Source organism: Erythrolamprus reginae, chromosome 1, assembly GCF_031021105.1.
Source record: "Erythrolamprus reginae isolate rEryReg1 chromosome 1, rEryReg1.hap1, whole genome shotgun sequence".
Taxonomy (NCBI): domain Eukaryota; kingdom Metazoa; phylum Chordata; class Lepidosauria; order Squamata; family Dipsadidae; genus Erythrolamprus; species Erythrolamprus reginae.
In genome coordinates, this window is record NC_091950.1 from 270862537 (window position 1) to 270993735 (window position 131199).

Here is a 131199-nt window from a genome sequence, read left to right on the forward strand (position 1 = left end):
GCAACAGCTCACGTGCCAGCAGATATGGCTCCGCGTGCCACTTGTGGTACCTGTGCCATAGGTTCGCCATCACAGGCCTAGGATATTTGTTTTAGAATTAAGCCACAGGGACACAAAATTATACTGAGTATAGAACAGTATGTTATCTAGAAAATCCATGTTCCTGGGCTTTGTTTGCTAAGACAGTGAGAAGCGAAGAGCAGTGGTGGGCTGATAGAAGAATAGAATAGAATAGAATAGAACTTTATTGTCCAAGTGTGATTGGACACACAAGGAATTTGTCTTGGTAAACAGCCAGTTTGGTGTAATGGTTGACAAAGGATAACTCCCCCGTCTGAAGCCATCGTAACTTTGAATGGCTGTTAAACAGCCAGTCATAAGTCAAGGACTACCTGTAGTTATTCACTGATACGTCTTATGAGAAATATTGTTTTATTTTCTATGGAGATATTTCAAACATTTACTTATAAGCTCTTATAACAGTGATGGCGAACTATAGCACAGGTGCCACAGTTGGCACATGGAGCCATATCTGCTGGCATATGAGCCGTTCCCCTAGCTCAGTTCCAAGATGCATGTGTGTGTCGACCAGCTGGTTTTTGGCTCGCACAGAGGCTTTGGGAGGTTGTTTTTGGCTTCCAGAGAGCCTCCAGGGGGATGGGGGAGGGCGTTTTTATCCTCCCCTGGCTCCAGGGAAGTCTTTGGAGCCTGGGGAGGGCAAAACATGAGCCTATTGGGCCCACCAGAAGTTGAGAAACAGGCTGCTTCCACAGGGCTTCTGGGGGAGAGCAGAAGCTGTTTTCACCCTCCCCAGGCATTAAATTATGAGTGTGGGCACTCACACATGCACAATTCTTTGGGCACCCAAGGGAAAAAAGGTTTGCCATCACTGTCTTATAATCTAGGAATCAAACTGAAATCTGAAAGATGGTAAAAGTGCACATTTAGCAAATCAGTCAATTTTTCTGTTTGCACCCTAGTTCATTTAATTGATTTGTAGAAATCATAGCAAAATGAGCCATTACTTTGAACCAAGAGAAGTATTTGATTTTCCCCCTCCTTACTTGCTTGCTTATTTGCTTGCTCTTAATGTACACATAGAATTCTATGTGTCACCCACCATCAATGGCAGCAAACAATTCTCAGCGTGGATTTGTTCAGGTGTTTTGAGTTGTTTTCATTAAAACAAAGGGTCAAAACTTTACAGATTGTTGTGTGTGAAGTACTAGTACCGTCAAAGGGTTGAAAGAGGTTACCATATACAGGTAATCCTCATTTAATGTCCACTTATTAAGTGACTCTTTGAAGTTATACAACTTTGTTAAACAAGGTATACTTACAATCGCTCATAATTTTGGTCATAACAGCATCACCACAATCACGATTGTGATTTGCATACTTGGCAACTAGCTTTCAATTACAATGACATAGCATCTGCAATCACATGGTTGCCATTGGCTACTTTCAGTGTCAGTATCGGAGGCTGAAATAATTCTAAATATGGATTTTTCGTTTAATTTTACCAGACTTTTTCTGACCTTGCACAGTTTAAGACTTAGATTTGGCTCCAAATCCAAAGGGGACTTATACACAATTCGTGTGTGGTAGAACCTATTCTACTAGCAATGATAACAATGAAGAACCATTTAAAAGCATTCCGAACCGTCTGATTGTTGTAGTGGTTGACTCTTGCCAGCTGCAGTAGAAAATTATGTCATTTAAAACCTGCTGGGTGTCTGCAAAACCTGATCATGTCAGTAACACCATTCAGCCACGTTCCTCTTAATCCAACAAAGAGGAATGATGAGCAACTCTTACTCACTGGTAAAATAAGTGAAGCATAACTGTGTCCCAGTGCAGTGGTCCAGTAGTAGCCCATTGATTGCACAATTTGTGCGCGACAGCTGCGATGCGGTGTTTCCCAGTCTGTGCGCAGTGCCATTTTAAAAAACTATTTTCAGTGCTTTTTTGCTTTTGAACATGCATGGAAGCAAAGTTTTACTGGGGGACACTCATGCATGCAATTTTTGGTGCATTTTTTGCTTCTGTGCATGCAAGGAAGCAAAATCACAGGAGGTGGCGTGCGCAATACATGCAAAACGCACCAGTATGGAAAAGGGGAGCCTGCCAAAGTGAAGAACCAATCTCTACTGGTAGGGAACTGATCGTACCCTGTTTCCCCGAAAATAAGACGTACCCTGAAAGTAAGGCATTTCAGAGGTTTTGCAGAATTTGCTAATATAAGGCACCCCCCAAAATAAGGCGTAGTCAAGTTTACATACGGTACGGTGGAAAAACATACGGTACCATTCAAAGCTGTTCATAGCGGTACCATAATAATATGGTGCCCCCTGCTGGCCCCTTTCATCGCTTTGTACCATCCAATACAGCAGACACAGTCTGCTGCTGTCTCACCGCCATTACAGTCTCCACTACAGTGCGTAGACTGTAGTTCCTCTGGTGGCCGGAAGCTGCAATAGCGGGAGTATACTGTTGTACCATATAAGTGCCGTTGTTTGTGTGTGTGGGTGCCATACTGACAGGTACCGTACCGTAATCAGTGTACAGTACGTCAGCTTTTCTGCCTATGAATTTGTCTTATTTGAGAAATATAAGGCACCCCCCGAAAATAAGACGTAGCACAACTTTTGGAGCAAAAATTAATATAAGTCAGTGTCTTATTTTCGGGGAAACACGGTAGTGAGGAGCTTGAGCACTACATGTAATGGCTTCCAATAGGCCATTAATACGTGGATGTGAGTTGACATAATTAATAATAATAATAATAATAATAATAATAATAATTATTATTATTATTATTATTATTATTATTATTAATTAGATTTGTATGCCGCCCCTCTCCGAGGATTCGGAGCGGCTCACAACAAGCAATACATATACAAATCCAATATTAAAAACAATTTTTAAAAACCCTTATAAAAATAATCATACAATCCAGATAAACTATTCATAAATTGAAACAGCTAGGGGTATGTCAGTTTCCCCATGCCTGGCAACATAGATGGGTTTTCAGGAGTTTGCAAAAGGCAAGGAGGGTAGGGGCAGTCCTAATCTCCGGGGGGAGTTGACTCCAGAGGGCCGGGGCCGCCACAGAGAAGGCTCTTCCCTTTGTGTGACTTGGTTTGCAAATGTGAAAATCAGATCCTCACTATTCTCCCTTTCACTCCCAGTACAACTAGCCATATGCATTCTGATGACATACTGTTCTGTCTGGGTGCCCCCAGACTTCAACACCAACTGAAAAAAGCAGCCAGACACGCTGGTAAAAGCAAAGGCACTTTATAGTTGGAAAAACAAACACAGAGAAAACCCTGTTCTTCCCAACAGACAGGCTATGAGGCTTCACAGCAGAGTCATGATGGCCAGACAATACAGCAGACTTCTTGCTGGCACACACACCACTGTAGAGAATAAGACCCACGTCTTTCCCCCCAAGGTTTCAGCCTTCAGGGCCACAAGCCAGAGTCAGAAACGCCAAAGATCACAGCCAGGTCCCAGGACTCCCAAAGATAATACTCCACAATACAGGAAGGGTGGGTCTGCCTTTTCAGCCTTTCTGGGGAGAACCACACCCAAACCCAGCTGTTGCCTATTTAGGGCTGGAAATACCTGGCTAATTGTCCCCTTCGTTATGCTGCTCTTCTCTGCCTGAGATCGATGATGGCTTGTGCATTTTCATCCAAGGACTCCAGGCTGCTTGCTGGGGAGAGCCCCACCCCGGGGGACTCTGGCTGTTCTCCCTCTCCCTCGGCCTGATATTCCTCCTCCCCATCTGCCTGGGCCTCCTCCTCCTCCTCCTCCTCCTGTTCCTCATCCTCCCCCTCTGAGCATGGAGCCGGCAGAGGTTCAGCCGTTCCCTGAGGAGCCTCAGACGGAATCACAACACATACATATTATAATTTGTTGCCATTTCTGAAAACTCATGCAGAGAAGAAATCTGCTTCCAGTGTTACTTAAGATAAATTCATTTTTTTGGTGAGTTTGTTTAGCTGACTGGAAGTGCTGATTAACAAAAAAGCAATTACTGGTAAATATATTATCTTCAGGTAGATTATTATAGACCAATAACATCAACTCTGAATGAGAAGTACAGGCAATAATTTTTGATGTCTTCTACCCAGGTTGATTACTTGCAATTGATGATATACAGTTATACCTCGAGAAGAAGCTGGTAACTACAGGCCAGTTAGCTTGACATCAGTTGTCGTTAAAATGATGGAGACTCTACTGAAAAAGAGGATAAATCAGCACCTAAAAAACAATAAATTATTGGACCCAAATCAGCATGGCTTTACTGAAGGCAAATCATGTCAGACTAATCTCATTGATTTCTTTGACTATGTCACAAAGGTGTTGGATGAAGGTGGTGCCGTGGATATTGCCTACCTGGACTTCAGCAAAGCCTTTGATACGGTTCCACATAAAGAGCTGATAGATAAATTAGTGAAGATTGGACTTAATCCCTGGATAGTTCAATGGATTTGCAGCTGGCTGAAGCATAGACACCAGAGGGTTGTTGTGAATGGTGAGTATTCTGAGCAGAGTCAGGTTACAAGTGGTGTGCCACAAGGGTCTGTTCTGGGTCCTATTCTTTTTAATATGTTTGTGAGTGACATAGGGGAAGGTCTGGTAGGGAAGGTTTGCCTATTTGCCGATGACTCTAAAGTGTGCAATAGGGTTGATATTCCTGGAGGCGTCGGCAATATGGTAAATGATTTAGCTTTACTAGATAAATGGTCAAAGCAATGGAAACTGCAGTTTAATGTTTCCAAATGTAAAATAATGCACTTGGGGAAAAGGAATCCTCAATCTGACTATTGTATTGGCAGTTCTGTGTTAGCAAATACTTCAAAAGAAAAGGATTTAGGCGTAGTGATTTCTGACAGTCTCAAAATGGTGAACAGTGCAGTCAGGCAGTAGGGAAAGCAAGTAGGATGCTTGGCTGCATAGCTAGAGGTATAACAAGCAGGAAGAGGGAGATTATGATCCCGCTATATAGAATGCTGGTGAGACCACATTTGGAATACTGTGTTCAGTTCTGGAGACCTCACCTACAAAAAGATATTGACAAAATTGAACGGGTCCAAAGACGGGCTACAAGAATGGTGGAAGGTCTTAAGTATAAAGCGTATCAGGAAAGACTTAATGAACTCAATCTGTATAGTCTGGAGGACAGAAGGAAAAGGGGGGACATGATCGAAACATTTAAATATATTAAAGGGTTAAATAAGGTCCAGGAGGGAAGTGTTTTTAATAGGAAAGTGAACACAAGAACAAGGGGACACAATCTGAGGTTAGTTGGGGGAAAGATCAAAAGCAACATGAGAAAATATTATTTTACTGAAAGAGTAGTAGATCCTTGGAACAAACTTCCAGCAGACGTGGTAGATAAATCCACAGTAACTGAATTTAAACATGCCTGGGATAAACGTATATCCATCCTAAGATAAAATACAGAAAATAGTATAAGGGCAGACTAGATGGACCATGGGGTCTTTTTCTGCCGTCAGACTTCTATGTTTCTATGTTTCTATGTTTCTTACGAACTTAATTGGTTCCGGGAGGAGGTTCGTAAGGTGAAAAGTTCGTAAGATGAAACAATGTTTCCCATAGGAATCAATGGAAAAGCCAATAATGCGTGCAAGCCCATTAGGAGAATCCAAAATATTAAGGCTTAAAAAAAAAAAGCGGTGGCCAGACAAAGCTGAGGCGAACAGAATGGGGGGAGGGAGTCCCAACGAAGCAGGGTGAAAAGAGCCTCCCTTGAGCTCCATGAGTCTTTCCCTCCCGTTTTTGTCCATCTCACTCTCTTCATCTCCCCCACACCTTTCTCCTCCCTTGAGCTCCATGAGTCTTTCCCTCCCGTTTTTGTCCATCTCACTCTCTTCATCTCCCCCACACCTTTCTCCTCCCTTGAGCTCCATGAGTCTTTCCCTCCCGTTTTTGTCCACCTCACTCTCCTCATCTCCCCCACACCTTTCTCCTCCCTTGAGCTCCATGAGTCTTTTCTTCCTGTTTTTGTCCCCCCCCCTACTCTTCCCAGCAGAGCGCCCGTTTTTGCAATCCTGGGATTCCACTCCTGGGATTTCCCTACAGCATTGCAAAAACGCGGAAGTCAGGAGGTGGGGTTTCCCATGGAGGGGAGCCTCAGGGGATCCCAGGATCGCAAAAACCTGCGCTTGGCTTGCAACGAAAGTCCAGAGGCGGGGCATCTCAGTGGCGTCGGCAGGTTCGTAAGGTGAAAAAAGTTCGTAAGAAGAGGCAAAAAAATTCCAAACCCTGGGTTCGTATCTTGAAAAGTTCGTATGATGAGGGGTTCGTATCACGAGGTACCACTGTATTTTGGAGCATACCTTGTCCTTTTTTCCATATCTTGGCGAAAATAGTGAATAGGTGTACAGGAAGCCCTTGACTTACAACCACAATTGAGCCCAAAATTTATGTTTCTAAGTAAAATGTTTGTTAAGGGAGTTTTGCTCCAGTTGTTAGGTTATCACCACAGTTGTTAAGTAAATCTGGCTTCCCTATTGACTTTGCTTGTCAGGTCACACAAGGTGATCACATGACACCACCATCACCCAGGAGACCATGACCGTCATAAATATGAGTCAATTGCCAAGTGTCGGAATTTTGTTGGTGTCACTATGGAGATGCTACAACAGTCATAAGTGTAAAAAACTGTCATAAGACCTTTGTGTGTGTGTGCGGTGGTGTAATTTCAAATGGTCACTAAATGAACTGTAGTATGTCAAAGGCTACTTGTATTTAGTGAAAAGATTCAGCAATAGTGAAATATATACATGGTCTTTATTGCCTATAATTACATCCTCCACTGATCTTTCTTGCCAATGAAAGACCCAATTCTTTTTTCCAGGAAACTGGAAAAAGTAGGCAAACTTTTCCTCTTCTTAACAGAGCAGTGTCTGAGACAGACATAACTTCCCATAGGAATGATACAGATTCAGAAAAGGAAAGTGTCAAGAATACATTTTTTGTATAATTCGTTGTTCACGGCACTTTATAAAATACTGGCCCTTCACAAGGGCCGAAAAGCTTTCTATATCTGAACTGACGAGGTTGTAATAATAATAATAAGAGATGGAAGGGACCTTGGAGGTCTTCTAGTCCAACTTCCCTAATTGAGCAGAAAACCCTACATCACTTCAGAGCCGAGGTGGTGCAATGGTTAGAGTACAGCACTGCAGCATACTTCAGCTATCTCTAGCTGTAGTGTAGCAGTTCAAATCTCACCACCGGCTCAAGGTTGGCTCAGCCTTCCATCCTTCCAAGGTGGGTAAAATGAGGACCCAGATTCCGTAAACTGATTCTGTAAACCACTTAGAACGGGCTGTAAAAGCACTATGAAGCAGTATATAAGTCTAAATGCTATTGCTATAAATATTTATCCAACATCTTCTTAAAAACTTCCAGTGTTCACCACTTCTGGAGGCAAGCTGTTCCACTGATTAACTATTCTAACTATCAGGAAACTTCTCCTTAGTTCTAAGTTGCTTCCCTACTTGATCAGTTTCCATCCATTGTTTCTTGTTCTATCCTCAGGTGCTTTGGAGCATAGTTTGACTCCCTCTTCTCCCTCCCTGAGATATTGGAACATGTCTCCTATCATGTCTCCCCTAGTCCTTCTTTTCATTAAACTAGACATACTCAGTTCCTGCAACCGTTTTTCATATGTTTTAGCCTCCAGTCCCCTAATTAGCTTTGTTGCTCTTTGTTATGGAAATACAGAAGTGATTAAACATACAGTGGGTTTTTTTCTGTTGAAACTGAAGTAGTTACTTGTCAGAAGATGGGGCACAATTTTTATTGGGATTGGCAGGGAAAACAGATTTTACTTTTGTTCCCAGGCCATGGTTGTAATCAATATTTGGTCAGTCATTTATTTGGCTGATAGGTATATAGACAGAAGAATGCACCACCTCTCTTCCAAATAGAGTTGTGGGAGAGAGAGAGTAATACTGCCACTGTACAGCCACAAATTTTCAGGAAGTTTGCACAGTGAAATAAAATTTGCTCCCCTAAACATCCTCACTAAAAAAAAAACCCCCAACACAGCAGCAGTATTAACTATAATTTGCTCAAAAATAAGAGATTAAAGTTGATTACAATGACTGTAATGTATGTCACAACTATAGGACGACACCACAAATTTGGAGAATGTGGCAGGCTGCCATTTCCCACAAACTCTTGGAACAAGATAAAGTCCTTCATATTCTTAACAGATGTCAGGCATAGTAAAACACTGCAAAAATGCTACTCATAGCAAATCAAGTTTTGGCTCTCGGTTCAGAGCATAATGACTTGGGAAACAGAAAGAAGTAATCTGCAGAAATAAACTGTGCAACAGGCCACACACAACGATGGACCCCATAAATTGCTGCAAATATTTATGAGACACTAAAAGCTTGATTAAGAGCTAACAATGTACTTACTGTCTTTAAAATTCTGCCACCCATTGTATCCATGACGGTTAAAAGGATCGGCTGTAAGTGAAGGAATTAAATCCCCTAATCCAGACCTTATTACCCATCAGACCAAATGCAATTTGTCCATTATTCTCTTTTTTGCAATCCAAGATTTTGTTTATATCATTTTTTTTCTTACATTGGGGATTAATCTTTATCTCAGTGGCTGTGCTCAATCTAATTCTAATACATATTTCCAAAATAGGAGACTGTCATGGCATTTTAGCATAGTGTGAGGGTTTCTTAAGACCAAGAGATGCCTTTGATCATGCAACAGACGTTAAAAGAGCTTTGAAAGGAGAGAGATTCCTTTTATTGAGATTATATTTTGCATATACTTTTTCAGAGTTTTATAAATATATCATCCAGTGCATAGACAAATATTTTGAGACGCATACACATATACAGAACATTTTAAGCAAATATATAAAAATAAAAATGGAAGGGAATTGAATAAAGTCCTAAGGCATTTTTAAAAAGGTCACTAATACATTATGACACGTATTTTCCTGAATTGGACAGGGATGGCTACCTTCTGTCACTTCTTGCAACCATTAGCCAAGCTGGTTTGAGGCTGATAATGTTCATCACATTTGCACCATCCTATATTGCTTACACATAGTTTGGAGTCCAGTCTGCATATTGATTTATTATGTGCCATTCAATCAGTGTGGATTCTGGGTTATCTTCTCCATGAAGTTCTGCCCTTAACGTGGTCTTTCAGAGAGGCTTCCATCATCACCAGAGCTGAATCCATCCGTCTTGCTGCTAGTGATTCTCTTCCCTTCCATCCTTCCCAGCATCAGAGCCTTCTCTAGACAGCTAAGTCAAACACAATGTGTTTGAAGTAGGGATAATTTGAGCCTGGTCATTTATGCTTGGAATGAGAACTCAAGAGGTTGATTTGTTTGATGATTCATCTCTAACATCAAAAGCATCAATGCTCTTTCTATCCTGCTTCTTCAAAGTCCAACTTCCATACAGTGTCCAACTTCCATACTATCCTAGACTACTGCTCATCTGTCTGGAACCCATACCACATCTCAGACATCAACACCCTTGAAAATGTCCAAAGATATTTCACCAGAAGAGCCCTTCACTCCTCCACTCGAAACAGAATATCCTACGAAAATAGACTAACAATCCTAGGCCTAGAAAGCCTAGACCTACGACGCCTAAAACACGATCTGAGCATTGCCCACAAGATCATATGCTTCAATGTCTTACCAGTCAATGACTACTTCAGCTTCAACTGCAATAACACAAGAGCACGCAACAGATTCAAACTTAATACGAATCGCGCCAAACTTGACTGTAAAAAATATGATTTCAACAATCGCGTTATCGAAGCTTGGAACTCACTACCGGACTCAATTGTGTCAACCCCTAACCCCCAACACTTCTCCCTTAGACTCTCCACGATTGACCTCTCCAGGTTCCTAAGAGGCCAGTAAGGGGCGTACATAAGTGCACTGGTGTGCCTTTCGTCCCCTGTCCAATTGTCTTTCCTTTTTATTCACCTATCTTATATATTCTCTTCCTTTCATATATCCTCTCCTCTAAGTTCACCTTCACCCTCTTTTTATATTATCACATGTCTATTTTCTTCCTATGTATTTATGTATTGGACAAATGAATAAATGAATAAATAAAAATAAATAAGTGTCACACGCAAAACCATTGGCTGCACACCTCTGATCTTGGTAATACAGACACATCACAGCATATGAACATTTTCTTCCAAGACATTTATGACTGCTCTACTAAGTGCCAGATTGTGGCATATTTCTTGATTGTTTGTTCCTTTGCCACTGATATGCAGAACTCGTAGCAAGATAAGCTCGGTTCAAATACAGTAGCACTACGTTACGTAACACTATGCTTGCTCAGTTCAGATTGTCTCAAACTTATTTTTTAATTCACGTAGCAAGCCTACTTCATTTGTAAGCAAATAAGTACATACTCCTGTTGGTACAGAGTACCATGATAGGGGGACATTTATATTCTAAAAGCATCACATCCACATCAGAAGTTGACTATGATCTGATAAAGAGAGGCCATGGTAAGATGCAATAGGCACCATCCAAAGACCCCAAGAAAAAAGTGCATTTAGCAATTCAAGTGAAGGCTTTCAACTTTGGACTTTTAATTCGTTCTTGCCATTGGCCTCATATCAATTGTAGTGCTACTGTTCCCTTCAGATGATTTTGTTTTTAATATCTGCAAAGTGCTTGTTTTCTGCAACTATAAACAGAAAAAGCCCACTGATGGATAAATATTTAGCTTTTTAAGAATGCCACCATTTCTTTTCCAGCTCAATCACTGAACAAAGCTTCAGCAACTTTAGAATTGGTTTTCTTGTTCAAAGCTCTGCAGATGAAGTTGCCAGTTTTCATAACTTTATAAAGATCCACACCCTAAAATTGGGGAAGAGAGAAGACAGAAGAGAAATACATATTTTAATATGTTTATTCATATGTGCTGCTGAAAAAAATAAAGAGAACACTCAAATAACACATCCTAGATCTGAATGAATGAAATATTCTCATTGAATATTTCATTTGCACAACTATTCCATTTGCACAACAGCATGTGAAATTGATTGTCAATCAGTGTTGCTTCCTAAGTGGACAGTTTGATTTCACATAAGTTTGATTTACTTGGAGTTATACTCTGTTGTTTAAGTATTCCCTTTATTTTTTTGAGCAGTGTATAACCACTCAAGATGTTTAGCAGGAGAGGAAAATATGAGGATAATTTTCTGATGATCCTAAATTCTCCATCCATATCCTGAAAACTTTCTCTGAGTCTGCTCCAACAGTGGGTTGCTCCTGCTTTGGCTCAATTCTGTGAACCGGTAGTGGCAACAGCAGGAGGCTCTGCTGCGTGGAATCAAACAACCACACATTTTTTATTTTTTATTTTATTTTATTATTTTATTTTATTTATTTTATTTATTTTATTTATTTTATTTATTTTATTTATTTTATTTATTTTATTTATTTTATTTATTTTATTTATTTTATTTATTTTATTTATTTATTTTATTTATTTTATTTATTTTATTTATTTTATTTATTTTATTTATTTTATTTATTTTATTTATTTTATTTATTTTATTTATTTTATTTATTTTATTTATTTTATTTATTTTATTTATTTTATTTATTTTATTTATTTTATTTATTTTATTTATTTTATTTATTTTATTTATTTTATTTATTTTATTTATTTTATTATTTTATTATTTTATTTTTTATTGTATTGTATTGTATTTTATTTTATTTTATTTTTTATTGTATTTTATTGTATTTTATTTTTTATTTTATTATTTTATTTATTTTATTTTATTTTATTTTATTTTATTTTTTATTTTATTTTATTTTATTTTACTTTACTTTATTATTTTATTATTTTATTTTATTTTAATCCCTTTATTATTTTTTATAACTGACTCAATTATAAAAGGAAGTATAATCATTTCCTTCCCCCCCTATTTCCCTCTAAGTTCCCCGCAACAATAACCTTGTGAGGTGAGTTGGGGGGAGAGGGAGAGAGAGAGGGAGGGAGGGAGGGAGAGGGAGGCCCCAAAGTCATCCATTTCATGGCTAAGGCAGGACTAGAACTCACAGTGTCCTGGTTTCTAGCCTGGTGCTTTCACCATCAGACCAAATGTCTAGTTTTGTCTAAAGTCTTTTAGCAAAAGGCAGTTTCCATTTTAGCTTAAGATGGAGGAAATGGAAAGAATCCTGCTGCAAGAGAAATGAGCTGGTCAGGGAATTTAAAAGTAGCATCATAGAAACATACCGTGTTTCCCCGATAGTAAGACCCCCCCGATTGTAAGACATATGGGGGGTTTCAGGGGGGTTGGCTAATATAAGCCATACCCCGAAAGTAAGACATATGTCTTACTTTCGGGGAAACACGGGGGTATTGCCGGGGGGGGGGGAGCCCGATGACCAGCGCCGTCCTTCGCCTCGCATTTCCGGGTTGGCGAGCCTGGATTAGAAACATAGAAGAATTCTCCATCTTCCGCTGAAGGGGTTGTGGCGTTTCGGACCAGCGCCATTCTTCGCTTTGCCAAGCCGGGGAAGAGGCAGTGGCGGCAAGGCGAAGGACGGCGCTCCCCTCCGCTCGGCTTGCTTCGGACCAGCGCCGTCCTTCGCCTTGCCGCGGCGCCACCGCCTCTTCCCCGGCTTGGCAAAGCGAAGGACGGCGCTGGTCCCCGCTAAGCCTTCTGCGCCTGACTCGGCGAAGCGAGAGGGAAGAAGGAGAAGCGCAAGTGGATGCGGAGCGCCCGGGAGGCATTTATCCGCCCGGGAGGCATTTATCCGTCCTTCGCTTTGACGGCGCTGGTCCGAAGCGAGCCGAGCGGGCGGACCAGCGCCGTCAAAGCGAAGGACGGATAAATGCCTCCCGGGCGGATAAATGCCTCCCGGGCGCTCCGCATCCACTTTGCCTTCACTTTCGCTTGCTTCTTAAGATAAGCCGGTTCAAAGGTGAGGAGATCCAGAAGAGGCGGGGGGGGGGGGCGGTGGAGGCGGTATTCCAACTGGTGCCTTCCTGGTGTGCTGGACCACATAGCCCATCATCCCGTGCAGGAAAGAGGGGGCTGTCTGGAGGGGGGCTATGCACCAAGGAAGATTCCCTCCGAGAGAAGGGGAAAAGATTGAGGCGGGAAGAGAGGATCGACCCGGCAGTCGCGGGAACAGCGGCGTTGCCTCCACACGACTCACTTCTCCAGCGTCAAGGTTTGCGAGACTCGGGAGGCTCCGGCAGCTGCACGCGCGTCGACCGCAGCTCTAGCCCAGGTGGCTGATTCCCGTGTTTCGCAGGCATCGTGAGAATCCATCCAAATTTCTTGCAGAGAGAGGCAGGAGCGGGAATGGCGGGGGGAGGAAGCGTGCGGGTGGTCCTCAGCAGCCCCGGAAGGACCGACTAAGTGAGCAGGATCCCGGTCCGGGAAAGGGATCCAGTGCTTTGGGGAAAATTTGGAGCGGGTTCCCCCCCACCTCCACTCCCTCGGTGCTCAGCCCGAGAAAGGAAGAAAAGGAAAGGAAGAAAGGGAGAGGAAGAATTTTTATTGCAAATTTAATTGGTTTTTGGTGCCCAGGACAATATAAGACATACCCCCAAAGTAAGACACAGTGGGGCTTTTGGGGGTAAAAAGATAGTAAGACACTGCCTTACTATCGGGGAAACACGGTAGAAGTCTGACGGCACAAAAGACCTCATGGTCCATCTAGTCTGCTCTTATACTATTTTCTGTATTTTATTTTAGGATGGATATATGTTTATCCCAGGCATGTTTAAATTCAGTTACTGTGGATTTATCTACCACGTCTGCTGGAAGTTTGTTCCAAGGATCTACTACTCTTTCAGTAAAATAATATTTTCTCATGTTGCTTTTGATCTTTCCCCCAACTAACTTCAGATTGTGTCCCCTTGTTCTTGTGTTCACTTTCCTATTAAAAACACTTCCCTCCTGGACCTTATTTAACCCTTTAACATATTTAAATGTTTCGATCATGTTCCCCCTTTTCCTTCTGTCCTCCAGACTATACAGATTGAGTTCATGAAGTCTTTCCTGATACGTTTTATGCTTAAGACCTTCTACTATTCTTGTAGCCCATCTTTGGACCCGTTCCATTTTGTCAATATCTTTTTGTAGGTGAGGTCTCCAAAACTGAACACAGAATTCCAAATGTGGTCTCACCAGCGCTCTATATAGCGGGATCATAATCTCCCTCTTCCTGCTTGTTATACCTCTAGCTATGCAGCCAAGCATCCTACTTGCTTTCCCTCCCTCCCGCCTGACTGCACTGTTCACTCATTTTGAGACTGTCAGAAATCACTACCCCCAAATCCTTTTCTTTTGAAGTTTTTGCTAACACAGAACTGCCAATACAATCAGATTCAAAAAGGTCCCATGCACACTTTTACTTGGAAATAAATTTATTGAATATTTATTTTATTATTTTATTTTATTGTTGGATTTCTAAGCCACCCAACTCCTTACGAAATATACAGTATATCTAGGCACAAACTAAACTACCGTGTTTCCCCGAAAGTAAGACAGTGTCTTACTTTCTTTTTATCCCCAAAAGCCCCACTATGTCTTACTTTCGGGGTATGTCTTATGTTGGAAAAAAATTGTCGAATTTTTTGTTTTAACCATAAAATTAACATTTATTAACAACCTGAACAGTATTGTATTCACCACAAAACAGCAGATGATACCCCAGTATGCCAGTGTGTATGTTTTACTGATGTATGATTAATACTGTGTGCATTACCGTATTTTAAGCAGAAGGCGGCAGTGACAAGTGCAGGGGACGGCGCGGTGACGTATGGAGAGGGGGGCGGCGCGGAAGTGGGCAGGAGGCGGCGCTCATTTGGATCAGACGGAGGCGGCAGACGCGGTGACGTATGGAGGGGGGGCGGCGCAGAAGTGGGCAGGAGGCGGCGCTCATTAAGATCAGAGGGAGGTGGCAGACGCGGCGACGTATGGAGAGGGGGACGGTGCGGACGTGGGCAGGAGGCGGCGCGCAGCTAGATGAGAGGGAGGCGGCAATACCCCCGTGTTTCCCCGAAAGTAAGACATATGTCTTACTTTCGGGGTACGGCTTATACTAGCCGACCTCCCTGAAACCCCCGATACGTCTTACAATCGGGGGTGTCTTACTATCGGGGAAACAGGGTAGCAAGCGATCTGATGAACAGAGACTTCTGCAAAAAAATAGTACTGTTTGGAGATTCTAATATCTTTTGACTCATACATATTATCCTCAAAAAGAAATGTTTCAGCACCTTAAATCTAATCTTCACTTGCCAGATGTTCATTGAGCTGACCTTTGCAAAAATTATACACAGCCATGTGTAGATGCTGGGCCTGAGCTTTCCCAAAATAAACTTGACAGTTTGATCTAATCATTGTGAAACCTTGTTCTAAACGAGGAATTAACTGTGACTTCAAAGTTCTCAGTTCATCTGAAAGTACAACTGCTTTTAAAATAGGGGAAAGATCCACTGTGTTCTTTAGCAGCAACCCAAGAAAGGACATGGCAATGGAAATAATGTAAACATAGGCCAATGTTTAATTCTAGTAAATGGTATCTGCTATCAATAATTTGATAAGAAAATAAACTCTGAAGTCTTAGAATTCAAGTAATAGTGAAGGTTAAAACTGTTTTAAAATGAGTTTTATAATTGCCTGAGATGCTTTCCTATCCTGGGAAAATTAGTTAGACACTTACACAAAACCACATATGTACAAGTAAGATTAGGAGAAAATTATGCAATCCTTTTGTAACACAGATATATCAGTTCTGTGGAAAAGTCATTTATCAAATCTGTATAGCCTTTCAGAACAAGGTGTAAAAGAGTGTAACACACTATATTGTTTGAAATCAATATAATAGGCATGACATATACAGTGATACCTTGTCTTACAAACTTAATTGGTTCCAGGACGAGGTTCTTAAGGTGAAAAGTTTGTAAGATGAAACAATGTTTCCCATAGGAATCAAGTGATTAATGCGTGCAAGCCCAAAATTCATCCCTTTTGCCAACCGAAGCTCCTGTTTTTGCACTGCTGGGATTCCCCTGAGGCTCCCCTCCATGGGAAACCCCACCTCGCACTTCACTGGCAATGGAAGTTTGGAGGTGGGGTTTCCTAGTGAAGGGAGCATCGGTGAAATCACAGCATCGCAAAAACACCAAAGTCCTCAAAACCCCACCTCTGGACCTCTGTGTTTTTGCGATGCTGCGATTTCACTGAGGCTCCCCTCGCTCGGAAACCCCACCCCCAGACTTCCGTTGCCAGCGAAGCGCCCATTTTTGTGGTGCTGGGATTCTCCTGCTGGGATTCCTCTGCAGCATCACAAAAACACAGAAGTCCGGAGGTAGGGTTTCCCATGGAGGGGAGCCTCAGGGGAATCCCAGCAGCACAAAAACGGATGCTTCACTGGCAACGGAAGTCCGGAGGCGGGGCATCCCAGTGGCGGCGGTGGGTTTGTAAGGTGAAAATAGTTTGTAAGAAGAGGCAAAAAAATCTTAAACCCTGGGTTTGTATCTCGAAAAGTTTTTATGACGAGGTGTTTGTAAGATGAGGCATTACTGTATTTCAATGACCCTCCCCATTTTAGCAATTATGCAGAATCTGCTAAATATATGAGAATTGGCTTACTGTATTGATCCCCATGCCGTTAAGCATGTATAGTACATCTTCTGTGGCGACATTTCCAGTGGCACCTTTCGCGTACGGGCAACCGCCTAAGCCCGAAACAGAGGAATCCACAACATGAACTCCCATCTAAAAAACAATAAATGGTAAGAATATTTATTTTATTTTATTTATGTATTTATTTAATTCGACTTCTCTGCCACCCCATCCCGAAGGGCTCAGGGCAGCTTACAATGACATAAAAATACAAATATAATACAATAAAAGAAGTCAAATATAAAAGTCTAAAATTATAACTATAGAACTATAAAAAAACCCACTTAAAACCCACAGTTTAACAATCTAATCCAGTGTTTCCCAACCTTGGCAATTTTAAGATATCTGGACTTCAACTCCCAGAATTCCCCAGCCAGCAAATGCTGGCTGGGGAATTCTGGGAGTTGAAGTCCAGATATATTCAAGTTGCCAAGGTTGGGAAACAATGATCTAATCAACATACATGCATACCCATTCACACAATTTGGCAATGAAAGATGTCAATTCATGGCCCCCAGGGGAGCAGTACAGACATCAGAGAGGGGGGGAGTTGATTCCATAGAGCCGGGGCGGCAACAGAGAAGGCCCTGCCCCATGGTCACACCAACCTGCATTGCTTAGTCAATGGGACCTGGAAGAGGCCAACTCTGTGTGCTCTTACTGGTCTCTGGGAGGTGTGCGGTAGGAGATGGTCCCGTAAATAGTCTGGCCCCAAGCCATGTAGGGCTTTATAGGTAATAACCAACACCTTGAATTGTGACTGGAGAGTAATAGGAAGCCAGTGCACCTCATGGAATGTAGGAGGTACACCCATATAACACCTACCGATAGATATTTTATCGGGGAGATAGTCCTCAACTGAAAATGCTCAAGAGGGCCCTCTGCATGCAAAAATTGTTTTTCTGCAATCTACATCTGAGCATGACTTCCTTCTATCACCCAGATGACATTTTACCCTTACGCTACTGTACTTTAACCTTGACCGTGCATGGCTTATTTTAGACAAACACAAGAGCTGCCACCCTGGGCATTCAATACCTCTTTCCAAATAAAACATTCTATTTCTTTACAAATTGATTTCCCTAATCAGCATGGACTGATCAGACAATAGTTTGAGACCTTCTATTGCAAAACGGGAATTTAAAGTCACACAAGTAGAGAATGTGACATTGTTCATAATTCCAAAATCCAAGGATTCGTAATTATGCAGGTAGCCCTTCACTTACAAGAGTTCCTTTAGTCACTGTTCTATCTATCTATCTATCTATCTATCTATCTATCTATCTATCTATCTATCTATCTATCTATCTATCTATCTATCTATCTATTAGATTTGTATGCTGCCCCTCTCCGAGGACTCGGAGCGGCTTCCAACAAACAATACAGTCTACAAAACCAATGTTAAAACAGAACACATTAAGAAACCCTTATTAAAAACAATCACACAAGTCAACAAACCATGCATAAAATGGGATAGCCAAGGGAATCAATTTCCCCATGCCTGCTGACATAGGTGGGTTTTTAAGAGTTTGCAGAAGGCAAGGAGGGTGGGGGCAGTTCTAATCTCTGGGGGGAGCTGATTCCAGAGGGCCGGGGCTGCCACAGAGAAGGCTCTTCCCCTGGGTCCCGCCAAACGACATTGTTTCGTCAACGGAACCTGGAGAAGGCCAACTCTGTGGGACCTAATCGGTCGCTGGGATTCGTACGGCAGAAGGTGGTCTCGAAGGTATTCTGGTCTGATGCCATGTAGGGCTATATAGGTCATAACCAACACTCTGAATTGTCATAGTTACAACGGCAATGAAAAAAGTGACTAATGACCATTTTTCAGTCTTACCACCATTACAGCATGATCACACAATCAAATTTCAGATAATTAGCAACCGGCTCATATTTATGATGTTTGCAGTGTCCTGGGGTCAGATGATTGCTTTTTGCCACCTTCTGACAAGCAAAGACAATGTGGAAGCAGGATTCACTTAGCATCTTTGTAACTCACTTAACAACTGCAGCGATTCACTTAACAACGGTGGCAAGTAGGGTCATAAAATGGGACAAAATTCACCTAACTGTTTCGCTTAGCAACAGAACTGTTGGGCTCAATTGGGCTCGTAAATTGAGGACTACTGTAGTCTGAATTCAAGACTCAGACAAAAGATAGATATGGTAAGTTTGATCTACCATCCATTTTTCAAGTATTTGTGGAACAGGTCACCACCAATCAGTTGCAACCTCTAGCATGTCTCCTCTACTACAATTAAAGGAAATTAATTCCTTGGCACGCATAACTGTGGTTTGTTCCCTGTGTTTTAATCGCTGCACAGTCCAATTTTGCCATTTCTAAAACACAGTCACATGTGAAACTTATAGGCAGTGAGAAGCATTTTTATGAAGCTAAATTGGGCATGGAAAATAGCTTTAAAAGTTCATAGATGAAGCACTAAAACAATACCCCGTGTTCTTATTAAATGTAGGTAGATTAATATACATTCTAATCATAAAATCAGACAATATGGTCAACAGAAGCACATGAAAAATGCTGTAAGAAAGAACACATAAAACTGAATAAACAAACAGTAACGATTTAAGAGCAGTCAGAGGAAAAGCTATTAAAATGCACAAAATTAAATTAAATATTACAGAACCAGTTAAGTACTCAATTAAAAGTGACTTCCATTTGTCACAAAATAAAAACGGAAGAATCCACATTTCAAAAGTGTTTTCTCATGAGATCTAAGGAGCCACTGTTTGAAATATATAACCCTAAAACATGAATTATTACACAGAATAAGCTGCACTGATCTATTGATACCAAGCTAACCATGAAACTTGATTGCTGAATAATATTGTGTTTTGTAAAACTTTTAGCTGTTTTGCATTCAATGATGTGTATTATCAGCTACACAAATGTTGGATCTGCAGCTTCAGAAACTTAAATTATTTGCACATTTTATTGATCCTTGTCATGGACCATTTCACTATTGACCATTTATTGTCTGGGTTTTAGTATCTTCGTAGATTGGGTTCTTCCTCCCTTTCACCAGGAAGAATCCAGTATTTTATACTTCCCTCTCGATTTTACCATCACAAGGACATGTACTGTATACCAGTGCACAATTTCCTTAATAAACTATACTTATACTTTTGAACCATAGGCATATCTCTCTAAGTACTCAAACAGGTCTCTAAAGATTCTACTCACACACAGCCTGTACTGCTAAATACAAATTCCACACGTAAATAGAAGGATGCCAACAAGGTTTAAAATTTAAATTACCCATTCTTTCTGAAAATACAGACAGGCAACGCTTATTGATAGGAGTAACTAGTGTATACTGATGCTGCTAGCCCAGTGCAGAAGATTTTGGTTAACCAGGGGCTTCAGATAAACAACTTTGAGCCCACTGGAATAAAAGCAAGAGCTAATAGAATAAATGCTTGCCATTAATTGTGTTTTTATTTATACAATGAAAAACCAATTGTATACTTACCAAGAGTTTTAATATTAAAAAGTTTAGTGTTAAAGATTTGGCAGGAGGTTTATCAAATTGCACTGTTGAGCATCTCCGGAACCGCCTGCTACCGCACGAATCCCAGCGACCGATAAGGTCCCACAGAGTTGGCCTTCTCCGGGTCCCGTCGACTAAACAATGTCGTTTGGCGGGCCCCAGGGGAAGAGCCTTCTCTGTGGCGGCCCTGGCCCTCTGGAATCAACTCCCTCGGAGATTAGAACTGCCCCCACCCTCCCTGTCTTTTGTAAACTACTCAAGACTCTCTTATACCGCCAGGCATGGGGGAGATGAGGCACCTTTCCCCCAGGCTTTTTTATATTTTGTTTTATGTTTGGTATGAATGTGTTGTTTGGTGTGTTTTTTTTTTTAAAAAATGATAGGGTTTTATATGCTTTTTTAATATTAGATTTGTTCTACTATAATATTGTTTTTATTATTGTTGTGAACCACCCCGAGTCTTCGGAGTGGGGCGGCATACAAATCTAATAAATTATTATTAATTATTATTATTATTATTAAAGCGCTGAAGTAGTCACATTCTCCAAAATGTTCAGTACAACTATTTTTGAAGATTTTTCTCTGTTGTCTCTAGGCACAGTCACATTTATTTTTGTATTAGTGATGATTCCAGTGGATAGAATTTCTGTGCATACATGTTAATATGCTGACCTGAATTTAAAGGCTTTAAATCCAGGAAGCCCTTTCTGGCATTTGCTCAACAGCTATCTAACATCTTTGATGTCAAGACACAGTGGAAAGCTTCATTCATTCATTCATTCATTCATACATTCATTCATTCATTTAATTGGATTTATATGCTGCCCCTCTAAGAGGACTGCAAATGGGCTGCTGAACATTCAGATACAGGCAGTTATGTAGATGACCCTACACAAAAGGTGCCAGGTTTTAACCTTCCTCGTCAGCAACTCTGAACAGGATCCATACCAGGACTGTTTAAGTGGAGTCCTCTACCCCTCAATGTGATTGTGATGCTCCTCAACAAAATATCCACCACATTGGGTCCAAATAGCAATAGGAATAGCATTTAGACTTATATACCGCTTCATAGTGCTTTTACAGCCCTCTCTTAGCTGTATACAGAACATCGCAAAAACACAGAAGTCCGGAGGTGGGGTTTCGAGGACTTCCATGTTTTTGTGATGGTGCGATTTTGCTGAGGCTTCCCTCGCTAGGAAACCCCACCTCTGGACTTCCATTGCCAGCGGAGCGCCCGTTTTTGCGAGCCTGGGATTCCCCTCCTGGGATTTCCCTACAGCATTGCAAAAACGCAAAAGCCAGGAGGTGGGGTTTCCCATGGAGGGGAGCCTCAGGGGAATCCCAGGATTGCAAAAACGGGTGCTTCTCTTGCAATGGAAGGCGGGGCATCCCAGTGGCGGCGGCGGGTTCGTAAGGCGAAAAAAGTTTGTAAGAAGAGGCAAAAAAATTCCGAACCACAGGTTCGTATCTCAAAAAGTTCGTATGATGAGGGGTTCATATGACAAGGTACCACTGTACATAAATATGCCAACAACCTGCCAGAGAACATAGCTGTGTTGATGGCTCAAGGAACTTTAAATCAACTTTGCAAAGTAACCCTACTGAACGCTCATGAAGAAAAACTAGATCTGATACAGCTTAAACACAGACAGAAAAATGTGAGTAAAATTCTGAATCTAACGCCACCCAACAAATTGCTTTAGGGGACTTTATTTGCACCTCTTTGCTATTTAGTGCTAATTAAATGCATAAAGCATTATGCAGTTAAGAGTATAGTAATTATTTTTTTAAATGAAAAGTATTCTCTTGTTAAACACTTGGTGGCACTGTTGCCTTAAACTGGTCTCTCTCTTTTTTGCTTGATAAAACAGGAAGATCATATTTAAGATTTTGATTTTACTTGTTTTTAAAAACTAAAAGTTAACTCACAATAAAAGGTGGCTTATTGCAATTTTTTTTTTAAAAAAATATCAAATTACAGTATATCACATATTTTTATCTGCAGAAACCTACCCTGAAGCAATACAAAGATAATTTATTACAAATTTAATAAATATTTTTTTTAAAAAAATACATCATTATACCAGATGGAATCTACCTTACTGATCCCATGGCGAGAGCAAAATTGGCAAAATAGCTTTCTCATAATCCTGGCATTGCTTTATTAATCTTTAGCTAGATCATGCAAACAAGTTTTAAAGGCCCAGCATTCTGTTATTGGTTTAGCAATTTTCTACTAATAAAACAATTAACTGTTCTAGAAAAAAAAAATTAACCAGGGCCAAATCTGATTGATCTTTGGATGGTGAATTATCAGGAAATCCCCAGACTGTAAACTGGGCTGAGAACTAAGCGAGAGAAGAAACATAGGCATTATTGTGACTTCTGAACGGTTATCATGGAGTTCTACTTGAAGAAAACCTTATTTAAATCAGGCAACTTTTTTTCAAGCTCACCCAACCTTTGCATCTTATCTCATTCTGTCCCAGAGAGTTATCAACCCTTTAGATTATTTCAGGCAAAGGGGATGGAGAATGGCGGGGGGACAAAAAATTAAGCAAAAACTTCATCAAGCTACATATGAATCATCTAGATCAGTGGCTCCCAAACTTTTGGGGCACCCGGAGTCTAGGGAGTCTACGAGTCTACGGAGAGGGGCGGCATACAAATCTAATGAATGAATGAATGAATGAATGAATGAATGAATGAATGAATGAATTAATTAATTAATTCCATGGAGCTAATGGTTCAGGTGATGTGGTCCAAACCGGCAGAAACCCACCTCTGGTTACAACACAATGATGTTTTGCACATCTGCCCAAAAGTAGTTCCCACTCAGTTCAGTAAACAAATAAAAGAGCTGCAGTCTCCATCACTCCATCACAGTGAAGGAGTTCTGCTGTTCTGCAAACAGTATTAACTGAGCTTTGTAAAACAGATCAGTAGAGCTGTGAGAATAGAAGTTCCCTATTACGTCTGCCATTTAGCCCATCACAAGTGACCAATCCTATTATTTAGGACCGTTTTTCTTTCTGGTGCCATTAATCTATTTACAGCTGGACTCAAGAGACCTGCTATTTATCATTATAAAATATAAAGCCAAATGTCCCCCACTCCCCTCTCTCTTTTTCCTTTTTTTTTTTCCAGGAGCACCACAGATTAACAGGTTACAATGTTTTCCACATGTCTTGTTTTACTGTCAGGAGAATATTAAAGCCGTTTCCCAGCTTCCGTAGTTCAACCAGATGTCCAACGATCCCATGGCGACAGCAAAATTGGCAAAGTAGCCTTCTCCTGACCCCGGCATTGTTTTATCAAAGATCCCTTTAAAGGTACCAAGGGCCATTCCTTGCTGAGATGTGTAATGTTTTTCAGCCCTTTCGCCTGCAATTACCCCAAATGCTGACTTGGTTGAACTACTGATAGGCAGTAGTATTTCTTAGGATGCCTCTCACATTGAGCTGTAATTGCTGTTTGTGTTGGCCCCAGAAAGGTTCCAAGTTTTGTTTCCAATGTACATTTCCGGACTCTGGTTTCAGTAATATCAGCATCGGATATGGTCCCGGGCACATGTTTTGTTGTGTAAACGTTTGTCGGCAATTTCCTCTGTCAATCTCTACTGGCTAGTCTCTAATTATCAAAGACTTCAGATGGACAATTTCAACAGTATTTTCTAGAGCTCCACCAATTGCTTCCCTTTCAGTGACTCCCCCCCCCCCCCCCTCAGCAAGTCAGTCTGCCAAATGCATCTAAACCAGAATTCGGTCTTTGGATTAACTTTTAGATCATTTTTGCTAGCACGCCTGAGGTGGGATGGTGGTAGTTTGCAGCCACTTCATATTCTTCTGCCCTGCACTAAACTGGCCTTCCTTCACCTGACAGCTTCCAGATGTGCTGGGATTACCAGTCGCAGTATCCCCAGCCAAAATGGCTATGAGCCATATTGCTGGGAGTTCTGGAAGGGGAGAGTCCCAAAACATCTGGAGAACTATAGGCTGGGTGGGGGCTGCACTAAATTATTGACACATGAGAGTGAGATGGGGTTTTGTTATATTCCCTTTTTTAAAATGATTGTTTTTCTTTTGCTCGTCTGCAACATTTTGTGATACAGTTTACTATTATTCCACCAGTACACAAATATTGTGTCTGAAACCACAAGTTAAAACCCGTGTTTTTCCCTTTCAAACTATAGCATCTGTTTTCCTGCTTTTGAGCGGATTTCAAAACCCCAATTATTTCAATGGGAAACATAAAATATACTTTTTTTACCATTTAAAATTACAGCTAGTTCATAAAAATGTTGTTACATATTTGCTGGACTCCCCAAAGAATGTTTTTTTAAGTTGGATTGTGTGTGTGTGTGTGTGTGTGTGTATTGGCATGATAAGAAATGAGTGGTTTTAGATTTGTACAGTTTGGTTTGAATTTAAATGGAAAAAAATGAAATAGTAAAGATGTTAAAACTTATCTCTTAAATGATGATGATGATGATAATTATTATTATTGTTGTTGTTGTTGTTGTTGTTATTATTATTATTATTATTATTATTATTATTATTATTTATTAGATTTGTATGCCGCCCCTCTCCTCAGACTCGGGGCGGCTCACAACAATAATAAAACAGTGTGACAATGTAAACAAATCTAATATTTAAAAACATCTAAAAATCCCTCATTTAAAAAACCATGTAACACACGCATTCCATACATAAAACTATAAAAGGCCTGGGGAAGATATCTCAATTTCCCCATGCCTGGCGATATAGGTGGGTCTTAAGTAGTTTGCGAAAGACAAGGAGGGTGGGGGCAGTTCTGATCTCTGGGGGTTGTTGATTTCAGAGGGCCAGGGCCGCCACAGAGAAGGCTCTTCCCCTGGGGCCCGCCAGATGACATTGTTTAGTTGACGGGACCTGGAGAAGGCCAACTCTGTGGAACCTAATCAGCCGCTGGGATTCGTGCAGCAGAAGACGGTCCCGGAGGTATTCTGGTCCGATGCCAGGTAGGGCTTTAAAGGTCATTACCAACACTTTGAATTGTGACCGGAAACTTATCGGCAGCCAATGCAAGTCACAGGGTGTTGGAGAGACGTGGGTGAACCTAGGTAACCCCACAATAGCTCTCATGGCCCCATTTTGCACGATCTGAAGTTTCCGAACACTTTTCAAAGGTAGCCCCATCTAGAGAGCATTGCAGTAGTCGAACCTCGAGGTGATGAGGGCATGAGCGACTGTGAGCAATGACTCCCTGTCCAGATAGGGCAGCAACTCGTGCATCAGGCGAACCCGGGGAAACGCCCTCCTCGCCACAGCTGAAAGATGATTTTCCAATGTTAGCTGTGGATCGAGGAGGACGCCCAAGTTGCGGACCCTCTCCAAGGGGAGCAATAATTCCCTCCCACCAGTGTAATGGACGGACAGATGGAATTGTCTTGGGAGGCAAAACCCACAGCCACTCCGTCTTGTCAGGGTTGAGTTTGAGCTTGTTGAGACCCATCCAGACCCCAACAGCTTCCAGGCACTGGCACATCACTTCCACTGCTTCGCTGACTGGACATGGGGTGGAGATGTATAACTGGGTATCATCCACATACTGATGATACCTCACCCCATGCCCTTGGATGATCTCACCCAGCGGTTTCATGTAGATATTAAATAGCAGGGGGGAGAGGAAATTAATTTTTCATGAAAAGAAGTGGATATTGCTGTTTAGTATGATACCAGAGAAGCTCAATGAATACAGCTAAAGCAACAGAATACAGTCTACTTGAATTGGATTGCAAAGAAATAGCATTTCTTTATTATGGCGGCAATGGTTCAATAGAGTAAGTTACTTAAGCCCAGGGAAGATGTGAATCTTTTCCTCTTGAGGGTTGTAAAGGAATGGAAGGGATGAGAAACTCAAACTTTATAACAAGTACAGAATTTTGCCAAACCTTAGACAGGTAATACATGTCTGGGAGATTTCATTCATTAAGAATATAAGGCTACTCACTGGATTTTATAATATTGTTATTTGTAGATGAAATGTATCTCATGTGTGGTTAATTTTAATTAACTTAGCAAAGAAGAGGATAAAAAGTACATATTGAAAGTATTATTAGCGCTTTTTTCTCTCTCCGAATGTTTAACATATCTAAGAAATATTATTAATTATTATTTTAAGCATTGATTCTGTGTTTTTTATTGCTCATGTTGTTTTATTGTATGTTGAAAGAAAAATAAAGAAACATTTCATACCCGGAAAAAAAAGAATATAAGGCTACTTCAGTGGCCTACCGTTGAACTAAGCCTTCTCAATTTAATTCAACCTCTTTTTTCAATGGCATTCAAGGATTTCTTGAAGACTACTCAAGGGCTTATCTTTCCCATCCTTTTCTCCTTCTTTATGAATATAAGCTCGCCCTCAAATAACATTTCTGTATTATGTCCACCTAACTGCATTGTTCAGACACTGTCTACTTTCAACAAATAAAAGTGAGCGAGAATAATGCCATTTCTCCCGCTCCTTTCTATCTCAAGTTCCCCTGGCTATTTTTATCCTTGATGCAAACTTAATAAATGTCTCATCCTATTTATAAATTTTTAAAGAAAAGAAAGGAGAAGGAGGAGAAGTTGTTCTTGCCTCTCAATACCTCTCCTCCTTACTATGTGGAGGAGTAATTTCTGAGGGAGGTTAGCTTGAATGTGAGTAGAATTCTCTATGGCATTGTTTCTCAAGCTTAGTAGTTTTAAGAAATGTGGACGTCAACTCCCAGTATTTGGGGCTGGTGAATTTGGGGAGTTGAAGTTCACACTTTTTAAAAATCTCAAGCTCAAGAAACACTGCTCTATGGCATTGGCAACTCTGCCGATCACTTACCACCAAACAGACACAGCTGCTTGCCTTTAAGCACCTACTAGCAGAATTTGGTGCCAACTCTTCTCTTTAACTAAATTCCCTGGCATACCCAAGGAATTTAAAGGAAGACTAATATACCCAATCCGATTCTCATTATGCATGGCTAAATGCTCTGTTTAAAAGAACTTCTTGGAATAGGAAGTAGACAGGAAATAGACTCTCTATAGCCAGCATTGCTCTGTTATACTGTTAGAATTTTTTGCTGATAGAGTCGAACCATGCCTTGCTAACAGAGGTGGGTTCTACATTTTTTAAAATACTGGTTCTGTGAGACTGGCTTATTTTGTGGGCATGGCTTCATGATCATGTGACTGGGTGGGCATATGGTCATACCCACGTGGCTTGGTGGTCATGTGACTGGATGGGCATAGCTGGGTGATCATGTGACTGGGTGGGTGCAGCTGGATGGTCATGTGACTCGGTGGGCATGGCCAATTTGACTTGCTCTCCCCCCCCCCCGTGCCACCCTGAAATGAGTCCATGCTTGGTAGAAAGTGTGCATGGTAGGCCCCTTTCAAGGACCTGAGCGGGACAAACCAATTGGGAAAGGATGGGGGGGGGATAAGGTAAGGAGGAGGAACAAAGGCATCTTGGATCACCTCCCAGATGGCTTTTCCAGAAGAGCTGCCTGCATTGGGACAGGGGGGAAGGAACCCCTGAACTGGTGCTGGAGGGTGGTGCGCTGCTCCTGGGCTCGACAGCTCTGGACAGGCATCAGATTCTCACCCTCCAGCACCAATTCAGGGGTTCCTCTCCCCTCCCCCCAGGAAGAGACAGAGAGAGAGGGAGGGAAAGGCAGGGCATCCCAACACAGGCAGTTCTGCTGGAAAAGTCATCCAGGAGGACAGAGTGATCTGAGATGCCTCAGTTTCTCCTCCTTACCTTACCCCCCACCCCCAATCCTATCCCAACTGCTTTATTCTGCTTGGGCCCAGCAGCGGTGGCTCTGGAGAAGAGCCTGCCATGCATGCTCTCTACAGAGGATGGGCTCATTCCAGGGCAGCACGGGGGGAGGGGGGTTGGAATCATGCGTGGCAATGAAGAGGTGTGATTTAAAGAGAGAGGCAAGTCAGGGTGGGGGATGGATTGGTTTGTCCTGCTCGGGGCCCTCGAGAAGAGCCTGCCACATGCACTTTCTACTGAGGACAGGACAATTTCAGCGTGGGGGGGGCAGGGGGTTTCTAATTTACCTCACTATTGGTTTGTTTTCTCCAATGCCATATGGCCACACACATGCGCAGTGCAAAATTTTTTAAGATGGCAACGCAGGCGCAGTGCTGGAAACTCAGCTTCTGTCCATGTGCAGAAGGGGACATTTTTTTAAAAAAGATGGCAGTGCTCATGGACCGGCACTGACTGAACCAGCTCTGTGATGTCATTGTGACATCACAGAGGTTCGCTACCGGTTCAGGCGAATCAGTCCAAACTGGGAGAAACCCACCCCTGCTGGCTAAATATAATAAATAAATAAGATGAAGAGAAAGGGGGCAGAGAAACACCCTTGCATGTATTTCATTTAGGGATTCCCATTACAGTAAGCCCTCACCTATCGCTGGTTTTACGTTCCAGACCTGGCCGCGATAGGTGAAATCCGCGATGGGGAATTTATCGACTGATAGTACTTATTTAAGTATTTATATTGTAATTGTTTGGTAAGTTTTCATTGTTTTAAGTGTTTATAAACCCTTCCCACAAAGTATTTATTTTAGATACAGTATTTAAATGCAGTATTTACAATTTTAGATTTATTTATTTTTTTGAAAAACCTGCCGATTGAGTTCGGGGGGCTGTTTAAATCTGCTGATTGGCTTCCTCAGAAACCCGCGATGAAGTGAAGCCGCAGTAGGTGAAGCGCGGTATAGCGGGGGACTACTGTAAATTGAGCACTGATCCTTGAGTTTTTTTCTCATCTAGAAATGATGGAGCTTATTATCACACACATATACAGTAGTGTGCTTCCACCATGAAGGCATTCCATATCTATTAGAAATTGGAACATTAATAATATATTTTTACAAAGTCAAATCACAGTGGTTCCTTATCTTATGAACTTAATTCATTCCGTAACCAGGTTCGTAAGTAGAAAAGTTCATAAGACGAAGCAATTTTCCCCATAGGAATCAATGTAAAAGCAAATAATGCATGCAACCCCTTTTGCCTTGCGCCACTGGGAATCCCCGCCTCCAGACTTCCGTTGCCAGCCGAAGTGCTGGGATTCCCCTGAGGTTCCCCTCGCTTGGAAACCCCACCTCCGGACTTCAGTTGCCAGCCAAAATACTGGGATTCCCCTGAGGCCCCCCTCACTGGGAAACCCCACCTCTAGACTTCCGTTGTCAGCCAAAGCGACCGTTCTTGCATTGCTGGGATTTCCCTGAGGCTCCCCTCGCTGGAATTCCCTTCATTTTTGCCAGTGTTGTTTTGAATCCCAGCGAGGGGAGCTTCAGGGGAATCCCAGTGCTTCAGCTGGCAATAGAAGTCCGGATGCGGGGCATCCCAGTGGCGGCGGCTCAGGTTTGTAAGGTGAAAATAGTTCAGAAGAAGAGGCAAACAAATCTTAAACCCCGGGTTCGTATCACAAAAAGTTCGTATGAAGAGGGGTTCGTAAGACGAGGTATCACTGTACTTAATAGGAAAAAATGTTACAGCAACACTCCTAGAGACATTATTACATCTGAACTAAGAAACTGGATTGCAAACCACACATACAAAGATGAAGATGCAACCCTAGGGAGGAAGACTCTTAGAAGACATTTCATAATTGGGACTTAGTTTAGCAAACCATAATTCAGTCAAAACCCACTTGGCCAATAGAGTGTTGAGAACTACCAATGAGTGTTACTACATAATTCCACGTTTCTTTACTATTTATGAAGTGCGAGATGATTTTTCAAAACCAGACCCCCAAGATGGGGAAATCAAACAACGATTCCTTCTGCTAATGGAAAGCAGGCAATGATAGACGGATTTTGGCTGGTTACGAGGAGCTGAAAAATTCAGTGCTACATATTTAATTAAAGAAGCTGAAATGGAAATTACTGCTAGTAGAAAGCAATTTACCAAAAGCCCAAGGGAAAGCAATTTACCAAAAGCCCAAAGGAAACTCTGAATATAAGAGCTGTTTAAATTGGTGAGCCCAAAGTCTCCTCTAATGTCATCCTTTTTCCTTCAATGAAGACGAGGCTTCTGGATTTCTGCCTCTAAAGAATACATCGTTCTTATACCTAGTTGACATGGCAACTCCCCTGCCTGTTTGACAGACTCAAAGAATGTAACATTCCAAAACATGAAAACGGTAGGGAAAAATTACTGAGGTTTTGAACCAGCGCCAGCTCTCTTCTTATTCTCAAACCGAGCACTTGAAATAAGTTGTGCATGCAGAATGATCCATAACTTCTGCCAAGATTCTGCTGTTGCAAAGTATTGTGCTAAACTTAAGCTTCTTGTCAACACTTGGTTTAACTCCCTACATCCATTCCAATGCCCCCCTCCCCACCTTTGAGCTCCAGATTTATTGTTAAATGTCAAGGTCCACAAACCTACTCTGGTGGTCAGTCCAATCCACACCAAACTTATGACCCTCCAGATACTGCTCAACTACAACTCCCCAGTACTTCTTGCCGTTGCCCATGGGTCTTGTGTTCAGCAGCCTATTGCGGTTGTCCACTATTGGCTTAAGGAAGTGGTTTAATAACATCTTAAATAAGCCACATAAACTAATCTTTGCCTTCTGATTGGTTAATCACACCACACCAAGCTTCAGATTGTCAGGATTCAGAGAGAGGGGGAGGGAGGGAGAGATGGAGAGTGGGAAAGAGAGGGAGGGAGAGGAAGATCCTCCCTCCCTCTCTAACATCATCAGTGCTAACAGTGATTACATCGCCTACTTTTAGAGTAATGCAAGAAAACAGTAAGAACACCAAGGATTCCCTCACTATTAGACTTGCCATAAGAATTCTTTATGCCTGGCTTTCACATATCAATTAGGCTAAGGCTTTAGGCCAGCATTCAAGTTTCACCGGTATTCCTTTTTGTCAGGAACACCAAGTGAATATAATTTTCTAGCGAAAAAATCCCAAACAAACATGACAATTCATGCAGATTGCCTGACTGAGGTCTATTCAGAAAAAATAGAACAAATACTCAATAGGATTAAAGTTTTATATGAAGCAAGAATTAACAGGGAAACCAGACTATACAATAACAAGCCCCTTTAAACAGTATGATGTATAGTATAGTATAGTATAGTATAGTATAGTATAGTATAGTATAGTATAGTATAGTATAGTATAGTATAGTATAGTATAGTATAGTATAGTATAGTTGTTCTGTCTGGGTGCCCCCAGACTTCAACACCAACTGGAAAAAGCATCTAGACACGCTGGTAAAAGCAAAAGCACTTTATAGTTTGAAAAATAAACACAGAGAAAAACCTGTTCTTCCCAACAGGCAGGCTATGAGGCTTCACAGTAAAGTCCTGACGGCCAGACAATACAGCAGACTTCTTGCTGGCACACACACCACTGTAGAGAATAAGACCCACACCTTTCCCCCCCAAGGTTTCAGTATTCAAAGTCACAAACCAGAATTCCAAGACGCCAAAGATCACAGCCAGGTCCCAGGACTCCCAAGATAATACTCCACAAGCCAGGAAGGGTGGGTCTGCCTTTTCAGCCTTTCCAGAGAGCACCACACCCAAACCCAGCTGTTGCCTCTTTAGTGCTGAAAGTACCTGGCTAATTGTCCCCTTCGTTGTGTTGCTCTTCTCTGCCGGAGATCGATGATTGCTTGTGCATTTTCATCTAAGGAATCCAGGCTGCTTGCTGGGGAGAGCTCCCCCTCGGGGGACTCTGGCTGTCCTCCCTCTCCCTCAGCCTGAGATTCCTCCTCCCCGTCTGCCTGAACCTCCTGTTCCTCATCCTCCCCCTCTGAGCAGGAAGCCGGCAGAGAATCAGCCGTTCCCTGAGGGGCCTCAGACGGAATCACAACAATAGTATAGTATAGTATAGTATAGTATAGTATAGTATAGTATAGTATAGTATAGTATAGTATAGTATAGTATAGTATAGTATAGTATAGTATAGTACAGAATAGAATAGAATAGAACAGAACAGAATAGAATTCTTTATTGGCCAAGTGTGATTGGACACACAATGAATTTGTCTTGTGCATATGCTCTAAGTGTATATAAAAGAAAAGATATATTTTTCAAGAATCATGAGCTACAACACTTAATGATTGTCATAGCAACGAAGAAACAATCAATATTAATAGAAATCTTAAGGATACAAGCAACAAGATACAGTCATACAGTTATAAGTGGGAGGAAATGATGAGAAAACAACTAGTAGTAATAGCAGTGCAGACTTAGTAAATAGTTTGACAGTGTTGAGGGAATTATTTGTTTAACAGAGTGATGGCGTTCAGGAAAAAACTGTTCTTATGTCTAGCTGTCTTGGTGTGCAGTGCTCTGTAGCGACATTTTGAGGGTAGGAGTTGAAACAGTTTATGTCCAGGATGAGAGGGGTCAGTAAATATTTTCACAGCCTTCTTTTTGACTTAACTGTTCAGGTTCAGTTATGGAATGAATGAATGAAGAATGAATGATCTCTAAAATGTCTGAAAAGTTCCCATGCCTAAACACTGAAATCATATGATATAATAATAATAATATGGTATAATAATTCCAAAACATTTCAACTCTTTTAATCATTTAATTGCAGAATTACAGTATATATAAGATGTTGCATTTGTTTTGGTCCCTATAAATACCACATCACTGATCCTTGCCTGAAAATACATTCACTTATTATTATTAGATACGTTAAACCCTTTTTAAAGTGCCATGGTTTTGTTTCACATGTTCTTTTCCTCCATAGCTAGTGCCACTAAGAAAACATAAACTAGAATCAGTAGAAGCTCACAATTTATTTCTTCTACAGCATCAAGTTAAGAACATTAACAGGGTCTTTTTCAGAAACATTAATGAATTCATTTGCTGAAACCAAAATCTATTTATAAAATAAGCCATTACACACACTGCTTTTCGGGGGGGGGGGGGGCATTTTTTTTTGCTTCCTGAAGTACCATATATATTGCCCTTGGATATCCAAAAATATCTGATCTGTATTGTTTATACCAGTGATTTTCAACCTTTTTTGAGCCGCAGCACATGTTTAACATTTACGAAACCCTGAGGCACATTGGGGGGGGGGGGGGCTAAAAAAAGTTTGGACAAAAAAATTCTCTCTCTCTCTCTTCCTCCTCTTCACTCTATTTCTTTCTCCCTCCCTCTTTCTCTCCCTTCCTTCCTCTTTCTTTCTCTCTCTCCCCATCCCTCTTTCATTCTCTTCCTTCCTTCCTCTCTTTTTTGCTCTCTTTCTCTCTCCCTCCCTACCTCCCTCTCTTTCTCTCTCCACCTCTTGCTTTCTTTCTCTCTCTTTCTCTCTATCTCTTTCTCTCTCTTTCTTTTGTTTTCTCTCTCTCTTGCTTTCTTTCTCTCTCTTGTTCTCTGTCTCTCTCTCTCTCTCTCTTTAGCTCTCTTTCTTTCTTTCTTTCTTTCTTTCTTTCTTTCCCTCTCTCTCTTGCTTTCTTTCTCTCTGAGCTTCGCGGCACACCTGACCATGTCTCGCGGCACACTAGTGTGCCACGGCACACTGGTTGAAAAACACTGGTTTATACCACTATATCTTTTTTTGTTCAGTTTAATAGTGGAAAACTGGAAATCTCATCTTCAGTTTCCACAACTCTATAAGAAACCTGTTAAAGAAGCAGAATCAGCAGATCAAAACTTTGACTACCTTCCTGGTATGATTCCCAAACAGGAAGCTGTTTTCCATTTTCCATTTGTGTTTCTTTCCAATATTGTACAACGTTTCTGTTTGTGCTACCATTAAAAGTTTTAAAAGGAAACAGACAGCACCAAAAAAAAAAGAAAAGAAAGTGCTGCACCAACCGTTTCCTGATTTTTTTTTGTCTTTTGCATTTTTTTTTCACAAATTGTAAAATGTGGAAGTTGTGTTGTTGCTTTTTATTACTGGTCAAAGCCAAGATGGTGTATAAATTACACCGGCATTCAGTAAGTGTCATTGTATTGGCCTTGAAAAAAACCTCAAAGCTATGTTCCTCAGCATTCTCCTTCCTTTTCAGCATTACTTTCAATCTAAATATTATTTCATGTGCTTTTGATCCCACCAATGTTCTACAGTACATTTTCCTTTTCCTTACCATAATGTGTTGCCACATGAGGATCATTCTCTCATGCAGTAATAATAATAATAATAATTATTATTATTATTTATTAGATTTGTATGCCGCCCCTCTCCAAAGACTTGGGGCGGCTCACAACAATAACAAAAACAATATAATAGTAATACAAATCTAATATTTTTAAAAGTATATATAAAACCCCAACAATTAAAACCATACAACGCATGCATACCAAACATAAAATATAAAAACCTGGGGAGGTGTTCTAAAATCCATTACTACCGGTTCGTGCATGCATATGCAGAAACATCCTGGGCAGTTTCCCAACACTGGTGCTACCAGTTCACAGAACCAGGTCAAACCAGGAGCAACCCACCGCTGCTCTCACCATTTAGCCCATAATATAGAAGGCAAGCAAGCATGGCCACTTCAAAAACAATCCCTTTTGGGGAGAGATCCCTTATTCAGTGGTTTAGATATTACCAAGAGCCAGCCAAAAGTTACTGGATTTTGAAGAGCACCCATATTAATTTCATAAATAAATAAATGGTCAGCCATCTATTTTTGCTAGAGCTGCTAGAAGAAGACACTCAGAAGTTTTCCCTAGAGGCAATAGAAGGGGAGGGTGGAAAAGGACACACTTCCTTCCAAGATGCGATGGGCATGATACATGGAACATGTAAGGCCACAAATCCCCCCCCCTTAATATGCCTTTTGATTAAAAATTTCAAGATAACTCAGAATTTTTTCTGTATTTTAATTTGTCTTGCAACTCTAATGTTTTAATTAACTCATCTATGTATGGTGTACCCAAGACCTAGAACAATATCACATATATTTGCTGCTTGAAAAGAGCTATATGTAAAGTTACATAAGCAAATATGTAAATATGCAAAGCAATATGTTAACCAAAATAAGGTAAAAATGCATATATCTCCAATCAAAATTCTGAATGAGAAACGGCTGTAAATATCCCAAAAGTATTTTTTATTTATGTCTGGGGGTTTTCCCTGCTGTTTTTGTTTTTTCTTTCTCTGTTTTGTTTTTACTTTGCTAGTATTCATTATGTTTATACAAATTTATTGAAAATTTAATGTTGTTGTTGTTTTGTGTTTTGTTTTTAAAATTCAATTATTATTTTTTTTAAAAAAAAGATTGCAAATTCCAGAAATCAGGCCCAATAAGGCAAATGACAACTGAGTGTTGTGGTTCACCAGCAATCTGTGCATTTGATAGTGGTTCCCGCACGAGAAAAGGCTGATGTGACAGTGGCCTGTGCAGCTGGTACCCAAGTCAGACAGTGAGAAGGCTGCAAAGACTCTGCCAGAGCCAGAAATTCAACCAGGGCCTTCAGAACCTCCAGATACTCCCATCAGTGACAAGGAAGAAGAGGAGGACCCTATTCTTAATGCACGGGTATGCAGAGCTGCCAAAAGGCAGGAATGGTTCCTCAGGAGGAGGTCTCCTTGGGAATAGGCTTGTGGCTAATTGGCCACTCTCCTAGCCTATTTAAGGGATGATGACACAGGCGGCACTTTGCAGAAAAGTTTGTTTATCTGCCTTAGTCTCTGGACTTCTAAAATGTCTGCTCGGCTCTTGTTCTTGGCATTCTTCCTGCAAAGTGCTTCTGGGCATTTTGCCAACCATTGTAAGCTTCCTGATATCTCCAAGACTGTTTGCTCAGACTTGATTTATTATTTCATGGACTCGTGCTAGCTGTTAATGAAATTGAAATTAACAACTGGTGTTCAACAAAGACTGGTTTAAACTGTATTTTTGTTTGACAACTGCTAAGAAAGCTCATTAGTAGTCTTTAATTTAGCAAACAAAGGTTTGGACAGAATTTGTATGTGCTGAGTTCTTTGTGAGCCCTAGTTGGGCCAGAACACTGAGTGCTTCTATTAGAACAGAAAAAGTAATGGAGATGCAATTTTAATAGGAAACAGTATCTATTTTTTGTAATTAAGTTAATCAGAAATTTCATCTATAAACTTCTGAACATCTTCCTAATTTGTTTCTTCTGATAAATGAAGCAGATGCATTGTCTTCAGAGATCTGAGAGTAATTTAGAAGTCAGTCAGTTGATAATTGAAGATGGTGATGATGATTAAAAAGAGCTTTAAGAAACATACCAGGGGGAAAGTCATTTAATCTTTTCCTGTTCTGTATTTTGTTGTTGCTATCATTGTTGTTACAAAAAAGAAAAGAAAACCGCCTTCCTTTATTTTTTCAAATGTTTTCTGTAATGTCCTTTATCTTATTTTTGTTCTGTTTAAACTGTTGCACTTCTGATTTATATTTAAAACATAAATACATATACACAGACACAAAATTATACATAGGTGATAAACATCCTTTAAGTGCTGTTTCCTTCTTGGAGATCTGGGTTCCAGTTTTATGTTTCCCTGTAGATTTGGATGATGTAAATAGAATAAGCAGCCCCAGCTTCCATCACCCCTGATTTTTAACAATATTTACTTATTGTCAGACTTACTTGATTCATATTCATATTCATGACTCTCTATCTATCTATCTATCTATCTATCTATCTATCTATCTATCTATCTATCTATCTATCTATCATCTTCTACCATGTTTCCCCGCAAATAAGACCCTGTCTTATATTTTTTTGAACCCTAAAATAAGTGCTTGGCATTATTGCAATGCACTCAAAAGCCCAATTGGGCTTATTATCAGGGGGATGTTGTATTTTGGAGAAACAGGGTATCTATCTGCCTACCTACCTATCTACCTTTGTGTGCGTATATGTGTGTGTTTGTATGTGTATACTAATCCTAGGAAAGGGGGGGAAAGGGAGAAGAGAAAGAAAGAAAAATATAAGAGTAGAAAAAGAAAAAATAGAAAGGAATAAAAAGAAAACTTTCAAATTATCTCTTACGCTATGATTACAAAAAAAGATCTATATTTTCCATTGCCTAATCTTTTCTAATCATCAAAACCACAAGTCCATTTTCTGTTTCATGCAGAAAGTCTACAAGGGGATTCCAGTCAGCAATAAATACAGATGTTGTCTCTAATCAAAGAAGTCAATTTAGCCATCTCTACAAGTCCCATCATCTTTAACCATATCTCCATTACAGATTGTATCAAACATTTCCACTTTGGGGCATATAATAATCTCACTGCAATTATCCTATCTAAACCCAAAGTTCCATGACCTTTCCTCGAAGACTATTTAATAATAATAATAATAATAATAATAATAATAATAATAATAATAATAACAACAACAACAACAATAATAATAATAATAATAATTTATTAGATTTGTATGCCGCCCCTCTCTGAAGACTCGGGGCGGCTCACAACAACGATAAAAACAGTATTATACAGGCACAAATCTAATATTAAAAAAAACTAAAAACCCTATCATAATTAAAACCAAACAGCACATACATACCAAAACATAAATTATAATAAGCCTGGGGGAAAGGTGTCTCAAATCCCCCATGCCTGGCGGTATAGGTGGGTCTTAAGTAGTTTACGGAAGACAAGGAGAGTGGGAGCAGTTCTAATCTCCGAGGGGAGTTGATTCCAGAGTGCCGGGGCCACCACAGAGAAGGCTCTTCCCCTGGGGCCCGCCAGACGACATTGTTTAGTCGACGGGACGCGAAGAAGGCCAAATGCTTACCTCAGTTTTATTTCTTCCTGCAATAATGGGGTCTGCGGGATTCCTGAATCTATAGAGCACATAAATTCTCTCTGCTGATAATGAAGTGTATATTGAGAAATCAGATTTCTAAACGGCTGTGTTGCAAGTGAAAGACAATTAAGAAGCCACGTGATAATCTTGTCCTTCAGCTCCTATCTCGCACCCTTGGAATAGCATCATATCAATCCCAGAACTGAGCAGCTCAGTACATTTTTCTTTTCTCCAACTTACATAAGCATATGAATGAAGGAGGGTTGTGAAAATGAACTCGGAGGCTGGAAGTTACCTGCATAGCTGTAAGAATATTGGCTAAGGCCTGGCCGTAGGTGTCATGGCAATGCACTGCCACCGCAGACAATGGTACTTCCATCATAACAGATTCCAGTGTTCTCTTCATACCGCCAGGGGTCCCCACTCCAATGGTATCTCCCAAAGACACCTCATAGCATCCCATGCTATATAGCCTTTTTGAGACCTGATTAGGGCAAAAAAGAGTTCTTTCAAATATAAGTGAGAGGTAACAAGAGAAATATCAATGGTCTGCTTTAATGTTACACATTCACAAGTGCCAAAGAAGAATTTCTGAGGTAGATTAGATTAGAATTATTTATTGGCCAAGTGTGATTGGACACACAAGGGATTTGTCTTTGATGCATATGTTCTTAGTGTACATAAGAGAAAAGATACATTTGTCAAGAATCATGAGGGACAACACTTAATGATTGTCATAGGGCACAAGTAAGGAATCAGGAAACAATCAATATTAATAAAAACCGTAAGGATCCAAGCAACAAGTTACAGTCATACACTCATAAATGGGAGATTGGTGATAGGATAGGTATTAGAAGCTCATTCATTTTTCACTTCAACTGTCTCATTTCGATCTCCTTTCCAAGATTTATGGAGCATCTAAACTTGAATTAACTTAGAATTTTGGGAATTTTAATCGCAACGGGTATGGAAGACACTGGGTCAGGAAAACAGATCTAAGTTGCCAAATCAATTCTTTGCACTTACATATGCATGTCACATTGCCAACTTATAGGTCTTTTATATCAAGATTTGACAAAACCATAGGACATTCTGTTAGGTTTTAGGCTGCCTCAACCAAACAACAAACTGGGACCTGCAGAGGTCAACTAAGAACTTTGGGGCGGAAATTATGTCATAAACTTCCTGGGCAACTATGAGCATAGCTCCTTGCTGATCCAGGTGAAGGGGACCACGCCCTCACCTGGATCCCAACCATGCTACGCATGTGGGAGGTCTCGCCATCCAATCCCAAACAGGCAATTGGGTGGGGCGAGACCCAGTGGCAACCTCTCCCCAATCGCTCAGGCCGGTTTATGACATCATGAGCTCATGAAGAGAGCCTGCCAATCATCTCCAAAGATGCCCAAAGGAGAACATACAGTTGCTAACCACCTCCCAATTTTCGCCCCTAACCTGCCTACCCAGTGACCAAAGGTAAGCCGAATTAACCAAATCAAAACTATATGTGAAGCACCCCCTAACCATCCATCCCGCACTGCAGTGTGGAATAGGTGAAAAAACGGTCACGACTAAAGCATCGTGACTGCCAAAAATTCCTATTCGGCCCTCTAAGGGCGACCCACCAGGCACACTGAAAGATAGGGAGGGAGGGTGGGTGTTCGCCCTTTGGCTGCCGGGGTGAAAAGGAGGGCCTCAGGCCTGCGCAGCCCCTTATATAGGGCTGGGCTGGCCCGCCATTGGCAGTATCATAGGCCGGCGACGGCGCCAGGCCTGGCCAGGATCTTGCGAAATCCCGGCAAAAGAAAATGGCGGCTACGCAGGGGGCCGCATTTCCTGGCCCCGCCACAAATCCGGCCACTGGCTGGGCATTATCAATATCTAGCTGAGTTATGTTTTCAGTCTTGTTTCCTATTTTAAAAAGGATTCAGAGTTTACATCCCTTCCATCTTTTTGAGGGGAGGGGAAAAATAAACTTATATAAAAAATGTAGCGCGTGAGGGATTACTTTTCTCAGGGTGAGGCCTTTCTTTGTTTGGGGTGGCAGGTCAAAGGTTGTTGTCAAAGAAACAGGATAGTGATGAATCAGTGGCCCTGCTGTTCCGCCATTCCTCTTCCAGAGATAAACATTTACACACACATTCTTTTTCACATGGGTGGTTCTTAGACTTAAAAACATATTTTTGTTGCTCCTGCAGTCCATCTACTCCTCAGATACAGAAAAGGCAGACTGTATAAATTCTATCAGCTTTAATACTAAATCTTGGCTTGAGCAAAAGTGTTCCTGACATGTTCAGGAAGGCGCCTTTATTGCATCGAATGAAGAAAATCCCCACCATATGTTTTACTTTCTGGCTTACTAAGACACAGTGGGAGCTGATGTTTCTATTGTTATCGGAACCAACAGTTATTCTTGCTTCTGAAAATATGCACACATAATATATTTGATGGCAGCTAATAGCAATGGCTCAGGCTTCAGTATTTGGATTGGAGATGGAGGCTACTTATTGTCTAATACAGCTAATAGACAAGAAGTAGTCAAATTATATAACTGAAATGTTTTCTTTTTTACCTTCAGTGAGAAGAACTGACTGACACTGATTTAAAGATTGGAAGTACCTCTCAGGGTACTTGGCAGTTCCGTTTCAGAGTGCATTACAAATAAACATACGTCAAGCATATTCCTGAATTCTCGGTTTTAATTATCACAAGGAATGAATCATGCATGCAACTATGTTATCCCTACAAATGTGGAAGAATAAGGAGTTGCAGAGGGATATTCAATACACACATATTCTAGTTTGGTTTTAATTTAGAAGAAATAATCTTACTTCAGCAACTTTAGCCGGAGGGATAGTTCCTTCATAAGGGCATCCCAATGCACAAGACACATACCTAAACAAGAAAAAGAGGTACACTGTTGATACGTATAATTCTCACAAGCAACCACCATGTTTTAAATCTGGTATGTATAATTAGAAGAAAAAAAGTACGGTAAGTCTGATAAATACAGATAAATTGAATGCAACCTATCAGCCACCTAGTCACAAGTAATGTGCCATATGTCTAAATGCAAACATAAATCCAATGTTCTTATCACATTTATTTTTAACTACTGTAAATGGATTTATATTTACAATTTGACTTCTGCTGTCTATTTCAAATCGCCATATTCTCTGTACTGAGATCATAAAATAAAATATTGCAATGTTGGGAATGATGATTCTGTGCACATTTCAAGAAGTGCGAGGCATCTTGTCTTCAAAGGTTCATGCAGAGGAACTCAGACAGGATATTGTTAAAGAAGCCACCCAACTCAGAATACTTAGATATTATATAAATGGGAATCAAATGCTGCTGAGGACTCCAGGCCTGCCATAATCTGCCCATCCTTAAACAGAATCCTGACAATTTGGGTGCAAAATTCTTTGTTACTAAAGAGCTCTGAAGTTATTTGGAATTCCAGAACTGCAAAAAATTGTCCCTTCTAACCTTTTCCCCAGTATATACTGGGATAGTGGACGCCTAATAAAACATTGCTGATCTATCTAAAGGTTCTCAGTCACTTTCTGTCCATTCTTATTGTAGCAAATAAATGTTTGTTTGTTTGTTTGTTTGTTTATTTTGTCCAATGCACAATACATATTGAAGAGAATAGACATGAAGTATTATATATAAAGAGAAGATATAAAATTAGAGGAGAAGATATATGAAGGAAGAAAAGATATATGATATATGAGATAAGGAGAGACAATTGGACAGAGGACGAAAGGCAGGCTAGTGCACTTATGTACGCCCCTTACTGACCTCTAAGGAACCTGGAGAGGTCAATCGTGGATAGTCTAAGGGAGAAATGTTGGGGGTTAGGGGTTGACACTACTGAGTCCGGTAATGATTTCCATGCTTCGACAACTCGATTGCTAAAGTCATATTTTTTACAGTCAAGCTTGGAGCGATTAATATTAAGTTTGAATTTGTTGCGTGCTCTTGTGTTGTTGCAGTTGAAGCTTTCACAGGCAGGACGTTGCAGCATATGATTTTGTGGGCAATACTTAGATCATGTTTTAGGCATCGTAGTTCTAAGCTTTCTAGACCTAGGAATGATAGTCTGCTTTCACAGGGCATAGGTTTACTTCAATCTGCTTCTAGGCACTTACATCAACTAACCAACGGTTATCTTCTTTGTCTTCCTAGCCAGAGGCTCACTCCCCATTTTTCTGCTTTCAGGCCTATAGTTAAAATTTTACAAGCCACCTCAATCTTTCCAATAAAATTCTAACTATACCCATCAAAGGCATATCTGACACCTGCCTTTCCTTCACACTTGTTGCAGCTACATACCCTGCATAGTCTCCAACTCTACTTGCCTATTCTCCATTCACATTCTTGTCCATCGGGTAGCTTGTAGTCCCAACCCAAATATATATAAGTCAATTTTAAGTTTCTATGGGCAAATATATAGCACTCTCCTGTACTTTCAAAGATTATTTTGGATGCCTCAGTGGGAAGAGTGATAAAAAAAATAACACTTGTTTTTCTCATCTTAAAAAAAAAGAACAGAAAGCCATGGATGGAATACTAGGAACTCCACCTGGAAAACTCCTGGGAATTGAAACTATAAATTATTATTAATGTTGGTCTTTAGAAGGAACATTTACGAAATATAGCTGGGTAATTTATCAGCTCCCATTAAATGAAAATAAATCCACGAAGAAACAGTCTCATACAGAAATCCAGCTCTTGTATGAAGAGGATGGCTACAAAGACATATAAACACAAACAGAGAGAGAGACAGAGATTGAGACAGATTGACAGAGACAGTGAGACAGAGAGAGAGAGAGAGAGATTTGGCTACACAAATACAGAGAGATCCCCGAGAATCTAGTCTGAGACACAGATGCTGCTGCTTCCTGTTTATTATTATACTGTACATTTGAATATAATTTACACTGTTCGTTGTAGAAGCATTTATTTTCATTGGGAGTTCATGTCTGAAAAACAGATATGCATCCAAAAAGCAAATTCTTAACATGGCAGTTGATATTTCCTTAGTGAATGTTATATTATAAAACCACAAAATAATTGTTGCCAGAACACTAGGCAATAAAGGGAAGTTGTAATAATAATCTAAAAATGTTTTCTAATTAAAGCAAAGCTTTAAAAAAAGAATAGGACTTTGAATAGGATTTTATTGTACATTGTTTATGATTGTCGTTAGCCGCCCCGAGTTTTCGGAGAGGGGCGGCATATAAATCTAATAAAACTTGAAACTTGAAACTTGGATGGTTTCAACTGTGTTCCAAAACTGCTTGCTGCAAAGTACTGTATTAGATGATGCAATACATACTGTATTTTGAGTAGATTTTTGTAATTTATTCAACAAATTTCCTTAATAATAGGAATATTTACATCAAAACTTAAATAAAACTATTGTTGCCCTTCCTCAATCCCATTTCCAATCATTTGAAAAAGTACAAAAACTATTGTTAATCTATTTTTCTGATTTCATACTTTAACATAGACAACATCATGACCATTTATAGCAACAAATTACTTCAAATGAAAAATTCCACTGCTGGTGAAAGAATACAAATAATTTTCATTTCCTTTAAGCAGATATGACACTTTATATTTTCATTACATTGAATGCTTTTTCTGCTGTACTGAACATGACAAATGAAGCAAAACATTTAATTTCGCTCCGTGGAAGTAAACTCAATCACTTGTGCCACCCACAAATGGACCGCTCTTTTACTTATAAAGTGATTTGCATTTGTGGAATCACAACTTGCTTACTTGGTATTTTATTTGCTTTTTTTTAGTTAAAAGATAGTCTTAGGTTGCAAATAGATGTTAAAGGTGAGTTCCAGAACTGTTATGAATTCCTATCTTTCTCAAAATTAAGAGATGGAAAACATCATTATATAAAATTTTCTCGAGTTGAGAATTGTAGTAAAGAGTCAACTATATTTAAACTTTAATTAATAATTGTATGGACCGTTGCCTTCTGTTGGAGATAGTGCCACAAAAGAGGGGAGAAAAGATATTTTCCCCTCCAAGGTCATCTCTAGACATGTTTATGCATAGAGTGAACTTCCACCAGAAGGTCTTCAAAGCTTTCATATTGAATCTTCACAACGTAGTGTTAACTGCAAATTCAGATGGGATTTTGTTTCTAAACAAAATATTTTCAGAATGATTTGCAAAGCCCCTCCATCCAAGGCTTAGCTTCACTGTATCTTGCAGCAGAAATTCAAAGCCTTAATAATTATAGGTTGTTCACAAGAACTATTTCTTTTCCTCAATTTGAAACTCCAGCTAATTAATTTCATACATACAGTATAGGTATATATGGAAATTGGATGTATGAATAATTAATAAAGATATTTACTTATCTTTTTTTAAAAAAAATAGTAAGCATATGACATCTTTCAATAAACAGTTCAAGCCTTTCATATGCCAGTTGTTAAACATGTACATATATCAACGTTTGATGACCTTGGACCAAAGCCGGTCCAGCTGTAGCAATGGAACTTAAGAAACCTCTCTAAAGCTTTCAAGGATATTTTTCCCCCATTACATTTACCCACCGATGTTGATCTATTCTTGCAATACAAACTCTAGTTTGCCAGGAAAAACAGGATATAATGCTTGAAACTCTTAACATGATTTCTGAAAGGTCCAAACTTGCCAGAATGCCTAAAGTTATACCAAAGTTGAATGTATCAAAAGCCATTAAGTAGCCTAAAAAAACCATCCGGTTCGCACACCACATCTAGTTTCTATAGTCCAGCCTAGATCACCCACCAACATGTCCAAGTAGCCTCAGGTTTATATCCCAACCAAAAACTCAGGAGCAATTTAAACAGAAGATAGTTGCACTCTTAACTGTTTTTGAATGTTTGAGACTGCCTTGCAGTTACAAGGATCTTCCAGGTCAAGAAAACTTTCCAATAAGGACCTTAAGACTTAATAGCAGCAAGAAAATCCACCCTGATGAATGCATTAATCAGCTCCTTAACCATGGAGTCTGCCCATCCAAGAAAAACAAATCATTTAGTAAGGGCAAGGTATTGGGCAAGACATTGATAATCCTCATCTCCACATATACTAGGTGCTAAAACTCCACGTGAATAGGACTAGCAGTAACCTCTCTGTCCTGTTGTAACATTGGAGTCCAGATCAAGACAAATTGCACCAGCTTTTTCTGCAAATAATGATTAAAATTGTTCACAGCAAGTAATAGTAGTAGTAGTAGTAGTAATAATAACAACAACAACAACAACAGCAACAACAGCTGGAAGGGACCTTGGAGGTCTTCTAGTCCAACCCTACACTATTTCAGATAGATGGTTATCCAATATCTGCTTAAAAACTTCCAGTGTTGGGGCATTCACAACTTCAGGAGGCAAGGTCCAAAGACGGGCTACAAGAATGGTGGAAGGTCTTAAGCATAAAACGTATCAGGAAAGACTTAATGAACTCAATCTGTATAGTCTGGAGGACAGAAGGAAAAGGGGGGACATGAGCGAAACATTTAAATATGTTAAAGGGTTAAATAAGGTCCAGGAAGGAAGTGTTTTTAATAGGAAAGTGAACACAAGAACAAGGGGACACAATCTGAAGTTAGTTGGGGGAAAGATCAAAAGCAACATGAGAAAATATTATTTTACTGAAAGAGTAGTAGATCCTTGGAACAAACTTCCAGCAGACGTGGTAGATAAATCCACAGTAACTGAATTTAAACATGCCTGGGATAAACATATATCCATCCTAAGATAAAATACAGAAAATAGTATAAGGGCAGACTAGATGGACCATGAGGTCTTTTTCTGCCGTCAGACTTCTATGTTTCTATGTTTCTAAGCTGTTCCACTGATCAATGTTCTGACTGTCAGGAAATTTCTCCTTAGTTCATAGGTTACTTCTCTCCTTGTTTAATTTCCACCCATTGCTTCTTGTTCTACCCTCAGGTGCTTTGGAGAATAGGTTGACTCCTTCTTCTTTGTGGCAACCCCTGAGATACTGGAAGACTGCTATCATGTCTCCCCTGGTTCTTCTTTTCATGAAACTAGCCATACCAAGTTCCTGCAACCGTTCTTAATGTTTTAGCCTCCAGTCCCCTAATCATCTTTGTTGCTCTTCTCTGCACTTTTTCTAGAGTCTCAATATCCTTTTTGCATTGTGGCAACCAAAACTGAATGCAATATTCCAAGTGTGGCCTTACCAAGGCCTTATAAAGTGGTATTAACACTTCACGTGATCTTGATTTTGATTCTATCCCTGTTAATGCAGTTTAGAACTGTGTTGGCTTTTTTGGCAGCTGCTGCACACTGCTAGCTCATATTTAAAAGGTTATCCACTAGGACTCCAAGATCCCTCTCACAGTTACTACTGTTGAGCAATGTACCACATATACTGTACCTGTGTGATTTGTTTTTCTTGCCTAAATGTAGAAGCATATTTTTTTCACCATTTTAATTTTATTTTGTTATATAGCGCCCATTGTTCAGGTTTGTCAAGATCCTTCTGTATTTTGCACCTATCTTATGGAGTGTTGGCCATTCCTGCCAGTTTGGTGTCATCTGCAAATTTGATAAGTTCCCCATCTATCCTCTCATCCAAGTCATTGATGAAGATGCTGAAGAATACTGGGCCTAAAACAGAACCTTGGGGTAATCCACTGCATACATCCTGTAGTTCCACTGAGCACTACATGTTGAGTGCGGTTAGTTAGCCAATTTTGAATCCATCTGGAGCTGTTGCTCTCCATCTCACATTTTTCTAGCTTGTTTAGTAGTAGGTTATGGTCTACTTTGTCAAAAGTCTCTGTCCCTGCTGTGATGTCTAGACAGAGAAAATGCTATGTAGAACATAAAAGTCCCAAAGGTACTATTTTTCCAAAAGGTAACTGGACTTTCTTTGTTTTTCCTTGAATACATTTTGCTTCTCATCCAAGAAGCTTCTTTGGTTCTCAGAGGAGAGAAACAGCTTCAAGGAAGAATAAAGAAAGTCCAGTTGCCTTTTGGAAAAAACATCTTTCTCCATAGACATAGAACAGTGATGCACTGTTGGCTATTCTTTGCAGGTACAAAGGCATGAAAATAAGTGAACACTCATTGCTGCATTCATTGTCAAGTAAAGGATTTCAAATAGGAGTTAAGTTGAACTGTACTCTTTATTTAATTCAATCCATCCTGAACGTTCTTCCACAGTTCACTACCAATCACCTTAATTGCTACAAATTTAATAAGAGACCGCTGGGAAGGAAAAAAGTCTTTGGAAATATCCTGACATTTGGAGAGTTCCAGAAATGGATCTTAAGAAAATGTTGGGAGTTCTTCAAATATATTGAATACACTGAAAAACTGCACAAGAGAAGCTATCCAACCTATGCATGGATTGATATATAGATTGGGATTTACAAGGATGTGAGTATTGCTGTAACTCTCTTATGTAAAACTCTAAATATTTAATCCGCCTGAAGTGAAACACAGCTTTATCACAGAATCGGAATAACTAAGACTCAATCTTAAAATAATGTTGAATGTCCGACAGAACAGACTAGGGTTCACTTCTGAGAAAACAACCTAAAATTTTGCTGCAAGTTAGAAATCCATCTCAATTTCTTTAGCCAGTGTGAAAATATAGCAAAGAAATGATCACATTAATAAAATCAATAATTATTACCCTCGCACTGGAATGTCCATATTTCTTGCAGATTTGACTACAGCCTCAAATCTGTCCAGGCTTTCTTCTATAGTACAATTGATATTTATTTTACTGAATGTTTCAGATGCTGCACCAAACACTGACACTTCCGTTGCTCCAGCAGCTATCTACAAAAGCAAACAAAAAGGAAGAGAAAAGCCATCATTTTTCTTAAGTAAATAGGAACTATACAATTGTAGTACTATATATGCATTATTTTAACAGTAGTTCCTGACTACTGTAGCAAGAATAACCAAAAATTAGTCCAGCTATAATTAATCAAATTTACATGAAGTCATTCCAAGAAAAAATTAGTTCCAGTTAAGTATCTTAAGATCTAGATAGTCATTACTACTATAGGAACTGCTGCTAGCTATAACATTCTCAGTGGCGTCCAATCTCTGACCCCACTTACTGGAGCAAGGATTCACGACTAAGGTGGAAAAGATGAGGCATTACATTACGCTATTATTTCTTAACCTTTGTTACAGTCTATCAGCTTTTATTCTGGAAGGTAAGTGGAGAAAGAGTGAAATGAAGCTCATTCACAAACTTGGAAAAAACAGAATAGTGTAATTTCTGTCACCAAGCTTGGTGTGTGTTGTGGTTAGCTCTGCCCCAGCTCCTGCCCCAAGGACTGTGGATGTGGGGGAGACATCCACATGCTGCAGGCCTGTTTTGCCCCCGGTGGAATCTCCTGATGAAGGCTCCTCTGACCAAGAAGACATGAGTGACAGGGAGGAGGAGAGTGTGGCAGACAGCTCAGAAGGAGATCAATTATCTAGCTCCTCCTTGGATTCGGAACAAGAGTTAATGATACAGCCACACATGCGGAGAGCGATGCATAGGCAACAACAACTGAGAGATTTTTATCAAAGAAAATGAGGCCACCTGTGGTTGGGTGGGGCTGTGGTAATTAGTGAGGCTGCTATAAATAGCAGCCTGTGGGTTTGGCCATTGTGGAGGATTATCTCATCGTTGTGTTTCGTGTCTGCTTTGCTGACTTTGACCTTTTGTGTGCTGATTTTTCCCCGCTTTGAAACTAAACCAGAGCAAAGTGTGTTTCACTTTGTGAAAGAAGAAGGACTGTGAATTGCCTCACAGCTGCAAGCTAAGTATCACAGAACTGATAAGGGACTTGTACAAATTACCAGTTTGTTTGGAGACGAGTGCTCTTTGCTATTCAAAAAGAGGGCTTAGTTTAAGTGAATTTTCATTATAAAGAAAATTGTTCTGAATTTTCAAAACGTGTGTGTGTCTGAAATTTGTACCTGTGAATTTTTGGGAGGAGTCTATCAGAGAGCCTGACAGAACAGTGTGTGTATCAAAAAGGGGAGGTGTCATGGAGCTTAAGAAGGAATACAGTGGAACCCCGACATAAGAGCTGCTCTACTTAAGAGCAACTCGAGATAAGAGCTGGGAGGGGAGAGATATTTTTGTTCTACTTACAAGCCCAAATTCGAGATACAAGCGCCAAGGAGCTGTCTCCTGAAGCCAAACACTAACTTCCGCGTTCGGCTTCAGGAGACAGCGGCGAAGCGGCGCGTGTGTTTTAAAAGGTTGCAGCCGGCCTGGGGGGCTCGGGGGATGCTTGCAGCTTTCTTTCTTGCTCTTTTTCTTTCTCTCTTTTACCTTCCCTTCCTCTATTTCTTCTTTTCTTTCTCCTTCCCACCTTCTTCCCTTCCTCCCTCCCTTCACTCATTCCTCTCTTACTCTCCCCTTTCATAAGTTTCCTTGCTTCCTTCCTCTGTTCCTGTCTCTTCCCCCTTTCTTTCTTTCTTTCTTTCTTGCTCTTTTTCTTTCTCTCTTTTACCTTCCCTTCCTCTATTTCTTCTTTTCTTTCTCCTTCCCACCTTCTTCCCTCCCTCCCTCCCTTCACTCATTCCTCTCTTACTCTCCCCTTTCATAAGTTTCCTTGCTTCCTTCCTCTGTTCCTGTCCCTTCCCTCTTTCCTTCCTTCCTTCCCACCCTCCGTCCATTCATTCACCCATTCCTCTCTTGATCGCTTAAAGCCGGTCCCTGGTGCAAAAAGGGTTGGGGACCTCTGTCCTACAGGATTGGGTGGCAGAGAAGTTGAACATATGTAAATTTAAAAGTTTAAGAAAGTTTACAAGTTAAGTGAAAGAAACTTCATTATTCATTTATATGTACATGTACATTTCTTCATTAAAAACATGTCTTTCTGCATAATTTAGACTAACTTTGTGAGTTTTTTGAGGGCTGGAACCAATTAAAATTATTTACATTAATTCCTATGGGGAAAAGTCGTTCGAGATAAGAGCTGCTCGACTTAAGAGCCCAGGTCCGGAACGAATTAAACTCGTATCTCGAGGTACCACTGTATGTGGATTCTGATCGTCATCAGTCATTTATCCCCATCCTGAAGAAAATAATGGTTGCAACTTGAACCCATTAAAACTGATGATAGAAGACTGCATATTTGGTATCTTCGGTTAAATCATAATGTGGTTTATTTTGACTCAATAGCTTGATTGAATACGGGTAATCCTCAACACACAACCATTAATTTACTGACTGTTCAAAGATGCAATGACATTGCAAAAAGTGTCTTCTGACTGTTTTTCATGCTTACAATCATTGTAGCATCCCCAAGGTCATTGTGATCAAAATTTGGACACCCAGCAACTGGCATGTATTTATGACAGTTGCAGTTTCCCGGGGTTATGTGATCCTCGCCTTTTGCGACAGTCTGACAAGCAAAGTCAATGGGAAATCGAGTGTTCCCTCGATTTTCATGGGTTCGAACTTCGCGAATAGCCTATACCACCTTTTTTTAAAAAATATAAATTTAAAAATACTTCATGGTTTTTTTCCTATACTACGGTTTTTCCCGCCCAATGATGTCATACATCATCGCCAAACTAATAATTTTTGCAAATAAATAACAAAAAAAAAATATTTTTAATAAATAATTATGCTTATAAATATCAGGATCACTAAATGTCTTATTCAATGGTGAGTACCAGTAATAATGGTGAGTAAATTGTTGTCAAGGGAATGGGAAATGGTAATTTAGGGGTTTAAAGTGTTAAGGGATGGCTTGTGATACTGTCCATAGCCAAAAATGGTGTATTTACTTCCGCATCTCTAAATTCGACTTTCACGGGCGGTCTCGGAACGCATCCCCTGTGAAAATCCAGGGAACACTATACTAACTTAACAACTGCAGCAATTCATTTTACAACTGCGCCAAGAAAAGTTGCAAAAATGGGGCAAAACCAATTTAACAAAAGTCTTGGTTAGCAATGGAAATGTTGGGTTCAACAGTGTTTGTAAGTCAAGGACTACCTATATATAGTACTGTTTATAAACTGTGCCATAGAAGTTAATGGGGACTAGAGGTCATTATAATTATTTGATCCAGCCATTGGAATATGATCCTCTTGACTGCAATTTCTCGGTTTGGAAAGGAAATGACATTCCAACTCTATTCCCAACAGCATCACAAGCAAGGCCACAGTGGTACCATATTGTTCCATGCTGGAATACTTCAGCCCACTTCTGCCTGCCTCCTCAGCAGGTACACGATGACTCTACCGTGAAGAGATTTCTTTAATGCTTGGTACATGTGCTGTCTGCACATTGAAGCAAGCAGGAGATGTGGATAAGCCCCAAATTTGGCACAAGTCATATATTCCAAGGAATCTAAATCCCGATTAAGGTATTTGGATTTAACTTCAAGAATGGAAGCTTTCTGTAATTTTGTTATTTCTAACTATACAATTCTTTGAATGCTTTGGAAGATTTTTTTTTTTTTTGCTAATTTCTATCAAAAAGAATATCTCCGGGACCACCTTCTGCCGCACGAATCCCAGTGACCATTTAGGTCCCACAGAGTTGGCCTTCTCCGGGTCCCATCGACTAAACAATGTCGTTTGGTGAGGCCCAGGGGAAGAGCCTTCTCTGTGGTGGCCCCAACCCTATGGAACCAACTCCCCCCAGATATCAGAGTTGCCCCCACCCTCCTTGCCTTTCGTAAGCTCTTAAAAACCCACCTCCGTCGTCAGGTATGGGGAATTGAAATATTCCCTTCCCCTAGGCTTATAAAATTTATGTATGGTATGACTGTATGTATGACTGATAACTTAAATTGGAGTTTTTAGATTTTTTAATATTAGATTTGTTTACGTTGTCCTGTTACTATTGTTAGCCGCCTCGAGTCTACGGAGAGGGGCGGCATACAAATCTAATAAATACAAATACAAATACAAATTTCTTTGTTATATTTACCATAGCAAAAAAGCACTAGTTTATTTGTTAACTATTATCCTGACTTAATCTTGGGGCTGAAAGAAGGTGACTGACCCAAGGTCTCCCAATAGGCATCTGTGGATGAATGTAGGTTCAAACTTGCCTCTCCCCAGTCTGTATGATGCCATTTTCATTATTCTATACATTTTCACTATTATATACATATATTACATACATACAGCAGAATGGAAACCATGCAGATTAGGAGTAAGGACTGGATAACGGACTCCGGGATATCGTTTTATTCCTTTCATTACTTCTGTATGATCTGCCATCTTAAAAAAAAATCATTTCACAAGGTTATATTATAGTAACTGATGCCAACCTCATGGCATTAATAAAAGAACACAAATAACACAACCCACATATAGTCAGTATAATTATCATTTGAGCCGTGGTGGTCCAATAACTCCAGGATCAACAAGCAGCTTCACGTTGAGCATGTACTACAGGGCTAACTCACTACTCACTCCAAGAGTTTGATTCTTAGCAGCTCAAAGTTGACTCAGCCTTCCATCCTTCCAGATCGGTAAAAGGAGAACCCTGATTGTTGGAGGCAATACATTGACTCTTTAAACTGCTCAGAAGGCTATAAAGCACTGTATGTAAGTGTAAGTGCTATTGCCATTCCTAACATTTATTTGTTTGTTTGTTCATTCGTTTGTTTGTTCGTTCATTCATTCATTATTTGGATTTATATGCCGTCCCTCTCTGAAGACTCGGGGAGTTTTACAACTCCCTGAGTCTTCTGCCGCACAAATCCCAGTGACCGGTTAGGTCCCACAGAGTTGGCCTTCTCCGGGTCCCGTCGACTAAGCAATGTCATTTGGCGGGACCCAGGATAAGAGCCTTCTCTGTGGCAGCCCCGACCCTCTGGAACCAGCTCCCCCCAGATATCAGAGTTGCCCCCACCCTCCTTGCCTTTCACAAGCTCATTAAAACCCACCTCTGTCGTCAGGCATGGGGGAATTGAAATTTCTCTTCCCCCTAGGCTTATAGAATTTATACATGGTATGCTTGTATGTATGAGTGGTTTTTTAAATTGGGGTTTTTTAGATTGTTTTTAATATTAGATTTGTTTACATTGTCTTTTTATATTGTTGTTAGCCACCCCGAGTCTTCGGAGAGGGGCAGCATTCAAATCAAATCAAATCAAATCAATAAGAACAATACAAAACATCCTAAATCCAAATTTTAAATTAAACTAACTAATCTAAAACCCCAATTTCTTAAAAACCAATCACTCTCATTCAGACAGCCCAACATACATTCCATTCATCAGCTGGGGGCTGATCTCTTTGTTCACTTTCCCTATATATTGCATGGCTTTACGTGGCACTAGGTGTGAGAGTATAACTTTTAGTATGCCACAAGTAACTGTGCTGTGGGTAAAACATTGAATTGAGATCTGGGATGGGCAGCTTGAGTCCTTGCTTAACATGAAGCTGCTTATTGACCCTGGAGTTACTCTCGGCACAAATAAATGACCATATTTTTGTTGTGATGGTAAAAGGAAGTGAGACTCATATGTTTACCATCTTGAGGTTGCAGAGGAAAGACAAACTATTTGTGCAATGATAACAAAGCTTTAAACTCTTAATTAAATAAAGACCGTCCCTCATACCACCTAGGATTAAGGCAAATCTTTAAAATGAAATGTACTTTATTTAATGAAATATGAAACCAATGCGACAACATTTGTGCTTTTGAATATTATGAGACCTCTGGAAATATGGTTAAAAGTCTAAATATAAAGTACAATTCAAGCACCATGAACCTTAATAGTTTCGAATAGATTTTCTACAACAAATTTTATTCCTGATAATTTTTCTTGAGAGTAGTCTTATTTTAACATTAATGTTTCTACAATCCATGTACAAAATGCAATAGGATACTTAAGCCATAAGCATTCCAGCGGCAGCCGTTTATCATTCTTGGCAATTTCAATTATAGGTGTGGGATTCTGTTTTACATGGCACATTGCTACTGCAAACCCTTTCCCTTTTCTGGCTGTTTTAACTAAAAAAAAATCATCGCCAAAGAAAACATTTGTAAAGAAATGGTAAAATTTCAAAAATACCTTTAAGAAAAGATGGAAAAGTAACTAGCTATAATTTTATGATCTAAGAAAAGGCTGATCTAAGGGGATACAATTAAGATCATGCTTCACCAGCAAGCAATGTGGGCTTAGTATGTAAACAAATTTAATGCAAACATCACACTGTTATATTATACATGCAGCATTAAAATAGAAATAAAATGAGATTGTTTTCCACCCCTTTTATATGGCCAACCTAGACCAAATTTGCTACTGAAGGAGCCTCACTGGCGGGGGGGGGGGAGGAAATTAAGAAAACATTTTTAAAAACTAAGGAAGTGAAAAGAGTAGTTTATGATGGCCTTAAATATTAATTGAAGGAAAGTATTAGAATACTATATTATACTATAAGATGACAATAGGAAAAATCCAAAATGATTTTTATTTTATTTTTATAATTTTTATTTGGTTTTTTTCAAATATAACAAAAAAAAGACATACATGTTTGTTAACACTAACATTATATGTATATGTATAAGTTTTAAAAACAAAAATACAAACTAAGATTCAGATGGAAAAAGAAAAAAAACTACGCAAAGAAAAGAAGAAAAAGGTTAGAAGAAAAGTAGAAAATAACGAAAAAAGATACAAAGAAGTGGCTTCAGATCTTCTTTAACAGCAATTATAAATACAATGGTAGGTTTACCTCTTTCTCTAACATTACATTATGACTCTCTTCTTTCTATAATCTCGCCTATGTAATCATCAAAACCATAGAGTTTAAGTACATTTTTTTCTGTTTTATGCAAAAAGTCCACAAGGGGTTTCCAGACAGTAATAAATGTTTTCTCTAATCGAATAGGTCAATTTGGCCACCTCAGGAAAATCTATGATCTTCACCAACCATTTCTCTGTTCTTGTAGAAATTGCCAAATATTTCCATCTTTGTGTGTCCAATAATCTTGTCATATATAAAACAAAGTGCCATGACTTTTTTCCGTCAGTCGCAAAATGATTTTTCCCCAGTTGTATATTAATCTTTAAAATCTTCCAAATTGGTGTATGCATTTGAACCCCACATTTTCTAGTTTTAATAATAGTTAATAATCTTGTGCCTTTTTCTATCCTCTGTAGAAGAAGATTGTCAGTATGAGGTGTTGTGAGCTTGGTAGAAGGACTGTGCTGCTAAGTTTGTTCCCCAATAAGTGTAAGTGTTATTAATCTTCCATCACTACCTCATGCCTCTTTAAAAGGCATATTCGGAGAGGAGCGGCATACAAATCTAATAAATAATAATAATAATAGTAATAATAATAATAATAATAATAATAATAATAATAATAATAATTTGCCTTTGGAAAACACTGCCCATATCCTCCCTTGGTTGAGGAGGGCAATGGGATGCATTAACAACAGTATTGCATTTGTTTTTAACCCAGATTCTCTCCACAGTATTGCCAAATTCATTCATTTTCTAGGCAAAGATATTTTAATGTTTTAATTTCCATTGCAACCACTACTCTACCATATTTTCTGTTACTTCTTCTCCTTTTGAACAAACAGTATCATACAATTGTTCTATTCTAATTATAGAAATGATCCCACAAAAGGTATCCCAGTCTCCATTTTAACTATGAAATCATCTTTGCTTTTTCTGTATGCTGGAACAAGCTCATTCTGTCCATTTCCTATCATTGGAACATTATTTGGAACAATTTTAACACAATGTTCTTACTACAACAGAGATATGTGAATACCTCTTATTTTTATTGCAGAAGCTGCAGGAAGTGAGTGATCTGCTTTGTGGATTCATGCTATCAATAGCATTAACTTTTCATGATGCCATTTTCCCAAAGAAATTCATGTCTCATTTTTGAGGCTGCCATTTGCCTAGTAGATGGGAAAATTCACATTTCCTGTAACAGATGTAATATCAGTGGGATGTCCAGCAGTGGGCTACGAACCGGAATGCTAAATTGTGCTCACCTCTGCAGCTCGTAAGTTTTTGTGGGACCAGCGCGATTTTACTGCTGTACCTGTGGAGGAAGCAAACTCGTACCCAGACCCGCAGGTGCGCCCGCATTTCAGCGAGGTTTTTTTTGCTTCCACGCATGCTGAAACAACTGTGGCTCTGTGCACAAATTTGCTTCTTCCACAGGTGAAGCAGCAAAATCACGCTGGTCCCGCAAGGATTTACAAGCCGCGGCGGCGAGTACAATTTAGCATTCCGGCTCCTAGCCCACCGCTGGGGATGTCCCAAAAGTGTTTTTTCAAAAGTCAATTGGACTTTGTTTTTCCTTGAAGATCCTTTGTTCGTCTTCAGAAATGAAGAAGCTTCTGGGATGAGAAGTGAAACTTCTTCAAGGAAAAACAAAGTCCAGTTGACTTTTGAAAAAGGACCTTTGGGACAACCACAACCTGGATGACAAAAAGTCTCCACAGATATTTACTAGTGGGATGTTTCTGTGGAGAAGTATGTTCACTGATTTCCCAAAGGCAACTGGACTTCTTGTTTTTACTTGAAGCCATTTTGGTTCACCTCCAAGATGCTTCTTCAGTTCTGCCTTTTGCCCACTTTTGGGACAACCGTAACATGGATGACTGAGAATCTCCATAAACATTCACTGATTTTCTCTCTCCACAAAGCAAGACTGGAGAAGTAGCTTCAAGACAGAATTAAAGGGCGGGTGAGCAGGGAAATTCTGTTTTATCTGTTTTATCTTCCACAAACTTAAGCATTTATTCCATTTCTGAATATCCAAGTCTCAATCCAACAAAATGCCTGCACTTATGTGTTTTTTTAAATCAAATAACCATCTTGGATGAGGACAATTTTCATCAGGATGACAACATGCAATGGAAACTCACATACAGCCCTTTTTCTCTTAAGATACTGTCTGGAAAAAACATTAGAGAGACATTTTGATTCAGATTATGCTGCCCTGTTTTAATGTATAATTTGGCCCTAAATTGCAGATAGCCATTCTATGAAGTAATGCCTCATATTGGCTTTATAAGATCATATGAAAATCCCCTTTAGATTAATTTACAGCCCGCAACCAGATGTGCCACCTGAAGCTGTTTGTGGTGATGATGTGAATATGCTGGTCACATTCTACTGTCAACTAATCCTGACCTCAGCACAAAGAGGATTTAAAGTAGTTTTCTATAGTTGCAATGAATACCCCTGTGCAGTTATCTTATATTCAGCCTCTCAACAAAGCAAGCAAAAAATATGTATGTGCATTTTTCTGTAAACTTTCAGAAGTCAATTGAAAAATAACGGCAACATGTTAGCTACATGATTAACTTGCATCAACTAGAATTAAAAAGGAATAATCAAATAGGAATATTTTTTGCAAAGATTAATTCTTACTTTCTTTTCGTTACCATATTTATGCAGAAACAGTAGTAACTCTTCATTGAAATTATGATTCTGATATAAATAAATATATCTATCTAGTTTATGAACAAATAATGTGACCAAGCTATTAGAGTTTGCAGGAGGTAGGCAAAGTTGGCTCTTCTGTGACATGTGGACTTCAACTCCCAGAATTCCTGAGCTAGCATGATTGGCTCAGGAATTCTGGGAGTTGAAGTCCACAAGTCATAGAAGAGCCAATTTTGCCTACCCTTGGCCTAGGGGCAAAGAAATTGTCATTGGTAAATCAACCTGGACTTAACAAATATCAACTCTAAAAACTATAGAAAAACAAGACAAAGAGGAAATGAGAAGCAGTGTAAGAAAGCTAAATAGAGAACTAATAGCCCAGAAAGAGAGTGTGGATAAATTTCATGATGCAAGGAACACTGGCAATATTGAGTATTGGTGAGTAATGCTCAGGAGGACCATCAGTTCTTTTACCTACCTGAGGTACCCATTTTGAAGAAACAAAACTTGTAACTTCTATGACAGACAAGCCAGTTTGGGAAAGTTGGTCGATTAACTCAATTTTCACAGCCGTAGGAAGTATAGCCTGTGAATTGGAAGAAATATCATTTCTATACAGCACAATGCCATGTGTTAAAAACATCTTAGATCCACATACAAAACTATTTATAATGCCATAAAACAAAATGTAAAAATCACTAGTGATGTTTTAGGTTATTGGGCCCAGATGCTCTTTCCTTAGTCAGAAGGAAACTAACACACATCCCCAGGAAATAAGTTGTAATATGCACTACCGTTGGCTCTTCCTCAGAGTCTGCAATATCTGTTTAATACAAGTGACACGGTCAGATGGAATAAAGACTATGGATAGCACATGTCTGGGAATACAGAACATATTTACTGACTATTACAGTAACTGGCATTGCCCCAACCAGATCAAAGCAGAAAGAAAGGCTCTGTCCCCAAGAGCTTACAATTTAAAGCCTCCGAGACTAAGAGAAAGACAAGGATGGAAATTTAGTACATTTATGATAGAAGAAGCATGAGAAAATCATTTAGTCACAAAGTAAGACAAAAGTCAGAAAGCTGCTGTCACTACAGCGGTACCTCTAGATACGAGCTGCTCCACATGCGAGTATTCCAAGTTACGAGCCATGATGCGAGCGAAATTTCTGTTCAACACCCGAGCTCAAATTCGGGATACAAGCCGAGCTTCCACTAGGTGGCACAAGAATCTCCTTGCTTCCGGTTATCTCGGCACGAAAAACAAAGTCTAAAGGCATTCGTTCGAGATGCGAGTTGATCGACTTACGAGCTCGGGTCTGGAACGAATTAAACTCGTATGTCGAGGTACCACTGTATTTCCATTGTCATTGAAACAGGGACTGTCCTTCTACCAATGGACCTCTAACATTCCATCCTTTGCTAAGTAACCTCCCTCTTCCTGCCTTCACAAATATATTCCAGAAATGTTATATTGAGTGGATATGGAAGAAAAAGTACCACTTCCTTAATTTATATAACTACTGATAAAGGAGATAGTGATGATAACATAGTGATATTCCAAATATACGCACTGATTTATCTGCTTGTACTTGTGGTAAGATATCACTGAAACACTGCAAGGCATCATTTTATATGTAGATACTGAAATGTTTGCGGATCAAACAAGGACTAGACGGAGCGGGAACAAAACCTTTATTAAAACAACAATTGTAACAACTTTGACAGAACTCAGTTGTTCTTCGGTGACACCTTCTCTTTTATACTGTAACCAATATTATAACAGCCAATCAGGAGCTGCTTATTTCCTGCTTCTAGAGGTGCCTCTAGCGCCTCTCCGGAACACTACAGATACAACTACTGATACTTTCATGGGCACACGTAAGATTTATTTGCTTATTTATTTATATTAGATTTTTATTCCCTTAATGTATTGCTTTATAAGCAGATAAAGGTGGCAAATATATCTCTGCCCTCCTCCTATTTTCACCATAACTACAATCCTGTGAAGCGGTTTGGGCTGAGACAGCGAAAGTCACCCATCCAGCTTTCATGCCTAAAGCAGGACTAGAATTCACAGTCTCCTGGTTGCATTGCCTTCTTCTAGAATGACTTTCCTGCTTTCCTGCATCTACAAGCTTTATCATATCCCATCCAAGTGCCAACCAGGTCCAATCCTACTTAGCATTTTGTGAACAGCTTATGTTGAACAAGTGCTTCTGCTTAATTATGCAAACATAACCAACTACCCTCTGACTTTTGTCACATCAGCATCACTTGGGGTAACTTCCATCCCAAGGCTATGCTTTTCATATGTAAACATTGCATGAACTGCAAAGCACATGCTTCTACATGGCAATTTTCCAGATAACAGTTCGGGAGGTTGAAGAAGGCAGGGAGAGATCAAGTCACATGGAAGCAGGCGGTCCACAGGTTTTTCTCACTTAATGAGGAACTTTTTTTCTTACAAATTAATAACACAATGGGGAAAACCCATAGGCTGGGCATCAGCTAAGTGACAAACATACACACTGAAGCTATATATCACCAAAGAGAAATAGCTTCCATATGGACTGACGCTTGTAAAGACATTTTGTGAGGTTCTCTCAATTAATACAATATGTCAGAGTCCTTTTCTTAATACAAAGTTACTATTGTTTATTGTACTACTAATTGATTTCATACTAATACTATTAAAATATAACCATGAATGATAAACAGTCTTGTTGCTTTACCTTTTACTATAGTTAGTCATATTTTGTTCATATTTTAAAGAGGAAAGTTTTTGAAGACAATATGATTGCAACAGCTAGGATATTACTACAGTAAGTACTAAGAAAATGCTTACACCAAGTTATTAATTAATTTAAAATTTTAAAACATCACAAAATATGTTGAGATGTAAACTCTGGTGCCTTTTATATATTGCTGTAAACTTTTAATGTAAACTTTTAATGGTGTGATCAACTATCTGGGCTTAATTAATACAGTGTTGTCTTCCTCAATGGACCGCTATACTCATTGTTAACATACCTTTTCATTCTGTAATCCATCTCTTGGACCAACTTCCACTATTTTAACAAACTCAGGAAATCCACTTGTAAGCAATTCCTGAAACATAATACGAAAGATTTGTTAGCACATAAAAGATTATAGTTTAATCTATGCTAAGGCTCCCTCCTTAGGGTTTTGCCTACAGCTTTTTTTCATACTAGAAACAGGTTCAGGAATGTGAAAGGGGGAACAATAAAAATTATCTTAAAGAATCTTTGCAGAATGTCTTTTCATGATCATAGAAATGTTTCTTTGCAGATTAGGATCAAACAGCCAGGATTCTAAAACATTATAGCCTTTTTCAAGAAATGATGAAGCCTATCTCTGTTCTTAGAGGAAAATAAAAAGAGGATCAACTTGATCACAGCCAGCCCCTCCTAACATGATGTTTAAATTTTCAAGAAACTGATTTTCATCTAGTTTGGGAATAATTTATATTAAAAACTAGCAACATTTGCATAAAATCTGTATCCCAGATGCTAACCCTGTGATCAAAGGAGAATAAAGATGAAATATGGTTATGGAAATGTAATCTTCCCTGGAAGGCAATTTGGAAAGAAGATTTTTGCCATTCATGCTTACCGATGCTTTCCTAAACAAATTTCCAACAAATTAGTTATCAAGCAATGCATTAGATCAGATCCATATTTATACAACTATGTAAGTGTGTGCATACCCATATCTATGTGTCACAGAGATATGGTAATTACTGATAGCACTGAATAGGATAAAGCTAGACTTTTAGAACCAGTATTTGTTATTTCTGGGCAATATTTTTGTCATTAATTGGTATTTTAAAAATCTGAGGGTGGTTTCATACACTTACATTCTTTCACATCCCAGCAAAAATCAGCATAAAATTGTGCTGGCATCAATTAGTGGCTTGGCATTAAAAGCGAATCTTAATTATCGACAAAATAAATAAATGCTCAGATGTCCCAAAAGATATTTGCTCATACCTTTGGTAGAATTAATGTAGTTATGGCAAAGTTAAGATCTGTAACTATTCAATACATAAGTACAATATAATCAAGACCTGCCAAATCATAAGATTGTTGTGTAGGAAGTTAGCAACCATCCCTCTCCTGGAAAAAAATGAAATATCCTAGGAAATATTTTAAAAGGCAGAACATCATATAGAATATCTCCAGAAACATGCTTTTAGGTAAGGAAAAAGACTCAATGTGGCATCAAGGAATGGCCCAGCTCACCTTTGTTAATAGCTGGACCAATCTATTCTATATAACAAACAACAGGCATATTAGGAATGGCCCAAAGCCCTTTCATTCTGCCATCACCGGCAAAAGGTCAGCCAAACTTGAACTCAAAAACACAGCCTGCAAAGTTGGTTCTGCATGGCACCAGTAATGGGCTGCAGCCGGAACAGTCAAGTGCGCATTCCTGGTTGGAAAAATGGATCTGTGCACGCAGCTCCAGCTGACCAGCTTGCTTGCGTGTGTGTCGGCACAAGATTCAGCTTTTGTGCATGCACAGGAAGTCAACTCTCACGTGAGAATGCTCGTGTGCATGAGATTTTGCTGATTTTCAGCTGTTTTGTGCTTCCGTGCATGAGGTACAACACTTAATAATTGTCACAGGGTATAAATAAGCAATCAGGAAACAATCAATATGAATATAACTCGCAAGGATACAAGCAACCAAGTTAGAGTCATACAGTCAAAACTGGGTAGAGGTGGGTGATAGGAATGGTAAGAAGACTAATAATAATAGTAATGCAGCCTTAGTGAGTAGTTTGACAGTGGTGAGGGAATTATTTCTTTAGCAGAGTGATGGTGTTCGGGAAAAACTGTTCTTGTGTCTAGTTGTCTTGGTGTGCAATGCTCTATAGCAGTGATGGCAAACCTTTTTCCGCTTGAGTGCCAAAAGAGCGTGGGCGTGTGCTAACACCCATAATTCATTGCCTGGGTAGGGCAAAAACAGCTTCCATCACCCTCTGGAGGCCAGAAAAATCCTGTTTCCCAACTTATGGTGGGCCCAGTAGGCTTGTGTTCCAAAGGCTTCAAAGGCTTCCCTGGAGCCGGGGGAGGGTAAAAATGCCCTCCTCCATTCCCCGAGAGGCTCTCTGGAAGCCAAAAATGCCCTCCCAGAGCCTCTATGCAAATAAAAAATCAGCTGGCTAGCACACACATGCACATTGGAGCTGAGCTAGGGCAATGGCTTGAGTGCCAGCAGATATGGCTCCAGATGCCACCTGTGGCACCCATGCCATTGGTTCGCCATCACTGCTCTATGGCATCGTTTTGAGGGTAGGAATTGAAACAATTGATGTCCAAGATGCAAGGGGTCAGTAAATATTTTCACTGCCCTCTTTTTGACTCGTGCATTATACAGATCCTCAGTGGAAGGCAGGCTGGCAGTAATTGTTTTTTCTGCAGTTCAGATTGTCCTCTGAAGTCTGTGCCTATCTAAAGTCTGAGTAAAGGTTTTCCTGTCCAGCTGTGTCCGACTCTAGGGGGGCAGTGCTCATCTCCGTTTCTTAGCCTAGGGAGTCAGCACTGTCCAAAGACATTTCTGTGGCCATGTACCATCTCCTCCAATTTAAAAAGCACTTCATCGTTATTAATAAAAGACCTATTTGCAGAGAGGTTTTTCAAGACCCCCCGATGTTTGATCTTACAAGACAAATGGCACATGTGTGGTACAAATGCCTATGTGAGAAATGGGGGTAACATCTTAGGCCTAGTCAGAATGTAGCCCTAATTTCCCATCATGCATCAAATCTGTGAATGATCACAAGCTATATGACAGCAACCACCCAACAGAGTGTTTCGGGAAGTAAACATCACTACCATATTGCATTACAAGTTACCTTTTGTGGAAAATCTTAATGTGCTGTTTCAATTGACCATACTGAGTTTATCAGATGGCTAGTATGTTTTTCATTGCCATTTAGGTAATAATGTTTCTTCCCCCCCCCCCCCCCATACCAGACCAAACTTCATTGTAGTAAAAATAGCTTATTTTCCTGCTCTTCACATCAGTTGTATAGAAAAGATAGGTAAAAACTAGAATGCAAAATATTAAACATGATTGGGCCTCTTGCATTCATTTTTGAATAAAATAAAAGCAGAAGGAGACCTGATCCTACATACAGTAGTCCCTCGCTATACCGCGCTTCATCTACTGTGGCTTCACTTCATCACGGGTTTCTGAGGAAGTCGATCGGCAGATTTAAACAGCCCGCCGAACTCGATCGGCAGGTTTTTTTAAAAAAATATATATCTAAAATTGTAAATACTGTATTTAAATACTGTATCTAAAATAAATACTGTGTGGGAAGGGTTTATAAACACTTAAAACAATGAAAATTTACCAAACAATTACAATATAAATACTTAAATAAGTACTATCAGTCGATAAATTCCCCATCACAGATTTCACGTATCGCGGCCAGGTCTGGAACGTAACACCAGCGATAGGTGAGGGATTACTGTATTTAATTTAATGGAGGGGTGGCCAATTTTGACAATTTTATGACATGGACTTCAACTCCCAGAATTCCTGAGCCCATGTAATCTGTACTTTGACTTTGTGTTACATATCCGGTGATCAACTTAGTAAAGATGGCCTTATGTGGATCCTTCAGAGCTCTATCTATTTCAGGGTAATCACCATGGTTGTAATAGCAGTCATTTAATTTCTGGAGCTCTGATGAAACTGTGGTAAAGGGACTTCTCAACTGAAGTATCTTCCAAATATATTGAAAATTCCCAATTTATAATCCGCAACATTCCCAGTAGTCTAAGATGCATTTTGCAAATGGTTTCACCCTAATACAAAATGCAAGGGATAGTTTAGCACAAGAAGAGGAAATAAGAAGGGAATTCAGAAATAGAAATCAAATTTCAGTTAACTAACAAGTTACTAGTTCTATTTATTGGTACATACGTACCATTTACACCAGAGTTGGCAACTTTTTTCCGCAAGGGATTGCACCATCATGCTGATATTTATTAATTAATTAATTAATTTGTTTGTTTGTTTGTTTGTTTGTTTTCCTTCAGGGGAGATATGGTAACATTACAAGATGAAGATTTAAAAGAGGGAGGGTATTTGGGAGTGATCTGAATGTCATAACAGTTAACAGGTGCCAAGTTTTGTTATTTATTTTAGCAAACTGCCATCCCTAACAAATACGTCCCTAAGAATCAATGGCTTTAATATAAACAATTTAATCTGAAGCTATTCCAAGGGCCTTGCAACCTCTGATTCACACTGATTCAGACTTCCCACTTTAATTTAACCCAAAAGTCCTTTGGAGGTCAGAAATGGCTCATTTCCCAATTTAAAATGGGCCATTTCTGGCCTGCAAAGAGCCTCTTGGGAGGGAGGCTGTTTTTGCCCATCCCAGACTCCTAGAATGGCTCTGAAGCCTGGGGACAGTGAAAAATGGGTGTGCCATCATATACTGGGAGTGGGGTGGTGGTGGCCAAGCACACATGCGAGGGGGTTGCATGGAATTATGGGTGTGGGCACACACATGTGCACACTCCCACACAACACCCCTTTTGGCACACAAACCAAAAATGTTTGCCATCACTGATATAGTGGCTAAGGCACAATGTTAAAAAACAAAAGCTTTAAATTCTAGTCCTGCCTTAGGAAAAAAAAAGTCACTGCCTGATTTGCGGGCAGTCATTCTCAGCCCTAGAAAGAAGACAAGGTCAAACCACTTTTAAAAATCTTGCCGAGAAAACTTAACGGACTTGCCCATGGAGTTTTCAGAAGTCAACACTGACTTGAAGACTTTAAAAAGTATAACAATCCCTGAAACATTAAAATAGCAGGGATTTATTTATTTATATCCTGCCTTATTATTATTTCATGAGCTGTGGTGATATAGTGGTTAGAATGCAGTACTTGCAGGCAGTTCTGCTGATGACCAGGGGTTCAGACCTCACCAGTTCAAGGCTGACTCAGCCTTCCATCCTTCCTGCTAAAATGACCCAGATTGTTGGGGACAATAGGCTGACTCTTTAAATTGCTTAGAGAGCAATGTAAAGCACTGTGAAGTGGTATGCAAGTCTAAGTGCTATTGCTATCTATTACAAATAATTCAAGACAGCAAACATACCCACCTTCCTCCTCCTCCTTTTAAACTCTTTGTTAAATCAGTACACGGAGGCTGATTCACTGCAACAGGTTTATTTGATAGAGAACTTCAGCTAGTGACAAACAACTCCCAACAAGGGCAACGGCTAACCCGTTGCCTTATTTATAGGTTTTTATTTAGGCGGGAAACAAACAGACAACCGTTTAACCTTGGCGGTTCTTTTTGTATGAGCTGCGTCTTAGCCAATCAGTGAATTTTAGCTCTTTTTATTTTTCCAGACATAACATCCCTCCCCCCTAGCTTGGTGATTGGTATTTCATGAATTGATCAAGGTGACGTAGTCTTGCATTCTGATTGGTGGTTTCGGGGTCCTTTTGGACCTGCGCAATTCATTTTCTGGAGAGCTACCTTCCTGGACGGCTGGCGTTTGCTCTGCTCCGCTCTGGTCGGCCATCTGCTGGCCCGTTTGCGTTGACGCAGTTGGATCTGTGCCGGCCTCCAGGGGTCCAAGGTAGCCATCGCTGGATTCTTGAACAGGCTCCGGTGAGTATTCTCTTTGGTATTCTATGGGGGGTAAAGTCATGTTATTGTTTAATGCACGCTTTCGTAATTGATCTATGTGACGGTGCCAAATTCGCCCGTCGTTTAATGTAATTAAATATGTTTTTAGACCATTTTTTTCTTTAATGATTCCTTATGTCCATTTGTTTCCTGAGTCATAATTTTTTGCATAAATTCTATCTCCTTTTTCAAATTGTCGTATTTGCTGTTTAACAATAAGTTCTGTTTCGGTTTGATAATCGGGATGTATGCGATCTATTTTTGAGCGTAAGTTTCTCCCCATTAAGAGTTCTGCTGGACTTTTTTGTGTTGTTGCTGATGGGGTAATGTGTTGTATTAATAAAAATTCATCGATCTGTTGTTGCCAGTCTCCCTGGGGTGCTTTATTTAGTGCGTCTTTTGTAACCCTTACCATGCGTTCTGCTTGACCATTGGCTTGGGGAAAATGAGCTGGTGTGAGAATGTGTTTTATGCCTAGTTCTGCTAAAAAGAGTTCCATTTGTCGGGCTGTTAGTTGTGGCCCGTTGTCAGAAACTATGGTGTCTGGGAGACCGTGAGTTGCGAATAGTTTCCGTAGGGCTTTTATTGTTCCGCTGGTTGTTGTTGAGGTCATTAAAGCGACCTCTAACCATTTTGAATACGCATCAATTATTATTAAAAATGATTGTCCTCGTATTGGTCCTGCGAAGTCAATGTGGACCCTTGACCACGGTCCCCTTGGAGCGGGCCATTCGGTGTGTTTACATTTTGGTGGATCTGGTCTTGATAATTGGCAGGGTGAGCATGCTGCGACCCAGGATTCAATGTCTCTGTCTAGGTTTGGCCACCATAGGTGACTCCTTGCTAAGGTTTTCATTTTTACAATACCAGGGTGGCTTTGGTGGAGTAACTCTAATGCTCTTTTATGAAGTTCTTGGGGGATGATTACTCGGCTTCCCCACAACAGGCAATATTTTAACACATTTAATTCCATTTGTCTGTTTTTAAAAGGCTGAAAGTTTTCCGACACCTTGTCTGTTGGCCACCCTTTTAATACCCATTGTTTTACAAATTTTAGGATCGGATCTGTTTTAGTACTTTGTGCGATATCTATGGCTGACAATGTTTTTTGTTCAATAATTTCGAGTAAAAGCGTAGTGGAAGCTGGAGCTGGGTCGTTTACTAATTCTTTTTGGGGGCATCTGCTCAATGCGTCCGCATGGCCAATCTCTTCCCCCCCCCCTGTGCTTAAGGGAATATGAATAGCCCGCCAAAAAAATAGACCAGCGGGTCATCCGGGGTGATAGAAATACAGGGGTTTGTTTGTCCCCGGCCAAAATACCCAGAAGAGGTTTGTGGTCTGTGATTAGTGTGAAAAAACGACCTCACAAATAGTTATGGAAACGCTTAACACCGGCTACGGCGGCCAAGGCTTCCTTATCGAGCTGTGAATAGTTCCGTTCAGCCGCTGACAAGGTTTTAGAATAAAAAGTGATTGGGGCTTCTGATCCGTCCGGAAAGGAGTGGCTGAGCACGGCGCCTATGCCAAAAGGGGAAGCGTCGCATGTCAATGTCACTGGCATGGTGACATTGTATTGGACAAGGACGCTGTTTGAGGATAACAGATTTTTAATGACATTGAAAGCTGAATTTTCTTTGGGTCCCCACGTCCAGGTAGCGCCTTTTTTTAGGAGGTTATGCAGAGGTTCCGCCACCGTGGCTTTCTGTTTAAGGGAAATGGAATAAAAATTCAATAATTCTAAAAATGCTTGGAGTTCTGTCTTGTTTGTGGGTGCGGGGGCCCTTTTGATGGCGTCTACTTTTTCATCTGTGGGGTGAATGCCGAATTGATCAATTTTGAATCCTAGGAAATCAACACTTGGGACGGCCCATGAGCATTTGTTTGGTTTCAAATGGAGACCCGTTTCCTTAAATTTGGTTAAGACGGTTTTAATCCTTTCCCATAGTTCTTGTTTAGAGTTAGCTGAGATGAGCATGTCATCGAAATAAGGCACAACCCCGGGAATTTGGTTCAAAATGCGTTCCATGAGACCTTGGAAAATCCCGGGGGCGGTAGAGACCCCAAATTGGAGTCTCGAACACTTGAAGGCTCCCCTGTGTGTCACAATTGTCTGGGCTTCTGCAGTAGCTGTGTCAACGGGGAGCTGCTGATATGCTTGAGCGAGGTCCAATTTCGCAAAGATGGAACCCCTGCCCAATGTGTGTAACAACTGTTGGACCACTGGGATTGGGTATGCGTTATGTTGCAATGCTCTATTTATAGTTGCTTTATAGTCTGCGCAAATCCTTACGGAGCCGTCTGGCTTAAGAGGGGTGACAATTGGTGTTTCCCATTTAGCGTGGTCTGTAGGGATCAAAATTCCCTGGGCCAATAGTTTGTCAAGTTGTTCGTCCACTTTTGGTAATAATGGTATTGGCACGCGCCTAGGTTTCAATCTGATTGGAGGAATACTGGGGTCTAGGTTAAATGAAATAGGGTTACCCTTATACTTTCCTAGGTCAGTGGAGAAAACCTCGGGGAATTCACGTATTAAAACATTGAAATCATCATCCTTGTGAAATACATTATGCAGTCCCGATATCTCAATACCCAAGGGTTTTAACCATTTGAGGCCAAGTAAGGTGTGTTTTGGGCCATCAACTATAATAAGAGGGAGTGGTCCCTTGAACCCCTTAAATTCGATGGGAACATTTAAGCAACCTAAGACTGGAATGCCCCGACCTTGGAAATCAGTTAAGTTGGCATTCCATGGATCTAATATCGATTTTTGCAAATTAGGCATGTATAGTCTCAGTTTATGCCAAGGCATTATAGAATACTTAGAGCCCGTGTCCATTTCCATGTCGCACGGCAACCCGTTTACAAGAAGGGACACAAAAATCTTGTCTTCAGAGTCAAAAAGAGGAGAGTAATTACCTCTTTGGCTTGTAGAATGTAGTCCTCCCGCCGGTTTGGAGTAGGTGCGGGAAAAAGGTTGTCTGCGGTTTCTCGGGGCTGCAAAAGGTCGTGAGTTGAAAACTTGATGATCGGATGGCAGAGCGGCGCGGCATGCTTCTGCTATGTGGCCTCGGCGCTGGCAGCGGCGGCAATATGCTTCTTTAAATTGGCAGCGGTAACGGGGGTGATTTCCATTGCATCCAGCACATTTGATGGGGCGTCTCGGTTCCCTGGCGTCCCTCTCAGATGATTTTCGGATTTGGAGGCAGGCGTCTTCATCTCGGTATGCTACATGTTGTCTGTCGTCGTCGGAGCAGGCTTGGCATTCTTTTTCATCAGGAAAATAGTGCACCGTAGGTGTAGAGCGGTTTATTTCCGCCACTGAGGTTTCGGAAACTTCCGAAGCTTTCGCCACTTTTAAAACGTCTTGGAGCGTAGTGGCTTCATCAACCAGGTATTTCTTTTGTAAGGTGATATTCCGCATGCCAAAAATCACACGGTCTACTAATTGTTTCTCAGGGTCCTTGAATTTGCATTTGGCAAGGACAGCTCTTAGACAGGTGGTGAAATCGTTCGTTGATTCGCCTTCGTTTTGCCTCATGAGCGCGAATTGGTGGCGGTAGACCCGGATTGGCGTGGTCGGTTGAAAATGTGCGGCAAGTTTTGCCTGAAGAGTGGCCCAGGAGACGTTTTCTACGGTTTCTGGATTGACTAGCGTAGAAGCTAGGCTGTAGATTGTGGGGCCACAATAGTTAAGAAAGATCACCCGCTTTCTATCGTCTTCGGCATCGTGGAGATTGCTGGCTTGGAGGAAGATACGAAATTTGGCCATGTAGGATATCCACGGTTCTAAGTCCGGGTTGTAGAATGGCGGTGCCTGGGCCATGACGGAGCTCATGGTCTTTCCTTCTGCGGGAGTTCGACCTCCTCGTCGCCACTGTTAAATCAGTACATGGAGGCTGATTCACTGCAACAGGTTTATTTGATAGAGAACTTCAGCTAGTGACAAACAACTCCCAACAAGGGCAACGGCTAACCCGTTGCCTTATTTATAGGTTTTTATTTAGGTGGGAAACAAACAGACAACCGTTTAACCTTGGCGGTTCTTTTTGTATGAGCTGCGTCTTAGCCAATCAGTGAATTTTAGCTCTTTTTATTTTTCCAGACATAACACTCTTATTTATATTTATAGCATGCATTTATCTTTTTTTAAAAAAAATCAAAGGTAAACATAAAAACACCAACATGCCAACTCTAGTGTAAAATTTATTCTGTGCATCCAGGTCCCTTACAGTTAAAACTAAAAAGTAAAGATATTTAAAAAAAAAACTGGCAATAAAATCTTACAAATGTTAACTGTTCCTTCAGTATATTAACATGTCTACCTAAATTTGATCCAACAAAAATGCATGATTATTAAAAATAATGAAATGTTATTAAATCTGGTATTAGTTCCATGAAGTGGTAAGTACTATGGGTAAATTGTGTGGAATATCAGCAAGAAAGGGGTTTACATAAAAAGCTAAGAGCCTGGAGCATTTTCCATTTATTAGGTATTGGGGGGGGGGGGAAACCCAGAAAACTGAATGTAAAATTTTCTCTCCTCAAAAAAGCCTCCTTCCAAACAGAAAGCACCACTGCATTCCCATCCTCCTCAAATGCCACACAATTCAAACAAGAGAGAAAAGGCTTAAGATGTTGTCTGCCAAATATGTTAATCGAGGTATTTAATTTCTGCTCCTCTCTCTCAACTTATAAAGTGATTAAAACATGGGTTTGTAATAGAAAATGCTGCTAACCTTTAATCATGGAATTACAGTCTTCCTAAACTTACATCAACTGTAAGCAAATCAGCTATATATGCCAAGAAAGCCTCTGGAGCCTGGGGAGGGTGAAATACGGGCCTACTGGGCCCACTGGAAGTGAGGAAACGGGCTGTTTCCAGCCTCCAGAGGATCTCCAGGGGGGCATTTTTACACGCCTTGGACTTCAGGGAGGCCTGTTAGGCCCAAAATGGGATGTGCATGAATGCAAGGGGAAGTGTGGGGGTTGCACATGCATGTACAGGGGGGCAGGGAAGGACGGAGGAGTTGCATGTGGAGGGCATTGAATTATGGGTGTGGGCACACACGTATGTGGGATAGGACATAGGCGCTTTCAGCACCTGAAGGGGAAAAGGTTCACCATCTCTGCCTTAGTAGATTTCACTCCACACTGAGCCAAGTGTGTACTACAGTAGTTCACAACAATAGCATTATAAAGAACAGGGGTAGAGTAGGGTGCATGTGGAGGGCATTGAATTATGCATGTGGGCACATACATGTGCACAATAGCACAGAGGCGCTTTGAGCACCTCAGGGGGGAAAGGTTCACCATCTCTGCCTTAGTAGGTTTCGCTTCACACTGCACCAAGTGCGTACTAGTTCACAACAATAGCATTATAAATAACAGGAGTAGGGTAGGGTGCATGTGGAGGGCATTGAATTATGGTTGTGGGCACATACATGTGCACAATAGCACATAGGCGCTTTGAGCACCTCAGGGGGGAAAGGTTCACCATCTCTGCCTTAGTAGGTTTCACTTCACACTGAGCCAAGTGCGTACTAGTTCACAATAATAGCATTATAAAGAACAGGAGTACGGTAGGATAGGGTAGGATAGGCTAGGATAGGATAGGATGTAGAATAGAATATTCTTTATTGGCCAAGTGATTGGACACACAAGGAATTAATAAATTAATGTTTCAACCTTCTTTACAGAAGGGTTTAGCAACTATGTCTTAATCATGAAAGATGTCCTATTCCATGCCAAAACTGCAATTGGCTTTTTTATTTGACACACTGCACTGGCTCTCTAGGCTCTCTAAGGCAGTGATTTTCAACCTTACATTTACGAAACTCTGGGGCACATTAAGCGGGGTGGGGTGGGGGCTAAAAAAAGTTTGGACAAAAAAATTATCTCTCTCTTCCTCCCTTTCGCTCTATTTCTCTCTCCCTTTCTCTCTCTCTCCCTTCCTTCCTCTTTCTTTCTCTCCATCCCTCTTTCTTTCTCTTCCTTCCTTCCTCTTTTTTGCTCTCTTTCTCTCTCCCTCCCTACCTCCCTCTATGTCTTTCTTTCTCTCTCTCCTTCCCTCCCTCTTTTTCTCTCTCTCTCTTGCTTTCTTTCTCTCTCTTGCTCTCTCTCTCTTGGTCTCTTGCTTTCTTTCTCTTGTTCTCTCTCTCTCTTAGATTTAGATTTAGATTTATTGGATTTATATGCCGCCCCTCTCCGCAAACTCGGGGCGGCTCACAACAACAATAAAACAGTACATAATAACAAATCCAATGCCCACCAATCTAATTACAGTTTAAAATTAATAAATTTATAAAACAATCCCAATGTATATAAAAACAGACACACAGTCAATCAATCAATGGCAAAACAACATGGGCAAGGGGGAGATGTTTAGTTCCCCCATGCCTGACGGCAGAGGTGGGTCTTAAGGAGTTTACGAAAGGCAGGGAGGGTGGGGGCAATCCTAATCTCAGGGGGGAGCTGGTTCCAGAGGGTCGGGGCCCCCACAGAGAAGGCTCTTCCCCTGGGTCCCGCCAGACGGCATTGTTTGGTCGACGGGACCCGGAGAAGGCCGACTCTGTGGGACCTAACCGGTCGCTGGGATTCGTGCGGCAGGAGGCGGTCCCGAAGATATTCTGGTCCGGTGCCATGAAGGGCTTTATAGGTCATAACCAACACTTTGAATTGTGACCGGAAACTGATCGGCAACCAATGCAGACTGCGGAGTGTTGGAGTGATATGGGCATACTTAGAGACGCCCATAATTGCTCTCGCAGCTGCATTCTGCACGATCTGAAGTTTCCGAACACTTTTCAAAGGTAGCCCCATGTAGAGAGCGTTACAGTAGTCGAGCCTCGAGGTGATGAGGGCATGAGTGACTGTGAGCAATGACTCCCGGTCCAAATAGGGCCGCAACTGTCGCACCAGGCGAACCTGGGCAAACGCCCCCCTCGCCACAGCTAAAAGATGTTTCTCTAATGAGAGCTGTGGATCGAGGAGGACGCCCAAGTTGCGGACCCTCTCTGAGGGGGTCAATAATTCCCCCCCCCCCAGGGTAATGGACGGACAGATAGAATTGTCCTTGGGAGGCAAAACCCACAGCCACTCCGTCTTGTCTGGGTTGAGTTTGAGTTTGTTGACACCCATCCAGGCCCCAACAGCCTCCAGGCACCGGCACATCACTTCCACTGCTTCGTTGACTGGACATGGGGTGGAGATGTACAACTGGGTATCATCAGCGTATTGATGATACCTCACCCCATGCCCTTGGATGATCTCACCCAGCGGTTTCATGTAGATATTAAATTGCTTTCTCTCTCTCTCTCTTGTTCTCTTTCTCTCTCGCTTGTTCTTTCTCTCTCTTGCTTTCTTTCTCTCTCGCTCTCTTTCTTTCTTTCTCTTTCTTTCTCTCTCTCTTGCTTTCTTTCTCTCTCTGAGCTTCGCGGCACACCTGACCATGTCTCATGGCACACTAGTGTGCCGCAGTACACTGGTTGAAAAACACTGCTCTAAGGTACCAGGTAATGGCCTCTCTTAGGCATACTTGAAGATGCATTGCAGAGATATATCCTCTTCCCTACTTTATGCTTGGGTCTTAAAAGAAGTGCAGGCTACAGTTATAAGAAATCAGATAAACAACTCCAAGAGAGCTTCATGTTTCAAGTTCAAAGGAACTGCTGTAAAGAACTGAGTCTGTTTATGAAGAGACAATATTCTGCAATAAGGCAAGATAGCAAACAAAGCTGTGTCTCCTGAGTGAACAGACATATCCCCAAATTTAACTTTTACTTTTGTTTATCAACTGATTTTTTAAAAAGGCTTTGTTTCTTTAATAGCGGAGAGTTCATGCAGACCATTTTCAATGCAATTCCTACCCAAAATACATTACTATTTGAGAGAGTACCACAAACAACCACAATAATCTCAAAGATAGTGGTTTCTGAGATAAGACCTTTCTTATATATAATAGTGTGGAGAAATACCTTTCTTAACAGGAATTCCCTTCAAGAGTAATTCATTGGTAATTAATTCTCCCAAGATAAGTAAAATCAAATAAAATTTTATTTTGATCAATGAGCAAAATTTACATATACATAGCCTAGGTGGTATACCTTAGCATAAATTAATAGCATATAAAATCCAATAAATAAATAAATAAAATTAAATAAAATAGCTCAAATGCATAATAAAAATACTTTTCCCCCCCTTTTCCCCCTTTTTCTTCTTTAATTTTCTACCACACTATTCAACATTTAGATACACACAATGTGTATCTTGGCTCAAAATCAACACCATCGTAGATCTGGTCAGTTGTAAACCCAAAGTGGACCTAGGTTGGCCCAAAGAACTTATTGTGACATATTAGGAGAACCTGAGACAACAACAGAAAACTCAAGGTTATAAGCAAGACTGTATAATCTTCCTAAATATAACTGTGGCAAACTTAAAAAAGAGAAACAACCAATAAGAAATAATCCAACAAGAGAAGATTCAGCAGTAACATTAAACAGAAAAATAGGCAAAGGTATATGCTAAAGAAATTGAGTGGGTACCATGTAAAATAGGGTAGATTCCTCTCTGTTCAGACAAGTTCACCTGAACCGGTAGTGACCGCTGGTGACATCAGAATGAAATCACCAACCCAATTCAGTCGGTACTGGTCCACAGGCACCACCATCTTTTTGTGTGTTTTTTTTATTTTATTTTTCTTCTGAACCTGTGCAGAAGCTGAGTTTCCGGCACTGGGCATGCGGTTGCCATCTTGTTTTCAGCTTAATTTTTTCAGATTTTTTGGCACTATGCATGCATGTACCCGCAAAGTATGCGTGCGCCCACAAGGCGCACCCATGTGGCATGGGAGGAAGTGAGCCAGCAGTGAGGTAAGTTAGAACCCTCCTCTGATGTAAAATGAAATGGTAGAAAGTTTAAAAGAGTGTAAAAGCAAACTGTACAGAGAGCAAATAGCGAGTCTGTGAATAAGAACATGATGGAAAATATATGGCATCAAAATAGCTCAAGATCTAAGTCTTTTAGTAACCTAAAATTAAAACCATACTTTTTTGGGAAATCTTATCCTAATGAACAGATTGCCAGAAGTAATAATGGTTTTTAAAATCCATTAGAGCAAAACACTTCCGAAATAATAGAAGACTACAAGGGATATTTACGAATCTAAATACTACTTAATTTGGAAAATTAAAATAATAAAGCCTTCCAAAACTGAAACTCATCAGGAATGTGTACATAAGAGGAAGCAGATTTTCCTCTGATGTTCAGGATTTATCTCTTCTTCACCTCCTCATATACCAGGAAAGAACTTCAAAGTCCTAAGGGTGTTTTCACACAATGTATTTTTAGATACATTTAAAAGTGCATGTCTAAATATTTAAGAAGTAAAAATGATGGAGATGTATTTTATGTTGGGACGATGAATCAGACAGTAAAACCAATCCTATTTTTTTTAATTTACATAATCAAATCTATGCATCTATGTATACAAGCAACCTGGAAGTTGCAGGGAATTCCTTCTGAAAAGAGAGAAAAAAATATTTTCCAATTTAAGTCTGCGGAGAGGGGCGGCATACAAATCCAATAAATCTAATCTAATCTAATTCACTTGTGTGCAATGCATATGGCAAGGTATAATGGAAGTTATGAACAAATGCTTTCGTTTTGTTTCCGTTTTTCTTTCCTCAAATGAAATAGAGAAAGTGAGTTTGAAATTAATTCCTAGAATCTTTCTACATCAAGCCAAAATAGTTCAGCAAATACCCAGGCATTTCTTTTCACCAAATTACCCCTATGGAAAGCCATTATGATATTTAGTCATGCTATCTTTAATTCTGGAAGCAGCAAATAACCAGGATAACTTGCATAAGCTTCTTCTGTGTATTCAGAGTTGGCCTTCTCCGGGTCCCGTCGACTAAGCAATGTCGTCTGGCGGTACCCAGAAGAGCCTTCTCTGTGGCGGCCCCGACCCTCTGGAACCAGCTCCCCCCAGATATCAGAGTTGCCCCCACCCTCCTTGCCTTTCGCAAGCTCCTTAAAACCCACCTCTGTCGTTAGGCATGGGGGAATTGAAATTTCCCTTCCCCCTAGGCTTATAGAATTTATACATGGTATGCTTGTATGTATGAGTGGTTCTTTAAATTGGGGGTTTTTAGATTGTTTTAATTTTAGATTTGTTTACATTGTCTTTTTATATTGTTGTTAGCCGCCCCGAGTCTTCGGAGAGGGGCAGCATACAAATCTAATAAATACAAATACAAATACAAATGATCAAGCTCCAAATTTAGTACTTTAACAATGCCACTTACAATGTTCTCAATCATACTAAGAATAACCATACAAGTCTAGTTTATATAAGTAGGCTTTTTTTCCCATGCTATTCTTTATACAAGGGGAAACAAGGAATATAAGGGTTACTGGAATACTGAGTGAAATGCATTTTCATAGTCAATGAAAGCTATGCACAGAGGCATGGTGTATTCATTATGCCTTTCAATGACTTGCTGAACAACCTGGATATGATTCATTGTGCTGTAACTACTTCTGAAGCCTCTTTGCTCCTTCAGCTATAAATCATTTAATGTTCTTTTTGCTATTACCTTGTAGATGACTGAAAGAAGGCTTATTGGGTGCTAGTTGTTTAAATAATCTTGGGCCCCTTTCTTGTGCATAAGAATCACTTCAACATTTTTCCATGCATTGGGTATTTTTTCTTCTCTGAGGTATCCCGAGTATAGTTTTGCTAGTATCTTGTGCAAACTGTGAGTGCCACCTTACATAAACTTACTGCAATCAATACAGTATATGAAAAAACAATGGCAACAGTTTGCCTTAATTATCTTAAACTGGAAATAACGGTGTACGACAAGGGGACACAATATCACAATATTGAGATGACACATTGTGTTCACTGTATGAGCATTAAATGAATTCCTACATTAAAGAATTTAAATAAGCTTTATGAATTGGTTTCAAGCAGAAGAATTACTCTGGTATGTTTAATTCTTCCAGCATAGGAGATTTCAATAACTGAATTCCTTATGTTAGAACTGTGGTTATTATATTTGAATACTTAAAAATCATCATCAACTCAGAGTTTTCCAAACCTGCCCAGAAGCCGAGAGGGAAAGAATGAGAGGGAAGGAGAGAGAGAGGAAGAGAGGAAGAGAGAGAAACAGATAGAAAAAAGAGAGGAAGGAAAAGAGAAAGAAAAAGAATGGGAGTAAGGAAGAGAGAAAGAAAATCAAAATCTAGTTTGAAACTAGCTCAACTATTTAAGTGGCATTTTGATATTGATAGAGTTGCCCTATTATGAGCTCACTGTTATAGACACACAGTACAGTATTTTATTTTGAAATTCTCTGAGGCAAAACAGGGTGGGTTTTTTGTTTGTTTGTTTGTTTGTTTGTTTATTTATTTATTATTTCTGTGCCACCCAGTCCCGAAGGGACTGCCGCTCAGACACTATACTTTTCCGCCCACCCACCCCAAAAAATTAGAGGGAACACTGCCAGTGAGTTTATTTTATTTTATTCAATTTTGAGGCTACCACCTCACATTCAAGTAACATTCTATATTACTCAGCTTCATAATGTCCAAATATTTGTGTTACTTTAGCACCTAATATTACGTATCTTCATAAATCATATCTTTCTCCTGTAAAAGTTGCTAAATGAATAGATGAGAAATAACCAGGAGTGGAATAAGACACTTGGAGTTCTTCTTTTTCTTGGATATGACAGCAAGAAACCACAATTATATACAAATCAAATTCTTCTAAATGCCTGTTTCTTCTTTTTGGCCACTTGCTTCTAATGAGTCATGATGGAAACTGAGACAAAGTACTACAAATGATTGATTAAAAGGAGATAGGTGGCTGTTTTTGCTGGCTCATAATCTCCTGAAAGAAATCACTGCGGATAGTAAGGTCCAAGTGAGGAAAATTTCAGAAGCAGATAGACTACAATTCTCAGCAACCACTCAAGACATCTCAAGACCTTCAGGCTCCTGTTCCCTGCTCTAGTGGGTAAGGTTTTCTGCACCACCAAGAGGGAAAATGTGATATTGGGTCAGTGCTTCCTACACTTCCTCCCCCACCCCATATGCATCTCTGAATGCTGCAATCCAGTTGATGGAGAAGTTTCTCCATCAATCTGTTCGCTTCCTCTTAAAATAGATATAAGGGCCATTTTCTCAGTGCTACTTAGAACAATTGCTCCATCCAGATGCTCTCTAGATCCATGGGGATACCAGAATTCACAGCCAGTCTAGCAAGTAAAAATAAAATAAATTCAAAACTAAAAAGAAATAAAACTGAATTGAACTGAATACTTTATTGGCCAACTGTGATTTGTCTCTAGTATAGAAGTAGTGTATTTTAAAGGCAACAGAGATGATGATGATAATTATAATAACAAGTCAGCCAAATTGATGAAAAAACCAAGAAAAGCTTAGCTGATATCACAACCTTAAAATCGAACTACAATGACTCTGGCATAAACCAGTACTGGTGGTCCCAGTGGTAATCGACACATTGAGTGCTGTACCAAAAGACCTCAGCCGGCATTTGAAAACAATAAACATTGACAAAATCACGATCGGTCAGTTGCAAAAGGCCACCGAACTTGGATCTGCACGCATTATACAAAAATACATCATAGACATAGACGTTTGGGAAGTGTTCAACTTGTGATATTGTGATACGAAATCCAGCATATAGATCTCATTTGCCTTGTATTACTGTTTTTTGCGAACAAAATAATGATGATGATGATGATGATGATGATGATAATAATAATACCAAAAAAAGGAGGAAGTAAAGAAGATAATAAAAGGAATAAATAATACTTTAGCCACATCCTATCGATTGCTATCCATACACACTAGGCAGAACTGCAAGAATTAGGTGTTCAGCAGAATAATGGCAAAAAGGGGAAAAAAGCTATCCCTATGTCCAGTTGCAAAATAAAATAACAATAAAATAATAATATAAAATATAAACAATTTTAAGCACCCCAGTCCTGTGAAGCATACCAGGCCTGTCTTAGCAGAAAATCACGGAGGATTGGCAAGAGTTGGCCCTGGCAGCCACGCTTTCTCCTTCTGAGGCAAAGATGCCCAGAAAAGCCCTGGGCAAACTGAAGGACATCCCAACCTTCTCATGAACCCTCTTGACTGCTCTCAACTGCTCAGCCAGAAGCCCCAAGGCCCTCCCTCCCCCCTCCCATTTTCCATGCATGGGGCTGGAGCTGCGGCCCTGAACGGCCTTCCTTCCGCCACCCGGGTACCTGCCCAGGCTGTTGCAGAACAGTCGGCTGCTGGGCAGAGTCGCCGATCCCCAACTGTTCCTTGAGGAGGTGCGGGTAGCTAAGGCAGTGCTTCAGCGCCGGCGGGACGTTGCCCATGGCGTCCGTCTCCCCTCAAGGCCGCCCACCACCACCACCTCCCGTCCGCAAGATCACTGCCACCCGCGGCTTTGGCGGCCAGCCATCTGCAAAGCCGTTCGCCGGAAAACCAAGCCTGGCCGAGCGTGGGCGCAGCATCCGCCTCGGCCGGTCGAGGGAATACCGGGCGATTCTGATTGGCTGAGAGGGATGCCGGGAGTTCGCGGCGCCAACATCCTTTGGGTTGCCGAAGGAGGATGAGGAAGAGGTCGGATCGGGACGTTGCTCTTGCCGCTTAGGGCGCCGAAGCCGTTTCGGAGACGGGATCCTGGGCTGGTGACCGTTTCCAGATCAGTGTTTCGATCTTTCGCCCTGCGATCTTTCGCCGCAGAAAGGCGGAAGAAGAGCAGAAATGCACTACCTGACTACCCCAAAAACTTTAACCTTAGGTTGTCTACAGTCGACTTCTCCCCGTTTCTAAGAGGTCTGTAAGGGGCGTGCATTAGTGTCCTACTGTCCTCTTTTATCGTTTCTTTTTACTTATGCTTATACAAACTACTACTATCCTATACATATTTAAGGAAGGAAGGAAGGAAGAAAGAATGAAAGAAAGAAAGAAAGAAAAAAAGAAAGAAACTGGGTTAGTCGGCAGTCTCTTTATCCACCAGGTGGCAGTTTTCAGGCTCTGCTTTTGCATCCTTATAAATTGTAGCAGAAGGTCCCAAAGAGGGCAGGCAGGCAGAGGAAGAATTGAGGAAGAATTTCGAAAAGTTTATTAAGACTTAATGTGGTCAAGAAGGCATAGTTGCAGACTATGTTGGATAGTTTATAGAAGAATAAATTCAATACAACATGGCAAGAGTTCTCGTGCATCTGAATTGAAGTTGGGCACTCAGAGATCCAAGACACTTCCAGGGTTTGAGGCCTTCAGATATGATAGATCTACAAAGGACTGCCCTTGGAAAAAATATAGGGCACGAAAAAGACAAATGAAGAACCAATATAAATAGTTGTAATAAAAATACTGTTATGAGCCTTGTAAACTTGAGGCCCATTTGAAATGGCACTCTTGGATACAGCTCCTTCCCCTCATTGACTTTTTAGGTTAGAAGTTGCTAGGCTAGGTCTAAGTAATATTCCCATCCACAGTTTCTGATGGATCTTTTCCCGAATGTTTTATCAATGAATTTGAGATATCCTGTTTACAAAGGAACCAGTGGCTCTGTTCCTTGATTGAGAAAAGGGATGCTTGCTTATAACTACAAACAAGATTATCAAAACTGATGGATTTTTAGTGTGTTATTAAATCGTAACCAGAAAAAAAAGAGTGTATTGTTTGATGGCATAAAATAGTGTGGAACAATCAGAAAAGAATGGACTAAGATACTTAGATGTCAAAATTGGCAAAAACTTAATGTGTTTACCAAGCAGGGATCAAAGATGCATCTACTCTGAATCAGCCAACAAAAGTATTTTTTACAAGCATAAAGCTAACACAGTAAAGACTACATAAGAGAAAACATTGGATTTTAACCAACAGCAAAAGGACTATCACCATCACATCAATTTTAATTGGGGGGGGATGTAAATAATTTATCATATGCTGTATCTAGTTGCTCTACATTGACAGGAACTAGAAGACAATGATTCAGTGTATAAATCAGCAAATCATATCAGTAAATTGTTGTCTTTTGGTGACCGAGGGATACAACTGCCAAATTTTGACTCTATGCCAAAGAGACACCAGGTTTTCAAATCCAACTTTCTTTCAGAAGATCACAAGTAACCCTTTCAGATGTTGAAGTTAATTCTTGCACTCATTTTAAAACTTTTTAAAGCATCTACCAGATGGCTCCCTTATATTGGAAAATTGCTTTCTGCTAGACTTGCTACTGTTTGCCATAAGGATCTCTATACATTAATCAAGAATCTTTGTCCATGCATTTTAGTTTTCTATCCAAAGGAGGGTTCTGCTTTCTTCCTTGCCTTTGCGCTGGATTTTGGCAACTTTGGCAATTAATAAAACTTATTCATGTAGACATCATGGTTTTTCCTATCCAGAACGTAAGAGAGATGGAATTTATTTGTATAAGTAAGTAATTTTCCACTCAACTTAAAAGCCACTTCATTCTTTATTGTTCATAAGACGTTCATGGTATGCTAGGAGGACTGGATAGTTTCTGTTCAAGAGCTGAGATGAAAGATGGATCTACATTCCCTGGCATCTCCAGATAGGACTGAGGTTCTTTTATGAATTCTAGGCCAGCAAACTGTTTCAACTCCTACCCTCAAAACGTCGCTACAGAGCACTGCACACCAAGACAACTAGACACAAGAACAGTTTTTTTCCGAACGCCATCACTCTACTAAACAAATAATTCCCTCAACACTGTCAGACTTTCTACTAAATCTGCACTTCTATTCTACTAGTTTTTCTCATCATTCCTTTCACCCATTTCCTCCCATGTTGACTGTATGACTGTAACTTGTTGCTTATAGCCTTAGATTTTTATTAATATTGCTTCTTCATTGCTTATTTGACCCCTATGACAATCATTAAGTATCGTACCACATGATTCTTGACAAATGTATATTTTATTTTATGTACGCTGAGAGCATATGCACCAAGACAAATTCCTTGTGTGTCCAATCACACTTGGCCAATAAAAATTCTATTCTATTCTATTCTATTCTATTCAGTAACCAACCTAGTGGTGAATAATGTCCATCCAGGATCCTTAATAATGGACCTCAAATGAAACCTCTTCCATGCCAACGCTTTATTCTGTCCACTCTGCTTATACACAGAATTTGTTAGAAGATAAGAGAAACCTTTCTTTCCAACAATTCTTGGTGTGGATGGGATTTGGACAGAAGGAGAATTTGATCTTGGAATGGACTTTATTTTCTACCTTTGCTGACAATAGTCCTAGATTGGATGGGCCAGTGATCATACAATTCTTTGTTTCTAAAATTCAGAGAGGCTTGCTAAATTGATTAGTTCAAGTCAGTTTGCAACAAATTATCCCTAAATAAGAATATATTGTGTGGACTCTGGAATAAACTTAGTGAAAGAAAGAAGTCAAAAGTTATAGAATCCTTGAAAGGCAGTACAGTTGAATTTGTGAATTTAAAAACACTGAATGGAATACTTTTACATAGATCGCATACTGAAATGAATAGTCCATTATAATACAGGCCAGCCATTGTCCAGGAAATGGAAACTAGAGGGCTGTTGAGACAGCATCTTCATGAGCAAATTAGTGTAACTTGTTAAAATAAGTTGTGTGGTTCATCTGAGACTAACAGGGTGGGAGATAATTGAAAACACATTTCCTAAGGAATGATATCTGAAAACAGTGGTTCCACTTTTGAAAACAAACTGCAAATTATATTCCCATACAGTTAACAAAGCAAATAATTCCTTTGATTCCTAACACATGGAGTTATGACAAATACATAAAATATGTGTATGTGGTTTTTAAAGAAAAAATACTGTCCAAATTACAGTATGTGAGTGTACTTAATTTAATTTGTTGTGCACAATGGATGTTTCACCTGAAAATGGTTAGAGGGAGGAAGGTCTGCATGATTATAGCAATGTAGGAATGACAGACTAGCTGTCTATTATATATGAACATATCCTGAGGTATATTGTATAGAATTTAAAATAAACAGAATGACCGTGAATGTCCATGATTAATGAAATAAACCATACACTGGCCAGTTGAGATTAGAAAGGGAATGATGCTATGGGAAAACATTTTGTTTTGCCTAAAGGCAGGATGGGTTGATTGGTTGATTTGCATATATGTATTGAATAGCTCAGAGATATAGAACAAAGTTAAAATTAACATTTGTAAATTATTTAAACATTTTAAAGAATAATTATCAATTCAATTCATTCCTATTTAAGGCCTCAAACATCTTTCTTTGTTCCATGAGACATATTGAAGGAAATTGTTTTTACTGGCAGGAGTTTAATTAGCATGTTTAGGTTGTTGGAGTTGAAGATAAACAGTTAGTTGTTTTATTTACTGACAAATAGTACATTCTTATGTATGTCAGAAGAAGGAAGTTTGAGTAACTCCATTTAACACCAGGCAAGTGTATATAAACGATTGCAGTCTAAAACAAACACATGTACTGGAGTCTTACTAAAATTAGAAGGATTTAAATGTCAGTATATTTACACAGGATTGTACTGTAAACTCACATACCTTATTATCATATCATTATTATACAGTTTAGGATTTGATATTGGATGTCATAGCTATGTTAACAAATTTTTCCTACAGTGCTTTATTCCATAAGCTTTAGATAGCATTTCTTCTTCAGTTTGTTAGTCAGATGAAAATGTGAAGGAGATCCTTTCAAAGATCGTGCAGAATGCAGCTGCGAGAGCCATCATGGGCTTTCCTAAATATGCCCATGTTACACCAACAGTCTGCAGTCTGCATTGGTTGCCGATCAGTTTCCGGTCACAATTCAAAGTGTTGGTTATGACCTATAAAGCCCTTCATGGCATCGGACCAGAATACCTCCGGGACCGCCTTCTGCTGCACGAATCCCAGCGACCAGTTAGGTCCCACAGAGTGGGCCTTCTCCGGGTCCCGTCGACTAAACAATGTCGTTTGGTGGGACCTAGGGGAAGAGCCTTCTCTGTGGCGGCCCCGGCCCTTTGGAACCAACTCCCCCCAGAGATTAGAATTGCCCCCACCCTCCTTGCCTTCTGTAAGCTTCTTAAAACCCACTTCTGCCATCAGGCATGGGGGAACTGAGATATTTCCCCCTAGGCCTTACAATTTACGCATGGTATCTTTGTATGTATGTTTGGTTTTATAATAAGGGTTTTCTTATTTGTTTAGTATTGGATTGTTACATGCTGTTTTCTGTCACTGTTGTTAGCCGCCCCGAGTCTGCGGAGAGGGGCGGCATACAAATCCAATAAATGAATGAATGAATGAATGAATGAATAAATGAATAAAGAAAGAAAGAAAGAAAGAAAGTGCATACTCTTAAGTTTGAAATGCTTCTAGCTGGTGGGGCAGTTGCAGTGCTTCACTTACCATAAGTTATACTTGCACATGTATAGAAGCCACTTCTTTGCAATGGACAAGCGCAGATGGGCTCCATGTCAACACTTCATGCAATACTTTGCTGCATCAAAGAGCTTCATCAAGCAGATTGAACAATGAGGGCTCCGTGGTGGTCTCAGAGCTTGGTTGTTTTCTTGCAGACCTTTCATTACCAAACTAGGTAACGTAATCAGTGCACAGATTGAACAACATTTGCATAGTCTTGGTGACCTTTTTTTGTCACAGTTGTTAAGTGACTCATTGAGTATTCTGGTTTCAATCTTTGTTTCCCAAGCAAAGTTATCAATAATTCTTATTTGCACATGATCCCATTAGCTTTTCCCAAGTGTTCAATCACATCTCCCATAACATATGATCATATATATGATATTCATTATCTCCTATATTGGATTCAAGCTTACTTGTCTTGAGTTCTGCAGTCAGACAGTTTATTCCCATGGCAGAAATAATGTGAGAAGGATTTATACATGTTTAGTGAATATTCAGAATCATTCTCAAATTCTTGGCATTACTATATCTGACTCATGGCGAGGCATGCAAATCAATCCTTCCAAAATTTGGAATTTAGTCATGGGAATGTCTTGCGAGAATCTTTTGTGATTAACATTCTATCACCAGTAAAACCCTGTGGCCACAATGTTCAGAGCCTTTGTTTAAAAGTGACAGATCATACATCCAAAATCTGTCCTAAACATGTATTTATTCTTTCTTTCTTTTTTTCTTTCCTTCTTTCTTTCTTTGTTTCTTCCTTCCTCCTTTTCTTCCTTTCTTCCTTCCCTCCCTCCCTCCCTCCTTCCTTCCCTTCCTCCCTCCCTCCCTCCCTCCTTCCTTCCTTCCTTCCTTCCTTCCTTCCTTCCTTCCTTCCTTCCTTCCTATCTCCCAAAGTAAATCTGGGCCATGTAAAACAATCACTAAAATGTAAAAAATCATAAAGCGCAAGAGAGAGTGAATGTCACACTACATATAGCCCCACTATAGGTAGTCCTCAAGCTACAATCATTTATTTAGAAACTGTTCAAGGTTATAGTAGCACTAAAAAAAGTGTCTTATGCCCGGTCCTCACTCTTAATAATCATTGCAGCACCCCCACAGTTATGTGATCAAAATTCAGGTGCATGTCAGCTGGCATGTATTTACGATGATTGTAGCAAAGGGTTGGACTAGTGGACCTTCAACTCCCTTCCAACTCTGTTATTCTGTAACTTAAGATCACAAGTGAATCCAATTTTTTTGTTGCTAAGCGAGAGTATTATTGGGTTTTGCCCAGTGAAGGGCTACCAAAATTTTTACTACCACACTGTGGATGTGGCTTATGCAGGACAGCCTGCATTTTCTTTCAACATCTTTCAGTGCAAATTGAGTGCTCTACCCCACTGCGTTCCCTCCCACATCCGGGCAGTAGCCCACCCCTGGTTTTGCCCCATTTTATGACCTTTTTTGCCACAGTTGTTAAGTGAATCACAGCAATTGTTAAGTGAATTGACTTTGCTTGTCAGAAGGATGCAAAAGGTGACCACATGAACCCAGGGCACCGCAACCATCATAAATATGAAGGAGTTGCCAATTTTGATCATGTGACCAGGAGGACGCTGCAACAATTCTAAGTGCGAAAAAGAATCATTGTAAGATTCAAATTATGTTACATAGTTTGGGTAATGAAATGTCTGCAAGAAAATAAACAAGGTAAAAGAGCACCAAGGACTCCTCATTTCATCTCTTAGCTACAAATATTCTCTTTTATTAGATTCAAACTCATAAGGATTAAGTGAACACAGTTCAAAAGAAACAGGTTCTGCAACTACCATAAGTGGAATGGACACTAAGCGGAACTACAACTTTTAACTTAAAAGAAATTATTCTTACATTTTTTAAAAAAGATTCTGCCCCAGATTAGTGGCGCACCATGAGCCATGGTGCAGCAGTGGTTAGAGTGCAGTACTGCAAGCTGCTTCTGTTCATCGATTCAAATCTCACCAGGCTTATGTTGACTCAGCCTTCCATCCTTCCGAGGTGGATAAATGAGGACCCAGATTGTTGGGGGCAATATGCTGACTCTGTAAACCACTTAGAAAGGGCTGTAAAGCATTGTGAAGCAGTATATAACTCTAAATGCTCTTGCTATTGCTATAGTGTTAAAAATACCTTATCGAATTGCTTTTGCTTACTTTAATGTTATATACAGAGTTTGACAAAAGCCATTCTAATATTTTTGTACTGGAATTACTGAGCCCTTGCAATTCGTTATATTATGCTTATTATTTGGGGCAGGGAATTCAATGCTGTGTACAAAAGTTATTTCAATTACATTTAGTTGATTTTTTTTTATTAACATGCAATAAATTCATAGTTAGCACTACATGTTAAGTCACAGGGAAAACTTTAAAAAGTTCTCAGCTTTCATTAACATCACCTAGCGTAACCTCAGTAGTATATATTTCATGGTGAAAGTAAAGGCATTTTCCCCAGCAGACTGGAATTATTCAATTGGAAACCAAAAGTATTGTATGTTATTGCCTGGTTTGAGAATTTATATTTGCAAGCCTGAAGTAACAAGATCTTGTCTGCAGGGATGGTTTTTAAAACAACACATGACTAATCCGTCTCGTGGGATTGCAAGCCAAACTGGAGCCAAAGATCCCTGTTAGGGCCCAAAGCATTTTTCTCATGCTTCTTGCAGACATAACAGTAATCCTAAGGAAGGGGGCGGGTGAGTGGGAATCAACGAATAACAAAGAAAAGCTTGGGAAGCAACTTGATGAACCGTTTAGTCAATGTAATAAAAAAGAAGAAACCACCTACTGGAAAAGAAGATACAAGGAACTTCCCTGCAGAGAAGTAAACTTTGAAAGACCTGTCCAGCAGGATCTCTCCGTGTTGAAATAACGTTGGCCCCAGGACTGAAATCCTGCTGCTTGTGTTAAAATACCAGCAACGATGCACATTTTACAGCCATTATTCGGCGATTCATTTTTGCTGAAGAAATGAGGGAAAAGCCTATTATAAATGCATAATATAGACAAAATGTATATATTTAGAATAGGAATCCCATTTATTTAATACATTATTTAATGTTGATTAAATGTCAACAGAGGGTTTGTTCCACCTAGAATGGCACATTTTCCTGGTGTCTTCCCAACACAGTATTTAAGATTTCAGCTACTATCAATTGGTATGGTATGCTTGTATGTATGAGTGGTTCTTTAAATTGGGTTCTTTAAATTGACTTTTTATATTGTTGTTAGCCGCCCCGAGTCTTCGGAGAGGGGCGGCATACAAATCTAATAAATGAATGAATGAATGAATGAATGAATGAATGAATAAATAAATAAATAAATAAATAAATAAATAATCAAGCAAGCAAGCAAGCAATCAAGCAGAGGCAGCATGGACAATGGCAATAAATGCACTCCAAAACTCCTGGAACACACCAAATGACTTATTTCGGAACGAAGCAACAATAGCATGGAGTGAACTGTGGAGACTACAGCAAACTAAAATATCTTGAGACATCCAGTTCCTAAGAGCCAAAGGTATCTACAATACATGGTAGCTTAGCAAACCATAATGTTCCTAAGGAGATCAATGACTGCTATGGTATCTATGCCAGTTTGCTACCGGTTCAGGCGAACCGATAGCGGCAGGAGGCTCTGCCCATCCACCCAGACATCATCACAAATGATCTGCACATGTGTGTTCACAGTTCTGAACTGGTAGAGAAGGTAAGTGAAACCCATTACTGATCTATGCACCATGTTCTCTTCTTATTTCCATTTGGTGAGAAAGACAAGAAAGAAAAGAAGCGTTCAGCAGAATGCTCAGAGATGCATTTAAGCAACCCAGAACATTACTACTTCCCTTCTTTCCATTAGTAGAAAACGATTTCTGCAAGAACTCCAGGAAAGCCTAATCCCAAACCTAATGCTAACCCTACTTTAATTTTTATTGCCATTGAGATCATTTCCCCATGTATTTTACAAGTCTGAATGAAAAATTCTCTCCCTTGCTTTCATTTCTAAGAATCTACCCCTGAGATCAGTTTTTTTGGCCCCGACTCTAAGGTAACCTAACATTAACAATGATACTCACCCTGGTTTAATTTTCATTGGAAAATATTTTCCCCCATGTATTTTATTGTGATTCACAAATAAGTCCAAAGAAAAACCTGTCACTTTCACTAGATTTCCAAGAATCAAAGCATAATATGTATTTTTGGCCCTGACTCCAAGGAAACCTCACACCAATTCTAGTTTAATTTTCATTGGCTATGGGATTTTCCCATGTATTTTACTGTGGTCCACAAACAAATCTGACGGTGTTACCTTCTTTTTCCTTAGAGGAACCCAAGTACTGTATTTTTTTGAATTTAAGATGCACCTTTTTAACCTCCCCCCCATGAGGGGGAAAACTTTGTTGCTTCTTAAACACCAAATGTAGCCCCAGCCACCATCACCCTTTGGCCTCTGCCTCACAGCAATTTACCTCCTTGCAGCAAACAGGGAAGACCCTGTTAAACCAGGTAACTCAGACAACTTTACAAAAAGAAGAAGTTTTTTAAAATAAATGCTTGATCTGAAGAGATCCAGTGCCATTGTATCTTCTTTTAAATAATGTAATGTATACTTCCAGAAAGCCACACACATCATTAACAGCTCTGTACATAGTCTGAAATGTAACAGTGTCCTGTTTAATATTAAGGTAAAGCAGCTGAGATAAATCCTGACTTAGTCATGTTTGGAATAGATCTATTTAAATAACTGGGAGGAGTTAGTGTGATTACATTTAAGAAAACTTTCTGGCATTAATATACTGCCATAATGTACATTTTTCCAATCCTTTGCTATTTCTATGCATCAGGCACACATGCAGAGAAATACACAGCAAACAGTGTATATCATCTGTACTGTTTGCTATTTGCTGTTTATTGTTTGGCAAATTGGGAGGCAGAGGCCTTTTTTGCTGGTTTTCCTCTCCCAAAACTAAGGTGCATCTTATACTCTGGTGTGTCTTATACTCCGAAAAATAAGGTATTTATCCCTGACATCAGTTTTTGGCCCTGACTCCAAGTAGCCTACTCCTAAACCTAACACAAATCCAAAGACTAATTAATTCTCATTTCAATGGGATTTACCCATGTATTTTACTGTAATCAACAAACAAGTCTGAATGTAAAACTGTCATCATCACTTTGGGTTCTTTTCCCCCTTCCAAGCCTGATTCCCAGCACCCCAGGCAAACACCATCTCTTTTTATCATGACCGATTCCACTGTTCGACTGTGTTCTTTAAAAAAAAAAAAAGTTCTGGCACAGATCTTCACAAATTGGTATTAATCAGGCCCCAAAGTTCAAATATTGTGAAGGAAGTAAAAACTTCCCATTTTTAGTTCTCCATTCTCTGCTTGAAAATTGTACATTTGACTGGCACACAAGTGGAAAGTTATGAACTGTGGGGGATAATCATGATAGAATTCAAGGGTGAAATTCAGCAGTTTCAGAGAGGTTCTATAAAACCAGTGGCAGTGATTATGCACAGTTTGGAGAACCAGTAAATCATACCACTGACTGGCCCTGTCCCACCCATCCCATTCACTCCTCTCCTCCTTCTCGGACTCATACACAAAGAGCAAACATTAAAAGGAGATGAGAAGCAGCCAAGTTGAATGCTAGAAGACTTGGCTGAATTTTTCTGTTGGTTCTGTGGGCGTGGCCTGGTGAGGTGGTGCCATCCCACCTTGCCATGAGTGATGTCAAGTTGGCCATTCCCACTCAGTCACATGACCCCCACTTTGCCCATCAAGCCACGCCCACAGAACCAGTAGGGAAAAATATTGAATGTCACCCTGTTATAATTAGATGAACACAGTGGTCCTGAATATTTCCTCTCCCTGGTCCTGAATTTTGGAGGTAGATTCAAAGGGCCTCAATGAAGGGCTAAAGAACTGATTTATTTTATTTTATTTATTTATTTATTTATTTATTTAATCCAATATACAATGAAGGTTTTAGTGGGTATATATCTATATACATATAGAAAAATACATGATGAAGGTTATAGAGGAGATACTCATAGTAAAATATATCTAAGAAATAATAGAAAAGAAGGTATAGTAATAGAACATATCAATGAAAGAATAGAAGAAGAGATATAGGAATAGAAGAAAGGTATAGGACAGGGGTCCCCAAACTTTTTACACAGGGGGCCAGTTCACTGTCCCTCGGACTGTAGGAGGGCTGGACTATAAAAAAAAACCCTATGAACAAATTCCTATGCAAACTGCACATACCTTGTTTTAAAGTAAAAAACAAAATGGGAATGTACTATTTAGAGGGGGGAGAAGGTCTGAAATTCATATATGTTTATGTTTTGTTTTTAATTTTCTTTTGTTGACATCTGATTGGCTATACAAGGTTTTCTTGGCTTATGAAAAATGTATAAAGAAAGAAGGAAGCACTTTGGCATAATGGTTAATAAGTTAGAAATATAATTGGTGTTGTACTTTTTGAAGGAACATTAAGGAGGAAATTTAATTAAAAGAAAATGAATGTAACTGGATGACAAAATTAGAAAAAAAACTTTTGCAACTTTTTTGATGATTAATATTAGTTACTAACAAAATACTGCATTTTATTCATGGAAAATTAGATGGTACACTGTGTTGTTTGAATGTATGTTGAGAGAAAAATTTTAAAAAGTTACCCCCCCCCCAAAACAGTCCTTCTTTCCTCTGTCCCTCCATTCATTTCATTCTCCCTTCCTTGCTTCCTTGCTTCCTTGCTTCCTTGTTCCCTCCATTTCTCCTTCCTTCCTTCCCTCCTTCATTCCTCTCCCTCTCTTTCCCTTTTCTTTCTTTCTCTCTCTCTTTTCCCTGTGCTCTTGTCACTCACCGGCGGGCCGGATAAATGGCCTCAGTGGGCCGCATGTGGCCCGCGGGCCATAGTTTGGGGACCGCTGGTATAGGAGATATAGGAGAGCAATAGGACAGGGGACGGAAGGCACTCTAGTGCACTTGCACTCGCCCCTTACTGACCTCTTAGGAATAGAAAAAGTTTGTGCTGAGCAATATTGGTCAACTTTACCATGTTAAGATAAACATTTGCATGCTGGAGTAATTAACATTTCCATTTATGCTGTTTATTATTGACAAAACATCTATGCTGTGTTATAAACTTTCAGTCGTACCTAAAATGGCTTTATTTTGTACCCTATTAAAAGGACGGGGTATTTTAGGGACAATAGAGCATGTTGGCTAGAGGAAAACAATGTTAAAATCTTGAAGTTATTTTTCTAAGAATGAAACCCATCAAGCCCAATGAAATTTGATTCAGTGTAGAATTGTGGTACTGAAATGGTTCACCTGACCAAGCTGTATCTATGGCACATCTGAAACTTGGGTATTATATTGAATAGTTAGAATCAAAGATCTGAATTAAATAAATGCCATACAGGAAGTTGATGGAGGAGTTTGGCCTGTGCCTAAGGCCAGCATTATTTTCACATAGCAATGAAGAGATACATTCATGATTTGCCCTAGAGGACTGAATAAAAAGCAAAGAAGTGATATTTAATGCACTTCTTTTGAATCTAGGCATACACAGATTTAGGGAAAAAGCACACAAATTGTATACGATTAATAGCCATTGGTGTTCCATGGTTGTGGGTTTATTTTTCGTTTTTAAAACCATGCTAAATGTACTAGATCTAATACTTGGTTAAATTAAATAGGGGAAGTATGAAAACTGTTCAAAAACTCTGTTCCACACTGTGTGCTGAAAATGATTTAAAATAACATCGTCGGCTTAGTTTGTGTTAGTTTGATTGAATGATAAAAGCCTCACATTTCTATTTCTGTTCTTCATTTCCATGAATATTCACCACCTTGGTCAATACAGAGGAGAGCGCGAAGGCAGCAGAAAAGCAAAACATTGCTCTGGGGACGTGCCTCCCTTTTTCCATGCTCCCGGATAAATTTGCAGAATCGAAAAAGAATGCCCTGTCTCAAACTGTTATAGGCTTCTATGCTATGTAACAGTATACCTTTGAAATGGAAGAGAAATTGCAGGAGACTTGGAGGAAGGAAAATACCTCTTAGGTTGGCATCGAACTTGAAAGCCCAGCTGGTGTGTAGAATTTTTATAAGTAGGAAAAAGTCTCCAAATTTCCCCCAGTTCTCCCATACCTCTGTTTCCTTCCCTTTGAGCCTTTTTCCATTCTGGCTCTTTTTTTCAACCCCTTCGATGAGCAACCGGGCATATTTGCATTCCAGTTGTCCTTCCTCACCCCCAACTCCAAGCCAACATTTCTCACTGACTGTTATGACTTCATCTGGAAGCATTTTAGCAGTAGATCATAGTGTCTCCTGTTATTAATCATGTTGCTCCGTTCCTCAAAAGAGGAGGCAAAATTCATATTGACATTCTTCTATCCACTTTTTCACCCATAGTCTCATATCTCAAGCAAGAAAAGGGGAAAATCCACAAGTTCAAAATCCCATGGCTTTAAAGAACACAAATTAACTCAATTTAGAGTTATTGCTTTTACTGAAGCCAAATAAAGGAGAGGAGAGGAGAAATCTCCCTTTTGTTATTGTTCTAAAAAAAATAATCTAGTATCTTGAGGCAGCCTAACCCCATAGAGGCGTGAAATCAGCCTTACAGCTATAATGGGGTGGGGGGTTTTTTAGTGTGATGAATTGACAGCACTTTAAACATGTTTCGCTTTTATAGAAATATCAGTCGGGTTTTTTCCCCCTCCCAATTGTATTAGTGATGCCAGCATACTCTCTACAGTGCAGGGAGTGATCAAATGAACCTCTCAATTGTGTACAGCACTACAAGGATTAAGCAGCATTAAGGAAATTTGTATAAATCCGAGAATATTCATGGAGGCAGAGTGTTAAAAATGTCAGGCCAGCTAGAGTTTTAAAAAAAGGAGTGCAAAGGAAATTGCATAGGTTTGAAAGATTTATAAAAAATGGAATTAGTGATTAATAAATGATTTATGGTGCACTGCAAAAAAAATGAATGAAATTGGTTGTATTTTTTCTCTTTTTTCTTTTTTAGTACTTTTAATGTTTATGTTTTGATACCATATATAGAGGTTTTTAGATTTAAGTAAAATGTGTAAAGAGAAATAGGAGGCACTACGATCTAACAATTAATTAGAATGTTAGAAATTTTGTTTATTCGTTAATATATGAGCCAAGGTGGCACAGTGGGTAGAGTGCAGTACTGCAGGCCACTAAAGCTGACTGCTAGATCTGAAGGTCAGCGGTTCAAATCTCATCACTGGCTCAAGGTTGACTCAGTCTTCCAGCCTTCCGAGGTGGGTAAAATGAGGACTCAGATTGTGGGGGCAATATGCTGGCTCTGTTTAAAAAAAAAGTGCTATTGCTAACATGTTGTAAGCCGCCCTGAAGCTAAGGAAAAGGGCAGCATTAAAAAAAAATCAAATAAATAAATAAACAAATAAACAAATAAATAAATATATAAATAAATATATAAATAAATAAATAATATATTTGAGGGAACATTAAGGGAGGCGGAACCAATTAAGTTGTTCCGCCCCAGGCACTTGATGGATCCAGAAGGTTTTCAGAAGGTACTTGGGGTTCTTCCAGATACACTCATCCATAGTTCGGCAGAGTCTCTGGCTGAAGCCTGGAGCAAGGCGGCAGCGGAGGCCCTTGACCGAATTGCGCCGCTGCGACCTCTCCGCGGCGCTAGACCCCATAGAGCTCCATGGTTCAACGAGGAGCTCCGGGAGTTGAAACGCCAGAAGAGACATCTAGAGAAGCGATGGAGGAAGAGTAAGTCCAAATCCGATTGAACACTTGTAAGAGCTCATATTAAGACTTACAAAGTTGCACTCAAGGCGGCAAGATGCGCGTATCATGCCGCCTTGATTGCATCAGCGGAATCCCGCCCGGCCGCTCTGTTTAGGGTGACCCGCTCCCTTCTTAACCAGGGGGGAGTTGGGAGCCCTTACAGAGTAGTGCCGAGGACTTTAACACATTTTTTGCTGATAAAATCGCTTGGATCCGAGCAGACCTCGACTCCAATTGTAAAACAGAGTCAACTGACAACGAGTCAGTCGAGGTGACTGGGGCTAAACGTCTTTGTCCATCTGTCTGGGGGAGTTTGACTTGGTGACACCTGATGAAGTGGACAAGGCCATTGGAGCTGTAAGCTCCGCCACCTGTTTACTGAATCCGTGTCCCTCTTGGTTGGTTTCGGCCAGTCGAGAGGTGACATGGAGCTGGGTCAGGAGATTGTCAATGCCTCCTTGGGGAGGAGGTCCTTTCCGGCTCCTTATAAGGAGGCACTTGTGCGCCCCCTCCTCAAGAAGCCTTCCCTGGACCCAGCCATGCTCAATAACTACCGTCCAGTCTCCAACCTTCCCTTTATGGGGAAGGTTGTTGAGAAGGTGGTGGCGCTTCAACTCCAGTGTTGGTTATGACCTATAAAGCCCTTCATGGCACCAGACCAGATTATCTCAGGGACCACCTTCTGCTGCACGAATCCCAGCGACCAGTTAGGTCTTCTCCGGGTCCCATCAACTAAACAATGTCACTTGGCAGGACCCAGGGGAAGAGCCTTCTCTGTGGCGGCCCCGGCCCTCTGAAACCAACTCCCCCCAGAGATTAGAATTGCCCCCACCCTCCTTGCCTTTTGTAAGCTGCTTAAAACCCACCTCTGCTGCCATGCATGGGGGAACTAAGATACACTTTCCCCCTAGGCCTTTACAATTTTATGTATGGTATGTTTGTATGTATGATTGGTTTTTATATAATGGGTTTTTAACTGTTTTTTAGTATTGGATTTTGTTGTACTGTTTTACTGCTGTTGTTAGCCGCCCCGAGTCTGCGGAGAGGGGCGGCATACAAATCTAATAAATAATAATAATAAAATAATAAGTAATACATGATGATCGTGATTGCTGGAGGACAAGATTAGCAGGAGAAAGGATTTATAGAGAAATTAACAATTTAGAATTATGACATTTTGGGGGTATTATACAAGAGTTACTAACAAAATACTGCATTTTATTGTACTGCAATCAGCCAATCAGCTTAAAGCTCTGTTGGGAGAATTGGAGCTAGACTTATGGTTGGGGGCCACCACAACATGAGGAACTGTATTAAGGGGTCGTGACATTAGAAAGGTTGAGAACCGCTGCAGTACAGCTTTAACATTAGGAATTATATAGTCCCAATATCCCTGGAGAGCAGCAGATTGATGGCTGAGTCTGGAAATGCAACCCCACATACATTATTTAGAATATGCCTACTTTAAAAAAAAAACCCACAACAACTAATAGATAGGTAATGAGTTAGATAACTTGAAGATCCAATATGTAAAAGGCCATTTCTTATGAATTATGAAACTGAATTTAAACATGCCTGGGATAAACATATATCCATCGTAAGATAAAATACTGGAAATAGTATAAGGGCAGACTAGATGGACCTTGAGGTCTTTTTCTGCCGTCAATCTTCTATGTTTCTATGTTTCTAAATTGATGTCATTGTTCCACCTGCATGTTATGCTCAATGAGATGTTAACCTTGGATACTTTGTGTTTGGAGCAGTGCACAAAGACCATTTTACAATGTAATTTTGATTTTATCATAACTGCGGTTTCCAGTGTAAACTCCTTGTAGGGGCTGAGATAGAGAGAGAGAGGAATAGCCTCATTTTGATGCTCTTAGGCAAAAATGAATATGCTTTTACCCCAACCCAGCATTCTACTAAAGAATTTCCTTCTGTCCAAATGCAGAAGGATACAGGGGAAAAGACTGCCCTTTAGTCACCAAAGTGTGGCCAGCCTTTCGTATTTGGCCTGAAGAGCCTCCAAGAGATAGCCTACATGACTGGCGGGGATCCATGGTATTAAACAGTTTGAAGGACAGCAAAGTGCCAAGAGTCATCCTGCTGAGCCACAGGCCACAGGAATGCAAATCATCCCAAATGCCAAGAGAAGAGCTAGCAGGTGGCCTCTCTGATTCATCAGGATGTCAACATACAGTTCAGAGGAAACCCTTTGGACTTTGCGTGGGCCACCGTGGCCTTTAATTAGAGATAAATGCAGTCATTCTACAGGCTGCCCATGTTATTATATTAAAGATTTTTTTTCCTCTGTTCATGGAGAATGGCCATTATACAGGCGCATGTGTTTGCAACTATGTGCAATCAGTCATGTTAGGTAGAATTATCCCCACCAACTTTAAAAGGATATATATTCAGTAGAACAATTCCTTGGCACTACAGTGGCCAACTCTGTTTCTCTGGAAAACGTTTTATTTTATTTGGAGGGGAGTTGAAATTATTTTTTAATACATTTGAAATATTACTTCTGAAAAGCATACAGTGTTTAAATAGAAGCATTTGCCCTGGAGGAGTTTTTCCTCAAGAGTTCAATCCATACATGTCACAGAAATGATGATCATGTCCAACTTTTTTTTTTTACATGCCAATCAGTAGCAATAAATATCTGCGGTTATAAGTGTACGGTTCCAAAGTTCATAATTGAATCTGTCTAGTGGTGGGTAACAAATGTCATAAAATGTATCTATTATCCCACCCTTTCAATAAGTTAAAAAAGAAACTTATTTTCCAAATGTACCATGAAACTATAATTTTAATATAATAATGCAGTAATAATAAATAACAAGAAAGTAATAATTTCTTCTGCCACATAGTTCCCAGCAGACAGTAAGGGCCCACAGGATTGGCCATCTCCAGATCCCGTCAGCTAAACAGTGTTGGCTGGCGGGGTCACAGGAGAGGGCCTTCTCTGAGGTGGCTCCAGGTCTCTGGAACCAGCTACCTCTGGAGAGCCGTACTGCCCCCATCCTACCATCCTTCCAGGAAGCCTTAAAGACCTGGCTTTGCCGGCACGCCTGGGGCCGCTGATTAAATGAGGTATTATCTAAATCCGTCCATAAGAGATTTGTATGGTTTCTTTTAATGGGTTTTAAACTGTTTTTTTAGATATCGTTCTTATTGTTGTAAGTGCCCAGAGTCCTTAGGCAGTTGGGCGGCATATAAATAAAATAAAATAAAATAAAATAAAATAAAATAAAATAAAATAAAATAAAATAAAATAAAATAAAATAAAATAAAATAAAATAAAATAAAATAAATAAATAAATAAATAAATAAATAAATAAATAAATAAATAAATAAATAAATGGATGGATGGATGGATGGATGGATGGATGGATGGATGGATGGATGGATGGATGGATGGATGGATGGATGGTGTTCTGTCGGGCTCTCTGGTAGACTCCTCCCAAAAATTCACAGGTACAAATTTCAGACACACACACGTTTGAAAATTCAAAACAATGTTCTTTATAATGAAAAGTCACTTAAACCAAGCCCTCTTTTGGTATAGCAAAGAGCACTCGTCTCCAAACAAACTGGTAATTTGTACAAGTCCCTTATCAGTTCTGTGATACTTAGCTTGCAGCTGTGAGGTAATTCACAGTCCTTCTTCTTTCACAAAGTGAAACACACTTTGCTCTGGTTTAGTTTCAAAGCGGGGAAAAATCAGCACACAAAAGGTCAAAGTCAGTAAAGCAGTCACGAAACACAACGATCAGATAATCCTCCACAATGGCCAAACCCACAGGCTGCTATTTATAGCAGTCTCACTAATTACCACAGCCCCACCCAACCACAGGTGGCCTCATTTACTTTGATAATAATCTCTCAGTTGTTGTTGCCTATGCATCGCTCTCTGCATGCATGGCTATATCATTAACTCTTGTTCTGAATCCAAGGAGGAACTACATAATTGATCTCCTTCTGAGCTGTCTGCAATACTCTCCTCCGCCCTGTCACTCAGGTCTTCTTGGTCAGAGGAGCCTTCATCAGCATATTCCACCTGGGGCAAAACAGGCCTGCAGCATGTGGATGTCTCCCCCACATCCACAGTCCTTGGGGCAGGAGCTGGGCCAGAGCTAACCACAACAGATGGATGGATGGAGGGATGGATGGAGGGATGGATGGAGGGATGGAGGGATGGATGGAGGGATGGATGGAGGGATGGAGGGATGGATGGAGGGATGGATGGAGGGATGGAGGGATGAATGGATGAATGAATAAATGAATAAATGAATAAATGAATAAATGAATAAATGAATAAATGAATAAATGAATAAATGAATAAATGAATAAATGAATAAATGAATAAATGAATAAATGAATAAATGAATAAATGAATAAATGAATAAATGAATAAATGAATAAATGAATAAAATAATGTCAGTATCAGAAGTGACATCTTTTAGACAGCCTTTTAAATATCTTATTGAATCTTTAACGTGAGCTAACTCTCCATTGTGCAATATCCATTTGGGGGGAAGAAAGAAATATCATGAAGACCATGATCCAGAATATATCATATCACTCTATATGTAAAAAGTTACACCTCTCTAGATTTCTAATGTGATATGTTACCATATTTCTCCGAATCTAGGAACCGTCTTGATATTAAGCTCAATTGGGCTTTCACGCACACGCGCTAAAATAAGCCCCCCCCCCAAGGCCATACAGGGGGGAAAGGGAGGGGGAACATGCCTTATATGCCCCACATGCACCTGCCATCCCCACAAATGCTAGCTCATGCAACCCTTCTCTTAGTGCCAGCCGCAAAAAGAGCGGCTGCAAAAAAACCTCTTGACAGCCCTAGCCCTGTCAACCTGGGACTGGGGGTAGGGGAACTGACACCGGAACTCCGAGCAGTAGCGGGTGCGGGCTGCCTGCGCAGCCATGAAGTGGGATCGATGTGGACGGTTCTTGCCCACAGCATTGCCGGTGAGGATCGGGTTAGAGCTGCTGCCGCTGCTGCTGCTGCCCAAGATCAGCAGACCAGAGTTGGGGGGGAACTGAGACATCTCCCCTTGGCCTATGTAGTTTTTATGTATGGTATGTTGTGTGTATGCTTTTTAAATATTAGATTTGTTATTGTATATATATATTGTTTTATTGCTGTTGTGAGCCACCCCAAGTCTGCGGAGAGGGGCGGCATACAAATCTAATTAATCATAATCATAATCATAATCATAATCATAATCATAATCATAATCATAATCATAATCATAATCATAATCATAATCATAATCATAATCATAATCATAATCATAATCATAATCATAATCATAATCATAATCATAATCATAATCATAATCATAATCATAATCATAATCATAATCATAATCATAATCATAATCATAATCATAATCATAATCATAATCATAATCATAATTTTATGAAACCGGATGCACCGCTGCCACTTGGAAGAAGAAGTAGAAGAGTGAGGAGGGGCTACCACCTGGATTTGGTTTGCCAATCTTGGCCAGAGAGGGGGAATGGCGGGTGGGGAGAAGTGGGTGGCAGAGAAGTGAGATGAATGGAGCGAGACATGGCTCCCCTTGCTGTCTCTTTTCCCTCCCCCCTCCACTGGGCACGGCAGGTGCTGAAAGTCTGAGATCGGCAGGCCAAATTCGGTGAGCCAGATGAACTGCTGCTGCTTGGGAGAAGAAGAGACAGACAAGGCACTGCAAGAGAGTCCATTTCTCATGTTCTTCTCCTTCCCAGCAGCAGGGCATTCAGCTCCCCGAATCTGACCTGCCGATCTCGGCCAGTGAGGGGGAGTGGCAGGGGGGAAGGATGGAGCAACCCGCCCCATCCTCACCCCCCCCCTAATAAAGCCATATTTCGGGGATCAAAAGAAAATAAGACCCTGTCTTATTTTCGGAGAAACATGGTATATAAAGGATGAACCATCTGCAGCATTAAAACCATACATTCTTTTTCCCTCTCCTTATTTTCCATTTCTCCTCTGAAATTTAACAATGCAATTGTTGAAAATCAGTGGTGAGGTTTTTGACATTCTAGAAACACATGAAACATATGAAAAATTGCTCTGAAAAATGGCAGAGAGACTTTTAAAAAGGAAACAAAAACCCAAATCCAAACCACGTAAATCTGGAAGAAAAATTACAGTATTTTTCAGAGTATAAGATGCACCTTAGTTTGGGGGGAAGAAAATAAGGGAAAAATAATTTGCCTACCAGGTATTCATCTAGCTGGTCCTTAGTCTGGTCGGCTTCAACACATTAGTTTGCTGGTTTTGACCATGCTGGTTTTATTCCCTGGTTGGGGATAAAAAAAAACACTTTTCTAAAACACTTCACTTCTCTCTCTCTTCAGAGAGAGAAACCATGGGAAAAGTAAGCAAAGGGCAGATCACTTTGCTAGCAAAGCACGGAAGATTGCTTCACTTGTTAGCATCTCGTTAGGCTTGAAAAAAAGCTTAGTAAAAGCTACATTCGGAGTATAAGATGCACCCAAATTTTCAACCTCTTTTAGGGGGAAAGGTGCGGCTTATACTCGGAAAAATACAGTAATTATTCTAGCCCTATCTATATGTTTTAGATGGGCACCTCCATTTGGGAGTCATTGCATCCATTATCCCTTTCTCATAACAATCATGTAGCCTATATTTTGGCTATATAAATGTGATGGGAGTGACTCTAAGGCTGAATTTTTAAATATACAGTGGTACCTCTACTTAAGAACGCCTCTACTTAAGAACTTTTCTAGATAAGAACTGGGTGTTGAAAATTTTCTTGCCTCTACTTAAGAACCATTTTCCACCTGGGTTCTACTAAGAACCCAAGCCCGGAAAAATTTCCCAGGAAATTTGAGAGCGGCACGAAGGCCTGGCCAGTTTCCTGCAATTTCCCCTTTAATCCCGGCCATCTGGGCTGCCAGAGGAGCCTTTTGGTGGTGCTTAAGGAAGCTTTGGCAGTCCAGAGTGAATGAAGCATTTTCCTTTCTCTGGGCGCTTGGACCGGGAATAAACCTCTGCCAGCACCAAAGAAAAGAAACGCTCCCTTTGCTCTGGATAGTCGAGGAGTCACCACAGTGAAGGAAAGATGCCGGCTACAAAGCGAGTGAGCGAGAGGAGAGGGGAGCCCTTCAGCATGGGAAGGAAGAGGCAGCAGGTAGCAACAGCAGCAGCCGGTGTATGGGAGGCAGTGTATGAGAGGCAGTCTCATGCCGGGTGTATTGGAGGTGTGTGCTCCTCCTCACCGACTCAGAGTCCCTCTTTTTTTAAAAAAAAACCTTAAAGTTTTGGATTTTTTTGATTCCCCTCACTTCACCTTCTTCCGTCAGCAGTGACTCTCCTCCTCCTCTTCCTCCTCCTTCTCCCATCCAAATTCCGAGCTTTTATTTCTTTCCTAATGGGTTTGCACGCATTATTTGCTTTTGCATTGATTCCTATGGGAAAAATTGCTTCCACTTAAGAACCTGGTCACGCAATGAATTAACTTCTTAAGTAGAGGAACCACTGTGCTTGGGCTGAAATTCAGTGATCCCTTGGAAGAAATTCCAAAGGCTCTAGGAATATTATAAAAAAGGGATTAGGTCTGTCTCCAAAGGGGAGATTGAAACATGTATACATGCTTCCAGATGCTTGGAAATATCTGTACTTGACTCTACTCTGACTTTATTGCTCTGACAGGAGAAAGGAAGTGTGCCAACAGTGGTGAGGGACACCAGGGCAGTAGTTATTTTGAGACAGGCTATGGATTGAATCCCAGTCCCTGGGCCAACATCCAAATTTACTGTAGCATACTAAATCATAAAGTTGGAAAGGACTGAGGACATCATATAGTGCAATTCCATGCAATATTTATTTGTTTGTTTGTTTATCCTATCATTTATTCAAACAATTTTGGGTGGTTCATAGAGGAGCTAAAAAATCTTAAAAGCCAACCATTAAAAAATAAATGAATAAATTTAGAGATTATATCCTAGCTTTGCTGAGGAGATGGGATCTCATCGTACATCCCAATGCACTCTATTTTATTGCCAAACAGACCTTTTAACCAAAAGCCATTTCCTTAAAATGTCTATATGTCAATATATTGCTATAAACAGATTAACACCTGGAACAGTTTGCTATACTATTCTTGACTAAGGAATATATGCACCAAAGACACTAAGAGCATGTGCACCAAAGACAAATTCCTTGAGTGTCCAATCACATTTGGCCAATAAAGAATTCTATTCTATTCTATTCTCCTCCTCTTCTTCTTCCTCCTCCTCCCACCCAAATTCTGAGCTTTTATTTCTTTCCTAATGGGTTTGCACGCATTATTTGCATTGATTCCTATGGGAAAAATGCTTCTACATAAGAACGTTTCTACTTATGAACCTGGTCACGGAACGAATTAAGTTCTTAAGTAGAGGTACCACTGTACTTGGGCTGAAATTCTATTCTATTCTATTCTATTCTATTCCTTCTCTGTGGCGGCCCCGGCCCTCTGGAACCAACTCCCCCCAGAGATTAGAACTGCCCCCACCCTCCTTGCCTTTCATATCCAACTTAAAACCCACCTCTGCTGCCAGGCATGGGGGAATTGAGATCCTCTTTCCCCCTAGGCCTTTACAATTCTATGCATGGTATGTATGTTTGGTTTTTATATTAATGGATTTTTAATCATTTCTAATATCAGATTACTATTGTACACTGTTTTATTGTTGCTGTTAGCTGCCCCAAGTCTCCAGAGAGGCCATGGAAAAAGGGCGCGCATGCGCAGATGGTGTTTTTACTTCCGCACCACTATATCGCGAAAAATTGAGTATCGCGACGGGTCTTGGAACGTAACCCTCGCGATACTCGAGGGATCACTGTATTCTGTATCTCCTTATTACCATTGAATGATCCTTCAAATTTCCAGAGTTCATAAATGGTTTTCCTGCTAAAACTAATATATAGTTTCAACAATCAGTTGTTTTACTATTGTTGTGGTAAAGGATGTCTGGTCTCTGTTATCTGCTGAAACTCGAGGAGAAATATGAGGCTTCTCCTTTCATGAAAAACTCAACCTTATGCATTAGCTACAAAGGAGCATCTCTGAATACTGGCTTCATTTTATCTTGGGTAAGGGGGGCTTTCATGAGTCTTGTATAACTAATAGAACTTGTGAATGAATTTTTTAAAATTCTCCTTCTTATTTCTTTTTCCTTTGATGTCGTGTCCTTTAGTTTGTAAAGTGGGGAGAGGAGGAGGCATTATCACATTACTTCAGCAAAATATTATGCTCTGCCTTTCCCCAGCAAAGTTCAGTGCAGCTTATACAAGCAGAACTAAAAGAATGAACTCAGTCAAGTGATAACAGCAGATACACAAAAGCAGATACAATCAATTAATGCTAGCTAATTGAAGGCTTGAGCATGCCAGAGAAAATTAAAGTCAACATGCCTGCTGGCCAAATGCCTTTCATAAAAAAAACAGCCATGGAAATCTGTCCAGGGGGGGGGGGGAGGCAAATTTTCTCAGGCACTTAGTCCTGGAATTTAAGACCACTCCTGAAAAAAGCATCTATCCCTTATCCCAACCAGATGGTGATGGAGAAGAAAAAGATCGCCTTCTCTAATAATGCTCCTAGAGAACAGCCAAACTCACAGGGAAAGAAATGTGCTTTAACAAACACAGAAACGTTTTTAAATATTGAAGACATTCATAGTCTTAGCCAGCAACCAGGATTGAAAAATAATTTTGAAGATTCTAGGCAATAACCTTTCCTTACTTTTCCTTCTCAATAAACTAACCTTCTTTGGGAAATGGATTGAGCAAAAGAACTCACGTTAGAAAATGTCATACTAACGTGCTGTAATCTTTTTGTTTTGAATCTCCTAGATTTCGGATAAATAAAACTCTTGACCCATTCTTATCCACTTAATTTCTGGAAGTCAGTTGCAGACAGTGGTGCTACGTCAAATATATATTTAACTTGTTGCTTGTATCCTTATGATTTATATTAATATTTCCTGATTGCTTATTTGTACTCTATGACAATCATCAAGCGTTGTACCTCATTATTTTTGACAAATGTATCTTTTATTTTATGTACACTAACAGCACCAAAGACAAATTCCTTGTGTGTCCAATCACACTTGGCCAATAAAGAATTCTATTCTATTCTATTCTATGCCATTCCATTCTATTCCATTCCATTCCATTCTCTTTACCTTTATCTAGCCAAAGACAGCTTTGCCTTTGCATTGAAATGGACTTATATACTCAAGAAGTATAGACCCACCCAGATCCCATAAAAATTCAGAAGTAAAAATATGATATTATTCTTTGACTATGTTGCCTTTCTAAGCTACAGCAATCGGAGAAGAGATGCTGTGCTCATCCTACCATGCCAAGGCAACTCTTCTACATGCTTCGCACTGTCCATTCAAAAATCAATGTGGGAGGAAGGTGGCAGAACTGTGTGATAATGTAGCTGAGAAAGAATACTTTCTTAGGGAAATGATCCATAGAGCTATATATGTAACTTTTCTATAACCATGGGGAGAAAATAAAGTGTGGCATAGGTTTACCTTATCCCAAAGAAAGGAAAAGGGGATTACTCTTACTGGTTCCCTTGAATCCTGGCCATTTCTTAGCTGCCATGGTGAACTTTACAAAGAAGGTTTGCAACTGTTCTCAAAGAAAGTTGCTGTTTGCAAAGAGAGCCTTAGCCAAGTTAAGTTTGTAATGAGATGGGAAGAGGGCAGTGATAGTTTATCTTAAAAAGGAGGAGGAAGGTGGTAGGAAGAGGAGGGGGAGAGGAAGAGAAAGATGATATGGTTATAATTCTTGGTATGCATGAATTACGTGAAATTTACTTCTGATTACAAGTCCATTGGCTTGGACTGTAAACTTCATTACTAGCATACCCCCAAACAAATTTTGAAGAGCCATTTACAGTCCCAAACAGTGGCTGCAGGCCTCTTGTTAGAAGAAATGTGGAATCTTATATCTTAACCAAAAGCCATTGGTAAAACAAATACCTGAAGTCAAACTTCTGCATGGGTTAGCCAGAATCGGAACACATTGAATTGTCTTTCTTTGGGGTGCTTACTCAGAGTAAGGGAAAATGTTAATTCCTTGGCAAATGTACCCCTCAGACTTTTTCCTAAGCTGACCTGGCAACAAAAATGGAGACTGTCAAGAGTGGACAAAGCTCTGAGAAATAAACAAAGCCCTACATGTTATTAAAACAGGGCTCCTTTATTGCATTTCTGGAAATGTTGATTCAGGCCTCTTGGTTTCTCTGTCCGTCTCTTCTACTCAGCACTCACACCAGCAATGTCTCACTCACATCCCTTCATCTGTCACTCAGATTCCTGATAACCCCTTTCCCTCCCTTTCCCCACATTAAATAATATATTGACACCATTTAAAGTTTGCATATTTTGGTTTCTTTTAGCCTTGTAAGATACGAACTATAAGCCACAAGTAGAAAAGATGGCACAACTTTTCTTTCCAGTATCTAATTCTGATACAGGATTGGATCAAACCAGGAATATAAGATACTTATAGTAACTGAGCTAACTCAAACACCCAAAAACCATAAAAGGAAACAGGAAAACAGCCTAGTGGAATAACACTTTTAGGGGATATAGATACTTCACAATCCGTACGACCTGTTCCATGGGTAAACTTCAGTATTTGAAGTACAGTGGTACCTCTACTTGCGAACTTAATTCGTTCCGTGACCAGGTTCTTAAGTAGAAAAGTTTGTAAGAAGAAGCAATTTTTCCCATAGGAATCAATGCAAAAGCAAATAATGTGTGCGATTGGGGAAACCACAGCGACGGTGGGGCCCCTGTTTCCTCTCAGGAGATTCCTAGAGAGGCCCCATGGAGGCTTCTCCCTGCCTTTTCTGACCCTGTTTCTCTCTCCCCCCCCAGGAGTTTCCTAGAGAGGCCCCATGGAGGCTTTTCCCTGCCTTTTCCGGTTACAGTTTTAGAGGCTCGGGTTTGCAGGTGGAAAATGGTTCTTGAGAAGAGGCAAAAAAATCTTGAACACCCCATTCTTATCTAGAAAAGTTTGTAAGTAGAGGCATTCATAGGTAGAGGCATCACTGTATTAGTAGATAGCAAGTATAATCTTATGCAGATAAAGTTCTGTTGATGTAGGCAGAAGTATTTTTAAGACAGAAAGTCTTTCCATTTGAGGCCTTCTACCACTTTTACATCATTCCAACCTATATCAATAGGTTGAGCTATATCAATTGCTCAATAAAGAGAAGTAGGTTACATTAGAAGACTCCAGAAAAGGAAATACATTTTGAATCATATTTGAACTGATCGGTTTTATGGCTTTGAACTAAAACTATTCATCTGTGTTATCTTTTCAAATGCCAAACTACACTGTTGATGTCCCTCTGATACTTTGGGGTGGCTTCTAATCTAAACAAGAGGAGCAATAGGATTGTTCAACTTGCTGAGCAAAGTTCTAATAGATTTTAGTAGAAATCTTGATATAAATGACCACTTGGGGATCATAGGATGTCTCTTTAGGGCAGGCTCTTATTGAACACTGAAATCCACACCAGAGGTGGGTTTTTCATAGTTTGGACTGGTTCGCCCGAACCGGTAGCAATGGCTGTTCTATCAGTGCCAGTCCATGGGTGCCACCAATTTTTTAAATTGATTTTTTTTAAAAGAAATTCCAGGGTTTTTTTCTTCTGCACATGTGCAGAAGCCAAATTACCAGCACTGTGCAGGCATCGTCATCTTGTTTTCAGCTTATATTTTTTGGATTTTTAATTTTTTTTTAGCATTGCACATGTGCAGAGGGAAAAAATGCACCCATGAGGTGTGCCCACATGGCGTGGTAGAAACTGAACTGGCAGTGAGGTAAGTTAGAACCCACCCCTGATCCACCCTATATTTATATGTACACTTTTTATGTACATGGACAGTATATGCCCTTCATGGCATCGGACCAGAATATCTCTGGGACCGCCTTCTGCTGCACAAATCCCAGCAACCGATTAGGTCCCACAGAGTTGGCCTTCTCCGGGTCCCGTCGACTAAACAATGTCGTTTGGCGGGACCCAGGAGAAGAGCCTTCTCTGTGGCGGCCCCGACCCTCTGGAACCAGCTCCCCCCAGATATCAGAGTTGCCCCCACCCTCCTTGCCTTTCACAAGCTCCTTAAAACCCACCTCTGTTGTCAGGCATGGGGGAATTGAATTTTTTTCCCTTCCCCCTAGGCTTATAGAATTTATACATGGTATGCTTGTTTGTATGATTGGTCTCTTAAATTGGGGTTTTTTAGATTGCTTTTTAATATTGGATTTGTTACATTGTTTTCTTTATTGTTGTTAGCCACCCCGAGTCTTCGGAGAGGGGCGGCATACAAATCTAATAAGTAAGTAAGTAAGTAAGTAAGTAAGTAAGTAAGTAAGTAAATAAATAAATAAATAAATGACAAATTCCTTCTGTGTCCAATCACATTTGGCCAATAAAGAATTCTAATCTAATCTAATCTAATCTAATCTAACTATGAAAATAAATTGTTGTTTTAGGTTTGCTATTGATATTTTGTTTCAAGGAACCAATATGGCTACCTTTCTAGAAACTGTTGTCTATTGTAGAACGTTTCGCCCAAATGGGCTGCCTGTGCGAATCCAGGAGGGAAAAGCTGTTCTAATGCCATGTTTTTAATAGAGCAGCTTAGCCCTGCTCTCAGATCAACTTTAAGTCATTAACAAGCCAAGCTTGAGTTCAACGGGTGACATAATTATAAACATTTCCAAAACTAATTATTGACCTCCTACAGACACTCCTGCCCCCTTATCACAACATCTACATTTTCAGCTAACTAAAATACACGGAATGAAGGAAATCATTACATGTAAGACATTTCCTGTGCAGGTAGGCTGTGCAAACAAACCCAAGCCATCGAACTGTCGGCATTTCAGACTCTGCTCTAACCAAAACACTCAAAGACAAGAAGCGAATTCATCATACAGTTAATGATAAATATTTACATAAAAAAGTCGGATGGGCTATTACAATGCAGCATATTGCTCACTCTATTTAACTCAGAAACTAATTACTGCTAGAGTGACACGTTCAGTCCAAGCTAAGCTTTTTTGGCCAGAAGAATGTAGCAGAGGTTTAAAGAATGGGAAAATTGACCTGTTCAAAAGACCATGGGAAGACTATGATGAAAAACCACAGTTCAGAGAGGAATGTTTATCATGGGTGGGTTGTCCTTCTCTGAAACTTTTTGTGAGAAAATTGCCACACACAAAAAAAGTTCACTTAGCATTCTTTATAAAATTTGGGGTTATTTTTTTTAAAATTAAAAACACCCTACCAAGAAGGGAAAACATAATATAAGATAGTAAATATATTATTTAGAGAGCCAACTCATTTACCATAAAGGGGGAAAAAACCATTACAACTAGCAATATAGTCTGCATGACATCTTTGAGAACTTTAGATGCTGCCATCGGAGATCTGTGTCAAGGAAGGAGTTACTATTACCAGATTGTGATAAAAAGGAGAAGACGGAAGAATAATCATCTCTAAGGTATCTGTGGAGCCTTCTCACCCCTCTGGGACTAGCTTGTCCCACTCACGCTAGTGGAAGAAGCCTGCTACGAATCCTGTCTGCTAAGGAATACCAGTGGATGGGAACAAGAGGAAGAGCCTTTTCCACTGTGGCCCCATCCCTGTGGAACACTCTACAACAGGAGGTGAGAACTGCTCCCGTTCTTCTGTCTTCTGGAAGAATATTAAAACTTGGCTCTCATGGTTGGCTTGGGTCCTGAGGAGGGCACTGACCTCTGGAGATGACTGACGGGGTAAGAGGGCCTGATTCCCATACTATCCATCTCTAAGTTCTAGTTTCACTATACAGGGTTCCCTCAATTTTCACGGGGGATGCGTTCTGAGACTGCCCACGAAAGTCGAATTTCCGCGAAGTAGAGATGCGGAAGTAAATACACTATTTTTGGCTATGAACAGTATCACAAACCTTCCCGTAACACTTTAAACCCCTAAATTTTCCATTCCCTTAGCAACCATTTAAATTATTAATCACCATGTTTATTAATTAAACATTAATTATTAAAGTTTATTTTAAAAATATTTATTAAAGGCAGATGAAAGTTTGCCGATGACATATGACGTCATTGGGCAGGAAAAACTGTGGTATAAGGAAAAAACCCGCGAAGTATTTTTTAATTAATATTTTTGAAAAACCGTGGTATAGACTTTTCGTGAAGTTCGAACCCGCGAAAATCGAGGAAACACTGTAGTTTTAATATTTTAATTACTTTTCTATTTATCTTTTTATAATCAGTAAGCAGCCTAGAGTTACAGAGGGGATGGGTGGCATCAGCGGTGGGTCGCTTCTGGTTCAGCTCAGTTCGGCAATCTGGTAACGGTAACGGTGGGAGGTTCTACCCACCCACCCGGGATGCTTCTGTACATGCTCAGAAACATGGTGCGGGTGAACCGGTACCGGTACCAGTTTAGACCCCACTGCTGAGTGGCATAAATAATTTAATAAAATAAAACATTAAATGATATTCTAACTAATCATCCTGGCTTCTTTCTTTGAATCATCTCTTCAGTGGCTCTGGCATACCACTCAAAAACTGAGAGTGCCCCAAAACTTAAAAAGAGAGGTTGGTTCCAATTTAATATAGTGAATCGTTATTGTCTTTTACAAAGCATAAGAAGCTATGCTTTTGCCGCAGGGGACTTAAAGACTTGTCTGTACTACAATAGCGGCACATAATGAATGGAAGTAAGTTTAGAGAGCCTATTTTTAACTTAAAGAAAAACAACTTGAGATCAAACAGCTACTTAAAGTGTAATCATGGAGTTTTACTATGTAACCTTTAATATATAGATCTAAACAAGCATTACTGTAGAAATAGGTTGTTCATAGTGATGGGCTCCTACAGGTATGGTCAGGTATGCAGAACCAGTAGAATAATTTTGAATCTTTTTTTTTCCCCCTTCTGGGCTCTGGGTATGTTTTTCCTATTGCAGTAAATGAAGTTGAATGTGTATAATTTTAGAAGAGCTGTGTGTGTGTGCGTGTAGATACGCATACAGTTTATAAAGTAGAAAATATATATTTTTGTGTGCCAGTGTGTAATATGTACATACACATATCACATATATACATAGAATTAAATAGTATATTTTGGATGTTCAGTAATAGTAAATAGATAGGGAAATTGTATCTCTTTGAGGTGAGGAGGGGCCAGGCACCCTAACCCAAACCCTTGACATGAGTGACATCAAGTTGGCCACCTTTAAGCCAGTGACATGACCTAGCCAATCTCCACCCCACCCTGGTTAAATGATTGTCAACCCACTACCACCTGGTCACATGGCTGGCAAGCCACACCCACAAAATAAGCCATGCCCACAGTGTGGTAGTAAAAAATTTTGCAGCCCTTCACTGGTTGTTCAATACAAGAAAATAATCGCTATGAAAGAATCTTCACTATGCCTCAGTCCAAAGTATAAAGACGTTGCCTCTTTTGGGTGTATTACAATAGAATATCTTAATGCCTAGATGTGGCTATGGCTGGATAGCTGTATGCCATCAGAGATTTGGGGAAAGCACTTAAGGAAGGAAATGGAATAAAGATGAAGCAGGAATTGCCAACCCACAGCCAAAGGCCCTTCATATGTCTATCCACTCTTAATGGTTGCAGAGGCCAAACTTTTAATCAATCTGTTAATTTTGGCCTGGCCTGGCAATTATTATTATTTATTATTATTATTATTATTATTATTATTATTATTATTATTATTTAAATAAAATTTATTATTATTATTATTATTATTATTATTATTATTATTATTATTTATTAGATTTGTATGCCGCCCCTCTCCGAAGACTCTTATATGCCCTGTGTGCCACAGGTTGAGGCATGGTCTACAACAGGGATGGCAAACTTTTTTTTGGCTTGGGTGCCAAAAGGGTCTGTGCGCACGCGATATCATGCTTGTGCATGCCCTCACCCACAATGCAATTCCCTCCCTTCCTGCACGTGTACATAACTTCCACGCTGCCCCCTGTGCATATGCACAGGCTGGCCCGTTGGGCTGTTTTTCACTGTCCCTAGCGTTCAGGAGACTTTCCTAAAGCCTCCGTAATACAAAAATGTCTTGTTAGGAATCCTGAGTGATATTTGATTCTAAGACCATATAAAGTAAAAGTTGAACTGTATTTCCATATAAGGTAACATAGAATGTAAAGCATTCTCATGCTGCGTCATTGGGTGTGAACTGCAATATGATTGGGCCAGAGCATTATAATATGCAGATCACCTTCACCACTTCCTTCTTGGTTTGTTTTGGTCTTGTTGGTGGTCGTTTGCAGTGGATGGTGGCTAGAGCAGTTTGAGCGTGAGTTAGATATTGAGTAGAGCTGAGATAGTAATACAAATAAACCTGGATGGGTTTAGTACCTACTAGAAACCTGGATTGGGTTTGTATCTACTTGTAACCTGGATTGATTGAATATCTACTTGTAAGTAAGCTGAATATTGCTATTGTAAAGTTCCTGTATAAATAGAAGACTGAAGATATTTTTCACATGTCTTTATTCATTTATCTGGTTCATTAAATTGCCACAATAAATTCTGATATCTTATTTAGCCCTCCTGTGTTTCTCTGCTTATATATATCTGGACATGGCTCAATGGGCAAACCGGAAGTCAATTTTTCCAAAATTCCAGTTTGCCCGCTGGGCCATTTTTCGCACTCCAGAGGCTTCAGGGAAGTCTCCTGAAGCCTCCGGAAAGCAAAAACAGCTTTCCTCCATGGCTGAAAATCAGCTGACCAGCGTGTGCATGTGTGATGGAACTGACATAGGGCAACGGCTCGCGTGCCTTCTGATATGGCTCTGTGTGCCACCTGTGGCATGCATGCCATAGGTTCGCCATCACGATTCTAGAATCTAGATTCTAGAACAAGAAAACCTCTTGGTTCTCTAGAAGAAGAGGCTGGATTTAAGTCTCATTTATTATCCTCAAATCTAACAGAAGAGCCAAGAAGGTGGCTTTTAAGTCAGAGATTGGCATGTCTGGCCTACCACCCAAAATCTGCTGGCCCATCGTCCCCAAAACAAATACTCAAATTTGGTTTTTCTGTCTCAGAGAGAGCCAGTTTGGTGTAGTGCTTCAGGCACCAGGCTAGAAACCGGGAGACTATGAGTTCTAGTCCTACCTTAGGCACAAAATCTGGCTGGGTGACTTTGGGCCAGACACACAGTGCCTAGGAAGAAGATCAGGTAATCACCAGGAGTTGACAGTCACTTAAAAAAACATAGAGAAAATCTTTTTTAAACCCAGGCCTGAAGCAAAACTCTGCTATTTCAATAAATCATAGTGACTTGGACAGTGTTACAAGCCCACATATAAATATACCTATCTGTTTATAGGTTAGCGTCAGTTCCTCTTCGTTCTAAAAGCAGTTTTCCCTAACCTCTTCAACTTTGTGGAACACATCTTCATTTTCCTCTTTGGCTGTGCCTCTCTCCCTTTCCCCCAAGAAAAAAGGGGCTTCTATATTCCACTCACATGCCTGACTTCTACCCTCTAGGTGGGAGGAAAAACCTTAGCCTTCCTGGAGGGGAAAAAAACCCCAAAAATGTTCCCGTGTTCCAGAAGATCCGTGTGCTAATTTATAGATATTGACGCACCTTGAGAAATTTCACAATTTAAATAGTAATATTGTAACAGAATGTTTATGGAGATTCTCAATCATTCCAGATCATGATTGTCCCAAGGGGGCTTTTCAAAGGCAACTGGACTTATTTATTTGCTTGCTTGCTTGCTTGCTTGCTTGCTTGCTTGCTTGCTTGCTTGCTTGCTTGCTTGCTTGCTTGCTTGCTTGCTTGCTTGCTTGCTTGCTTGCTTGCTTGCTTGCTTGCTTGCTTGCTTGCTTGCTTGCTTGCTTGCTTGCTTGCTTGCTTATTCATTTGTCCAATACACAAATACATAGGAAGAAAATAGACATGAAGTAATATATATAAGGGTAAAAGTGAAAATAGAGGAGAAGATATATGCAAGGAAGAAAATATATATGATATATGAGATAAAGGAAAGACAATTGGACAGGGGACGAAAGGCACACCAGTGCACTTATGTATGCCCCTTACTGGCCTCTTAGGAACCTGGAGAGGTCAATCGTGGATAGTCTAAGGGAGAAATGTTGGGGGTTAGGGGTTGACACTATTGAGTCCGGTAATGAGTTCCACGCTTCGACAACTCGATTGTTAAAGTCATATTTTTTATAGTCAAGTTTTTGATTTTTCTTGCTTTTTATCTTGAAAGCATTTCACTTCTCATCCAAGAAGCTCCTTCACTTCTGACTCTGATTCCGATTCAATCTCCCAAAGAAGAGGTGCCACCAGGTAACTAGTGCATTTGCATAATCTGTGGTTCAGGTTCTTATTGTTGGTAGATGATGGTTTCCATTTTTCCCCCCTTATGATATCTTTGTGTTTTTTAAAACTGATTTCAGGTGGAATAGCTCTTTGAACATCAGGACAAGTGGCCATCCTAAAAGTGGGCAAGTCTTTTTGCACAGCTCTTTAAAAAGTATGCCCAAGGCAAATACCAACCTAATGATGTTTTTAATGATTGTTTACATCTTTGCTTTGATTATATGGCAGGACTAAAAAACATGCAGCCTCCCACCACCCTTGAAGCAATATACTACATCCAGGGTCAAACTAGAAGCAGAAAAGAGGAATGTGAAATATTGCTTGTGTGTGTGTAGGTGACTAAAAGTCAGGTTTTGAATCTAAAGACTAATCCTTGCCATTTTCTTGCAAGAGTTTTTGGAGGTGGTTTGCCATTGACTCCTTCCTAGGACTGAGAGAGAGAGAGAAAGAGAGAGACTGACCCAGCATCACACACCTGGCTTCCTGGTTAAGGCAGGATTAGAACTCAGGTCGTCCCAGTTTTTAGCCTGTAGCCTTAAGCACTACCATAGTGTAGTCTCATACATTATTCCCTCTTAACACTGCTATGAATTGTTTTCCTTTTATTCCTTTGGTAAAGCTTTGCCAGCTGAGGCATCACAAGAATGAGGAACACAATATTTATTGCTGTGATGGGATGCATCACAGTGATGGGAGGGGGAAGGTTTTTGTTCAGTGATAAAAATACTAGATATTGTTCTGTCTGGGTCACTCCAGAAGCCAATACCAACCCAAAAAGAGAAGCCAGACACACTGGTAAAAGGCAAAGGCAGTTTTATAAAATTCAAGAAAAACACAGGTAACAGAAAATGTCCTTACAAACAGGAAAATGCTGTATCTTCAGAGATATCCACGAAGGCAAAAGTCCATGCAGCAATACAGAATTCTTGCTGCCAAGCCAAGGCTGTAGATAGCAGACCTACACCTCCCACAGGTCTTCCAAAGCTGCTGGGCCACAGGAGCAGGAACAGAGACGCCGAGAAACAAGACAGGATAACGCCACTCCAAACTGATAACACTCCACATGGTTTCAAGGGCTTGCCTGCCTTTTAAACCCTGCTGATAAGGACCACACCCAAACCCAGCTGTTTCTAATTCAATGGTGATAATATTTCTTTAACTGCTCCTTTCGTTGCTCTGAATGTCTCTGTCTCATGTCAATGACAGCTTGTGCGTCATCACCTAATGACTCCAAGCTACTGGCTGGAGAGAGTCCCCCCCCCAGGGCTCTCATGCTGTTCTCCTTCATCCCATTCCTGATTTTCCTCTCCCCCGTCCGACTGTTCAGCCCCCTCCTCTGCGCTGTCACCCTCCTCCGGGCATGGAGCCAGCAGAGACACAGCCGGTCCCTGAGCAGCCTCAGGCTGAACCACAACAGATATGGAAGATGTTATTTAAGCCACTAAGTCCATTCCCTTGCGCCATGCCCATCTCCAGAGCAGATCCTCCTAGACCGGGAGCATCTAAGAACCGTGGACATCAACTCCCAGAATTTTGGGAGATGAAGTCCACAAGTCTTAAAGTTGCCAGGATTGGACACCCTTGTCCTAGACAGAGAGCCATCTAGCCTCCTTCCACATGATGAGTGAAAAATAGCCCATCTAATTGCTTCCACTGTTTTTTTTTCCTTAGACCGTAAAAAAAAATCAATCAGTGCCGGCCTTCCTATAATTTAAATCTGTGTCTTATAGTGTGGAATGCAGGGGTGGATTCCTCCTGAGTCGAAACAGTTCACCCAAACCAGTAGCGTCCTGCTGGGAATGACACAATGATGTCACAGACCCAGTTTGGTTGATGTTGGTCCATGGCCACTGTCATTTAAAATACATATATATATTTCTTTAAAAAAAATAGCATGCGGAGAAGTTCTGTCTCTGGCATTGTGCGTGCAGTTGCCATCTTGTTTTTAGTTTTTTTAAAAAATATTAATTTTTTTCTGTTTTTTTGCCACACTTGCGCCCACGTGTGAAGCATGCACACAGCCACGTGATGAGCATATGTGGCGCGGGAGGAATGATAACTGTTATGTCTTGTTAACTGCATGCTCATCTTATCAAGATTAGGATATGGCATGTATTTACGAAGGTTTCAGTATCCTGGGGTCATGTGACCATCTTTTGCGACTTTCTGACAATTTCAAAAGTGTTTTCTCATGAGATCTAAGGAGCCACTGTTTGAAATATATAACCCTAAAACATTTATTATTACACAGAATAAGCTGCACTGATCTATTGATACCAAGCTAACCATGAAATGTGATTGCTGAATAATATTGTGTTTTGTAAAACTTTTAGCTGTTTTGCATTCAATGATGTGTATTATCAGCTACACAAATGTTGGATCTGCAGCTTCAGAAACTTCTGATATGGCTCTGTGTGCCACCTGTGGCATGCATGCCATAGGTTTGCCATCACAGGTCTAGAATCTAGATTCTAGAACAAGAAACCCTCTTCGATGGGGAAGCTAGATTCACTTAACAACCGTGCTACTAACTTAACAATTGCCGTGATTCACTTAACAACTGTACCAAGAAAGGTTGTAAAATTTGACAAAACTCACTTAACTCACTTAGCAACAGACATTTTGGGCTCAATTGTGGTCATACGTTGAGTTGCCCAAACTAATAGCAACCTGCTGGTGACATCATGATAACATCACCGAACTGGATCGGTCGGTGCCGGTCCATGGGTGCTGCCATTTTTTTAAAAAAAAAATTGAATTAGAAACAGAAACATAGAAGACTGGCGGCAGAAAAAGACCTCATGATCTATCTAGTCTGCCCTTATACTATTTTTTTGTATTTTATCTTAGGATGATATATGTTTATCCCAGGCATGTTTAAATTCAGTTACTGTTGATTTACCAACCACGTCTGCTGGAAGTTTGTTCTAAGGATCTACTACTCTTTCAGTAAAATAATATTTTCTCATGTTGCTTTTGATCTTTCCCCCAACTAACTTCAGATTGTGTCCCCTTGTTCTTGTGTTCACTTTCCCTCCTGAATTATTTTTTAAATTTCTTCTGAGCATGTGCAGAAGCTGAGTTTCCAGCACTGTGCATGCAGTCACCATCTTGAAGAAGCAAACCAGTAACAAGGTAAGTTAGAACCCACCCTTGCTTGGGTCCCTTCAACTTTTCAGTCCCAGAAAGTGGCTGAAAAATGCCCTTGTCCTGTTTTACAGCCATGCACCATTTTCTATCCTTGCCTCCTTCCCATTTTTATTTGATTCTTCCCCCCCCCCCCTGAAAAAAAAAAGGAAGTGAGGGGGCAGGGGGAAAGAAGGATCTAGGAGTGGGAAAGGAAGAGTTTTGGAAGAATGAAAATGAGGACGGCTTTCCTTTTATTTCCAAAGCCACCACCACCACCATTCCACTCTCTTTCCCTAACAGTGGAGTTCTTGGTCTGAAGCAATTGATGTGAAACGAAAGCAAGATTTAAATGAAACAAAGTCGAGCTAGTTTTTAAGGAAAACAAGCACTGTCAAGGATCAGTGCAAGCCCTACTAATATTTCAAACTAATAAGTCTTAATGTCTGGTTAAAATGGGTAGTGCTTCCATTTAAAGAGAGAGAAAACATAGCTCAGACTATTGCTGTGATTTTTTGCTCCTATATTCTGTTTTGTTACTACTACTACTACTACTACTACTACTACTACTACTAATAATAATAATAATAATAATGTATTAGATTTGTATGCCACCCCTCTCCGAAGACTCGTGGCGGCTAGGGGAGTGGCCATGTAGAAATTTTACTTAGAGCCTCTTAATCAACGGACTGCCTGCAATCATGTGTTTCTATTAGGAGTAAATTCCACTGAAAGAGCTCATTGGCCACTCCCCTAGCCTATAAGGGATGAAGATGAAGGAAGCAATTTACAGGAAACAACGTTTGTTCATATTCCTCCATATCCTGACTCCAGAAATGTTTGATTGGCTCTTATTCTTTCTCTTGGCCTTTTTTCTTGCAAATGGCTTCTGGACATTTGGCCAACCACTGTAAACTTCCTGTTACCTACAAGCAGTAATGGGCTCCTACGGGAACGGTCAGGAATGCAGTTCCGGTAGCAAAATTTGGAGCTCCACTCCAGAGCACCCAATTTGCACTGAAAGATGTTGAAACAAAATGCATAAGCCACACCCACAGTGTGGTAGTAAAAATTTTGGTAGCCCATCACTGCCTGCAGGTCTGTTGTCTCAAAATTGAACTATTATTTTGTGGACTCATGCTGGCTGTTAATGAAGTTGAATAACAGTCGCTGTTCAGAAAAGACTGCTTTAAACTGTATTTGTTGTTTGACGACTACCAAGAAAGCTCATTAGTAGTCCTTAATTAGTAAACTAAGATCTGTACAGACTTTGTGTGTGCTGCGTTTTTTGTGTTCCATAGCTAGGGAAGAACAAGTGGGGGCGGGGGGGGGGGGTAAAACAGGATAATATTTCTGCCCATCTGATCCTGGACCTTGAGGCCAGATAGAGTGCATATCCGTTTCTCCTACAGGTGTCTGATGATTTGCCGTTGAGGAGAAACCTTCAGCCCCTAGTTGATCAAATTTACTACAAAGAGGAAGCAACTTGAGGGACACAAAGGCTCGCTTTAAAGGAAGCAAACTTGAACGGCACACAATGAAGGAAAGTGCATAATTTCAAGAAGATAACGAGATCTGAGGGGGCAGAAACAAAAAGCTGTAACTAGAACCTTCTATCTGTCGATCTGAGGTGATGAAGGAAAGGCAAGTGGGAGGGCAGCTGGCAAGAATAGACTGAAACTGAGCTTAAACTGGACGTAAAATTAGCCCACTGAAGAACCTTTGTCTGCCCCTGAATGCCTGGCAAGGGCTTTGTTTTACATATCTCTGCAGCAAAGAGCTTTTTTACAAATTGCAATAAGCAATCACCGAACTTGAACTAATTTTCCTTTTCGTCTAATTAATAGCACGAAATTAGAGTTGGTTCCCTGGCAATGCCCCCGTCGCTGCCTGTCAGCACCGCCTTTGTAGGTTTTAAGGGAACACTCAGGGCTGCCTCTTAAGAACTGGACGTTGGAAACTGAGAAAGCTCGTCAATAGTCAGCCGATCCAGGAATACCTCTTTTCAGTGGCAATCGCTACATATATTAAGTGCCGTTCTCAACATTTGATCCAAGGGGGTTGAAAAGACCAAGGAAGAAAGAAAAACAAAAAAACAAAGCCAAAAAGGAACTAACCCCCCCCCTATCATTTTAACAGAAAAATAACGTACGCAAACCAGCAAATTAAAGTCAAAATGAAGTTGGGCAATGAACTACAGGTAGTCCTTCACTTACAACCATTTGTTTAATGACTGTTCAAAGTAACAAGGCTCTGAAAAAAAGATATTTATGGCCATTTTTTGCACAACTGTTGCAGCAACGCCCCCGTTCATGTGATCAAAATTTGGATACAACTGGCCCAGGCAGATATTTTGAGGAGTTTAGAGAACCGGCAAATACCGCCTCTGGCTGGCCCCAGAGTGGGGTGGGAATGGAGATTTTGCAATATCCTTCCCCCAAGAGTAAGGAAGGAATGGCGTTTTGGCAATATCTTTCCCCTGCTATACCCACCAAGCCACACCACGCTCATAGAACCTGTAGTGAAAATAATTGAGATTTCACCACTGAATTGGCCTGTATTTATGATGGTTGCAGTGCAGGGGTGGGCTACTGCCCGGATTGGGGGGAGGGAGGCAGAGGGGTACTGAAAATGGAGCTCCACCCCAGAGCACCCAATTTGCACGGAAAGATGTGGTAGTAAAAATTTTGGTAGCCCTTCACTGTTGCAGTGCCCCGGGCTCATTGTAACCTTCTGACAAGCAAAGTCTATGGGGAAGCCAAACACACAATAACAATCATGTTATTAACATAACAACTGCACTAATTCACTTAACAACTGCGGCAAGAAAGGTTGTAAAATGGGACAAAGCTCACTTAACAACTGTTTTGGTGAGCAACAGAAATTTTGGGCTCAGTTATAATCGTAAGACAAGGACTACCTGTTAAGCATCAGTTTCAATTCAGTGTATTGTGGTCATAGACCAGAATGGATGAAAAACAAAATAAAGTTTCAATGAGAATTAAAATACATTTGTAAAACAATCTATCTAAAATCTAAAAGAAAGTTCCATGATATAGCCTATATTAAATTATAATATAAAGACTAAAATTATATTAAATAGGATATAGCCCATAGTAAATTATACTGTAAAATTATATTTAACATCTAAAATTACAAAAAAAGTGAAGTATTATTATCAACAAAGTAACAATATCTAAAATTTAAATGAGTTGTAGTTACCTTGTTCTGGGTCTAAGAATGAATGTATGAATGGAAGATTGCAGGATGCATCTCTGAAACCACTCTCAGCCTCAACGCATTGAAGATGGTGATTTAGACAAGAGTTTAGAACATGTTACAAATTCCGTAGGAAGAATCCACACTAAAGAAATGTTATGAATTCTGACCCCTAAGTCTATCAATTCGCCATGGAAGATCAGTTGCTGGGCAGTTGTGGTTAAGAGAACTGACAGATGGAGCTACCCAACTTCAGCAGAAGCATATACGGCGGGGGTCACAGAGTTAGCCGTTTCAGGGGAACGAGAGACCGTTGCTTAATAACGGTCCCTTGTTCTGGCTCTGTGAGCCCAATCTTGGGTACTGGTGATGAGTGTAACTCTGGCCCTGGGCTCAGGTTGCTGCTGCTCAATGCCAGGTCGGTGGTAAATAAAGCTCTCCTCATCCGGGATCTGATCCTGGATGAGGAGGCCGACCTGGCTTGTATTACTGAAACCTGGCTGGGCCCGGAGGGAGGTGTTCCTCTCTCTGAAATTTGCCCAGCCGGGTTTCAGATATGGCATCAACCTCGACCCCAGGGAAGGGGGGGAGGAGTGGCTATTATAGCCAGGGAGAGCCTTTGCCTGCGTAGACTCATTGCTCCGGAAATTGCGGGTTGCGAGTCTCTCTTGCTGAAGTTGGACTTAGGGGTTCAGGTGGGCTTATTTCTCACGTACCTGCCTCCCTGCTGCGTGTCAAAAGCCCTGCCTGTGCTACTCGAGGAGGTAGCCGGGTTGGCGGTGGAGTTCCCCGGACTCATTGTCCTGGGGGACTTCAACCTGCCGTCACTCGGCGAAACCTCTGGGCTGGCACAGAAGTTCATGGCCACCATGACAGCCATGGACCTGACTCAAGTAGTACAGGGTCCGACTCACGAGGGAGGGCACGCACCTGACATGGTATTCCTTTCCGAGCAATTGAGTAATGGTCCGAGACTAAGGGGCTTAGAAGTGTTGCCTTTGTCATGGTCAGACCATTTTCTACTACAGCTTGACTTCCTGGCTCCAATCCTTCCCCGCAGGGAGGCGGAACCAATGAAGATGTTCCGCCCCAGATGCCTGATGGACCCAGAGGGCTTTCAGACGGCGCTTGGGGTTATTCCAGAGGCACTCGTCCACAGTTCGGCGGAGTCCCTTGCTGAGGCCTGGAATACGGCTGCGGCAGGGGCTCTTGACCGGATTGCGCCTTTGCGACCTCTCTGCGGCGCTAGACCCCGTAGAGCCCCATGGTTCAACAAGGAGTTCTGGGAGTTGAAACACCAAAAGAGACGTCTAGAGAAGCGATGGAGGAAGAGTAGGTCCGAATCCGATCGAACACTTGTAAGAGCTTTTATTAAGACTTACAAAGTGGCGCTCAAGGCGGCAAGATGCGCGTACCATGCCGCCTTGATTGCATCAGCGGAATCCCGCCCGGCCGCTCTGTTTGGGGTGACCCGCTCCCTTCTTAACCAGGGGGGAGCTGGGGAGCCCTTGCAGAGCAGTGCCGAGGATTTTAACACGTTTTTCGCTGATAAAGTCGCTCGGATCCAGGCTGATCTCGACTCCAATTGTAATACAGAGTCGACTGACAACGAGTCAGTCGAGGTGACTGGGGCACGTACTTGTCCACCTGTCTGGGAAGAGTTTGATCTGGTGACACCTGATGAAGTGGACAAGGCCATTGGAGCTGTGAGTTCCACCACCTGTTTACTGGATCCGTGTCCCTCCTGGTTGGTTTCGGCCAGCAGGGAGGTGACACGGAGCTGGGCCCAGGAGATTACCAACGCTTCCTTGGGGAGGGGAGTCTTTCCATCTCTCTATAAAGAAGCGCTTGTGCGCCCCCTCCTCAAGAAGCCCTCCCTGGACCCAGCCGTACTCAATAACTATCGTCCAGTCTCCAACCTTCCCTTTATGGGGAAGATTGTCGAGAAGGTGATGGCACTCCAGCTCCAGCGGTCCTTGGAAGAAGCCGATTATCTAGGTCCCCAGCAGTCAGGCTTCAGGCCCGGTTACAGCACTGAAACCGCTTTGGTCGCGTTGATGGATGATCTCTGGCGGGCCCAGGACAGGGGTTTATCCTCTGTCCTGGTGCTTCTTGACCTCTCAGCGGCTTTCGATACCATCGACCATGGTATCCTTCTGCACCGGCTGGAGGGGTTGGGAGTGGGAGGCACTGTTCTTCAGTGGTTCTCCTCCTACCTCTCTGGCCGGTCGCAGTCGGTGTTAGTGGGGGGTCAGAGGTCAGCTCCAAGGTCGCTCCCTTGTGGGGTACCCCAGGGGTCGATCCTCTCCCCCCTGCTATTCAACATCTACATGAAACCGCTGGGTGAGATCATCCAAGGACATGGGGTGAGGTATCATCAATATGCCGATGATACCCAGCTTTACATCTCCACCCCATGCCCAGTCAACGAAGCGGTGGAAGTGATGTGCCGGTGCCTGGAGGCTGTTGAGGCCTGGATGGGTGTCAACAGACTCAAACTCAACCCGGATAAGACGGAGTGGCTGTGGGTTCTGCCTCCCAAGGACAATCCCATCTGTCCATCCATCACCCTGGGGGGGGAATCATTGCCCCCCTCAGAGAGGGTCCACAACTTGGGCGTCCTCCTCGATCCACAGCTCACATTAGAAAACCATCTCTCAGCTGTGGCGAGGGGGGCGTTTGCCCAGGTTCGCCTGGTGCACCAGTTGCGGCCCTATCTGGACCGGGACTCATTGCTCACAGTCACTCATGCCCTCATCACCTCGAGGTTCGACTACTGTAATGCTCTCTACATGGGGCTACCTCTGAAAAGTGTTCGGAAACTTCAGATCGTGCAGAATGCAGCTGCGAGAGCAGTCATGGGCTTACCTAGGTATGCCCATGTTTCACCATCACTCCGCAGTCTGCATTGGCTGCCGATCAGTTTCCGGTCACAATTCAAAGTGTTGGTTATGACCTTTAAAGCCCTTCATGGCATTGGACCAGAATATCTCCGAGACCGCCTCCTGCCGCACAAATCCCAGCGACCGATTAGGTCCCACAGAGTGGGCCTTCTCCGGGTCCCGTCAACTAAACAATGTCGGTTGGCGGGCCCCAGGGGAAGAGCCTTCTCTGTGGCGGCACCGGCCCTCTGGAACCAACTCCCCCCGGAGATTAGAACTGCCCCTACTCTTCCTGCCTTCCGTAAACTCCTTAAAACCCACCTTTGCCGTCAGGCATGGGGGAACTGAAACATCTCCCCCTGGGCATGTTAATTTATATATGGTATGCTTGTGTGTATTTCTGTTAGTATATGGGGTCTTTCTTAAATCTTTAAATATTTTAAATTGTCAGATTATTTATGATTTGTTTCCACATGTTGTGAGCCGCCCCAAGTCTTCGGAGAGGGGCGGCATACAAATCTAAGTAATAAATAAATAAATAAATATACTGTATAAGAATATAAGAACATAAGAAGAGCCAGGCTGAAAAGAGGCCAAAGCCTATAGAGTCCATCATTCTGTGTCATACAGTGACCCCACCAATTGTACATGGTGATTTTGAGCAGAAAGAGAAGGCAAAACCCTCCCTTTCCCTTGACCCCCAACAAATGGTACCCAAGGGAATCCTGCCTATCTCAACCAACATACAGGCGGCACTTGGACATCCATTTCAATAACCACTGATACATTTGGCGATACACTGATACACTGTATGCCATGGAACTCTTTACCTAGGAAATTGGACTTGATATTATATTTCTGATCAACACTATCTTTACTAGTGCTTCAGTGTGATATGTATTGTAATGTTTTGTTTCCATTGCCACCCCTTTTTTTGTGAATTTACTAGCTAAAGTGTGCTTTCTAGTTTTTACTTTCCAGTTTTTGTATTTAAAACATTAAGTATTTACAACACTAAGTGTTGCATCTTATGATATTTGATTACTGTAACTTATTTTTTCTTTATGCACACTGAGAGCTTATGCACCAAAGACAAATTCCTTGTGTGTCCAATCACACTTGGCCGGTAAAGAATTCTATTCTATTCTATTCTATTCTGTTCTGTTCTGTTCTGTTCTTCCTCTCCTTCTTCCTCTTCCTCTTCCTCTTCTTCTTCTATTCTACTCTGTTTAACTTTGGTTTTTAGGAAATGCATAAAATGATACTAAATTTGATTCTGGCTTGATAGATTCCCTGACAGCTGAAGTGAACATTTTGAGATTCACACAAGCAAACAGGAGGAACTGATAATCACATGTGGAAAACTGATGGTATTACAAATGGCATCATTGATATGCTGCCACCAGCGGCAGAGTTGGGAGGCCTCACTCACTGGGATTGTTTCTCACAGAAACACTCCACCCAGGGCCGCTATTCAAAAGAGATCTTGGCCAAAGTCCAAATACTTGTAGGTTTTCACAGGAGTGGTGTTTGTCTAGGGAATTTGGGCTGTTTTCCTTCTCTTTGAACAGGAGGGCCTTGTGCCACCTCTTTCAGATTTCCTTTGAACTCTCTTCATTTTCCAAAGAGATGGAGCACATGGCCTACCAGCTTCTCCTGTGGCAGGATGAATGGCACCTTTCTCTGAATCCCCTTGCTAAAGGAAACTTTTCATGCTCAGAACAAAGAAGAAGGGACAATCAGTGAGAGGCTTGAGAAAAGTGTGCCAAAATTTTGGAGGCAGGGCAAGAGCAAGAGACAGTGATGCCTAGTGGAAAGTTCTAAGGGAAGGCATGCTGGTGAGGCCAACATTTCTAGATTGGAAGGCAGTTTGGGAAAAGGAATGGCCTTAATACAGGGGTTCCTCAACTTACAATGTTTATTTAGTGACCATTACAACAGCACTGGAAAAAAGTGACTTGTGACCATTTTTCACACATATGACCATTGCAGTATCTCCATGGTCACATGAACAAAATTAAGATGCATGCTTCATGTTTATAACTCTTGCCATTTCCCAGGGTCATGTAACTACCTTTTGCAAGCTTCTGACAAGCAGAGTCAATGGGGAAGCCAGATTCACTTAACAACTATGTCGATAACTTAACAATTGCAGTGGTTCACTTAACAACTGTGGCAACAAAAGTCATAAAATGGGACAAAACCCATTTAAGAACCATCTTGCTTAGTTTTTTGTAGTCAGTTGTGATTGTAAGTTGAAGACTACCTATACTTTCAACTACTTTCTGACCATTAAGAGTTGTGTGGTTGTGACTGTATAGTTATTAATATTGATTGTTTCTTCATTGCTTATTTGACCCCTATGACAATCATTAAGTGTTGTACCACATGATTCTTGACAAATGTATCTTTTTCTTTTATGTACGTTGAGAGCATATGCACCAAGACAAATTTCTTGTGTGTCCAATCACACTTGGCCAATAAAATTCTTTTCTATTCTAGTATTGATTGTTTTTTAAGATAGTGGGTTTTTAGTTATAATTTTAACCATTAGATTTGTATTGTACTGTTTTATTGCTGTTGTGAGCCGCCCCGAGTCTTCGGAGAGGGGCGGCATACAAGTCTAATATATTATTATTATTATTATTATTATTATTATTATTATTATTATTATTATTATTATTTCATCTATGTGAAACCAACTTTAGGGCTTACACTGAAGTTCTCCTAAATTGCCCATCTCAAAATGGCAAGGCACTGAGTAGTATTGTAAAGCCATTTTGGCCATAATCGCCCAAAGCTATACATAGACCTTCTCAGTTTGCCTGTCCTAGTTTTGGAAATTTCAGAGGTTTGGTTCTATGGGGCATCTATTCAAAGACATTGCACAGGTAGTCCTCAAATTACAACTGTAATGGAGTATGCCCTTCATGCTCTTAAGTCATGACAGTCATAAATTAGATCATCTTTGTGGCCAAGCTGATTTTATGATCTTTTTTTGCAGCAATTGTTAAGTGAACTATATGGTTGCTAAGCCAAGCTATGATTCATTATCAGCTCATCGGTTTTCAGCAAGATAGCAATAGCACTTAGACTTACATACCCACTTCATAGTGTTTTACAGCCTTCTTTCTAAGCAGTTTACAGAGTCAGCATATTTCCCTCAAACAATCTGGGTCCTCATTTTACCGACCTCAGAAAGATGGAAGGCTGAGTCAACCTTGAGCCTGGTGAACTGCCAAATTGCAGGCAGCAGTGTACCTAGAGTACTGCACTCTAACCACTGCACCACCATGGTTCATAACATAAGTCTTAACACATGGTCACATGACTGTGGGATACTGCAAATAGCCATAACTGCATGCAGGTTTCTGAGCACTTGAAATGCAATCATGTGACCATTAGGGGTACCATCAGGACTTTGGAACAGATTGTAAGCACCCCTGGAAATTTGAATCTAAGCAATTGACCATCAGTCAAAGCTTTCCTGTAACTTGATGGACTCTTTTGTACATCCTTTGCAAACAACCCTCTGTTGAATCCATACTATGTTTTAAATCACATCTTTTTTGAGACAATAGACAAGTGATGTAGAAACTTTTGATGACTTTGCTGTAGACAAGAAACAGACACTATACTACAGGGATTCCAGGAATGCCAATCTTAATAACAAACTCTTGTAAGTCAATAATAATAATAATAATAATAATAATAATAATAATAATAACAATAATAATAATAATAATACGATCCAAAGTGCAGACTCTGTAAAGAAACAGATGAAACAATTGATCACATACTCAGCTGCTGCAAAAAGATCGCACAGACTGACTACAGGCATAGACACGATGCTGTGGCACAGATGATCCACTGGAACTTGTGCCAGAACTACCATCTACCAGTGGCAAAGAACTGGTGGGATCATAAGCCTGAAAAAGTGGTCAAAAATGAGCAAGCAAAACTACTGTGGGACTTCCGACTTCTGACTGACCAAATTCTGAAGCATAACACACCAGACATCCTGATTGTGGAGAAAAAGAAAGCATGGATCATCGACATTGCAATCCCAGGAGACAGCAGAATTGAGGAGAAGCAGCTAGAGAAATTAGTGAAATGCGAAGATCTAAAAATCGAGTTGCAACGACTCTGGCATAAGCCAGTGAAAGTGGTCCCAGTGGTACTTGGCACACTGGGCGCAGTGCCAAAGGATCTCAGCGGACATTTGAAAACCATCAGAATTGACAAAATCTCCATCTGTCAATTGCAAAAGGCCGCTTTACTGGGCTCGGCAAACATAATTTGCCGCTACATCACGCAGTCCTAGGTGCTTGGGAAGCGCCTGACTGGTGATGAAATACGAAATCCAGCATAGTGATCTCGTTTGCTGTGTGGTATTGACATAATAATAATAATAATAATAATAATAATAATAATAATAGTAATAATAATAGTAATAATAATAGTAATAATAATAATGATAATAATAATACAAGAACAACAATAACAATAACAACAAAACAACAATAATAACAACAACAACAAATAATAATAATAATAATAATAATAATAATAATAATAATAATAATAATAATAATAATAAACCAACAACAACAACAACAGAGTTGGAAGGGATCTTGGAGATCTTCTAGTCTGTATTCTGTAGTTTTGCATGTATATTTTTCCCCACCATATTTATGATGGGAGGCTCTGGGGTCACTACAAGAAGGACTTGAAAGCCCATACAATGTTAGGTCATCCTGGGTGTATATGACACTTCATGCTTGGCCTAGAGTCTGGTTTGTCATTAGGAGTCATGAACTGGTTCCTAGTTTCCTCCCAGTCCCTTGTATATCAACATAACTTTCAAAAGATGATTATTTAAACATGTCCCCTTTTACCTTCTGCAAACTCTCCAGCCTTATGTTTCCCTTCACTGGTTGTGCGCCTGACAAATTACAATTGCCCCTTTCTTATTGTACTCATAAACCATCTAGCTGTGCCTCATATAAAGCCCGCATCATTTGTTTTCTTTGCAATCCAAGATACTCTGAGCGTGCATTAAAAATAAACGGGGCCTCTGTTTGTCAAATCTCCCCACAGCCATGAGAGCTACAAGGGGAGAAAAAGAGGGTTGTTTTCTCTGAAAACAGAGACAACTGTAAGTTTTGCAAATCTCTCATAGGTTCCACAGCTTCAACCTTTACTGCCAGGGCAATGCATCACCCACATCACCAGCCTTGCTTTATGTCGGTTTGTCCATTTACCATTTTGGAAGCAAGGAAGGATGTACACAGAAAATCAGCATGGCAGCCCTATTTCTTGCTATGCATTGGTACTTAATTATATTATGTAGACTGTTAAAATAGAGAGAAGACTTTGGGACATACTGTCAAAGTTTGGTGGGTCCGTGCTTGTATCCTAGCATCATAAATGAGATTGTGCTTTTCCTGCAAGAGAAAAGTATCCCATGATATTTAATGCCTGCCTATCCACCCAGCCTCTAGAGTTGTTAACCTGATCCTACGCAGCTTCTGCTCAGGCAATCTCACACTACTCACAAGAGCCTACAAAACTTTTGCCAGACCCATCCTAGACTACTGCTCATCTGTCTGGAACCCATACCACATCTCAGACATCAACACCCTTGAAAATGTCCAAAGATATTTCACCAGAAGAGCCCTTCACTCCTCCACTCGAAACAGAATATCCTACGAAAATAGACTAACAATCCTGGGCCTAGAAAGCCTAGAACTTCGGCGCCTAAAACACGATTTGAGTGTTGCCCACAAGATCATATGCTGCAATGTCCTACCGGTCAATGACTACTTCAGCTTCAACTGCAACAACACAAGAGCACGCAACAGATTCAAATTTAATACGAACCACTCCAAACTTGACTGTAAAAAATATGATTTCAACAACCGAGTTGTCGAAGCGTGGAACTCATTACCGGACTCAATTGTGTCAACCCCTAACCCCCATCACTTCTCCCTTAGACTCTCCAGGATTGACCTCTCCAGGTTCCTAAGAGGCCAGTAAGGGGCGTACATAAGTGCACTGGTGTGCCTTTCGTCCCCTGTCCAATTGTCTTTCCTTTCTTCCAACTATCCTATATATTCTCTTCCTTTCATATATCCTCTCCTCTAAGTTCACTTTCACCCTCTTTTATATTATCACATGTCTATCTTTCTTCCTATGTATTTGTGTATTGGACAAATGAATAAAATAAAATAAAATAAAGGATAAAAACATGAGAGCAGCAGGGATGGGTTTCACTTACCTTCGCCACCGATTCGCATCGTGACGTTTTGCGTGCATCCCCTCAGGCAATTTGGCTTCTGCACATGCTCAGTAGCAGGAATCAGCCTGAAAGGCAGCTGAGAGCTGATCAGCTGTGTTTTGAGCAAAGAAATAAAGGTCAGTGTTAACCCAGGGGTGGGCGGAAGGGCTCTGTTTCAAGAAGTAGAAGAGCAGAAGCCATCCAAACAAGGGAAATTTTGCAAAAAAGTTTTATAAAAAGATGGCAGTGCCCACGGACTGTCACCAACCGAAACGAATCCATGACACAATTATGACATCACTAGCGGGTCACTACCGGTTTGGGCAATCTGGTCCAAACTGGCAGGAACCCACCCCTGGAGACCCGGATGAAAATGGGATTAATAAAGTTCCATGAATTTAATTGTAAAGATCCGCAATGAGCTTTTTTGGTGCTGTTGGGAAAAGGTCTGTTCAGTTCAAAGAAGGTTCTGGAATTGGTTTCTCATTGAAGAAGCATAAAGTGACAACATCACAAGGCAATGTGGCAATAAACAGAAATATCAATAGACATTACCAAATCATGTTTGATCTAGATCCAGGAAGGGCAATTTGAGCTCAACCTAGAAATAAAATAAAATAAAATAAAATAAAATAAAATAAAATAAAATAAAATAAAATAAAATAAAATAAAATAAAATAAAATAAAATAAAATAAAATAAAATAAAATAAAATAAAATAAAATAAAATAAAATAAAATAAAATAAAATAAAATAAAATAAAATAAAATAAAATAAAATAAAATAAAATAAAATAAAATAAAATAAAATAAAATAAAATAAAATAAAATAAAATAAAATAAAATAAAATAAAATAAAATAAAATAAAATAAAATAAAATAAAATAAAATAAAATAAAATAAAATAAAATAAAATAAAATAAAATAAAATAAAATAAAATAAAATAAAATAAAATAAAATAAAATAAAATAAATTTATGTCATTGGGCCTGTTCAAACAATTATTACATCTTGATCTACATCTTGATATGTAGTTAAAATTGGTTTTCATATGTTGTTTGTTGCCTTGGGAGGCTTCAAATTATGAAACAGAAGCTGAAATGGGATGGGATGGAGAGAAACATTACAGGATTTCTGTGATGGTGAAGTCTGCAGAATAAGGGAATTAGACAAGGACCTTCAGTATCCATAATCATCATCAGAAATAAGATATGCCAGCAGGGAGAACAAAACCTGGGTGCAATGCAGAAAGATGTATTTTTCCTGTATACATTTTGAATTATTTTCAAATAAGGTTAAAAAACTGACAACAGTGCTCCTCCCGCCACTTCAAAGAACAAACAGAATATAATTCTTTATTGGCCAAGTGTGATTGGACACACAAGGAATTTGTCTTTGGTGCATATGACTAGATCAACAAGAAATGATCGGCTTATTTAACTGGATGCCTGAGTTCACCTCTTAGGAAAGATCTATTTTCATAAATAGAGTAAACTTAGAAGAAAATGAAAACAAATCTGGAAACAAACTTCAGCTTCAAATATTTTAGTCTGAAAGAAAGTATTAAGTATAAAAGAATCAGTGATTAGCTAGTACTACCGATTAAAGTTTAAACAGATAAAACCCAGAAAATTCTTAAATATATATTGACGACAGGGATGGGGGAGGATTATATATGCGGATGGGTGAGTTGTGTTTTCTTTCCCCCAAAACCATTCACATCCTGCCCTTTGAGGAACCTTCCTTAAAGGCCAGTGACCATAAACATTCCTGAATAATGATAGTCTTCGTTAACAGAACCCCCCCTTGACAGCT

The 131199-nt window shown here is 40.3% G+C and overlaps 1 protein-coding gene across 1 annotated transcript; it reads right to left on the reverse strand.

Moving 5' to 3' along the window:
* Positions 1-10819: 10819 nt before the first annotated feature.
* HMGCLL1 (3-hydroxy-3-methylglutaryl-CoA lyase like 1) lies at positions 10820-79509 on the reverse strand. Its single transcript, XM_070738917.1, has 9 exons — positions 79393-79509; positions 60450-60527; positions 57892-57999; positions 52164-52259; positions 47692-47840; positions 40833-40896; positions 38297-38485; positions 16693-16818; positions 10820-10921 (listed from the first exon to the last, which is right to left on the reverse strand). Exons 1-9 carry the CDS (start codon positions 79507-79509, stop codon positions 10820-10822), a joined length of 1029 nt encoding a protein of 342 aa, XP_070595018.1.
* Positions 79510-131199: the final 51690 nt, after the last annotated feature.

What these genes read in the sequence shown, in the direction of transcription:
- HMGCLL1 (XM_070738917.1), bottom strand. Translation starts at nt 79,509, where the DNA reads ATGGGCAACGTCCCGCCGGCGCTGAAGCACTGCCTTAGCTACCCGCAC. An exon ending in CTCCGGCTAAAGTTGCTGAA is followed by an intron (nt 38,486 to 40,832) that starts GTAAGATTATTT and finishes TGCCCTAATCAG; the next exon opens with GTCTCAAAAAGGCTATATAG. An exon ending in ACGGCATGGGGATCAATACA is followed by an intron (nt 10,922 to 16,692) that starts GTAAGCCAATTC and finishes CCCCAATTTTAG; the next exon opens with GGTGTGGATCTTTATAAAGT.